The sequence below is a fragment of the Solanum stenotomum genome, chromosome 5, assembly GCF_019186545.1.
Source record: "Solanum stenotomum isolate F172 chromosome 5, ASM1918654v1, whole genome shotgun sequence".
NCBI lineage: Eukaryota > Viridiplantae > Streptophyta > Magnoliopsida > Solanales > Solanaceae > Solanum > Solanum stenotomum.
The window spans coordinates 48123565-48249636 of NC_064286.1; the positions used below are offsets into that span (position 1 = coordinate 48123565).

The following is a 126072-nucleotide window of genomic DNA, read 5'->3' on the forward strand; positions in this document are numbered from 1 at the left end:
CAACTGGAATTGAGTAGGCTAGAATTGAAAAAATTAGAATAAAATCGGCTGAAATTTAAATGATTTTGAGGAAATTTAAAGAAATGTTATTCAATTAAAATACTACAAAATATTATAATTAAAATTACTTAAATTTTTAAAACATTTGAATTATTTTGAGTTTTACTAATAATTTTAAAAATATTTTAATTGTATTTACAATAATTTTTTATAAAGAATGCATACTAAATATATAATTTTTAGAAAAAATCAATTAAAATTTTAAACTCGATATATTTTTAAAAATACGTATTTAATCGAATAGCATTTCCGAAATTGCTAAAGGTCGGTCAAAATTGGGTGTCAACAGGCATGTAGTTCAAGGACTTTGGGAATCGCCCAAGCCCACTCGGTGCTAAGTAAACTCCCAACGAAATCATATAGATCATATCAAGTGATGTTCATAATCTTTAAATTGGTAAGAGTTTAGTAATATCTAGTCAATCATAATTTTCATATCAAAATCATAAAAATAGCTCCTTTAAAAGTATCATAATTTCATAACATAATCAATTAATAAGAGACACTTAATCGAAAGTATCTAAAGCATGATAAATCCTTTCAAAACAAGAATTCTTCAATTAGAAGCAACCTAACTTCATAATTCATGTTGACACAAATAGCCTTTACTTAAAACTACCGACACACCTTTTACGGAAGCCTTCACAAACTATTAATCGCTTCACCATCCGTGAAAGTGAGCATGAAAGAGAGGGACATTTGTGATATTGATAATCCAATCTCTACGGGCATGTCTACTGTCTGTGAACCATTTCACCGTCCGTGAACGCGTCTGTAAATCCTGTCTTAGATTATTTTGATATTTTTGTTCAAGTCCATGGATGGGTTCACTATACGTGGATCCTTTCTCTATCTCTGAACCCATTCGTAGACCTTGCCTAAAATTATTTTTCACAAGGTTCAAGTCCACGTATGACTTCATTGTCCGTGGATTCTTTCACCAGTCGTGAACCCTTTCGTAGAAATTTATTTTTCACTTATTTCAACTGTCTTTTCTTATTCCAACTTCCAACATTATACTTACCTAAATAAAAAAAAATCAATGATCATTGATATATTGTTTATTATATATAATAAAATTTAAATATAATATTAAATATTATAAAATCAAGAAAATAAGTCATTGATGTTAAATTCAAGTGATGATCGACTATGAGTAAGAATAGTTTTTAAAGCATTTTGTGATTGTTTTTAAAGTGTGATATCCTATGATATGTTATAGTTAGATTGTTATATCAAACATAAAATGTTAGATGACCAAAATTTGATACTGAATGAGTTAAACTTAATGTGCATAGTTGCCACAATAGTAACTAAGAAATAATTTGGTAGCGGGATAAAAAATAATTTATTATGTATTAATTTTGGTATAATTTTTTTTTTTTGGTTTCCCACCCGGTGTTCGGAGCCCACATTAGAGCTCCGACTAAATTCGGGTCACGCACTGCAAGGTCCATTCGGGGGTGGTGCTCCCAACATAATTTTCTCCATACCCAGGGCTCGATCCCGAGACCTCTGGTTAAGGGTAAAACACTCCCACCAGTGCACCACAACCCATGTTGCTTTCGTATAACTCATTCAACGTTTGGTAGGTAGATATAAATTATTCATGTATAAGTTAGAAAGGGAATCTATGTATTATTTTATGTAGGATAAAATATGGAATAATTAAATACATGAATAATTAATCATTCCTTACTAACACCTACATAAAATACTACATAGATTTACTCATAACTAATCTCTACATTACTAATACCCGAATAACTTTAACCAACTACCAAATGACGCTAACTCTTCAAGAGGTGGAGACATTATTAGAGATCACAATGGTCACTTGATAATTGCCGATGCAACAATGTTACAATTGAAATTGACTCAATGATTGTCTCTAATATGATTAAGAGGAAGACTCATGACAAATGTAACATACTATTGAGAAGCTGTTGAATCTCATTAAAAATTGCATCTTCAATTTAAATGATATTCTTACATTTGAGATAACAATCAAACATATGTAAGATTAAAGCCTCTGTGAATAGTTGAAAATCGATGGAGTCCAAAATTTCATAATCATGTTGAAGGAAAACAAATATATTAATAGTATTAGATAATTACTTTTGAGTTCTAATTGCAAATATGCAAATATTCTCTTATGTTCATTTAATGTGGCACCCTTTCCTTTTTAGCATGTCCCAAAATGAATGTTATCTTAAAATAATTAAAAATAATTTAACTTTAAAAATTCTTTTTTTACTTAATGAAATGATTAAAATTCTTTTTTTACTTAATGAAACGATTTACAACCATACAAATATCTAAGAACTATTTTAGACCACAAGTTAAATTTTAGAAATAATTTAACTTTAAAAATATTTTTTTAAAAACACTGTGCCAAATAAACAATGTCACATAAATTGAGACGGAGAGAGTAACATTTAATGTTGATATTACAGATCTAACTACTGCACTAGTATCCTTACATAAGATGAATATTTTTTCTTATATCTTATATTAAATTGATTTTATCCAATTATCACAATATTTTGAAAGCTAAAGTTACATCTTCCTCCATGTAATTGGAGTTTTGCCTAACTCGTTCATCACAATTCACAACGACAAAACCTTGAAAGGGGGTTGGGGGGGTGTGGGGCATGAAATATTAGATATTTAAAAAATCTAATTAGATAAATTATAAATCAGTAAAATACTTGTTGAATCTCAATCATATATCCGATCTCATTAGAGAATCTTACGAAAAATATATATGGTAATAATGAAAGCTTGAAACTTATAATAAAATGAAACAACAATCAATAAAATTTGACGAACACATGAAATTCAAAATCGTCATCATAATTAAATCATTACTATCTTAGTGAAAATTTTAAATTGTAAACATCATATCATTTCGAAGTTTATAACTTTCAAATGAGGAAACCCTTAAATAACACACTACAATTAAATAAGACATCATCAATATAATAAATGTTATAAAATATTATATTGTGGATGTCCACTATATCAAAAAGTTACTCTCACTAATTATCTCAATTACTTCCCTTCATTATGAAGATAACATCCACCCTTTTATGATCATTATTCTTGTAACCTTTCACCTCCATAACCTCCTCCATTATATTCATGTTTATCACTAACCTTTTGTATGCCTCTATGTTACGTTACACTATAAATAGAGGCATAAGGGTTCATATTGTAGACACTTGAAGATTTGGTGAACACTTGAAAGAAAGAAAGTTATCTTATATCGTTCATCTTGTCTTATATTCTTCTGATCTTCCTCTTTATATTGTTATTTTGTTCTTATGTTTTACAACATAATATATAGTATTTAATAATGTATTATATAATGATCTAATTTTTTAAAACTAGTTGTGAGTGTAGAAATCTCACGTCTAGGATTAGAGAAATCAAGGATTGTATTGATGAAAATAATGTTGAGTTACAAGCTCCTTATATAGGGAGAGAATTGTAGAGTTCTAAGTTAACTATACTTAGAGTCCTACTACAATACCTATTACTACTATAATAATAATAATGCAAATATAAATAATCTAATCCTAGTCGTAATATAATCCTAATCGTTATAATCTAATCCTAGTCGTAATATAATCCTAATCGTTATAATCTAATCCTAGTCGTAATATAATCCTAATAGATATAAGTAGTCTAATCCTAATGCGACTCTAACTCTAGAGCAGTGCTGTAAACTCGTAGTCCATTTCGTTGGACCTATTCCTTTGACATGTTCCAATCATCAACTTCCTTCATCTTCAACACTTCACTATTGACACGTTAGTCAGCTTTGTTGGACATGTTCCTTTGACATGTCCCAATCCTCAACTTCCTTCTTCTTCAACACTTCCCCTCAAGCTAGTGAGTAGAGGAACAATTACTCCTAGCTTGCTTCGAATACCCAGCAAAAAAAAAAACTATGAATGCCCAACAAAACTTGTTTTGTCAATGCTTCGGTATGAATGTGATGTCTAGTTTACATCACTGCTCTATAGACAAGCCAATCAGCTTCGTTGGACCTGTTCCTTTGACATGTTCCAATCGTCAGTTTCCTTCTTCTTCAACAGTGAGGTATATTAAGTCATACTTGTGTGAGACATTATTGACGAAAGGACATATTTAGGCTCTGCTTTTCAAACTAGCTATCACCCTATTAGAGACCCAAGGTCATTTTCGTCTTTATCACACTTTTTCTCATTTATTTGTTTTGTGGTAAATCTATCTTCTATTTATATATAATAGGAAAGGAAAAAAAGTCACATGTCAGCGCCACAAATTTTCAGAAATTTAAATTAAAATAATTAAATATTATATAACTAATTCAATATTATAAATTCAAAATTTGAAATAAAAATAGACACATCATCAACTTGCACAAATAATGACAAATGTCAGCATTTTTAAAACAGAATTAATATTTTTTTTAAATTCAATTTATTAATTTTGTAAAAATACAGGTTTAATATTTCAAAAAAAAATCCAACCTACAAAATTTATTTAAAAAAATAAAAGGGCAGTTCCATATGTCCTCAATAACCGTCATAATAATAATCTTCTTCTTTTTAAAGTCTTTTATATAATTATTTTAATTTTGAATTGAGAAATTAATTCGTTTTAAAAGATAATAATAATAATAATAATATCAATATAATATATAATAATAATTATTATTATTATTTTAATTTATAAATCAAAATATAGCATAAATTAAATTAAAATAAATAACAAACTCACAAGTAACGATTACCACTAAAAACGCCAATCACATTTTTTGGACAATTAAAATTATATTTATGTAATTATATTAATTAATAAATTAAAAATTTTAAAACAAAATACAAACAAAACGTGCATCAACTGAAACTCCTATTTTAAAATATACTAGTTCAACTACATAAATCTCACTAGTTTAGATTCTAATTACTAATATTCTCGATACTTTCAAATATTACTTCTTCTACCATATTTCATGCTTAGGATACATGAGTGTGAATCCATGAGATACATATATCTGCCAAATTTTTAAAATGAGATACATATTTTATTTGTTTAAATTAATTGATTGTAACTGATTTCCTCAATTACAGGAATAATTGAGGATTTTCAAAATATATAGATAATTAATTCTGAAAATTTAATTAATTTCATTTATTATTCTTTGAAATAATAAATTTATTAATATTAATAATAAAAGACAAAACCATGTATCTTGGTTATGTAATTTGATTAATTTTATTTTATTACTCTTAAAATAATAAATTCATTAATTTGATGTATCTATTATCAATATATGATGTATCTAATAAACTAAACACTTAGATACATGAGTGTCATTCATACAAGTACGACGAGAGGGAGTTGTTCGGATGGTAAGCACCCCTCACTTCCAACCCAAAGGTTGCGAGTTCGAGTCACCTAGGGAGCAAAAGTGTGGGAGCTCCTAGGGAGGGTAAAAAAATAATAATTCATAGAAGTACATTCATATGTATCATAAAAGTATCTACTATTATCATGTATTTGTCATATGTATCTAGTATTAATTTCATGTATCTATTTATATTGTTTTATTAGGAAATATTATTTGATTGGTTTAAGAATCGCCACTTAATTTTTAAAGTAAAATTAAGAAAACTGATTTTTCAAAAGATAAAAAAAACAGAAAATCTAATGAAAATATTCAAAGGGGTTCAGGGTTCTTATTAGCATTTCAGGAAGGGTTTGAAAGCACCCGAAATGCCTGCTAATATGCGGTTATCCGACAATTAATTATTTGGCTAAAACATTTTAACTTAGTTTGAATTGCAAAATTGAACTATTTTTATAATTAGAACTATTTTAAAAGGGGAAATATTTAAATATTAACTAAGTGAGCTATCTTGCAAAATTATTCATTTAAGTCTTGTTAAGAGGTGATTGATTTAGTTAATTTTTTAAAGCGAATTGGACGTCTTTCGTGGATTTGAATTGTTTATCTTAAGATTAGCGGCAAAATTTAACAAGCACACAAACACGATAAAATAAAGAGGGAAAGAGACTCGAGATCAATTTTGGTTTTTTCTGTCCGCCTGGACCAATACTTGGGCCCATTTTTGTTTTGGGCTTTTGGCCCATTTGAGTCACCTGCACCTGTCCTAGACTAACATAAAAAAAAAGTTTCCTTTGGACTTTAGGCCCAATTTTTCCACCTGTCCTAAGAACTAAAAGTATAGCAAATAAGTGAGCTTAGGCCCAAAATAACAAAATACAATTAGTTTTTGATTTAAGAGTGGGCCTTTGGCCCAATCTTTTCAATTCTCCGATCTGCTTCAATATTTTTTCAACTCCGAGACCTGTACGTCGATTTTTATAGTTGGCTGACTTGGAAAGGGAATTTGAGCCTTTATGGATCAACTCGGAAATGCGAGGAAGATGAGTCCACCGTGGACTCGAAAGGGGTTCATACAACAAAAGAAAAACATAATTAGCATACGAAATAGAGAAACATTAAGATATGATTTTAAGCGACTTAGTTATTTCAGATCAAAAGGACTACTATCGATATCTACTCATTAGGTTCAAGGAGACAAATCTAAAAGAAAAGAAGCATACATTTGGCAGCAATAAAGCACATTTAACTTAAATTAAATAGGACAAGGGTCAAAGAGGCATATTACACTTAAAAGACCTTTTCTTGTATGCAGATTTAAAGACACAAAAGGAGAGTCATCATTACATTCACAATCAAGCCACTACTATCAAAATAATAATCTCCTATGATTTTAAAAGACAACAATTTGGGGCCCATCAAATTGCAGTAACAATAGGGAATCAACATCAAACTCAAAATGCAAAAAAACAAAATACCAAACGTCCCCACAATCACATATAGTAAGCCATCCTCTCTTGATACTTTAAGCAAACCACAAACTGAACATGATGATGCGACCAAATATTTTTAACATGAATGCAACTTAAAGATAGAAGGCGACAAGAAGTAAGCTAAACAAGTCACGGAAATAGATTGCCAAACTTGTGATTAGCATTGTAAGGAAGCCGTATTTTCCTAATTTTAATCAAAACTAGGACAACCACAATTCTAACTTAACAAGAAAAAAAAAAAAACAACCAACATAATTCTCAAGTTTCGAAATGACTCATGAAATGAACCTAGTTGATGCTAATATGAATAACTTAACAACAAAATCCAAACCATTTATTTAGATTGTAATAAACGAAAATTTACACACTTGAAATTAACCCAACAACTTTATGCTTTTAATAAAGTTATGCATCATATATTTCAAAAGAAAAAGGAATAAAATTGATAAGCAAGAGGGGGCTTAAAGTAGACAGCCCTCGAAGTGAACATGGGACTGTAACGTCAAGCTATATCGATCCATACATACTTAAAGCTTAATGAACATGTTGAATTCACAACAAACAGAGGCAAACCGAGGCTAGTGGAAATGTTTGAAACCAAATGAGAAAAAACCTCGGAAGCTAAAGAAAGACAAGCATAATATCGAATTATAAACTTGAAATCGACTTGACGAGGAAAATAAAAATATAATATAATAAACTTTAAAATTCACACACATGTACAAATCATATTCAAAATTAAGTAAGTCAAGACCAAAATTTCAGCCAAAATAAAGAAACTAATCTTCATAACTGTAGCAATCAACAGTCAACTGAACAAAGAGAAACTTAAAGAAAAGTGAAGTTATTTACTGTTTCCGAGGCAGCGAACAAGGACTAGACGAGATAATGAGCAGCGACTTTCACACAAACGCGCAACACGAACAAAGAAACAATAGACTCGAGCAAAATCTCAACTCCAACTGAGCTTTGAGGAAAGCACTAGCAGCGAAATAGGATAGGAAAACTTAGATTAGGATCAAATGTCTTCTCTACTTTCTTAATGTATTCGACTATTTTTTGCTTTAGCTGTCTAGATATTTTTTGCTCAAGGAAAAACCCAACTTTTTTGCTTAAGTTGTTCTCTTTGTTTCCTCCCAAAATTTTCTAACTCCAAAAAAATCCCCCCTTAACAATGAAGAAGAGGGCAGCCTTTAAAGGAAAAAAAAAGGATTCAAAATTGGGGGGAAACAGATCAAAATCGCCTCAGAAATGGACCCACTTCCAAATTCAAACTCAATTTTTTTTCACCGATTTGGGGGAGACACCTTTTCTTGCAATTTCAACCAATTCCGAAAGAGGAAAGGGGAGAAACGCGTGCTTGCTGCAGCTGTACTGGTCTGAGAGGGACATTGGAGGAAGGAGATAAGGAATAGTACTGCCTTCTGTCTGTCTCGTTCCTCATTGCTCGCGTGTATCCCCATGCTTTCACGCTGTGTATCAGAATTGACGTCGTTGGCTGTTGTGATTCAAATATTCCGTGTTGATTCTTTTGGAATCGCCTCTCATCGTGAGGATGCCGTGTACTGCTATTGCTCTGTCGGTCTGTGAGCATTTGGGACTGCTGCTGGGACTTTGGAAAAAGAAGGACATTTGGGTTTCTTGTTGATAAAAGAAATTGGGCCGGGTTAGGGTAATAGGTTTGGGCTAAATCTGGAAATTAGGAATCAGAATGGGTTGAAGAATAAGAGGGGAATTTGGGTTTCTGGTTGTGGGCTGGAAAACGAGTTGGGCTAAAAAGTGGCCCAATTTTTGGGTCGTAAAGGTTTAGAGGTTGGATTTGGTTAAATTGTAATAGGGACTAATTAACCATTTAGCCAAGCGGATTAAAAGGGAGCCAAATGGATTAATTTTAGAAGGTTCGGCTAGAATTCGAGTAGGACAAACTAACATAATTAATTTATGAGCTTTTTAATCTTAACGAGATAGAATAATTAACTTAATTATAAACTTATCGATTTTCACATAGACTAATTAATTCAAAAATAAAAAACTATAATATAAACTAAAACTAAATTAATAAAACATTTATTTTACCAAAGCAAGAATCTTTGATATGATTTTCAAACATTTATAAAACATATTAGTTATGTATATAAATATATGAAATATATTTATTATTCAAAATACTATAAAAATCGACTGAAATCATTTAAACTAACCTTGAAATTATTTAAACTTCATAAAGCTAATTATTCTAAAACGTTTGAAAATTAAGAAGCTCAAAAATTAATTATTATCGGGGAGGGTCAAAATTAGGTGTCAACATATATGATCTAATATCATTTCATGTATATTTTATATATATAATTTGATGTATCAAGTATCAATTCATACCTTATATCCAAAAACATGTATCTCAGATAAATACCAAAATAGTCAGATACATTGTAATAACTAACAAACATATATATGATAATATTAAAATACATGATAAAAGACAGATATATATGACAACACGCGGATACATNATCCCCATGCTTTCACGCTGTGTATCAGAATTGACGTCGTTGGCTGTTGTGATTCAAATATTCCGTGTTGATTCTTTTGGAATCGCCTCTCATCGTGAGGATGCCGTGTACTGCTATTGCTCTGTCGGTCTGTGAGCATTTGGGACTGCTGCTGGGACTTTGGAAAAAGAAGGACATTTGGGTTTCTTGTTGATAAAAGAAATTGGGCCGGGTTAGGGTAATAGGTTTGGGCTAAATCTGGAAATTAGGAATCAGAATGGGTTGAAGAATAAGAGGGGAATTTGGGTTTCTGGTTGTGGGCTGGAAAACGAGTTGGGCTAAAAAGTGGCCCAATTTTTGGGTCGTAAAGGTTTAGAGGTTGGATTTGGTTAAATTGTAATAGGGACTAATTAACCATTTAGCCAAGCGGATTAAAAGGGAGCCAAATGGATTAATTTTAGAAGGTTCGGCTAGAATTCGAGTAGGACAAACTAACATAATTAATTTATGAGCTTTTTAATCTTAACGAGATAGAATAATTAACTTAATTATAAAATAATAGATTTTCACATAGACTAATTAATTCAAAAATAAAAAACTATAATTCAAACTAAAACTAAATTAATAAAACATTTATTTTAGCAAAGCAAAAATCTTTGATATGATTTTCAAACATTTATAAAACATATTAGTTACGTATATAAATATATGAAATATATTTATTATTCAAAATACTATAAAAATCGACTGAAATCATTTAAACTAACCTTGAAATTATTTAAACTTCATAAAGCTAATTATTCTAAAACGTTTGAAAACTAAGAAGCTCAAAAATTAATTATTATCGGGGAGGGTCAAAATTGGGTGTCAACAACTGTCCCTCATTTTACTTGGATTGATGCAAGAAATTCGAGTAAAATGAAATTGACTAATCCAATTTTGACCGACCATCTCTTCATCTATTCGAAAAAGAGTTTTTGGTCCGAACTTTAGGAATCATGGTCGAGCCTCGGAAATGAGTTTCCCACATATCTCAGGCTATATGAGAATTCAGGCCACTTGTAGTTCGATACACTTGATTTCACACACGATTTTCAAAGAATTCAAAAGTCATCCTGATACCGAATTATGGAGGGACCGGAATGCTCGAGAATAAGATTTGAGAGTGAATGTTGGAATACATCCGAGTTTTCAACATTGATCCCGCCTACATATTCCTCAACCAAGGAAATCAGGCTGCTTGTAGTTCGACTCAATCGGTTGAAAATGAGATCTATTATGCAAGATAACCTTTGGTTCAGGAAGAGTGACAAAATAAACCGAGTATGAAAAGGAGGCTTGCAACCTCTTAGCCATGAATGTGGCGCACTTCACACCCATAATTAAGAACTTACATGGATATAATTTCCAAAGCTCTAGGTGCATATGTCACTCGGATTGGAAAGTTGTTTCCGGTGGAGACCAAAATTTCCGAATGCGAAACTAAAACCAGGAAACATAACGAAAAACCCCACATGCCTTCTGATAGGGTTGTGGTTTGGTTGTGGTGGAAGTCGCTCCTCTGCTTGCGTCCTAAGAGTTTGACACTCCTCTTCGGACTATGTCCCAGTTCGCTGCTAAGAAAAACTTCCACGTTGTGCTGCATTTTTTTTTGTCGTTCGCACGTGTGGTTTGTTTTGAGAATTCATCCTCTCGGATGCTCTCGACAAAGACTGAGATAAAACTCATAAGCATGAAAATGCAATTCAAATGGAGAGATAATGTCTTTTACCGTGTTGACACTTAATTGTTCTCCTTGAACATTTGACGTCAACTCTATCGGGTTTGACGTAAAGCAAATAAAGCTTGTGTCTCATAGTTGCCATATAATCTTCAATGTACTGTTCTTTTGATGACAAAGCAATATAATAGGCCGATGTAATATGTCGATAGTTCTCTTGATTTCGCTGTTGCAAAGAAAAATTGATGCATTCGATGTTGATCTTCTAGTGATGGGTAAATCTTTCTCTTGCGATGCATAGCTCCTTCTCTTGCTATGCATGAATCCTTCTCTTGCAATGTATGAATTCCTTTCCCGCGATGCATGAATCTTTTTTCCACGATGCATGAATCTTCTCTTGCAATGCATGGATTTCTTTTCTCGCGATGCATGAATCCTTTTTACCGCGATGCATGAATCTTCTCTTGCAATGAATGAATCTCTTTTCTCGCGATGCGTGAATCTTTTTCGCGCGATTCATGAATCTTTTTCCCGCGATGCATGAATCTTCTCTTGCAATGCATGAATCTCTTTTCTCGCGATGCGTGAATCTTTTTCGCGTGATGCATGAATCTTTTTCGCGTGATGCATGAATCTTTTTCCCGCGATGCATGAATCTTTTCCCCGCGATGCATAAATCTTCTCTTGCAATGCATGAGTCTTGTTTTACAATGCAGTATCTTCTCTTGCAATGCATGATTTCCTTCTCGTGCTATGCATGACTTCTTTCTCTTACTATGCATGATTTCTTTCTTTGATGACGCCTTGGTGCCGAACGAAGATTATGCTTCACCGGACAACATAGATGACCTTCTGGGTATCTTTTGGGTGGCGGTATCGTCCTAATCGACAAAACAAATGAAAATGACCCTCAAAATAATGGTATCATCTCGTTCAACAATGTGATATAAATGACTCTCAGGGTAATGCTATCATCTCAATCAACAATACGATGTGATCAAATCTTAGAGTAGTGACATCATTTCATTCGACAATGCAATATAAATAACCTTCAGGGTAAGAATATTATCATATATGATAATATAATGCAGATGAACGTCTTCCAGGTATCTTTAGTTGCTGGAAAATAATAATATTGCTTTCTTCAAGGTTTTCATTTGTTCCCACTCTGAACATAATCATATGTTCATTATGGACTTCACCTTTTTGGAGAATTTGAATGAAATGATGTTATTTATATTCCCAAATCTTTGATATGAGAAACATAAAATATTTCCTATATCCACCGAAAAAATTGTCAATTTTGGGGGAGCTCCTCGCCCTTTTGACTTCTCCATATTCATTGAATGGAGGAATATGTTAATTTTGAGGTAAAATTATAAACCTATATCCACAGAAAAATTGTTAGTTTAAAAGTGAACTGATCTGTGTCGATCTCTTCGATTGTCTGCTCCTTGTTTTACTATCTCCGATTGATTTCTCCGATCTCCCATTTCTTGATAGATAAGACAAAATATTTTTATACAAAAATAATTGAAACATGGAGGAAAAGTTTTAAGGAAAATAGATTTTTCAAAAGTAGTATTTGGAAAAAGTCACTGCCAAGTGTAATGTCAAGTCAAACTTAATGAACGCCTTTTGGAGTTGATGCCTCGAGGTCCATCTGATATATGTTGGGAAGTATTCAAAGTTGCTCTAAACTTCCGATGAACCTTGATGAAATTTTGAGGCCATCCTCAAAATTTCTGTCCCAGTTAACTGTCTTGGCTTATCTTTAACCATCAGTGAGCAAATCATAAAATTTTTGAGATTCTCTCAAAAAATTCTGTCCCAGTTGCAAAGCTCAAAGTAACTTCAGTCTTGAGTTTGTTAGAGAGATCTTCTTCTTGAGAATTTTTCAGTCTCTCCCAAAAATTCTGTCCCAGTTTCTATTGTAAAGGAAAAATAGAAATCTTTCGGAAGATATGACCGACCCCTTGTGGCCCTTACGTATCCCGGTGAGCCAGGAATCAAGTCGAACGTAGTTCCCCCTCAAGGATTAACAAAAATAGGAAATTTACAATGAAACTGACCGAAGCCGACATAGGCTGCCTACGTATCTCATTCTTGAGAATTTAGATCGAACGTAGTTCAAATACAAAAAGGAAAGTATTAAAAAGGGATAAAGGGATGACCGAGGCCGGCATAGGCCGCCTACGTATCTCATTCTTGAGAATTCAGGTCAGACGTAGTTCATTACAAAGGGATAAAACTTCAAACAAAACGATTACAAGCGAATAGAACGATTAGAAGGAAATGACAGAAAATACAAACTGAAATTTCACACATAGTATCTCTTGACAACATCTGAATTGATCAATTTCGGCCATTCGGTGCCATCCATCTCCGACAGGACTAAGAAACCTCCAGATAACACTTTACGAACCATGTAGGGTCCTTGCCAATTTGGTGCAAATTTCCCTTTATACTCATCTTGATGAGGGAAAATGCGTTTGAGAACTAACTGACCAATTTCAAATATTATGGCTCTTACTTTCTTGTGGAAAGCACGGATCATTCTCTGTCGATATAGTTGTCCATGACAAACAACAATCATTCTCTTCTCATCAATCAACGTTAACTGATCAATCCGTTTGCGGACCCATTCATCATCGTTCAATTCAGCCTTTTGAATGATTCTCAATGAAGGTATTTCAACTTCTGCGGGTATAACTGCTTCTGTTCTATATACCAGCAGATACATAGTAGCTCCAACTGATGTTTTGACAGTCGTTCGGTAACCCAACAAAGCATATGGTAATATCTCGTGCCAACCTCTGCGATTATCAATCATTTTTCTCAAAATCTTTTTTATGTTCTTGTTGGCAGCTTCTACGGTTCCATTCATTTGGGGACGATAGGCGGTTGAGTTCTGGTGAGTAATCTTGAATTGTTCACATATCTCTCTCATCAAGTGACTATTGAGATTCGCTCTATTATCACTAATGATGGATTCTGGCACTCCAAACCTACATATCAAATTGTTGCGAACAAAATCAGCTACAAATTTCTTGGTCACTGACTTATACGAAGTTGCTTCCACCCACTTGGTGAAGTAGTCAATAGCAACCAAAATGAATCTGTGTCCGTTAGAGGGGCTGACTCTATCGGACCAATGACATCCATGCCCAAGCTACAAATGGCCAAGGTGAACTCATAACATTGAGTTCGTCACTTGAATCAAACCACCATGCACTTGATACTTGTGACACTTCTGCACAAACTTGTAACAATCATGTTCCATAGTCATCCAAAAATAACCGACTCGAATGATCTTCCTTGCCAAAGTGAGTCCATTCATGTGAGTACCACAAACTCCGGCATGTATTTGTTTCAGAAGCTTTGCAACTTCACTAGCATTAACGCATCTGAGAAGACCTAAATCTGGAGTCCTCATATGAAGGATTTCCCCACTTGCAAAGAAATTGAGGGCCATACGGAATATCGACTTCTTCTGGTTGAAAGTTGCATTCTCAGGATAAATTTTGGTCTCCAGGTACTTCTTGATGTCAAAATACCAAGGTAAACCATATGGTTCCGCTTCAACATATAAACAATGGACAGGCTGCTCTTTTATCTCTATATCCACTGGATTAATATAACTTGTATCCGAATGCTTAATAATTGATGAGATGGTGGCAAGAGCATCGGCTAACTCATTTTGTATTCTGGGAGTGTGTCTGAACTCGATTTTGTAGAATCTTTTGCACAACTTCTATATATACTGCACGTATGGTGTGATCTTTGGGTTCTTCACGGCCGATTCTCCTTGAACCTGATGAATCAACAAATCTGAGTCTCCAAGAAACAGAAGCTCATGAACATTCATGTCGATGGGCATGTTCAAACCAAGGATACAAGCTTCGTATTCTGCCATGTTGTTTGTGCAATCAAATCAGAGTTTAGCTGCCATAAGATAGTGTTGATCGGATTCTGATACTAAGACCGCTCCGATACCATTCCCATGGTGATTCGCCGCTCCATCAAAGAATATTCTCCAACCAGGGTAGGCTTCAGAAATATTTTCACCCACAAATGAAACTTCCTTGTTAGGAAAATAAGTCTTGAGCAGTTCGTACTCCTCATCAACTAGATTCTTTGCAAGATGATCAGCCAAGGCTTGTGCTTTTATAGCCTTTTGAGTCACATACACAATGTCAAATTCACTAAAAAGTATTTTCCATTCAGCCAACTTTCCGGTCGACATCGCCTTTTGGAAAATATACTTCAACAGATCCATCCTAGAAATAAGGTATGTAGTATAAGAAGACAAATAATGTCTAAAATTCTGAGTAATCCAAGTCAAAGCACAACATGTCCTCTCCAACAGAGTGTAACGAGCCTCATATGGAGTGAATTTTTTGCTCAAGTAATAGATGGCTCGCTCCTTCTTCCCTGTTTCATCATGTTGACCAAGCACGCATCCTAATGCGTTATCTGAGACCGACAAATATAGTAATAACAGACTCTCTTCCCGCGGGGGGACCAACACCGGTGGATTGGACAAATAGTTTTTGATGGCATCAAAAGTAGTTTGACATTCTTCGGTTCACTTGGTCGAGACATCTTTTTTCAATAACTTAAAGATGGGCTCACACACCACGGTGGATTGAGCTATGAACTGGCTGATGTAGTTCAACCTTCCTAAAAAATTCATCACCTCTTTCTTGGTCTTCGAAGGAGGTAATTCTTGAATCGTTTTGATCTTGGAAGGGTTAAGCTCAATGCCCCTCCTGCTGACTATAAATCCTAACAACTTGCCAGTTGGCACCCCAAAAGCACATTTGGCAGGATTTAACTTCAAATTGTATCGGCGTAGACGATCAAAGAATTTCCTCAAATGAGTCAAGTGATCCGAACTCTCGCGGGACTTGATTATGACATCATCTACATACACCTCGATCTCATTGTGAATCATATCATGAAAGATGGTCGTCATAGCCCTCATGTAAGTAGCACCAGCATTCTTGAGACCAAAAGGCATCACTCGATAATGATATACACCTCATGGCATGATGAAAGCTATCTTTTTTGCATCTTCTTCATCCATCAGGATCTGGTGATAACCCGCATAACCATCCACAAACGACTGCATCTCATTCTTAGCACAGTTATCAATGAGGATGTGAATGTTTGGCAATGGAAAATTATCTTTCGGGCTAGCTTTGTTGAGATCTCTGTAGTTAACACAAATTTTGATTTTTCCGTCTTTCTTGGCAACCGGAACAACATTAGCTAATCAAGTTGGATACTTCGTCACTTTCACTACTTGGGACTCGATCTGCTTTGTAATCTCCTCTTTGATCTTCAAACTCAACTCAGGCTTGAACTTTCGAGTCTTTTGTTTTACTGGACGGAAATCTGGATTGATCGGCAACTTGTGGGACACCATATTCGTACTCAGCCCTGGCATATCTCTATAAGACCAGGCAAATACATCAATGTATTCTCTAAGAAAATGAACTAGGTCCCTTTTTTGAGTTTCAGTTAGATGGACACTGATTCTTACTTCTTTAACACATTCCTCATCTCCGAGATTCACAGTTTCGATTTCTTCCAAATTTGTCTAGTGTTGATTCTCGAATTGTCGAAACTCCTCAGCAACATGTTCGGGTACCTTATTTTTTTCTTCATATTCCTCGCGCTCATTATCACCTGCCTCATTTCGTTCACTCGGTTCATGACATGACATGACATTGGTAGGTTTTAAATTAATATTACTGAAATCATAAACAAACAAAGTTAGGAAAGTAAAATATAAACAAATAAGTAAACAAACAAATTTCGATAAGAGAGGCTTTTCATTTAAATTGAAAGACAAGCACAAACTTTGGCCATGGCCGAGGGCCATTTTACCTTTTTAAACATCACAAGGGAATTTAAAAACTTCAAACAAATAAAACTGCATAAAAGGGTGGGTCTCGGGCCTCTTTCGGACTACTACTGATTTTAAAATAAACAAAGACACGTGTCTTTTCTACCCAGATGAGCAGGAAATCAGGAGTGATGTGGAGGTCCAGTTCTGCAATTGCTCATTAGGTCCTGCATCACGGATGCCTCATGTCCTAGCCTCTTTCTCGATGACCGCATCAATCTCCTCAATAAGGCCCAGATTCCTTCCCCAAGACCACTATCGTTGACATTTTCTCCTACCTAAAATGACTGGTACAGATGAGGAATCGGCTTGGCCAATGCTTGATCAACATTTTTGTTCTTCATCTCTGCTTCGTCACCTGTTGGGAAATATCCCAAACCAAACTTTGCTCCTCTGGCGGGAACTTGAATAGGCTCGACAATTCCTTGGAAATGTTTCCCCAACCCAAAACCTGGTTCGAAACCATTCTTGAGCATGACAGTAACAATCATTTTGTACACGGCAGACATATGAGGTTGCAGAGCCAAGTCATCACCGGTGGCATTTACCAACTCCACCGTGTAAAAATTGCAACCTCGAGAGACCTCATGAATGATCGGCGCATACCCATCGGAGTGACTCCCCTCACCATAAATGACCAATCGTGGTCCTTCCAAACAAATTTCATCAATTGGTGAAGGGCAGAAGGCACAACCCCAGCCATGTGGATAAACGATTTTCCAATAAGCAAATTATAGCTGGTATTAATGTCCAACACCTGAATTTCCACATTGAATTCTGCAGGGCCCATCTGAATATACAAATTTACTGCCCTATCATGTCGCTCTGCACTTCATCTAAAGCTCTTACATTGACTTGGTTTTGTTGAACCTTTCCCAAGTCGAATTTTAGCAGCTTGAGAGTCAAAAGCGGGCAAATATTGAGACCGGACCCATCGTCGACCAAAACATGATTTATAACTTTGTCCCGATATTTAATGGTGATGTGCAGAGCTTTGTTGTGTATCCCTCCTTCAAAGGGCAACTCTTTGTCACAAAAAACTAATTCGATGTCCTCGAATGACCTGGTTTATCATGGTTGCTAAATTGTCACTGCTAGTACCCATAGGCACATAAGTTTCATCCAAAGCCCTCATCAAAGACTGCCTATGTAACTGCGAACTCATCAATAAGGGCCACATAAAGATCTGAGCCGGCGTCTTCTCTAGATGCTTCACAATTGAATAATCTTTCGGCTACATTTTTCTCCAGAATTCTTTGGCCTCGGCTTCACTGATCAGCCTTTTTGTTTGGTCCTTTTTCTGTACACCCTGGACCAACTCTTCTGGTGTGTAATATCTACCAGATCTGGTCATACCTTGGGTAACAACTGTTTCAATCACAAACTTTGGTCGAGTAAGAGTTTCTCGTGGCACCAAGGCAACAACCTTCTCGGGTGTCAGAATCACAAACTCTTTCTTCTCTCTAATGCTCAACGAGGCTATAGCCCTTTCCAGCTCATCAGAAGCAATCATAACTATTGCCTTTGTCACACACCAATCATCATCTGTCTTTATCATATTGATAGTGACGCCTCCATGATTTGGCAAAGGACTACTATTAACATTGGGCGCGACTGTCTGAAGGGAGACCACATTCAGGTCAATCAGGTCTTGGATCTTATGCTTCAGGTTGATACAGTCCTCGGTATCATGTCCAGCACTGTTGGAGTGATACGCACACCTCTGATCAGGTTTGTAAAACTTTAAGCTAGTGTCAACCAGCTTGGGCCCCACTGGATGAATATATCCTGCTGCAGTTAATTGCTCGAACAGCTTTGTTCGGCTTTCAATGAGCGGAGTGAAAATTCTAGCAGGCTTATTCTCAAATCCAGGACAGGGGGGGATCATAATTGCCTTGTTGTGGAGGAGGCATTTGACGATAATTTGGAGCATTTGGATGGGGGCTTGATATCTGGGATATGAGTTGATTTGATAATTTGGTTGTGGAGCTTGGTAGTTCGGGGGGTATTTTGGTAAAATGGAGCTTGAGTTTGGTACATTGGGGCATTTGGTAATTTGTCTGAACGTTGACACAGTTGGGGGCGACATTCCGGTAGTGATAAGGTGGAGTTTGGTAAACTGTAGGAGGAGTTTGGTAGAGAGTAGGGGGAGTTTGGTAAATAGGAGGGGGAGTATTTTGATAACCGGGAGGAGGGGTGTTTTGGTAGCTGGAGGAAGGGGTACTTTGGTAATCATCCGGTGCATAACGAGCCGGGTACGAACTCTGTGAAGGTCGAGAACGACCTTGTTATGATAAGGATTTCCTTGGGGTCCCCTCGTGAGAGATAGAAGACACATCTTCTCTTTTCTTTTTCAACAAACCCGAGGATCCGGGCGAGGCAGCAACACGGGCGACCTTTCCAGTTCTCAATCCATCTTCGATAGTGTCACCTACCTTGACTATCTCGGCAAATTTTGCTCCAACAAGCAACATGATTCTGTCATAATATTCGGGCTCTTGCACCCGCACAAATAGTTCGACAATTTCTTTTTCTAACATATGAGGTCTAATTCTAGCTGCCTCATTTCGCCATCTATATGCGAATTCTCTGTAACTTTTGGTCGACTTCTGCTTCATCTTCTCCAAGGAGTAGTGATTAGGAAGGATCTCCACATTATAGGCGAATCGTTCGATGAAGTCCTTAGCCAGAGCGTTCCAGCTAGACCACTGTCTTGTTTCATGAGACATAAACCATTCTAGAGCCTCTCCGCTCAGACTTCGGCAAAAAAATCAAATCAACAAAGCTTCGTCTCTCCCAACTCCCACAAGTTAGTCACAATAGGTCCTCAGGTGTGCTAAGGGGTTCCCCGTTGCTCTGAAGATGTCGAATTTTGGCATCTTTAACCCTTCTGGGAGGTCCAAATTCGGATGAATGCACAGGTCTTCGTAACTCAACCAGGCGACCTCAGGAATGCAGTTTAACTCCTTCATGGCTTTTTTAATTTCCTCATTCATATCAATCTTGGCGGTCTCTTTCTTTGACCTCCACTTGCTCTCCCTCTCCTCATAGTGGTCGAGCTCCGAACCATGGACATCATGCTCGTTGGGGACCAGGATTTGGAAAGTGGTTTTATGAGGTAGGGGTGGAGCAATGGATGGAATCTGGCCATTTAAAAGGGCATGATAGTTTCGGGGGAAAATCTGGGGGCTGGTATACTGGTTTTGGTGAAGGAGGGAAGTGCGTGGGTTATTAGCGGTTTGGCTGTGAGGGAGTAGGCCAATTTGGTGGTTTGCATTGGGGGGAGAGAGTGGTGCATGGAGGTTGGTATTTTGAGGAGGGGGTGGTATTTGATAAGAGGCTGAGGCGTAGTGGGGGTTTTGGGTGGTAAGGTCAATGATGGAGGGATTACGAGCAGTACTTGAAGGTGGGTTTTGAGCTTGTTCCACATTAGGAGGGGGAATTTGAGTTGGAGGTCTTCTGTCTAGTTGAGCGTTGACAGCAAAAATCGGAGGAGGCAAATATTGTTTTCTCTGCATCTCGACCCTTATCTCAGCAATTTGTTGCATCAACTGTAGGATCAGTTCATTTTGATCAGCAAGGACGGGGTGAGCCACCACGACATCAGTAAGGCCGATTTCTTCGTTATTATCACCCATTGCAGCTTTTCCTTTTTGTGAACTTTGACTGGGGAAGCAATTTGTAGGACCTCTAGATCTAGTGAAATAAGGATGATCGACCAGTGTATCAACACAAATCAGTTCTTAACTACCTTATGAGAAAAACAACTCAAAGGCAAATCTGTTAGTATTAGGTATGGATGAATAACACAATATATCACATAGAAGGCATTTTATCACATAAGAGTTGCTTCGTTTGAGAACATGTTAACCCACGAATAATGGGGACTGATTTTTTGAACAAGCAGGAATTTGTTCATTTTATTTTGAGGCTAGTGACTCATGAAGGTTGAATTGCGTCAAGCTAAGGTTTTCTTGCTGCATCTCTCAGCATCTGTTGATCTGAACTCAATGTTTCCTTGTAGAATGAAGGGGAAAAAGAAAATTTTAAAAGATAGGGGTCGGGCCTTGAAAGGCTGCTACGTATCTCCCAAGGAGAATTCAGGCCTTACATAGTTCGAATACAAAGGAAATTTCCATTTTCATTCATTCATTTCTTGAAGATTACAAGGAAGGTGAAAATATACAATAAAGCTCCTAAAAAATAGATGGTGCCCTTCATCAAAGCTTCTTCTTCTGACTGTCGTATTACCCACGGGGGACAAACTCAACTTGAATGTTTCCCAAGGGATTCCACGTCATAGCGAAACTCGAGGCACCTTCCAATGTTGTGATCTGTGGCATCATGATAAGGGCATGGTTTCCAGATTTCAATTCAAATAGGATCGATTGCTTCGTCATCCTTTTTTATAGAGGCCAAGACTCCTTTTTGAACCAACATACTGTAGATATTCAACAACATTTTCTTGAAAGGCGTGAAGTAGTGACAATAAAATAAAGTGTGGTTAGTGACCGGCATACTGGGCTCCGGTTGGTCACAGGTAAGGACGGTGTTCTCACCCCACATATACGAGATCTCCCTAATGTTGATCAGGTTGCGGATTGTTGCCTTAAGCTCCACACATTCCTCTATAGTGTGTCCTCTTTGGTTCGGGTGGTAGGCACATGTCTTTTGAGAGCTTTCATCCCCAAACCCAAAAGTGGTTTCTTCGAGAGGCTTCAGCATACCTGACGCCTTAAGGTGCTCGTAAATGAGAGCACACGGCACAACTCTTTGCCCCACGCTATGTGTCCGCTCAAAGAACCAAATCAAGATTACCTAACCCAAAAATTACAAGGTTATAATAAATTAATTGCACAACCAAAAACTAATGCAAATTTAGTCAAAACACGTTACAATTACGGATTATTAAATACAGTATATACCTACGATGGAGAAGAAATAAGTGGAACGCCAGAATTACATAAGGCATTTATCACATACAAAAGACTAACCAAGGGAAACTTATTTTGATAAAATTCTATACAACACCAGCAGAGATACTATATGAAGAAATAAAACCTCCGATCCAAGTTGTAAAGATAGGTTTGACAAAAGATATGATAATACCAAAAGATATCGAACATCAATCAGAGATACAAAAAATTGAGATACCCAGTTTTTATGCAAATAAGAGAATAATCGGTATATCAACTATCATCCAAGAGTTAGCTAACAATTAGTGGAAAGATAAAGTAAAAAGATGAAGAAAAATGTACCAAGGAAGTCGTAGATAAAGAGATAAGGAAGAAGACATATAGTCATGAAAAGTGTTAAAGTAAATAGTGGAAAGATAAAGTAAAGTCAAAGTTTTTGACTTATTGTGTAAATTATTGTAAAGTGTAGTATATAGACAAGTGTAAAGTGGTTAGTGTAAGAAGTAGACAAGTGTAAAGTGGGCAAGTGCAGTAGGTGGAGTGTATTATTAAGAAGAAAAGTGTAAAAGTAGTGGGGGAAGAGAATTAAGTGTGTAGTGTAGTACGTGCACTAATTCCTTTCTATATAAAGGAATGTATATGTAATAAAAGGGAGAGACTGAAAAAAAACGAACCTTTCATAATAAACACTCTCTCAAATATTTAATACTTAAGCTATTCATATTTAATAGATAATGGAACAAACTTCAGATATCATGGATAAACAAGTGGCAAAGGTATATTGTTCAAAAAATATGTAGAACTAATTTCATATATTCTTGAATATCATATATATGATTGAATAAATTTATGTTAGTTATTATGTATTAGAATTATTTGAATCATGATTTCTAGTTTATTAGCACACTGGAAACAGGGAGAAAACTTCTATACTATGACATCCTAATGTTGAAACCAGTAGGCGAGGAAAGCCGTTTAGGGGATTAAACAAAGTTGAGGCGCTGATAAGAAGGAAGTATCCGCTAAAGTACGATGCTAGTAGTGACATGAGAACATGATAAACAAATAATCTAGTCCATAATGATCTAATATGAATTTAATCAATTATGAATATGATAGGAAGGAATAATTGAAAATAAAAAACCTGCATAAACAACGAACATGACTACATACATACATGATGAAATAATAAAAAACTATGAAACTTTAATCTTATATATACTTAAAGGTATAAAAATAATTGAATTAAAAAGAATAATATGAGAAAAATATTTAATGATAACGGACCAGAAGATATATTAAACCAACAATGGTATGAAATAGACTTACATGATTTAGACTACGAAAGAATAGAATGGTATGATTTAGAAATAAATTCAGACTTAAATGAACTACGAATATTTACAATATTGGACAGAATCTATGAAAGATATATAATTATTAGAACAATTAATGGAAGAAAATTTACATATGTACCTAAGAACCCAAGATATGTTATACCTAGAATATATCATAAATAATATTAAAGAGATATCAAGATGAAAACACTTAGCCAATGAATATTACAATGAAAGCTTTAGTAAATATTAATATTGTAAAAACATAAAAGCATGAACTCCTCACCTACCAAAAGTATTCCTCACCTACCAAAAATAATTCCTCCTAAGTATATGAATTTCACACTATCACCTACCACACTGTGAATTCCGGAACTTTTAGCAAACATAGATAATATAAAGAATTTAGAAGTAACTATAGGAGACATAGACATGGATGAAAAACCTAGTACATCAGGAGTAAAAAAGCCAAAAAAATTAAATTCAAAATATTATAATGAAAACTATGGACAATATGATAGAGAAAAAACTATATGGGATAAAAGATTAAATAAAAAATGGACGCCTAAACCAATAACTGAACAACATAATATTTTAGATTTAGACTGTGTATCAGATATAAATAAAACAATCCAATTATGGATGGGATATATATCAAAACAATTAATAGATAACAAAAATAGTAATGACAGAAACACCAGGATATATAGAAAGAACACTTATAGGAACAGTAAAATTATGGCTACAAAATTTATCAGATGAAAGTTTACAAACTCTAAGAAGTAATAAAAAATTTGATGGTGCAATAGTTACTACAACTATGGAAATATTATATAAATACGAAATAGCTATAAGAAACAAATTTAGTAGTATGACAACAGAAGTAGAAGAACAAAATAAAGAAAAAATCATAAACCGGAATCTAATGACAAAATTAGCAATATGTAACATGTGTTATATAGATGAATATATATGTGCATTTAGAGAATACTATTATAAAGAACATATAGCATAGACGAAAGTAAAGAAATAAGAAAATTATATTTTACAAAATTACCGAAACCTTTTAATTCAAAAGTAATAAAAAGCTGGAATGAAGCAGGATTAACAGATACCTTAGGAGCTAGAATAAAATTCTTACAACGATGGTTTATAGAACTATGTGAAAGACATAAAGAAGAAATTAAAATGAAAAAAATACTAGTAAAAAACTTAGCATGTGGCAAAAATAAAACGACACCCCAATTTGGTTGTACGGACAAATACTATAAAAAGAGATATAACAAAAAATATAGATCAAAATATAAATACAAAAAACCAAGAAGAAGATACTATGTAAAAACTACAAAACCAAACGACCATATAGATAAAAAAGAAAACTAACGGAATGTACTTGTTATAATTGTTGAAAATTAGGACATATAGCTAGAGATTGTAAATTACCTAAAAACCTAAAGAAAAAATAAATATCATAAATAATAATAGACAATGAAAAATATACACAAATAGAATACGTAGATTATGAATTAGAAAGTGAAGATAACATATATGAATTATTAGAAAATGAAACAGATGAAATGGAAAATAATTTAGCAATAGAATCAGATAATGAACGCTATATAAATGACTAAGACAGATATACAAATAATAACTAAAGAAAAATATCAAGATGAAGAATCGGCAGAACAAAAAATAATATTTGATAATAATATATTTGAACAAATAAAAGGAAAAGAATTAGACCTAAGCGTATAAAAAATATTCGAAATATCAACAATAAGAAACTGGTTTAAATGACAAAAAGAAGAATATTATGTAGTAAGCCAAAAAGAACATATCATAGATTGCAAATACACTAAAGGAAAGGCTAAAATACCAATAATAAACAAACAAATAATAAATAAAGAAATACAAGATATTAAAGCTAAAAATCCAATTAAATATGTACATTTAGGAGGAACAGAAATACTAATAAAAACATGTTTTAGAGAAGGAATAGATACACCCATGGAAATATACTTAGCAAATGATAGGATCATACAACCTATAGAAAAAAGTATAATAAGTGCAGTAAAAGGTAACCTCATATACCAAAAATTTAAATTCATAATAAGTGCTAACTACTCAGTAGCAATAAATGATAGAAATATAGATAAATCACTAGTATTATATTGAAAAGTGTCAGGAATAGAACTAGCCCCGGGAAGTAAAATATTTACAGCTAGATGTAAAAACTTATATGTTTTAACAACAAAACATAAAATAACAGCAAAAAATAAAATAAATAAAATAAAAATAGAAAATCCTTTTGAAAGGATAGTTACAGTCATAGATAATAATGATTATAGTTATAATGAAATTAATATAGAAAGACTAAGTACATCAAAAAGAATAAATAATGAGATACCTCAAATATCAGAAAAAATGAGTACCTCAAGAAGAATAGATAAAACCCCACAAAAATCAATGGAAGAAGAAATAAAACCACATCATTACTACATAACGGGAATAATGAAACAACGAAAATATTTAATATTAATAAATACAGGACTAGAAGAAAACTATATTACAAGAGAATTAGTGACGGAAGATGAAATAATAACTACTGAACAATTATGCCCCGAACTACCAAAAGCATTAATATATATTGAAGAAACTACAGAAAAAGAAATAATCATTGAAGGAGTACCATTAGTAATAAAATTTAAAATATATCAAGGAGATGAAAATATCACTTTAGGAATAAAATGACTAGAACAAGTAAAACCATATAATCTAGAAGACAAACAGTTAATAATAAATTATGAAAATAAAAGAGTAATAATAAAAAGGACTTTAGTATAATAAAAATATGAAAATATATATACTTGCAAAGATAATAATAGAAGGATATTACAACAGATATTATACACCAATGATAGATACGGGAGCAGAAACTAATATCTGTAAATACAATTGTTTACCAGAAGATAAATGGAAAAAATTAAAAACACCGATAGTAGTAACATGATTTAATAATGAAGGAAGCATGATCACATATAAGGCAAAAAATATAAAAATACAAATATGTGATAAGATATTAACTATAGAGGAAATATATAACTTTGAATTGACTACAAAAGATATGCTATTAGGAATGTCATTTTTTGAAAAACTATACCCATATATAATAACAAAAACACACTGGTGGTTCACAACACCGTGTAAACAAAAAATAGGAGCAAAAAGAGTAAATAACAAAAAACGAAAAACAACAGAATGGATAAAAGAAAGTGAAAAATTATACAAAAAATAGAAAATATAAAAGAAGAAGACCCTAAGATAGAATTAATTATATTCTCTATAGATAAAGTAAAATTAATGCAAGATAAGTTAGAATTTTTATATAGTGAAGATCCTTTACAAGGATGGGAAAAACATAAAACAAAAATAAAAATTGAGCTAATTGATAATAATAGTATAATAACCCAAAAACCATTAAAATATAATTTTAATGATTTAACATAATTTAAGATACATATAAGTGAATTATTAGAAAAAGGGTACATACAAGAAAGCAATAGCAAGCATACAAGCCCATCATTTACAGTAAATAAACATAGTGAACAAAAAAGAGGAAAAAGTAGAATGGTTATTGATTATAGAAATTTAAATGCAAAAACTAAAACATATAATTACCCAATACCAAATAAAATATTAAAAATAAGACAAACACAAGGATATAATTACTTTAGTAAATTTGACTGCAAATCAGGATTTTACTACTTAAAATTAGAAGAAGAATCTAAAAAACTTACAGCATTTATAGTACCACAAGGATTTTATGAATGGAATGTATTACCATTTGGATATAAAAATGCCCAAGGTAGATATCAACATTTTATGGATAACTACTTTAAACACTTAGAAAATTGTGTAGTATATATTGATGATATATTACTATATTCTAAAACCCAAGATGAACACATAAGATTATTAGAAAAATTTGTACGTATTATAGAATATTCAGGCATAAGCCTAAGTAAAAAGAAAGCAGACATAATGAAAAGCCAAATAGAATTCCTAGGAATACAAATAGATAAAAATGTAATAAAAATGCAAACGCATATAGTACAAAAAATAATTAACTCAAATGAACAGCTAGATACGAAAAAGAAATTACAATAATTTCTAGGACTAGTAAACCAAGTAAAAGAATACATACCAAAATTAGCAGAGAATTTAAAACCATTACAACAAAAATTAAAGAAAGATGTAGAATACCAGTTTGATAAGTAAGACCAAACACAAATACAAAAAATAAAATTATTATGTAAGAACCTACCTAAACTGTAATTTCGGGATGAAAATAAAAAATTTACTTATATAGTAGAATCAGACGCCAGTGAAAAAAGTTATGGAGGAATCTTAAAATACAGGTATAATGAAGAAAAAAATAGAACATCATTGCAGATATTATTCAGGAACATTTACTAATACAGAGATAAAATGGGAAATAAATAGGGAAGAATTATATTCAGTATATAAATGTTTATTGTCATTTGAACCATATATTGTATTTAACAAATTTATTATAAGGACAGATAACACACAAGTAAAATGGTGGCTAACAAGAAAAATACAAGATTCAGTAACGACAAAAGAAATAAGGAGATTGGTATTAAATATATTAAATTTTTACATTTACTATTGAGGTAATAAAAACTGATAAGAATGTTATTGCAGATTACTTATCAAGACAAATCTACTCAGACTGAGAAAGAAAATACAATTGAAGATATACTCAAAGTCATTACTACACTTTGTGCCAAAGTGGATAGTATGGACAATGAGATACAAAAACTAAAGTCTAAAGCTAGTACAAGTCAGCAGCATGACTATAAAAATGCGAAGCTACGTCGATCGGAAGATGAAAAAATTCCAGAGATAGAAGGAGACGTTGGGAAACTCCCTAAAACCCATAACATTTGTTTAATTACAACTGCAGGTACAAACAGGCAAGTTAGTGAAAGACAGTACAAGAATATAAATTTGAACAAGTTATTTGAAAAACCATTTACCCCAAAAATATCAAAAAGCCTTTTGATCACAGAACCACAAACCTCTACATATGCAGATAGCCTACATCATGACAAGAAAACATATAACCATATCACACGTACCTATATAGAAACTATATATAAAATCCAAACTTACCTTAACCTTAACCCAAGGTTCACAATAACCAAAGAACCAAACCAAGATTACCTAACCTAAAAATTACAACGTTATAATAAATTAATTGCACAGCCAAAAACTAAAACAAATTTAGTCAAAACATGTTACAATTACGGATTATTAAATACAGTATATACCTACGATGGAGAAGAAATAAGTGGAATGCCAGAATTACATAAGGCATTTATCACATACAAAAGAGTAACCAAGGGAAACTTATTTAATATAAAATTCTATACAGCACCAACAGAGATACTATATGAAGAAATAAAACCTCCGATCCAAGTTGTAAAGATAGGTTTGACAAAAGATATGATAATACCAGAAGATATCGACATCAATCAGAGATACAAAAAATCGAGATACCAGTTTTTATGCAAATAAGAGAATAATCGGTATATCAACTATCATCCAAGAGTTAGCTAACAATTATTTAAATGGAAATGCTATATGGAGTTATTATTGTAGAGATCAGTTAATGATTTATTCCAATTCAAGAGAGCTAAGAAAAGCAGATATGGATGAAGTCTAGAGATGAATTTTATCATTACTTAAACCAGAAGAACGGCCTACAACATGAGCACTAAAGACATGATTTATTTCAACAGAGTTATTAACCAAATATTGTAAATTAATTTGACACAAATATTCAGATCACATATGTTCAAAATGCAATGGAGAAGATAATGTAATCCTCGATGTCCAGCTGGAATGATTAAATGAAATAGAGACGAAAGAAGATAAGAAGAAGAAGACAAAAATAAAAAGATGAAGTAAAATGTACCAAGGAAGGTGTAGATAAAGAGATAAGGAAGAAGACATATAGTCATGAAAAGTCTTAAAGTAAATAGTGGAAAGATAAAGTAAAGTCAAAGTTTTTTGACTTATTGTGTAAATTATTATAAAGTGTAGTAATTGTATAAATTATTGTAAAGTGTAGTAAGTAGACAAGTGTAAAGTGGTAAGTGTAAGAAGTAGACAAGTGTAAAGTGGGCAAGTGCAGTAGGTGGAGTGTATTATTAAGAAGACAAGTGTAAAAGTAGTGGGGGAGGAGAATTAAGTGTGTAGTGTAGTACGTGCACTAATTCCTTTCTATATAAAGGAATGTATATGTAATAAAATGAGGAGACTGAAAAAAACGAACCTTTCTTAATAAACACTCTCTCAAATATTTAATACTTAAGCTATTCATATTTAATAGATAATGGAACAAACTTCAGATATCATGGATAAGCAAGAGGCAAAGGTATATTGTTAAAAAAATATGCAGAACTAATTTAATATATTCCTGAATATCATATATATGATTGAATAAATTTCTGTTAGTTATTACGTATTAGAATTATTTGAATCATGATTTCTAGTTTATTAGCACACTGGAAACAGGGAGTAAACTTCTATACTATGACATCCTAATATTGAAACCAGTAGGCGAGGAAAGCTGTTTAGGGGATTAAACAAAGTTGAGGCGCTGATAAGAAGGAAGTATCCGCTAAAGTACGATGCTAGTAGTGACATGAGAACATGATAAACAAATAATCTAGTTCATAATGATCTAATATGAATTTAATCAATTATGAATATGATAAGAAGGAGTAATTGAAAATAAAAAACCTGCATAAACAACGAACATGACTACATACATACATGATGAAATAATAAAACACTATGAAACTTTAATCCTATATATACTCAAAGGTATAAAAATAATTGAATTAAGAAGAATAATATGGGAAAAAATATTTAATGNGATCTAATTTTTTAAAACTAGTTGTGAGTGTAGAAATCTCACGTCTAGGATTAGAGAAATCAAGGATTGTATTGATGAAAATAATGTTGAGTTACAAGCTCCTTATATAGGGAGAGAATTGTAGAGTTCTAAGTTAACTATACTTAGAGTCCTACTACAATACCTATTACTACTATAATAATAATAATGCAAATATAAATAATCTAATCCTAGTCGTAATATAATCCTAATCGTTATAATCTAATCCTAGTCGTAATATAATCCTAATCGTTATAATCTAATCCTAGTCGTAATATAATCCTAATAGATATAAGTAGTCTAATCCTAATGCGACTCTAACTCTAGAGCAGTGCTGTAAACTCGTAGTCCATTTCGTTGGACCTATTCCTTTGACATGTTCCAATCATCAACTTCCTTCATCTTCAACACTTCACTATTGACACGTTAGTCAGCTTTGTTGGACATGTTCCTTTGACATGTCCCAATCCTCAACTTCCTTCTTCTTCAACACTTCCCCTCAAGCTAGTGAGTAGAGGAACAATTACTCCTAGCTTGCTTCGAATACCCAGCAAAAAAAAAAACTATGAATGCCCAACAAAACTTGTTTTGTCAATGCTTCGGTATGAATGTGATGTCTAGTTTACATCACTGCTCTATAGACAAGCCAATCAGCTTCGTTGGACCTGTTCCTTTGACATGTTCCAATCGTCAGTTTCCTTCTTCTTCAACAGTGAGGTATATTAAGTCATACTTGTGTGAGACATTATTGACGAAAGGACATATTTAGGCTCTGCTTTTCAAACTAGCTATCACCCTATTAGAGACCCAAGGTCATTTTCGTCTTTATCACACTTTTTCTCATTTATTTGTTTTGTGGTAAATCTATCTTCTATTTATATATAATAGGAAAGGAAAAAAAGTCACATGTCAGCGCCACAAATTTTCAGAAATTTAAATTAAAATAATTAAATATTATATAACTAATTCAATATTATAAATTCAAAATTTGAAATAAAAATAGACACATCATCAACTTGCACAAATAATGACAAATGTCAGCATTTTTAAAACAGAATTAATATTTTTTTTAAATTCAATTTATTAATTTTGTAAAAATACAGGTTTAATATTTCAAAAAAAAATCCAACCTACAAAATTTATTTAAAAAAATAAAAGGGCAGTTCCATATGTCCTCAATAACCGTCATAATAATAATCTTCTTCTTTTTAAAGTCTTTTATATAATTATTTTAATTTTGAATTGAGAAATTAATTCGTTTTAAAAGATAATAATAATAATAATAATATCAATATAATATATAATAATAATTATTATTATTATTTTAATTTATAAATCAAAATATAGCATAAATTAAATTAAAATAAATAACAAACTCACAAGTAACGATTACCACTAAAAACGCCAATCACATTTTTTGGACAATTAAAATTATATTTATGTAATTATATTAATTAATAAATTAAAAATTTTAAAACAAAATACAAACAAAACGTGCATCAACTGAAACTCCTATTTTAAAATATACTATTTAAACTACATAAATTCCACTAGTTTAGGTTCTAATTACTAAGATTCCCGATACTTTCAAATATTACTTCTTTTACCATATTTCATGCTTAGGATACACGAGTCTGAATCCGTGAGATACATATATCTGCCGAATTTTTTAAATGAGATACATATTTTATTTGTTTAAATTAATTGATTGTAACTGATTTCCTCAATTACAAGAGTAATTGAGGATTTTCAAAATATATAGATAATTAATTCTGAAAATTTAATTAATTTAATTTATTATTCTTTGAAATAATAAATTCATTAATATTAATAATAAAAGACAAAAACATGTATCTTGGTCATGTAATTTGATTAATTTCATTTTATTATTCTTAAACTAATAAATTCATTAATTTGATGTATATATCAATATATGATGTATCCAATAAACTAAGCATTTGGATACATGAGTATCATTCATACAAGTACATTCATATGTATCATAAAAGTATCTAGTATTATCATGTATTTGTCATATGTATCTAGTATTAATTTCACGTATCTATTTATATGATCTAATATCATTTCATGTATCTTTTATATATATAATTTGATGTATCAAGTATCAATTTATACCTTATATCCAAAAACATGTATCTCAGATAAATACCAAAATAGTCAGATATATTGTAATAACTAACAAACATATATATGATAATATTAAGATACACGATAAAAGACAGATACATATGACAACATGCGGATACATGACATAACAAATTGTGTCAAATACATGCATAAATCTCCAATATATTTATTAGATACATACACACTTAAAAAGATACACTAATAGCGCCTAGATCCGACGGGAGAAGTGACACAAAGTTTCTTGGTTGCGTATGTAACTGACACCATCGTCAATGTTGAATTCGATTAAATCTATTGAAATCTCTGTTTACAACGATACCCATTGTTTGCGCGTGAAAGGTGTCTCCCCTTACGAGAAAAAAATGATGGGTATGTGCGGAATTGGTTTGAGAGTGAGAAAATCAAAGGCTAAGAGTTTGACGTGTGTGTTGACAAGGTGTAGAATATCTCTTTTAATGGAGTGTTTCTTGTCATTGACTACTGATCAAGGGAGGAGAAAGAGGAAGAGTTAGAGTTTTACCCTAACACATTGTCACGTTCTGAGCCTACACCCTGGACGTGGCCGGTAATCGAGAACCATTGTTGGTTTCCAAGCGAACCCTTGGCCTGGCTCATTACTCAGCGGAAGACTTACTCAAGTAAAATGAAAACTCCAAATGCATAATTAAACTTTAAAAACTGTCTTTAATCTTAACTCCAATAATTGTCTGAAAATAATTTAACAAATATTAGTTAAATGCCTCATGACCTCAAAACATTACAACAACAAAGGAAATAATGATAGACTCGTCGACCCTTAAACTATTTACGAAGCCTCTACTATTACAGAAGGATTATTGGGACAAGACCCCGACATCCTAACAACTGAAAGTAAAAGTGGAACCCTCCAGAAGCAAAGAGGCTCACCAAAGCTAACTGGAACTGCAAGTGGTATCAACGGAGTGTCTGTTGATGACCCTGAATACCTGTATCTACATCATGAAAGATTCATGCCAAATGACGCCAATACATTGAATGTATGAGCATATAAGGGGAACTCTAAATATAAACATAAGCTTGAGCTGATAGAAAAGAAACATACTTACATCTTCTCAAACTCACTCAACTCAACTCAAACTTCACTCAATGATAAGATACTCAACTCAAAGGTAAGATACTCGGCTCGAAGATACTCAACTCAAAGATAAGATACTCAACTCAAAATACTCAAGGATAAATATACAATATATGAAAAACTTTTAAAACAGTAGATAATAACTCAATTGTATGTAAGAGTACAATAATAACTTAGTTGTATGTAAAAATACAATAATAACTCAAATGTATGTAAACATACAAAAATAACTCTTATTTGGGAGATTCTCTAACTTATAACCATCACTATGAGCTACGTTATGATACAACGTTTCATCGACGTTGCCAGAACTTCCCTACACCTGGCTGGAGTATAAGATATGCTCAACTAAGTTGACCCACTAAGCTATGCTTAAAAGCAATAATGAATCATCTAAAAAGTATGGCCCTTTACCCATGTTAGTATACATGGTTTATGAGAATTTTGAGTTGTTTGAACTCATCCCCATATTGGTGCTCAATACTACTTCCAATAATATATAACTCATGCTCAAATGTTTAAAAATATAACTCTTCCTCAATGTGAGATAACTAATCAAAAGATCCTCTTAAAAAAGGTGATGCTCAAGATTCCTCATAAACTCATTTAAAAACTAATGTTTCTCTCGTTTTAAATGTAAAAGTGTTACATTCTTGGGAATACTTAGTTCCCTTAAACTCGTTGTGAAATATGAAACTCAACTCTCTTCATCCTCATACTCATTTACTCAAGTCTTAAAACAAGTTGTAAATAATTGTAAAAGACTTCTCAAAATAAGGTTCATGCCAAATTATAGACGTGAACGACTCAACTCAAGGATCTCAATGACCATATAGAACTCAATACTCAGAACTCAAGAACTCAAAAACTCAAGAACTCGGAACTCGAAACTCAACGATACTACTCTTCTTAAAAGAACACTCAATTTATAGAGTTCATGCAGAATTATGGACATGAACGACTCAGCTCAGGAATCTCAACGACAACATAGAACTCATGTGTATAACTCTTCTCATTCTCATAATTACTTTCTCAAGACTTAGTTCAAAACTATAGTTAATTTTCAAAGAATTCTCAATTTAACTCAAAGACTTTGTTGAACTTTCCTCTTAACTTTACCTTGATTTGAAAAATGAATTTAAGAGTTATGATTATGATATATAGGATCTCACAAGGATTAATGAAGACTTTAAGAGTTGATATTAAGAAGAGAATGAAAACTCAGCCCAAAGAATATATACAGAACAAGAACGGAAAAGGAAAATGACCTATTTATTGGGGTTTGATTCGGCGCGCTGTTGGCGCGTTGCACCAGACCTCCATTTACTGGAGGTCTGATTGGGCACACTGCTGGCGCGCCATACTAGACCTCCATTTACTAGGGTCTGATTGGGCGCACTGCTGGCGCGCCGCCCAGCCCCAACCCATAAACTTTCAAATTTTTCATCTCATATTCAATCTGAACTCATCTAGAATCGAATGATTTCCTCCCAACTCATTTAGATTCATAAATCCATCACTAATTCAATAAAATCCACTCAAAATCAACTAAGAACATCTCTCATTCGCGAAACCCTCACCTGAAGAACTCAAGATAACTCCATTGATAAAAAAAATGAACAAAACATCAAGAACTTGCTCAAAAAATCTCAACATTACTCAATCTCATGACGAATTCATGAACAAAGAAACATGATTGGCATGTGGGTGAATGAACCCAACACTATGAGAGCTTACATACCTCAAAAAACTAAGTTATTGGCGAAATCTTGGATTAATGCTTGAAGCCTTGATTACACTTTGTTGTTGATTATTTTATTTTTTGGTTTGATATTATTATTTTTTGGGCACTGTTCGGAACTTTTCCGGACAACTTTTGCTTGTTAATTTGTTGATTTGTTATTATGTTGGACTTTTCCTTATTAATTTTAAAGATGAAGATGAACAGAAATAAAGATGACCAAAAATGGGTTATATTATTAGGTGGGTCGGATCGGGTTAAAATTGGGTAATTTAAGTAAAATTATTTAATTTGAGTCAATTTGGGGATTTCCGTCAATTGAGGGGTATAAATGGTGAAATTAGTAACAACGAGGGCATGCATAACTTTGTTTTAACAGTAGGGATATAGGCAACTAATAAACCACAGTTGAGGGGTATTTTTGACCCTTTTTCCCATCTTATAAGCAAATAAGGAAATAGTAATAAAATGTAATCTGAAATAGAATGACGAGCAAAAAATATAACGTCAACGGCATTTTGGTTCCAATATAGGAACCTTCGCATCAAAGGAGTTGGGTTGTTGATCCCATCAAACATAATCACGACCACCTATCCTACTTCTATGGGCTGGTTGGTCCATCTCAATGTTGTAAAGGACACTCCTTCGGATTTTCAGAATAAAATACACATCAATGATAAGGAAGATAATTTAAATTGCACAACATTCTTTTTCTTGATTGGTAATAAAGTTATCAATATTTTTTACAACCTATTTTTTTGACAGTTTCACAATTTCTGATGGAACAAGAATTTTTTGAATCATCTAGACAAATTTAATGATAGTGAAACACCATTTACTTTGGAAGCCCAAAGTGGATAATGAGCAAGAAGTTACCGAAAAAACAACAATGTAATCTTGATCAAGTTCAAGATGAGGGAAACTCTTACGAATTTGACTAATGCGTACTTATATGGGTACAATCCTAAAGTTGATTTCTTTTATTTTTTGGTGACTTTTATTTTTGTGGTGATCTTTGTTAGGAGGGAAACTATAGATAGTAAGACATCATAAGATCATTTTATTATTTTCAAAGTTAAAAAATAAGGCTAAATACTTATGCAGTCTCTTAAAGTTGCCTGAATTTTTCATTTAAACACTTAATATTAATTCTTATTCTATTGACATCGAGAGCTAACACATAACAAAGAGTGAGGGCTCACTTATGTTGGGCGCGTGAATATGTTAAAACTCATCCAATCCATTTGGTAGATTTGAAAATCAAAAATAAATCAGAGTCTGTCTTCTAATTTTTTATTTGTGAGGTACAAAGTTATTTCTTTTTTTAAATGAAAAACTTTATTTTTTCTATGGTCTTAAACTAAAGATATATATATATATATATACCAAAATATTTTTTAATCTTGTGGTCTTAAACATGTCATGTAGAAGTTAAATTTCATGATTGACAAAAAAAGAAGAAACATTCTTTAATGTTTTGAAATGAACTGAAAGAAAAACACAATATAATATAATTTTTTATTAAAAAAACTTATAAAAATGGGGCTTTCAAATTTGAGGGCCTAAAACGGATGCCTTAATTTTAAAGGCATTGAACCGAATCTGATCACTTCTTTTATATGGATTAAAAAAAATGTACTTCGATCTAATTTACATGTTTGCTTACATTTTCTTTTTGGCGGGCAGGTAATATAATCCTATGTGATTTTGGTTTATTTCACTTATCTGGAGAAGCCATGTAATATATAATGGGGACATCACTTTACAATTATTCTTCTCTAATGTTTTTTCATAAAATTTTGAATGGTGATGAAACATTGTATCAATTTTGAAGGTACTCAAGCTAAGGGTCCTTAAGAACAATCTCAAGTAAGGTTTATAGACACTACCCTTATTTGTGAACTTCACTAGGAATATTGTTGTTGATGTTATTTTTTATTTGATTTAAATTATTAATAATAAGTAGGGATAATGCATAAGTACCTCAGTCTATGTCCAAAATTTCAGAGACATACCTAAATTATACTAAGGTCTTATTATCCTCCAACTCATTTTTAAATAATTTTTTATCCTTTTTTGACCTATGTGACTGAGTCTTTGACTTTACCTATGTGAGGCGCATGGGTGCTATTTTTAGACAATACCGACCACTTTTTTTAAACCAATTACTGACCACTAAATATTGGCCACGATTTAAAATAGCGTTGAAAAAAGAAACCTCATTAATTCAGATTTCTTCTTCTTTATCAGACGTGTTGTTCATCTTTTAAAAAACAAACCTCCATTATTATACAAGTATCAGAGTTAAATTGCTCATTGCTTCGGAAAAGTAAAGTTATTTTTGTATATATTCTTTATATTTATACCTTTTCATGTTGATTATTAGTTCTGATTTTAAATTTCTTTCACAATTTTTATATATAAATGTTAGGGTTAGGAATGATAAAATTAGAGTTGGATAAGTTGTGTATGGATGATAATGATTCAATGATCAATGCTGAAGTGCGATGCAAGCATGGAAACTTATTTCAAATGCACATGTCTTGGTCAAATCACAATTCGAGAATATTTTGGTCTTGTCCTCACTATGAGGCCACGAACTGTAAATTTTTTGATGGTGAGACATGGAGAGAGTCAACAAAAGATATCGGTTTATTCTTCTGAAATTGGTGAATAGGATAAAGGATATAGAAGAAAATTATGAGCGTGTGAAGATGCAATTGGAACAGCTTGATAATTCCATCATTAAAATGAAAATGTAATTCTATCATTTTAGTATGTTTGCAATAATTCATGAGTTCTGAACTACATAATACACAATATTTAAAGGACTTGGAACATCCACATTCATCATAATGAGTGTGTGCATATCATCAGGGCATTGTATATGCCAAAACATATGTAATTTGGTTAAAATCTGATCTTAATCAAGGTAAGACTTGAATTAAGGTATGGCCTTACCCATGTTAGTGAAGTGTAAAAAAACTTATAAAGGAGTCACTCTTTCATTAGAGTTGCCTGTTATTTGAGCACTTGCTTAAAGTGTTGTAATGATTTAGTTTTCATTGAGCTCATTGTCCTGCAGTAGCATGTTGGTATGTGAAGTCTTAAATGAGCTTTTTCGAAGTGATGTAACACTATATGATACATTTGTTGAAGAAGAAGGATGCTGACGATTGGAACATGTCAAAGGAACAGGTCCAACGTAGCTGACTGACGTGTCTACATCAAGTGTTGATGAAGAAGGAAGCTGACGATTGGAACATGTCAAAGGAACAGGTCCAACGAAGCTGACTACGAGTTTACAACATTGTTGTAGAATTAGAGTCGCATTAGCATTACAACACTAATGCGACTCTAATTCTACAGCAGTGTTGTAAACTCGTAGTCAGCTTCGTTGGACCTGTTCCTTTGACATGTTCCAATCGTCAGCTTCCTTCTTCATCAACACTTGTTGTAGACACGTCAGTCAGCTGTGTTGGACCTGTTCCAATCGTCAACTTCCTTCTTCTTCAACAACATTAAGTTCTCCCTCTGATTTTTGCATTAGCTTCTTTCCCTTTTGAATGAATCATTTCTTTTACTTTGATGTATGGTTAATAAACAAATTAAATCAAACTAAAATCAATAATTTGATTTTGATCAGTAATCAATCAAAATCAATTTGTTGACACCCCTAATTGACAAAGGCCAATACTGGATCTTCAAAAGATGGACATTATTAGAGATTACAATGGTCACTTGATCTAATGTTGATGTTGCAGAATTCTCTAACTACTCCACTAGCATTTTTGCATATTTTAGCGTATGTAGGTATATTAAGTTGATTTTATATAATTTTGACAATGTTCTGGAGGCTAAGATTTATATCCTCCTCCGTATAATTATGATATTTGATAAATATAAAGGTTGAAGTCATGCCTAAGTCCTCCATTGTAAGGACAAAACCTTGAGAAAATAAAATAAATTGAAAATAAAATTAGATGAATTAAAAATAATAAAATACTTGATGAATCTCAATTATATAAGTGTACTTTATTTGTCTATATTCTGATGTTTGATTGGTATATAACATTTGATTGGTACATGAAATTTTAAATTGTAAACATCATATTATTCTGATGTTTGTGACATGCAAATGAGGAAACCCCTAAATATTACACTACGATTAAACAAGACTATTATTTTTAACATAACCAATAATGTATAATTATTTAATAATGTCTTATATAACAATCTAAGAGAAATTTTAGTTGAGGCATGTCAAATCATACCCTTTTTTTTAAAGACAATCTTATAACAAATGAAGTCTTTAATTTGTGCAGAAAAACAGAGCTAAAAATCAAGTCAAAGATTTATTTGTTTAATATATGAAGTTCATGTTTAAATTAGGTTAGCGAGGTTATTGAATTTTGTTTTATATCAAAAAAACAATTTTGTTGGAATTCTATCCTCCTGAATTCTATGAAGAAACACGTACTCACTGCTTGTTCCTCTTTATTTAAAGCTTAACAATAAACAATTTCATATAACACCTTGCTCAACACTCTGTATTATTTATAACACCTTGCTCAACACTCTGTATCATTTATAACACCTTCAAATAACACAATGATTACAAAGCTTTGTAACCTAAGGAATTATAAACTCTAATTCCTAACTACCCAAGACAAAAACCCCAGGTTTAAGTCTTCTATCGTTCTTCAAGTTATTCAAACTTGTCAAACAAAACCTACTCACAAACATTTGGTTGTATTCAAAAACTCTTGACCACAATCGAACAATATTTCTCTCAACTCGTAGCACTCCCCAAAATAAAAATCAAAACTCTCACAAAACTCTTGATCGTGTTTTGATATTACTCTCAATGTAAGTGCCCAACTCTCTTCAAAGAAACTATTTCCCTATTTATAGATCACGCCTCCTCAAAGTCCTTGTTCAACTCGAACTTGTCTTCGTTACTAAAATGCCTTGTTTAAAACGAACTTGACTAGGACTCCTCCTTGCACTCGGCTTTGAAAGGAAAACTATGGCATAGTTGTCCTTAATTGAATGAGAAATAATTAAGGAAAACTTTATTAATCATGAACTCCTTCTTCTACTTGTATTAGATAATACACTTGTATGCACTTTGACACAACCTGTTCTATGCACTTTGACATTCTTCAAAACTTAGAGGCTTTAACAAATTCCCCCTTTTTTACTATGACAAATTCTATCTGCTTGCATTGAACAGGTAAACACATATGCACGCATCTTCCCCCTTTTGACATTAGACAAAAACTGGAAAGAAAGATCTACACCATAGCAAGCAATAATACCATAACAAACTATAACCAAAAACAACCAACTTAGGCATTAGTTACAACACAGAATTAAGCACACAAGAAACATTATCCATTAAAAAGTTAGAAATGCACACTATAGTCTTTAAACAAAAACCAAAACACAACACACTGCACAATTAGATTGGTGTGGAATCAGAGGGAGGCACAAGGGAGGATGAGGATGAGGAACCCTTAGATAACAGCTCAAAGATACTCTTCAGATGTCCTGAATTGATATTCCGTTTATTGTGCAAAGCAACCTGAGTTTGAGCTAGTGCTTCCTTTACTTTACAGTTCTCAACAATCAACTTCTCAAGTTCCAACTCATGAGCAATACGAAGCAGATTTAATTCTGCAGAGTGAGCCACTCATAAAGCATCCAGTTCCTTATCTTTGGCGGTCAGAGAAGCTTTTAAACGTTGCACCAGTGCATTTGCTCCTCTCTTTATAGCAGGTATAGTTTCATGATCCACAACCCCTAATACATCCTTAATGGTCTGAATCTGCCACTCTTTAACAGGAACACCAAAATGTTCAAACACTATACCAAGCCAGAACCTATATGCCAGTCCACGTTCCTTTTTATCAAACACACATAGACCATGTATATGACTGAGAATCAGGGCAGGTAAGTTAATTTGGATCTTAGATAGCAACAACTCCATTAGAGTGAGATCCAAATAATTTTCCTCCGTCTCTTTTTGCTTTCAAGGTAGTACTATTTTATGTACAACATTAAACAACAACTGATGCAAGGGTAGCATAGTTCCTTTATCAACTCTAGTAGACTCATTCAGTGTAGGATCATTAAAGAATCGATGACATATTTTAAGAGCAGAGGTGTTTCCCTCTAAAGGTGGCCAATCACGCTTAACATAGTGACCCAATCCACTATTTGGTACCCCGAGTATAGAGGATAAAATCTCAGCATTGAGGGTGAACGAAACACCACAAATAGTACTTGAAATTGACAAGTCAAACCCTGTTGCATTAAGGTAGAACCCCTGGTTTCCTCTCTACCCATTCTACGTCTATGGGTTCCTTGACTAAGGAGTTCAGTCCATCTTTGGGCTTGCAAAAGAGCCAGTAATTCACTCATCTGGTCACCCCCAAATCCAGTAATTACCTTACCCCTAATCACACTTCTTCTCATAAAGGATAGTGCCCTAGCAGAGTCAGTTTCATTAGTTTCTTTGGGATCAGATTCTTCTAGTTTAGATGTATTTCTTTTTCGTTTTTTACTCTTCTTGGGTTCAATAATGTCATCATCATCAATCTCTATAGGATTAGAAGGGAGAACAAACTTATTTTGCACCGGACGAGTTTTCTTAGTCGACTTAGCAAGAAGCATTGCATCCCGAGTACGCTGTACAAATCGAGTCACTCAAACCGGAGCCCTCACTGATGGGTTAGAAATAGGACTTTCATGAGCATCTGGAAGAATCATAGCAATGGGTCGACAAGAGATTATACTCAGTCGTGAACGAAGTCTTTTAGAAACCAGTTGGACCAACGAAATCTCATCGTCATCATCACAAGAAGAATGAACTTGTCCTTTGAGGATATTGGTTCCCCCTCACTACGTGCTATCGTTTCATTTCCTAAATTAGACCCCAAACTCTGGTTTCTCCTAGCCCCCTGAATTGATGCTTCTTCCATGAGAGAATATGCAGGATGGGTTACTCCGTAAGAGTCAATATACAAGAGAGCAGGTAAGACAAACGAGCTTTCTTGATAATCAATAGGGATGATAGCAAGATTGGGATTTGACGGGAATTCCATGATCGGAAAAAAATATTTGTGTAACGGTAGAGATGATTAATGAAGATGGAGTGTTTTGATAGATGAAGAAGAATGAAAAGTAGAGTAGAGAAAGGTATTAGGAAAGTGGAAGGGTTTTTGGAGAAGTGAGATAGATGGATTTGATACGTTGATAAGTGAGATTTGATTTTTGGCGGTTGTAAATCATAATTTCTGACAACAACTTTAATAAGGGAACGGGTAGAGTGCACAAGGCAAGGCATTTTAGTATTACTTAATGAGTATAGTGTACATACCTTCCATTGTGGAATAGTGTTCCTTGAAATCCTAATCCCTTGAGTCCCTAATTTCCTGAGAATAGTAGAATTTTAGTCACAGTTTATTATGAGTAGTAATACTAAAAAAACATGTAATTTGGGACCACAGTTAACTCAATGAGCAGAGATGCTTAGGCAAGTTTTATCATCCCTAATTCCAACTTGTTCCTTTCAAATTGTTCCCTTGCTAATGCCTTAGTAAAAATGTCAGCAATTTGATGTTCAGTGGCGCAAAAATTCATGGAGATTAGCCCTTTCTCAACATCGTCCCTTAGAAAGTGGTGATGGATATCTATATGCTTTGTTCTCTTGTGTTGGGTAGGATTTTTTGCAATATTGATTGCATTTGTGTTATCACAGAAAATAGGAGCACACTCAATACTTAGCCCAAAATCACTGAGTTGTTGTTTGATTCATAGTAAATGAGCACATCATAAGGCTGCTGCTACATATTCAACTTCTGCCATTGATAATGCAACTGAGTTTTGTTTCTTTGATCCCCAAGAAATTAAGCATAAGCCTAGAAAGTGAGTCATACTTGTGGTACATTTTATGTCTGCTAGGTAACCAACATAATCCACATCGGCATACAGCTTACTACTTGAATCACGAAAGGCGCTTACCTACTAATTAGAAATTGCTCCCCTTTGGATACCATAGTCCTAAATCAGTGGTTCCCTTTAAGTATCTGAGAATTCTTTTAACAGCTTGGAGATGAGATTCTTTGGGATTGGTTTGAAATCGAGCACATAATCCCACTCTGAACACAATATCATGCCTGCTGGCGGTAAGATACAAAAGTGACCCAATCATACCTCTATACAATTTTTGTTCCACAATAGAACATGTTCCTTCAAAGTCTAGTTTTGTGGTTGTAGCTATTGGGGTATCAATTTGTTTAGCATCTTCCATTTTGAATCTTTTTAGTAGTTCCTTGACATACTTTTGCTGATTAATAAAGGTACATATATGTGTTTGCTTTATTTGAAGCCCTAGAAAGTAGTTTAATTCGCCAATCATGCTCATCTCAAACTCATTGCTCATAGGTTGGCAAATTTGTTTGTGAGAGTCTTGTTTGTTGCTCCAAAAATGATGACGTCAGCATATACATGTACAACCAGTAAGTCCTTTCCTTTGTTTCTGAGAAAAAGTGTGTTGTCAATTTTACCTCTTGAATAGCCATGGCTTAGGAGAAACTTTGACAATTTATCCTACCATGCCCTTGGAGCTTGTTTTAACCTATAAAGAGCCTTATCAAGTTTATAGACATAGTCAGGATAGTCATTGTTCTCAAAGAGTGGGGGTTGTTTGACAAATACTTCTTCATTTAGTAACCCATTAAGAAATGCACTTTTTACATCCATCTAATACAGGGTGAACTCCATGTGAGATGCAAATGCTATGAATAATCTGATTGACTTTAACCTTGCCACATGTGCGGATGTTTCATCATAATCTATCCCTTCTTCTTGATTGTATCCTTGGACTACTAGCCTAGCTTTGTTTCTTGTTATAGTACCATGTTCATCTAACTTGTTTTGAAACACCCACTTTGTACCAATTATAGTTCTATTTAATGGTTTAGGCACCAGATGCCAAACTTTACTCCTTTCAAACTGATTTAGTTCCTCTTCTATGGCTATAATCCAGTCTGCATCTTGAAGAACTTTACTGATCTTCTTTGGTTCAATCATGGATAAGAATGCATTAAAAACACAATAGTTTTTTATCCCTGATATGGTGGTTATTCCGGAAGTGAGATCAGTAAGTATATTGTCCAATGGATGTGATATTTGGTATTTGTAATCTTTTAGAACCAAATTTGGTTATTTTGTATCTTGACCATCATTCAGATCTATTTGTTTTTTTATCAGGCACCTTTTCTGAGGCATCATCTTTCTCACGTGTTTCAACACTGTCTTCATTGACTGTATTTGAGTGACATGTTTCTTGTATTTGTTCCTGTACAGAGTCAGTGTATTCTTTTGATGGTACTTCGTTTTCCTGCAAGTCTTGGTTAGACATAGTATTGCTTTCATCAAATATAGCATGCACACTCTCTTCTACACACATTGTTCTTTTGTTGAGTACCCTATAGGCTTTACTATGTGTGGAGTATCCTAAAAAGATTCCTTTGTCACTTCTAGCATCAAATTTACCTAGCATATTTTTTCCATTATTGTGAATAAAGTACTTACACCCAAACACTCTTAGATGAGCGATGTTGGGTTTTCTACCTTTTACCAATTCATAGGGAGTATTATCTAACACATGTCTAGACATGCATCTATTTATGGTATATCAAGCAGTATTTATGGCTTCTACCCATAATTGGTTGGTGATTTTGTTTTCAATCATTATGGTTATATCTATTTCTTGCAAGGTTTTGTTTTTCCTTTCAACTACACCATTTTGTTAAGGGGTTCTAGGGGCAGAGAAATTATGGTCAACTCCATGGACATCACAATATTGGGCAAACTTTGAGTTTTCAAATTCTTTTCCATGATCAAATCTGATTGCCATTAACTGTTTATCAAATTTCTTTTGAAGCTTTCTTATTAAATAGCAGAATGCATCAAATGCATCATCTTTTGATGCCAGGAATAATGTCCAAGTAAACCTAGTATAGTCATCAACTAACACGAACATATATCTTTTCCCTCCCCTGCTTTTAACTCTCATTGGTCCACATAAATCCATGTGTATATTAGTTCTAAGGACTTGGTTGAGCTTATCACTTGTTTTGATTTAAATAATAATTTTATTTTTTTTCCTAGAGTGCAAGCTTCACTCATCTTTTCTTCTTTGAACTTTGTTTTAGGTAGTCCTATTACTAAGTCCTTAGTGATGAGTTTATTTAGTTGTACTTGGCTAGCATGACCTAGTCGTTTATGCCAAAGTAGAAGATCTTTATCCAACACACTTAGACATGCTAGATTCTCATCAGATGTGATTGAAGTGTCTACAGTGTAGACATGTTTGTCCTTTTTTCCAGTTAAGACTACCTTTTTTGTGATTAGATTGATTATTTCAACACCGGTGGATAGGAAAATTACCTTGATTCCCTTGTCGCATAGTTGGAATATTACTAAGCAAATTGTGTTTCAGTCCTTCCACGTAGTACACCCTTTCGATTGAGTGTTCATCAGATCTTTCAATCTTACCAATGCCTTTGATTTGTCCCTTTTTTCCACCACCAAATGCTACCATTCCACCTTTTCCTTCTTCAAGTGAGAGAAACATTGCTTTGTCTCCAGTCATGTGCCTTGAGCAAGAACTATCCATGTACCAATGTTGCCTGCTTCCTCTCACTTCTTCCTGAAAAAGAATTAAAGGTTAGTTTTAGGAACCCAAATCAACTTGGGTCCTTTGTTTTGATCAAAAGGATGAATAAGATCTCTATTTATCCAGTTTGGAAGTCATGTTTTGTTTAGAAGGTGTTTGTTCCTTAGGTGTGTGCTAGTTCTGGTTTTTTGACAATTAGGTTTGGAGTGACCAGTTTTACCACAAAGACTACAAAATAGAGGAATTTCATTTTGAGATTTCTCATAACCTATTCCAGCCTTGATGTTTCGAGTATTGTTACCCAGATGTGTGACTATCATGGATGATCTTGTCCATTTATTTGCTCTATCCAGATCAGTTTTTATCTTGGACAATTCAAGATTCATTCTCCTAGATTTTTCTTTTTCCAAGCTTAAGTCATTTTTTAGTTTATTGACTTCATGTTCATGCTTGGGTTGATCACACACCTTTTCTTTACCAAGAATTTTTAGTTTTATATTTTCAGATTTTAGTGCTACATTGCAGGTTTCAAGTTGCTGAATTTTCTGCAACAATTGCTTGGTTTTCCCCTGTAGTTCACTGTTGAGTTTTTCGAGATCAATATACTCAAACTTTAAACTAGTCATGGAGGCAAGCAATTGATTTTTGGTTTTAACTAGTTCTTGAATTGTATCTATAGATATGAGCGTTAAAAAATATATTTTTTTCTTAGAGAATTTTACTAGCTTATCGTTAAGATCAAAGAGATTTACCTCCATTCCTTCAGAGTCTGATTCAGGTTCAGGTTCTGATTCTTCTATGGCAATTAAGGCAATGTCATCAACATCTTTTTCATACATGTCAGAACCTGTTCCCCAAGCTGCATACATCGCTTGTTCCTTCTCTTTGTTTTTTCTTTTGCTTAAAAGTTCCATCTTCTCTTTTTTAGCCCTTTCCTTTCTCCATTCTACTTCCCACATAGGACAGTCCTTAATCTGACGATCAGTTTTACTACACTTAAAGCATCCTCCACTTTGTGGTTTCTCTGTAGTCTTTTCCTTGGTGGGTGGTGACTTTTTGCCAGAATTCAATCTCCTTTTGAATAGTTTCTTGAAGTTTCTGCTGATCAGTGCTAAAACCTCATCATATATATCTGATTCATCACTTTCAGTTGCTTTGAGTCCAAGATTTTTCTCTTTGTTTCCTTCACCTCTTTTATCAACATTCATCTCATATGTTTTGAAATTTCCTACCAGTTCATCCAGAGTCATATTTGTTAAATCCTTAGCTTCTCTGATTGTAGTAACTTTTATTTCCCATGATCTAGGCAAGGTCCTAAGCACTTTGTCTACCTGTTCCTCAGTGGTGTAATTTTTCCCAAGGAGATTATCTCGTCTACCACAATAGTGAATCTGGTGATCATATCTTGAAGTGATTCTTCAGATTTCATCTTAAAGGCTTCATATTCAGTGCATAGCTTGGCAATTCTAAATTTTCGAACTTGAGTTGTACCTTCATGAGCGTTCTGTAAGGTGTCCCATATTTGTTTCGCAGAGGTACAACTTGAGATGCGATTAAACTCATCATGTCCTAGTCCACATACAAGAATGCATTTGGCCTTTGCATTCTTTCTCAGCATCTTGTAGTCAGCTTCTCCGTATTTTTCTTTAGGTATTGGTACAGTGTTTCCTTCACTATCTGTAACAATAGGAGTTAGCGGTCCATCATGATTCTAACCCATAGTTCGTAGTCTTCGGCTTGAATGAAGTTTTTCATCCTTGTCTTCCACCATGAGTAGCATTGTCCATTGAATAATGGTGGTCTGTTGATGTGTTGTCCCTGACCATGTCTAAGAGGAGGTGCAGAATTCATGATAATCTTATCTTAAGTTATTAGACTTTTGTTAAGATGATCTGCTCTGATACCACTTGTTGAAATTCTATCCTCCTGAATTCTATGAAGGAACACGTACTCACTACTTGTTCCTCTTTATTTAAAGCTTAACAATAAACAATTTCGCATAACACCTTGCTCAACACTCTGTATTATTTATAACACCTTCAAATAACACAATGATTACAAAGCTTTGTAACCTAAGGAATTATAAACTTTAATTCCTAACTACCCAAGACAAAAACCACAGGTTTAAGTCTTCTATCGTTCTTCAAGTTATTCAAACTTGTCAAATGAAACCTACTCACAAACACTTGATTGTATTCAAAAACTCTTGACTACAATCGAACAATATCTCTCAACTCGCCGCACTCCCCAAAATAAAAATCAAAACTCTCACAAAACTCTTGATCATGTTTTGATATTACTCTCAATGTAAGTGCGCAACTCTTTTCAAAGAAACTATTGCCCTATTTATAGATCACGCCTCCTCAAAGTCCTTGTTCAACTCGAACTTGTCTTCGTTACTAAAAAGCCTTGTTTAAAACGAACTTGACTAGGACTCCTCCTTGCACTCGGCTTTGAAAGGAAAATTGTCGCATAGTTGTCCTTAATTGAATGAGAAATAGTTTTCCTTAATTGAATAAGAAAACTTTATTAATCATGAACTCCTTCTTCTACTCGTATTAGATAATACACTTGTATGCACTTTGACTCAACCTGTTCTATGCACTTTGACATTCTTCAAAACTTAGATGCTTTAACAAATTCAAATTTAGGATTATGTATCGATCGGTTTCATTTGATTTGAAGTTTATCAATTCGACTTATCAGTTATCGATTTGTAACATGCTAAATCATTATAAAATCATTAAGATATTGACTTATTGTTATCAGTTATTGATCGTTATCGGTTCGGTTATTGATTTAGCCATTAAGATTTAACAAACAAATCATTGAACAAGGTGACAAACCAAATGAACCATGCACATGAGTTGACATATTATATCTTGTTCAAAGCAACACATTATAGAATAACCAAGAGTTTGAGACAACCAAAAATAAAAGTTTGAAACTGTTAACAAAATCATTAACTCATTATCCATAAACTAATAACTAGTAATGGTTCTCACCTTGTAACTAATGACAGAAGAAATCAGGAACCAAATCAAGAAATGATTGCTTGAACCAAAAGATAGTAATTCTGAGAGATCACGACAATATATATGAGAGGAATCCTTTGAAGAAAATTTTAATAACTTAATTAATTGACTGAATTTTTTTCTACCTAAGTAAGGATTCAACGTTTAACCTTCTAATTTCCTTCCCGTTTCTCTTACCCCAATCTTNTAACTAGTAATGGTTCTCACCTTGTAACTAATGACAGAAGAAATCAGGAACCAAATCAAGAAATGATTGCTTGAACCAAAAGATAGTAATTCTGAGAGATCACGATAATATATATGAGAGGAATCCTTTGAAGAAAATTTTAAAAACTTAATTAATTGACTATTTGAATTTTTTTCTACCTAAGTAAGGATTCAACTTTTAACCTTCTAATTTCCTTCCCGTTTCTCTTACCCCAATCTTTTAAAGAAGGAATCCTTTGAAATTAAAAAAAAAAATCTCCACTTATTAAGTAAGTTTTACTACAAAATTAGCAATTTCACGTGTCATGTTGTGACATGGAATTTTATGTCTTTATTGATGATGTGGCAAATTATGCTTATGTGGCAACTAAGCTGTTAGGAATCTAATGATACACCTAATCACAAATAAGAGTTTAACTAATATACATGGTTAATATAAAAAGGGAAAATTGTATAAAATAGTAAACTATTAATTCAAAATAAATGCTACAATCACAATTTCATTTAATTCTAATCTGTAGCAAACAGTTTGCCACTCGCCTCTCTCCCCAGAAATCTCGCTCGCCGCCTCTCTCACTTTATACAAACACAAATGTATACAAATGTATAAATTGTGTTTGTGTTTGTATAAAGCGAGAGAAAAGTGTATATACATATCTCTTCGTCCTATAACTTATAATTATACAATACAAATCTTTCCCTGCCCAGTTCTCTTTTGCTTTTCTCTCTTTCTCGCTTTATACAAACACAAATTATACAAAATATACAATGTATAATTTGTGTTGTATAAAGCGAGAGAGAGAAAGAGAGAGATTTGATATACAAATGTTTTAATTCGATTCAATTGTATACAAATTCAAATCTTATGCAGATATACAAACACAATCATTGATACATATACATAGTGGTTACATATATACAATTATCTAACTGATATACATATACAATCGTTGCGCTTTTTATACAAACGAGTTGCATGGCTGCGATTTATACAACTGAGATGTTTCATAGCAAACATAAGCGCTAATATAATTTTTATGTTTGCTAAACTTAAAATTTACTCAATAATTAATGTATCATCGATCATATCGCTCGCTTTACATGTTGGAGCAAACAATGTATTTTATCCCACAATTTTAAAAAGCTTACTTATACATATTTTTTGGACGAACTAATAATACTATATAAAGAAAAATTATGTATAAAACTTAAACTCCAGAAACAAACATGTTAAGAAAGTTAAAATCCAATTCTCGACAAGAAATCTCTATCAATTAAGGCATTTTTACTCTTGAACAAAGTTGGAATTAATCTTTAAGTAGAGAATCCAAATACAAATCTTAATCAACTAACCTGACTCAATTAAATAAATTGTACAAGGTGAGTTGAGGCTCCAATATCAAGAATCTAAATATATTATCCCAATGACCCCACTTAGTTTTAATTGTAAATATGTGACTAAATAATGCAAGTTCAAGTTCAATGCTCCTATAATAGAGAACAAACTCTTTGGGATTCTCAACTTATTAGGTATCAACAAACAATCGTAAATTTTGAAATGTAGTGAGTGTAAGTGCTTGTAGAGAATAACTAGATACATATATTAGCATATCACATTTTTTATATTGTGTAAACTGCTTATTATTCTTCTTTGTACCCTAAAGTGGTAACACATGTTGTCTTAATATATATATTAAGCCAAATACCATGTGATATTTTGCTAATATCTAACCATATGTTTTACCAAATTCACTTACTAGACTCTTCTTTATTCATAATTTGATGAATGTACTAGTGTCCCTATATATATAACACTTTACTTTCCAAAAGCTACGTACCATTGCAAACACTAGTCAATACAATTTTATTATCCCTGCTCTTCAATTTTTCAAGTAAGTTTGTGTTTGAGTCAAAGGAACGGGTGACCTGAATCCTCTTCCTCCTTGTCAAAGCTATCTAGCTCCTCTGTTGTTTTGCTATAACCTAGCTAGTCTTTCACTCTTATATCTCAGCTTGTTTTTATTTCTTTCTTTCTTTTTTTAGAATATCGCCCTGTTGTTCGCTTACTTTTTCTCGAAAAATGGGAAGAGGTTTAGTTGGTATATCGCATGCCAAAAACAAACTTCGACGATCGATTTCACATAAAAATGAAAGTGTATCACCAACAACCACGACTAATTATGTTCCAAAGGGACATTTTGTAGTATATGTTGGTGAAACATGTAGGAGATTTGTTGTTCCAATAGCACATTTGAACCATCCTTTGTTTCAAGATTTGTTACATTGGGCTAAAGAAGAGTTTGGGTACAGCCATCCAATGGGTGGTCTAACAATTCCATGCAGTGAAGATTACTTCATTAGTCTCACATCCCTACTTAATAAGTCATCATAGACCAAACAGAACCGAACTAAGGTATACTTCATGGTTCATTGGAACGATACAGAGAAGATTAGCATAATTTCTTACTTCAACATGCTGATTTATTTTTCTCTTGTATTTATTTGCTAAAAGAGAGATGACTAAGTCAGCTCTCTTCCTTGTAATTTATACATACACAATACATTCTTCAAAATAAAATGTTTCTTTTTGTCTCATTATGCTTCTAAGTCATGTTAGTATGTTTATTTTATGTCCAATATTTTCTATAAATATTTTAGTCTTGTCAGAATTGTTAAAAGTATAACTAGAAATATTTTAAAGTAATTACTTTCCCTCTAATTAGGATCTACATGTGATTAATGATAAAATACTTAATTTCTTTATAGTTCAAATTCATATTTTAAAATGTGATTATCAACTATACTTGACCGTAACCAGTTAATTGAATTTTACTGTCATTCTAATTAGCTTAGAATGTACATAAATTATAAATATTTATTTTTCTTTAGTTTAGAATCTTAATGAAAATAGAATATTTCTTTTATTTCAATCCATTTAGTTCTCTACAAATAGTGATGTAGTTTTTTTTTTAAAAAAAATAAATTAGGGCGAGTTGACTTAACCGATAAAATGATAGATTTTTATTTGAATTTATAACCATGCCGAATTATTAGGTGAGTTGTTACTTTTATAAAAATAAAACTTTTTAAAATAAAATAAAATTAAAAAAGTGAACCATCCCAAATAAATTTATGTGTAAAATATATTTTATGTATTAAGTTTAAAAATAATGAAACATTAAATTTATATTTTATGTATTAGTTTAAAAATAATGAAACATTAAATTTTTCACCTTGGGTTTGGGGTAATAGGATAGAAATGGCTGGCTAACAAGCCAATAGGTAATAAACACCCAAATCCTGCCTCTAAAATGTATTATGTTACTCCTATTGAAATTAAATAAGGTATAATTATCTTGATTAGTAAGTTACAAAGTATTTCAATAATTTTGAGTAGCAAACTACAAGGTATTCAAAAACTTTCTATCATATCATTTAAATTTCTTTTATCGGATATTTAATTAGCTTAGTAGATTCAATTTTGAGTCTTGAGTCTCATCTCTCATTAGTGTAATCGAAGTTTTTGTCTTTGCTTAATATTGTTTATTTTTATCATTGTAACATATTGAGATGTATTTTTAATCTTATCGTCTTTAATTTTCTCTTAACTTATCATATTTTAAAGAATAAAAATATCAAGTGATTTTTTTGCATAAATCTTACAAAAGCATATATGATATTGTGTTCTTCTACTTGTGAGTTGTGACTAACTTCATAATGTTTTAAAAAAGATATAAAATATTAATCAGACTGTAACAATATAAAAGAAATCAAGATAATAGGATAATTTCAAAACAAAATAATCTAATTGTGGTCCTAAATAAATTAAAAATTGATATGATATAAATTTTATAAAATGACCTGTCGTTTTCGTTTCATCCCTTGTTTCTCTGATTTTCTTTTTTCATAATAAAAAATTATAGGTTAATATAAAAGTGTTGAGAAATTCTAGTACTAGTGCTATTGCTAGAAAAATTGATGTTATGTAACATTAGTGATTAGACTGTGACAAGCTTAATTAAAATAGTGACACTTAATTAATGATCAGAGACAAAATTTTCGAAAAGATCCACTTGCACATTCTCACATTCAGATATGAGAATCCATTTTTTTAATCTTCAGACAAGAAACTAACAGAGATCGGTTATATGGTTAATTATTGGTTATATAATAAAGAAAAATGTGCTAATTCATGTTGACAACAATGCTGGAACTACAATAAGTCTTTACTAGTTGAGTTATTATTTTTGAATTACCAACTTTAAAATATTTTCCTTGCTTCTAGCAATTAAAAGGAAAAACTAATTAATTACACAAATATTTCTATTATATTTATCAGTGTTTTCAAAAATGTTTTTTGGAGCGAGTCCCGGGCGAGTTTCAAGGCGAGGTGTACCAAAAACGCTCTGGGGCGCAAATGAAAGACGTAGATCCATAAGGTGTAAGCTCAAAATGTAAAAACGTAAGTCCTGGACATAAAAATGTATGCCCTAGACGTTTTTTCTTTCTTTTTTTGGTTTTTGAATCTCTTTTACTTTAAATCGTATTTTTTATTGTTGGTGTAATGATATTTCTCAAATAGTAATTGTAATACTTTTTTTCTTCATTATTGGTTATTAATACCTTGCTCAAATGAAAATCATAATAATTTTTTCTATATATTATAGGTTATTTATCAAATTTATTTGTAAAATAATTGAAAGTTTTACTTTTGCTTATTTTCTTAGTAATAAAATTAAAAAAATTGAATATACATGAGACTACTCCCCGTAGATCCATAAGACTTACGCCCCGTGTCTCGGGGCTTAAGTCTCGCCTGGTACTACATAAAAAGTCTCGCCTTACGCCCCCGCCTTTTAAAACAGTACTGATATTTACTAATTGGAAATAATTATATTTTTAATTTATTAATTAATAGTTTCATACTAGATTTCAAATCACATACACCTAGATACATGTGTTTTGCTATCAGATACACTAAAATAGGAAGATAGGCGAGTGAGAACAAGAGGGAGGCGAGTGGAATTTGTCTATGTATTTCATATACATGTGAATCATATTAGATACATGTATCTGAATACTGGATATATACGCGAATGAGATAGGAGAGTGATGAGCGCAATGGTAGGGAGGAGAATGAGATTTGTCTATGTATCCCCAGATACATGTAAATCCACTTAGATACCGTGTATCTAAAACAAATTATACCTAATTTTGACCCGTGTATTTCGAGATTTGTATGTAGACGCACCAAAATCTTATAAGATTTGTACAATTACAAACTAGTGTGTATCTAATATATTAATTAGCTCCTAAACTAGTAGGATGTCTGTAAGTTCTTCGTACTAAAATAAAACAGATTTAAGAAATGGCATTGAGCTTGTTATGAGTAAAACTTTTCCTTTATTACTATTACGTTCTGTCCTTACATTATAAAGGTAAGAGTTAAGTTATAGAACTAGATACATAGTAAAATGTAATATAATTGTTTACCCAAAAAAAAAATTTATATAGTTAAATTCGGATTTCCAGGACTAGTTATATTGGAAACATTCAAGAAGTGTAATGAAACGAGGTCATAATTTGTGAACTAATAAAGACAGGAAATTCAATAATTAGAAAATAAAATTTTACATCGACAACTTCATTTTCATAATAAAGTTTGGGGTGAGATGAACGCGATAATCGTGAGATAATTAACATGAGATAGAAGATGGAATTAGCGTCAAACTAGATCTTGCATTTAAGTGGTATATTATATAAATATTCCATCGTTATCTCAAGAAATCAATTACAAATACCCTCAAAAGTTAATAATTCATATTTTTAATGATGCGACAAGTCATGTGAGACTAATTCCTCCACTTAAGCGTTGCCAACTAGCATTCACTACAAGAAACTGGACCTTTAGTGTCACTCCCCGAGCCTACACCTTCGGCGGGACTAGCACTCGAAGACCATTGTTGGCCCCAAGCGAACCCTTGGCATGACTTACTTAACTCAGCTGAAGACAATATTCATATCTGTAACGATAAATGAACTTAACCGAACTGAAATAAAATAAATGAGAATGTTTTAAAGATTAAACATTAAATTTGGCCAAAAGTGGCAACCCAAGTTTTAACAATAAGATCTGATAATGAAAAGACTCAAAGGACTAACATCTGACTATCTATGAAACCTCTAAAACAACTGAGATGGATGTTGGAACAATCCCCACAACATCCTAACGAACTAACTAGAAAGCAAAAAAAGAGTCCTCTAGAATGCAAAGAGGCTCACCGACTGACTCTGAACTGCTCATTGGATCAACGATGCGCTGGAATACCGATCCTAGTTACCTGTGTCTATATCATAATAAGATGCAGGTCAACTGGCATCAATACATTGAATGTACGAGCATGCAGGTTGGAATACTAAAACAACATAGGCCGGAAAGAGAATCTGAAAGAAACACTTACCTTGACTCTGCTCAACTCATGAATACTTAACTGAACTCATTTCAATATAAAGTAGTTTAAACAAGTGTAATATAAAAGAAAAGTTGTTTAAAAACATGATGTCAACTCTATGTATGTACAAGGATACAACATAACTCTGAAATGTATGTAGAATACAATAAACTGATGTATATAAAAATACAATAACTTCTGTGGGAGTTTCTCTAACCGACAACCATCACATAAGAGCTATAGTGATAATACAACGATCTACCTCACGCTGCCAGCGCATCCTATACCCGACCAAGGGTATAGAACATGAACTACCTAATGGATCCACTAGTCTATTGCGAAAAGGATTCATCTAAAAAGTATGACCCTTTTCTACCCATGATGGCTATATGGTTCTATGGTGACGTGAGCTATCTAAACTCATGCTCGTCCCCAATTCGGTGCTCAATACTACTCCCAAAATATACGGCTCTTATGTTTTAAAAACATATTTCTTCTGTGATTTAAGATTAGTGCTCAAAAACTTAGCTTAAAGGCTATCTTGGAAATCAAAATCTCCCCTCTTACTCCATTTAGAAAGCGATTACTTTTTCTAAAGACTAGCCCGAAGGCTCTTTGGAAATCTCAGTTTCCGTCTTATTTAAATGTGAAAACATTTTAAATCTCTTTAGGAATACTTAGTCCCCATATACTTTTGAAGAAATGAACTTCAAACTTTACTCTTTACTCAACTTGAACTATAAGTCTTAAAACAAAGTTAAAACATTTGGAAAAGACTTTTGGAAAACTCTAAGAACTTTTCTTGTCTTGACTCTTACTTCTCTTGTCTTTGATCTCAACTTTCCTTGAATTGGATTATGGATTCAAGGTTCATGATCTCATGTTTATGGATGATTTCATGATATCTAGATGTACCTTAGAGTATTGGAATTAACTAGAAAACGTAGGTACATCACCAAGGAACACGTACAAAAAGGTGGGGAACGAATGGGGAGAACTGACGTCCCTGGCGCTCTGAGAGGCGCGGGGTGCCAACCCTCAAAGTTCAGAGAACTTTCTGTGGCGCTCTGGCTGGCGCGACACGCCAGAGGCCAAAGTTCAGAGGAACTTTTGTGGCGCTCTGGCAGGCGCGGCGCCCCAATCCTTTGCCCAGAAAACTCCAACTTTTCTCCTTCGTTTTTCATCTCTAAACCCTCTAAACTTCCATAGTTCTTTCCCCAACCACTTAGGATAATTAATACCCTCAATAACCAATAGATTTAACTCGAAAAATAACCCGGAAACACGAATCAAATCAACACTAGGCATTCAACAATCAACCAACAAGAATTCAACAATGTTCTTCAAGAACTTCACTTTCTTATCATTCAAACAACACCAAATCTGTTGAATTGAAACAAGTTTGGCGTGTGGGTGAACTAACCCAACACTATGTGATCTCACATACCTTGTAGGGATCACCCCCAATGAATTCCATTCGCAAGGCTTGAACGTTCTTGGCAAAATCTTGGTTTTTCTCCTTTTCTTTCTTCCTTTCTCTTTTCTCCAAGCCCTAAGCGTGAATTTAATTTTCTAATCTGAACAAAAATAAATTTTTACCCCAATAAATCCCTAAAAATGAATTAGGAAATAAATTAGAGAAAAGACTGCTTTGCCCTTCCCTAATGGGACTTTCCTCAATCCAACATCTCAACTTCCGAAAAGCATATCTCACTCATATGTTGTCGAAATCACGCAAACTTGGCGGCGTTGGAAAGATATCTCCAAGGTTCCAACCATATCAAGAGCTGCTCCTAACTCATCCTGAGCTAGGAGTTATGGGAGTTATGGCCTTTTGAAAATGGCCAAAACTCACTTTCTTAACTTAGACAAAAATTTCCATACTTTCCTTATTCTTTCCAAAAATCAATATTTTCATATTTTTAAACTCTTTATAGTCGTTTCTAGGTGCGAGATGTTACAATATCTCCCCATTGGGAACATTCGTCCTCGAATGAGCTTTATTTCACTAAGCTAAGGGTGGTGACATCTAGTTCAAACACCCAACAAGTAAATGCAGCAATCAACATGCTCATTCATAATTCAAAGAGTACTAAGTAGAGAATTAGTACCTTGATCTGCATTCCCTCCGGATTCAAAGAGATGTGGATATCTCTTCTTCATATCTTCTTCAGCCTCCCAAGTAGCTTCATCAACAAATTGGTTCCTCCAAAGGACTTTGACTGAAGCTACTTCTTTTGTCCTCAACTTGCGAATTTGGCGATCTAAAATATGAACCGGAATCTCCTCATAAGATAAGTTATCCTTGATCTCAATATTTTCAGTTGGTATGATCAATGAAGGATCGCCCATGCACTTCTTCAACATGGAGATGTGAAACACCGGATGAACCGCTGCTAGCTCTTGTGGTAGCTCCAACTCATAAGCTACATTTCCCATCCTTTTGGATATTCTATAAGGTCCGATATACCGGGGATTAAGTTTCCCTTTTTTACCAAACCTCATAACACTCTTCATCGGTGAAACCTTTAGATAGACTCAAACTCTAACGCCCTTCTCCTAACATCAGTGTAGGATTTCTGACGACTCTGTGCCGTTTTCAACCTCTCTTGAATCACTTTAACCTTCTCCATAGCTTGATGGACTAAATCTGGTCCTATCAACCCTGCTTCACCAACTTCAAATCATCTGATAGGAGATCTGCATCTTCTCCCATAAAGAGCTTCATAAGTAGTCATTTGGATGCTAGAGTGGTAATTGTTATTGTAAGCAAACTCAATAAGAGGTAGGTGATCATTCCAATTCCCTTTGAAATCAATCACACAAGCCCTCAACATATCTTCTAAAGTCTGAATAGTGCGCTCTGATTGCCCATCTGTCTGAGGATAAAAGGCAGTACTTAAATTCACCTTCGAACCCAAACCTTTCTAAAAAGATTTCCAGAACTGTGCAGTAAATTGTGCACCTCTTCTAATATAATGGAGACTGGGACCCCATGAAGTCTTACCACCTCCTGAATATATAACCTGACATAATCCTCTGCTGAATGGGTAGTCTTTACTGGTAAAAAGTAGGCTGATTTTGTCATTCTGTTGACAATCACCCAAATAGAATCATGTTGTCTGCGAGACCTTGGCAAACCTGTGATGAAATCCATATTGATCATCTCCCACTTCCATTCTGAAAGTTCTATATTATGAGCCAAACCACCGGGCCTTTGGTGCTCTACTTTCACATGTTGGCAATTTGGACACTTAGCAACAAACTCTGCGATGCCCTTCTTCATGCCATTCCACCAATACACTTCTCTCAAATCGCAATACATCTTTGTGGAACCCGGATGAATGGAATATCTAAAGCTATGAGCTTCCTCCATGATCCTCTCTAGGAGTCCATCCACCATAGGTACGCACAATCTACCTTGATATCTCAATACGCCATCTCCCCCTTGTTCAAAAGCTAATACTCTTTGCTTATGAACATTTGCCTTTAAGTCTAGAAAAATGGGATCTTGGTCTTGCTTTTCTTTCACGTTTGACACTAGTGATGATTCAGCCCAATTCGTCACCACTATTCCTCCTTCTGTGGAATCCATAAGTCAGACTCCTAAGCGTGCAAGTCTATGCACATCATTCGCTAAATCTCTCTTTTCTTCCTCGACATGGGCAGTACTACCCATAGACAACCTGCTCAAGGCATCAACAATAACATTAGCCTTACCTGGGTGATAAAGAATACGCATGTCATAATCCTTGAGTAACTCTGGCCACCTCATTTGTCAGAGATTTAGCTCTCTCTAAGTGAACACATATTGAAGGCTCTTGTGATCAGTGAATATATCAACATGAACACCATACAAATAATGACGCCATATCTTCAAAGCGAATAATACAACAGCCAACTCTAAGTCATGGGTTGGGTAGTTCTTCTCATGAACTTTCAGCTGTCCGGAGGTATAAGCTATAACTTTGTCATTCCGCATTAAGACACAACCCAAACCAAATCTAGATGCGTCACAATACACCAAAACCTTAAGTACCTTCTGGTAAGGTCAAAATTGGGGCGGTAGTCAACCTCTTTTTCAATTCCTGGAAGCTTTTCTCACAAGCTTCAGACCATTGAAATTTAACAATCTTATGAGTTAACTTCGTCAAAGGAGACGAAATAGACGAGAACCCCTCTACAAACCTTCTATAATAGCCAACTAAACCCAAAAAACTCCTAATATCAGTTGGAGATGTGGGTCTAAGCCAATTCTACATTGCCTCAATTTTCTGAGTATCAACTTTAATCCCCTCTCCAAACAGAATATGGCCTAAGAATGCCACAGATTCAAGCCAAAATTCACACTTAGAGAATTTAGCATACAACTCCTTATCTTTCAAAGTCTAAAGAACTATTCTGAGATGACCAACATGATCTTTTTCATTCCTTGAATAGATTAGTATGTCATCAATGAAGACGATAACAAACATATCTAAATAAGGTTTGAAGATTTTATTCATAAGATCCATGAACGCTGTCGGTGCATTGGTCAAAACAAAAGACATGACCAAAAACTCATAATGACCATATCAGGTTTTGAAAGCTGTCTTTGGAATATCACACTCCCTTACTCTCAACTAATGGTAACCTGATCTGAGGTATATTTTCGAAAAACAAGATGCACCTTGAAGCTGATAAAAAAGATCATCAATTCTCGAAAGAGGATACTTATTCTTAATGGTAACCTTGTTCAACTGACGGTAATCTATACACATCCTAAGGGAACCATCTTTCTTTCTCACAAATAAGACCGGAGCACCCCAAGGTGAGACACTTGGTCGAATAAAGCCCTTATCTAAAAGATCCTTTAACTGCTCTTTCAACTCTCTCAACTCTGCTGGTTCCATTCTGTATGGCGGAATACAGATAGGACGAGTATCTGGAAGAAGATCTATACTGAAGTCTATCTCTCTCTCAGGGGGGACTCCGGGAAGATCATCTGGAAAGACTTCTGGAAACTCTTTTACTACAGGAACTGACTGAATATGAGGTACTTTAACACTTGAGTCATTAACTCGGACTAAGTGATAGACACACCCCTTAGAAACTAATTTCCTTGCCTTAAAGTACGAAATGAAACGACCCTTAGGCACTGCTGAACTATTTTTCCACTCTAAGACTGACTCATTTGGAAACTAAAACTTGATAACTCGAGTTCTACAATCAACTGAGGCATAACATGCATGAAGTCAGTCCATACCAAGAACGACATCAAAGTCTACCATGTCTAATTCGATTAAATCAGCCATGGTACTCTTGTGATTGACGGAAACAGGACAATCATGATATACTCTCTCTGCTAGAACAGACTCACCAACAAGCGTAGAGACACTGAATGGTTCACTAATTTGTTCAGGAATAACATCAAAGTTCATAGCAACATAAGGAGTTACAAAAGATAAACTCGCTCCTAGATCTAGCAAGGCATAAATAGTAAAGTCAAAGACTTGAATCATACCAGTGAAAACATCTAGTGAATCCTCTTGCTCTTGGCGACTGTTGATAGCATATAAGCGGTTTGTTCCTCCGCCAGTACCGAAAGTAGCCCCTCTAGGTGCAGCTCTGTCTGGTGGAGCAACTGAAGAAGACTGGGATTTATGGCCCCCATTATCATTTCCCTGCTTGTTCTTTGGGCACTCTCGCATGAAATGCCCACTCTGACCACACTTGAAACAACCAATGGAGCCCTCACGACAAACACCTGAATGGTTTCTACCACACTTGGCGCATGCAGGAGGCTTACTACCCCCTTGTGCCACGCTACTTTGAGAATAAGCAGGTTTAGATCTGAAATTCTGATTATTGTACTCACCTTTGTTCTTAGGTGCATGTGCACTAACAGATGATGAAGCATGGCCCTTCTGTTTCTGTTGGAAAGATGACCGGTTGGTATATTTTTCTGTTGCCCGAACTCATTATATGTCTTATCCCTCTTATTCTTGAACTCATCTCTATCCCTCAGCTTCTCTTCCTCTACCTGCTGCATATAGACCATCAACCTCGAGATGTCCATGTCCCCAATAAGCATTGCTGCCCAACCCTCCTTGCTTGACAGGCGACCCAAACCATCAACAAACAAACTCATCCTACTCCTCATGTCTGCAACCATTTCAGGAGCATAGCGAGACAGTTGGGTGAATTTCAACCCATACTCATGAATGCTTAGAGAATCCTGCTTAAGTGTGAGGAACTCACGTACCTTAGCCTCTTTCAGTTCTCGGGGAAAGAAATCCCCCAATAAAGCCTCTTAAAAACATGTCCAACCCGCAGGTGGAGCATCCTCAGCTCTACCCCCTTTCCACTGATCAAACCAAGTCCTAGCAACATTTTCAACATTTTTCATCTGATATGCAGCTAGCTCAACTCTCACAGTATCAGTAACATGTATCACATCGAACACCTTTTCTAGTTCCTCAATAAAGTTCTCTGGATCCTCTGCAGTGTTCGAACCAGTAAAATGTAGGGGATTCATCCTCAAGAACTCAAGAATCCTTGAAGTGTCAGCCTCTTCTTGTCGAGCTCCTCTCTGCTGCCCATCTTGGTTTGTCACAACTTGACTGAGCATCATAATAGCCTCTGTTAACTCAACATTAGTAACTTTTCCTTACAGTTGCACTTCAGGTGCATTGGGTAACCCTTGCTCCTCAACATTACGCCTATCAGGACGTCCTCTAACAGCTCTTCGTGGAGGCATGATTATCTGAAACACGCGCAAGCACGAATTAGAGGGTAATTTTTAGAGATCAAACTCTAACGTATGAAATGAGTGTGAAAGAAGTGAGAAATTTTCCTAAATATTGCAGCCTTATAATTATAGATACGGCGCGCTTCACACCGATAAATAGGACTCTACAGACATGGCTTCATAGACTCCCTAAGACTCTTGAACTCTGTGCTCTGATACCAAGTTTGTCACTCCCCGAGCCTACACCCTGGGCGGGACTGGCACTCGAAGACCATTGTTAGCCCTAAGAGAACCCTTGGCATGGCTTACTTAACTCAGCGAAAGACAATATTCATAGCTGTAACGATAAATGAACTTAACTGAAGTGAAATAAAATAACTGAGAATGTTTTAAAGATTAAACATTAAATTTGGCCAAAATTGGCAACCCAAGTCTTAACAATAAGATCTGATAATGAAAAGACTCAAAGGACTAACATCTGACTATCTATGAAGCCTCTAAAACAACTGAGATGGATGTTGGGACAATCCCCACAACATCCTAACGAACTAACTAGAAAGCAATAAAAAGAATCCTCTGGAATGCAAAGAGGCTCACCGACTGACTCTGAACTGCTCATTGGATCAATGATGAGCTGGAATACCGATCTTAGTTACCTGTGTATGCATCATAATAAGATGCAGGCCAACTGGCATCAGTACATTGAATGTACGAGTATGCGAGTTGGAATGCTAAAACAACATAGGCTGGAAAGAGAATCTGAAAGAAACACTTACCTTGGCTCTGCTCAACTCATGAATACTTAATTGAACTCATTTCAATATAAAGTAGTTTAAACAAGTGCAATATAAAGAAAAGTTGTTTAAAAACATGATGTCAACTCTATGTATGTACAAGGATACAACATAACTCTGAAATGTATGTAAAATACAATAAACTGATGTATATAAAAATACAATAACTTCTGTGGGAGTTTCTCTAGCTGACAACCATCACATAAGAGCTATAGTAATGATACATCGATCTACCTCACGCTGCCAGCGCATCCTATACCCAGCCAAAGGTATAGAACCTGAACTGCCTAATGGATCCACTAGCCTATTGCGAAAATGATTCATCTAAAAAGTATGACCCTTTTCTACTCATGATGGCTACATGGTTCTATGGTGACGTGAGCTATCTAAACTCATGCTCATCCCCAATTCGGTGCTCAATACTACTCCCAAATTATATTGGTTCTTATGTTCTAAAAACATATTTCTTCTGTGATTTGAGATTAGTGCCCAAAAACTTAGCTGAAAGTCTATCTTGGAAATCAAAATTTCCCCTCTTGCTCCATTTAGAAAGCGATTACTTTTTCTGAAAACTAGCCCGAAAGCTCTTTGGAAATCTCAGTTTTCGTCTTATTTAAATGTGAAAACATTTTAAATCTCTTTGGGAATACTTAGTTCCCATATACTTTTGAAGAAATGAACTTCAAACTTTCCTCTTTACTCAACTTGAACTTTAAGTCTTAAAACAAAGATAAAACATTTGGAAAAGACTTTTCGAAAACTTAAGAACATATCTTGACTTGACTCTTACTTCTCTTGTCTTTGATCTTAACTTTCCTTGAATTGGATTATGGATTCAAGGTTCATGATCTCATGTTTATGGATGATTTCATGATATCTAGATGTACCTTAGAGTGTTGGAATTAACTAAAAAACGTAGGTACATCACTAAGGAACACATACAAAAAGGTGGGAAACGAATGGGGAGAACTGACGTCCCTGGCGCTCTGAGAGGCGCGGGGCGCCAACCCTCAAAGTTCAGAGAACTTTCTGTGGTGCTCTGGCTAGCGTGACGCGCCAGAGGCCAAAGTTCAGAGGAACTTTTGTGTCGCTCTAGCAGGCGCGGCGCCCTAATCCCTTGCCCAGAAAACTCCAATTTTTCTCCTTCATTTTTCATCTCTAAACCCTCTAAACTTCCATAGCTCTTTCCCCAACCACTTAGGATCATTAATACCCTCAATACCCAATAGATTTAACTCAAAAAACAACTCGGAAACACGAATCAAATCAACATTAGGCATTCAACAATCAACCAACAAGAATTCAACAATGTTTTTCAAGAACTTCACTTTCTTATCATTCAAACAAGGCATAATACATATATTGGACCCTAAACTTGGCTTCAAATTTTAACTTTGACCTCCAACTTTCATAGTGCACAAATAGGCACTTTAACTTGTATAAAGTAGAACAAGTAAACACACGAGTCCTACATGGCACAATACACGTAGGACAAAAAATGACATGTAGGATGCCATGTAGGACATGTGTGTCTATTTGTTCTATTTTATACAAGTTAAAGTGCCTATTTGTGCACTATGAAAGTTGGAGGTCAAAGTTAAAATTTGAAGCCAAGTTTAGGGTCCAATATATGTATTATGCCTTCAAACAACTCCAAATTGTTGAATTGAAACAAGTTTGGCGTGTGGGTGAACTAACCCAACACTATTTGATCTCACATACCTTGTAGGGATCACCCCCGATGAATTCCACTCGCAAGGCTTGAATGTTCTTGACGAAATCTTGGCTTTTCTCCCTTTCTTTCTTCTTTTCTCTTTTCTACAAGCCCTAAGCGTGAATTTAATTTTCTAATCTAAACAAAAATAAGTTTTTACCCCAATAAATCCCTAAAAACGAATTAGGAAATAAATTAGAGAAAAGACTACTTTGCCCTTCCCTAAATCCGAATTGGGACTTTCCTCAATCCAACAACCCAACTTCCGAAAGGCATATCTCACTCATATGATGTCGAAATCGCACAAACTTGGCGGCGTTGGAAAGATATCTCCAAGGGCTTTCCAACCATATTAAGATCTGCTCCTAACTCATCCTGAGCTAGGAGTTATGGGAGTTATGGCCTTTTGAAAATGGCCAAAACTCACTTTCTTAACTTAGACAAAAATTTCCAGATTTTCCTTATTCTTTCCAAAAATCAATATTTTCATATTTTTAAACTCTTTATAGTTGTTTCTAGGTGCGAGATGTTATATTTAGCGGCAGTAACAATCGCCACAAAGTTCCAAAATATCGCCACTAAAGACTTTCACTTATTTTTAGCACTAGATTACAAGAATGATTTTGCTCTTTTTTCTTCTTCATAATAAGGATATTGTTTTTTAAAAAATCACAAATGACGTCGATCAAGCAGGAGTATGAACATATGTTTATTTTTATGTCATATGTGAATGCATAAAGTGTACAACAATAGATTGTGTACGTAATAGGAGATTCGATTTGAGAAGTAATTTTGATGTTTTTTCGTAATAATATTGGATGTTTTTAATATTGATAAGACATGTATATTAATTTTAGAAAATTAGCTCATAATTGAAAATTAATTAACATATATTTTTTGTTGAAAAAATAGGTTTTAGTGGCGATGTTTAGTTGCCACTAAAAATCAGTGGCTTTTAAGGCCTTCAATTGCTGCTAAAAATCAGTGAAAACCTTTAGTAACGCAATTCATATTTGTGGCCACTTTAGTCGCCTCTAAAGGTTCATTTTCTTGTGATGAATCCTAATTGGCAATGCTTAAGTGGATAGACTAGTCCTACGTGGCTTGTCACGTCACTAAATATTTAGGTTGTTAACTCTTGAAGATATTTGTAATCTCTTGAGAACAACTATGACATTTTTTATCGGCAAAATGCAACTAAAGATATAAATAGTTTATTACGTAATATATATTAGTATATATGTATAGATAGTTTTTACTCAGCGGTTAAAAGTTAAACTTATTTTGTGAAGTCTAACAGAAGCCTATTTAAAGTAGAATAAAGATGTCAGAGGATATTTTACACCATTTCCAGAGGTTATGGATTGTGGGTTTACATATTTACGGATCACTCAACTTATCACATGCTACTGTTACGAAATTGATGCACTTTCATACTCCTTCCGTTCCAAATTATTTATCATAATTTTAAAAAATAATTATCTTAAATTATTTATCGTTTTATAAATCCAAGACAATTTTCTTTCACCTTTCATAATAATTATTCATGAATACTACAAAATATAAACAACTCGATTATCGAAAGATGATTCAATGAATAAAAATTAGGATAAAATAGTCAAAACCTCCTAATTAATTTTTCTTAGAAGACATAAAACAGAAATATGACACACACCATTAAAAACCTAATAATTTAACTAAAGGATAGTTCTATGCTCCTTCAGTTTTATAAAGAATGACCTATTTAATTTCCTTTTTAGTTTATTTCAATAAGAATGACCCTTTACCTTTCCTGCAATTCTTTTAATTTCAACTTTTCACGTAGCATATTTAAATTCACAAGATTAAAAGATATTTTAGTACATTTGACATAATTTAAGTTAGAATCACAAAATTGAAAAATCTTCTTTATTTTCTTACATTTCGTGTCAAGTCAGAACATTTTTAATTGTGCAATATTAGCACAACCATGTGAAGTAGCTCAGAACATGACCCATTGCCCATAACAACAGCTTACATTGGGGTGTCATTGTGGCAATACATATGCAAACAACTATATAAATAGAAACTCTCTACTTCAAAATCATAACAAAAAATAAAAAAAATCTTTATAGATATTCAACCAAATTAATATCAATATATCAAAACACCAACACTTACATAACAAGAGAAGTAATTAAGTCATGGGGTTTCGTTTGTTACCGATGATTTCTGGTGCTAAACATATCTACAAACTGCAATCCGCTCTTACAAGAAATCATTCCGATGTTCCTAAAGGACATTTTGCAGTTTACATCGGAGAAATAGAGAAGAAACGATTCGTGGTCCCAATAACGTACTTGAATCATCCTTCTTTCCAGAAATTATTAAGGCAAGCAGAAGAAGAATTCGGGTTTCATCATTCAATGGGAGGTTTAACAATACCATGCAATGTAGATGCATTTGTTGATGTCACTTCTCAATTGAACACTTAATGAAATCATGAAGCAATAATACTTCAGAATAGACCATAGAATATTTCACTTTTTTTTTTTTTTTGCTCTTGTAATGCAAGAGTTGTAAACTTATGTACATTGGCTTCAACAAATGTAATCTCTACCAAGTTTTGTTGACTTTCTCCGTTTAAATTTGTTTGTCTTGCTTTTCTTTTTAGTTTGTTTTTAAAAAAAAACTTTTTTTCTTTTTGGTAATTGTTTAATTCTAACTTTTCGGGTGTCATGTCAAAAATCACAAAATTAAAGGGTATTTTGATAGATTTTACATATATTTAATTTAAGATCACAAGACTTAAAAAAACTGGAATTCAAACTCTTACCAACAAGGTGAAAGTTTAGATAGTCAACCAGCTGAAGTATTGAGATTTTTTCTAAATTATCAGCATTTAATGACCAGTTAGTTAGAAAATTTTATTTACTTCTTTCCTTTGACTGTTGAGAGCATCTGAATTTCATAGTTATATGTCAGATTCTAATTGAGATTGTGCATAAAATAAAAATTATTGAGTTTAAAGAAGGCACATTCTCTTGTTTAATTTTGTTTTTGCATAATTTCTGTTATCAGTCAATTAGAATCTCTGTGCTGGCTTTCTCATAACATTTTTTATGCCAACTGGAAGTCATGTTAAAATGTTTATTAGAAGGGCATAGTACATAAATATATCTTTTCATTTGGATTCAGCTGGTATTTATGTTCTCTAATTTTGGATGTGCATAAATAAACACTTAAATTTGTATAAAATTAAACAAATAGACACACGCGTCCTACGTGGCATAATACATATAGTACACTATGTAGGAGACAAAATTATCATATAGGATGCCACGTAAGACGAATGTGTCTATTTGTTTAATTTTATGCAAGTTTAAAAGTCTACTTGTGCACACCCAATTTTGGAGGGCATAAATGTCGGTAAAAGCCAATTTGAAAGGGACGTTTATGTATAATGCCTTATTAAAACTGTGAAAGATCCCTTTATTACCGATGGACTTCAATATGGATACCGAATATTGGGTGGGTGAGAAAAAAAAACTGTGAAAGATCTAGAATAATGGTGTCATGAGTAGATACAGAAAAATAAGGGATATAAAAGTACCTAATTAAACTAGCTCAATCATACACATCAAATTAGTTGGAAAAATAATATAGATCATATCTTATAAAGGGATCACAAATCTGATACTGTATCTCAGGACCATCCAAAGCAAATCTGTTTATTACTACTTTTATAATACTAATAAAATCATGATTACTAAATTACTAGATTAGATAGATGAGATAATATGCACATGTAGACAGTTAACAAAGAATGAAAAACTAGTGATCAATGATTGAACAATATTGGATGAATATAGTACTAATATAATGTAAGATGACAACAAGCTCACATGTAATATAGTTGTAGATCCAGGACATGTGTTCTTGAGAAGAAAGATGGAAAATTACATACCTGAATTGGTAGGGCTGTTACGGATCAAAGTCACGATAAACAACTAATATATTACACAGGAGCTAGCTCATGAAGGGAGGATTGTCCAAGTGTAACGGCTCAGTCCGCTAGTGATATTATTTGCTATAGGCTTAGGCCTGCACAATTTTAAAATGTGTCACTAGTTGGTAAGATCTGCTTACTTATATACTCAACATTTCTCATGTGTTAACCGCCCCTCTCTGATATCATTTGTAACGACTCAACCCTCTAGGGATATTGTCCTCTTTAGGCCTAGGTCAGCACGATTTTAAAACGCATCACTAGTTGGTAAGGCCTACTTACTTATATACCCAATATCTCTTATGTATTTTGCCGATGTGGAACTTCTTATCTTAAGTTGGGTGTCACACCAAGTCTATAGAATTAGATCATCAGTACATTCTCCAACAAATGTGGAACTCTAAACACTTTTTTGCACGTCCAGATCACCCAACTACAGTGTGGATTTTTTTTTAAACAGAGATGAATCTTACTCCGATTCCATATTAAAAAAATGATATTTGAATCTAATTCAACACCAAAAACTATATCATTAGAAAAAAAGATTACTCAAATTCATATAAGCAGACCATCAGTCAAATATGTTATGAAATTCAGCAATTATAGTGTGATAATTCTACAAGCCTGAGCCAGATCAGATGCTTCTGATTTGATTATAAGTTGCAGAGAGTTTAAGGATTAGTCAACAATTCATTATTTGGTTGAGCTTTTATGATTGAAAGATGCAGAGAATGAGAGCAATTATATCTCCTTATAATAAAAAGGTCACATCATAAATGAGCAATGAACTGTTAGCACAAGCTGAGTAAAAAGATAAAGTAGCAAAAATCAATAAACTATTAAACAGAACAAATATATATATAATAAATAAAAGAAATAATTACTGAATCTATGTGACGTTAGGAAGTACGCAGTTTGAGCACAAAACTATGTGCTATTCTTGAAATGTATTGTTCCAGAATTTTTCTTCCATCTATAAGTTGGGAATTGAAAAGAGTGTTGGTGGATTTGGTCCAGCATTTTTGGATACTACTGACAGAAATTTAGGGTGTTTGGTACCAATAAAAATGTTTTTCACAGAAAATGTTTTCTTGAAAAATAAGGTGGTCTCTTATTTATTTTCTAGTATTTCGTAAGAAAGTAAGAAAATTATTATCCGAAGAATATTCATATGTCATCCGGCAAAATATTATGGAGGTGGATAGGGATGGGGAGTGGGAGTTCAGGGATGGGGGGAGTGAGTTCAAGGGGTGAGATTTGGGTGAGTGGGAAGGAGACAATAAACTTGGAATGTCACTCACTATAGAAATACGTCCTCGAATCACGAAGAAATCTTAGGAGACAAGTATCAAGTGAAGAACAAAATTGTACTCACATTGTTTTATCAATAAAATTATGTTTTTTTTATATTTTATTTATGATTACAATTTATTTTTTATCACTCAATTTGTTGCAAATAATCACTTATGTTACTTGTTTTCCCAACTTGCATTAGAAAAGTCATTTTCCTCATTTTATGACACTTCCCACCAATTAATCACTATATCATCATACCAAAAATGATCTTTAACGGTAATTAATTTGCACTCTTTTTGAGTGTCCCTAAAATGTCCTAAAGTTTATAGCGATATTGAATTACTCAGCTAGGAACGCAGACACCACTTCTTTTGCAGTCATCTTGGAGGCTGTCTTGATGCAAATAGTTATTATTACTAAAAGTGGAGTCACATGCACCTGTATGCATACTTCAATAGAAGTCTATTGTTAAAGGAAATAAAATTTAATAAAAGCAGAACATGTCCAAATTACTTCATAAAAGGTCTATGAATTAACAGACACCTATTTATAGTGAATCACCATTTTCAGATGTTCTGCATAGTAACTTTAATATTCACATCCTTATCGATGACATAGTAGTACGTATTGTTATGAAATCGTTGTACGATCAGCTATTCCCAACGCATCAGCAACAAAAATAATGTAGGCCATAATGCAATAACTTCACAACACACCTAGCAACTTGATCACTTCACTCTGATGAATACTATACTACTATTGAACATATTGCATTTTTTAATTTATTGAATTTTATGACCAAAGCCATGTGAGTTAGCCCTTCCCCATAACAACAATGTATGTTAGCAGCTATATAAATATAACTTATTCCTTGTGAAAACTTCAGGGGAAGTGTTAGTTCAATCTAAATTACTCTAATATTTACATATCAAGAAATTATGGGATTTCGTTTGTTACCTATGATTGCCGGTGCCAAGCAAATCCACAAAATGCAGTCTGTTCTTACAAGAAATCATTCAGATGTTCCAAAAGGACATTTTGCAGTTTATGTAGGTGACACAGAGAAGAAACGATATGTGGTGCTAATAAGTAATAACATACCTGAATCATCCTTCTTTCCAGAAGTTGTTACGGAAATCAGAAGAAGAGTTTGGATTTCATCATCCGATGGGTGGTTTAACAATACCTTGCAATGAGGATGATTTTTTCTACGTCACTTCTTGATTGAGTTTATGAAATGTAGAACCATGAGAGAGTACTGTTGTAGACATCAGACAATTTTGAGCTTAGAATTTTCATCTTGCTAGGCAAGAGTAGTAAACTTATGTACAAAGTTAGCAAAGAATACAAATGAAATGTTTACAATTGTTTGTTGTTTGCTTAAAATGGATACCCATATTCTTTATCTGTGAAAATATAATGTATTCTTTTATAATACGACCACAGTTACCAGATAACTTGTGTACACTTCAACTAATTCACGAAACAGTTTGTTGTCTCCACAAGCACAGCGTAAATAGTTCTACATGATGTCTTAAGATATGCAATCTAGGCTTTAGTTTGCAATCAGTTTAATAGTTTTTTTATATGAATATCTATATATCTCGCGGTTATTATATATGAAATCATTTCACATGGCAAGTAAAAGTTATGTTAGGATGATTATTTAATCTATTGAAAATCTTGATTGATTTGTTAAGAGGAATACCAATAGTATTAGAGCTGTATTAAGGCATCAAAATCTGATGCTGTATCTTAATACAAGCCAGAGCAAATCTGTTTATTAGTACTTTTTTAATACTAAGCAAATCTTTATCACTAAATACAAGATAACATGCATGAATTTAATATCTTTCAATTTACATGTGGACAGTTAACAAAAAGGCCACAGGTATGACAAACGTCCTATCGATGATTGTTATTCGAGCATTTGCCAACCTGCAATATAATGACATGATAAATAACAGTTCACATGTACTTTGAGACCTATGGGACATGTGCTCTGAGATGAAACGGACAATACCTCAAATTGGTAGGGCAGATATGTCAGGATGAACAACTAATCACTCATTCTGACAGCAGAAAATGAACCGTTCTTGATTGAAGACCAAAATACGAGATAATTCACAGCGCCTGAACAAGAAGAATGCAGGTGAGTGGTCTAATAAAATGAGCCAAGGGGCACTGCTAGCTTCATCACCAATGTATTCTAAAGCATTAGTATCAAAACCTTTTGAAAACTATCAAAAACCCCATATTGTTTTGCTTGTAGGGAACTTCCATCGATAACCAGCAAGGACGGCTGCAAATACAATAATTGCATTCAAGTACTACACCAAACAACAAAGGCCCCAAATATATCTCATTAGTAAATCTATTTCCAGACTGAAGACTGAAATGATAACCAGTGAGACAACATTGCTCTCTGTCATTTTTAGTTCTTCAATCGGTACAATCATGTATGTTGTTGAAGCTTGTTAGCTAGTAATAGATTATAGAGTCCTCTCCTTACTTGACATTGTAGATACTATTTTCTTGTAAAAGTGTAACTATTGATCCAATTCATCATCTCGTTAACCTGCAGTTTCTATTAAGAACAAAAGATTCTGTCATATGACATGATATAGGCTTTTGTTCTGTTCTAACCCAGCAACTTTACCATACTTACTTGACACTACTCATTTAGTTGCATAATTTCCTTGCATGGACAATCATTAAGTGGAATCATTTGCTATAAAATTGCCATTGAGCGATCCTAGTTTTGGAATCATCAAGATTAATATTATAGCATTCAAAATTCAGTAACTTGCATATGAACAAGTGGATCCTTTTTAAGATTGTTAGAATAATGCATTATTTTCAGAAATTAGGGATGGCTTCTAGTGCTACTTTTTTCTTTCCGTGCGGAGCTTTCTAAGATAAGCCATGAGAGCCTGGACATCTAAGGTAGGCGCAATATACAATTGAAATATTCAAGGCATTAAAAGCTGATTTGACAAAATACAAGATTAAATGCATGAAGATTAACATCAGATGTGGACAGTTAACAACTTGTTATCAATGATTGAATATTGAATGCCCTAGCAACCTGCATGCGCCAGAACAGTATCCGGATAATTAAAATTGACCTCATAATCACATGTAGTTGTGTACCTATAGGACAAGTGCTCTTGAGAAGATATGTAGAAATTAAAGGACAAACCAAATTGGTAGGGAAGATATGTCAGGATGAATAACTAATAAGTCACTGTGATTATAGGTTAACAATCAATCTTAATAAAACCATTGAGGGAAAAAAGGAGAGATTTCATAATGCTCGGAAATAGGAAACTACAGGTGATCGTGGAATTGTAAGAAACTCCAAGCCAGTACATAAGAAAAGACTGAGAAGTAATAGAGGCCTATTTATTGTAAAGTATGGAGATCAGAGATGGTGACTTTGATAGTCGCATTCCTTCATCACATAGTATTGTTATGAATGTTTTCATTGTACTACCAGCTATTCCCGAGACATCAATAATATTATTAGAGCAAGCCATGCAATAACTTTATAGGAATTGATGATGTTCTTTAGCCAATTGACTACTTCAGGCTGATGAATTCACAAAGAACAAAGATACTGCATTTTATTGAGCTATATGATCAAAGCCATGTGAGGCTCCGATCCCTCTCACACCTCACTAGACGCATAGCCCATAACAACAGCAGTAGTTAAAGTAGAAAATTAAGGCATCAAGATCTGATGTTTAATGTTAAGACATGCCAAAGAAATATCTGTTTATTACATTTTTAATATAAAGCAAATCTTTGTCACTAAATACAAGATAAATGATGAACAACATGTATTTGAAGTCACATGACAACAGTTAACTTGTTATCAATGGTTTTGAATATTGAATGCATATTGCAACCTGCACCAGAATAGTATCCGGATAAGTTAAAATGACCTCATAGCCACATCTTGTTGTACCGATAGGACATATGCATATTGGTGGGGTAGATATGTTAGGATGAACAACTAATAAGTCATTGTGACAACAAGTAAACAATCACTCTTGATTTTAATAATTGAGGACCAAGAAGAGATATTTTTGCAGTACTCAAAATAGAAAATGCTGGTGAGAGGAAATGTAAATTAAGCAGAGGGGGGTTATGGACACGGTAATGAGCAGTAAACTATGTGCTATGCCATCATGTATTGTTAAATCAAAAGAAACTTCCTCTATTTTACACCAGCAAGTTGTGGGGAGCAAACATAGCTCTCTTACAGTGAATTTTGGTCCTACACTGTCGATGTCATGCTACTATATATATAACTCAGAGAACTCATTTGCAAAATCAAGTTTCTTTCTTCACACTACACATCACTCTTACCAGCTAAAAGTTGAAGAGAAGTTCATCGGCCATGAGGAATCATCTCAAGACAATCTTTCATCATGCTAAACACAATATTCTTCTCCGTCAAGGATCAACTGCAACCACTTCATCAACATCAACAAAATTAACAGACATTCCCAAGGGTCACATGGCAGTTTATGTTGGAGAGAACCATAATAATAAGCATAGATTTGTGGTTCCCATCTCTTGCTTGAAGCATCCTTCGTTTCAAGACTTGTTAAGGCATGCAGAGGAGGAATACCGATTTGATTATCCAATGGGAGCCCTTACTATCCCATGTAGTGAGACTGCATTTCTCTGTGTCACTTCTCACTTGAATGTCATAACCAATTAGTGAAGGCGGCGCAGAAGTATAGTTCTTCAATCTGTACCATCTTGTATATTTGTAGGTTAGAAGCTTACTACTGTAGTTCATAGATTACTACAATCCTAACCTACAAGTGTAACTCTATGTGAAATTCAGTATAACAATGCAATAGTAATCACGAACAACATATTAAATCAAATCATTCATTTATGATCTTATTAACCACTTGCAGAGGAATTGGAGTTTGATTATGCTAATCTACAACTATCAGAACTGTGTTTCTCTGTTATGAAAGTATCTTAATTTTCCTTTGATAGCAAGCGATTATTTGGTTATAGTGATTAATATTACTGTGGACTATATCTGTAGGTTCTAAAATAAGCCATGAGCAATGATAAAATTATGATCAATGATTAGATGCACATATCAATATGCACCAAATAACACTCAGACTATCTAACATATAATTTCATCTCTAGGACATAGGCTCTTGAAGAAAGGTAGAAAAAGACACAAGCAAAATGGTAGGGAAGATATTGAGCTCAAAATAACAACTATTATTGTGACAACAAGAAATAATTAATCATTGAGGGGCAAAAACATAGATATGTCACAATCTTTGAACTAAAAAACAGCTGATGAATGGACTTGTCAAGAAAATAATTTGAGGGGCATTAATTGACAAAAACAGTGATCTTTCCTATATCCATTTGCAACTAATTGACAGATTTTTTAAACTTTTTTTTACCATGGTGTTCGGACAGCTTGTGCAGCTACTAGCTAACTGATGGAATATTACCAAGTGAAAGCAAATAGTAACAAATTAATGAACTGAGTGTGAAAAATTAAAGTTGATTTTTTGGAGGTACAAAAAATATCTTTAGATATTTAGTAGAACTTTCTAGAATTTTGAAGAGCAAATATCTTTGATATTTATATTTAAGAAAAATCTAGATGTTCTAGATAATTAGATATTTATATTAAAATATAGAAATATCTAGATTCTTGTTACATAGTTAGAGGATAAGAATATCTAGATATTTCTTGTAGATGTATCTAGAATAATTTCTAGAAGCATCCCTATACAAGTATAAATAGGGGTGACATTACACATTTGTAATCAATCTTAGAACAACCTAAATCAAAGAGTCTTCTTCCATATTCAAGTTCTCCTATCCAAATTCTTCCTTTTCCTTTCTAGCTTCCTCTTCTTTAGTTGAATCTTCCGATCTTGGGCTAGCAGAAAGTTTTCCGATTATACTTTCTTCTGCTATTCTCTACACTGAGTTCTATTTATTCACCAAATCATTTTCCTTTTCTAATCTTTCAGAAAGTTGTTTACCTGAGTAGATTTCCATAAGTCTCATTTACAATACTTCATGAATTGGATTAGTTCCTATAAGAAACTAGTTCAATCTCATACAGCAGATTAAAGGCAGATGCTGTATCTTATAACAAGCGAGAGAAAATCTGTTTATTAGTACTTATTTTTAACACAAATCATATATTTATCTCTAAATACAAGATTACATGCATGAAGTAAATATCTTTCAAGTTGCATGTGGACAGTTAACTAAAAGGCCACAGGAATGACAAACTTCCTATCGATGATTGGATATTCGGGCATATGCTAACCTGCGATAATATAATAGTAACTGAATAATCTATATATAATGAAATGATAAATCACATTTCACATGTACTTGAGACCTATAGGACGTATTCTGAAAAGAAATGTACAAAAGGACAATACCTCAAATTGGTAGGGCAGATATGTCAGGACAAGCAATAAATTACTTCATCCGTTTTATTTTGTTTGTTTGATTTTGACTTGGCATGGAGTTTAAGAAAGTAAAGTAAGCTTTTGAATCTTGTGGTCGTAAGCATGATATGTGGAAAGGACTGCTGCAAATACAATAAATTTTGGCACCACACAAATTAGAGAAGCAGATGGTAAAAAATAATTGCATTCAAGCACTACACCAAACAACAAAGACCCAAAATATGCCTCATTATAGTAAAGTTGTTTTCAGTCTGAAGACTGAAAAGGTAAGAGTAACAAAAACAATAAATTATCAAATAGAAAAACAATAATTGAGATGGAAACTATGTGCCATGCTGTAAATGTATTGTCTAATCAGAAGAAAATTCTTCTATCTTTACAGCATCAAGTTGGGGTGCAAACAGAGCTATCTGGCATGATAATATTAAGCAATCGAGTCCACTGTCATGTTTCGTTAAAGTGAATTTTAGTCCAACGGGGGGCCTTACTATTCCCTGCTAGTGAGACAACATTTCTCTGTGTCACTTCTGATCACTTGAATGTCATTTCATTACCAATTAATAAACATGTACAATTCTAGCTCTTCAATCTTTACCAACATGTATATTGTTGAAACTTATTAGCTAGTGTAGCTATTGATCCAATTCCGCATCTCGTGAAGCTCAATTCCCTATTGTTAAGAAGAACAGATTCTGTCATATGACATGATATATATAAAGCTGGATTTTCTACTGTTTCTTATCCAACAATTTTACCATACTTGTTCGACACTACTCACTTAGTTGCATAATTTCCTTGCATGGACAATTGTTATAACACCAAGGCAGTGTGGAGATTCTGTTTCTTCATTTCAGGAGCATATAAACCATACTAGTCACTAGGAAGAGCACAAATACGACATACAATAGCCTCTCACAAACACTAATTATTAGCCACTTGCAAGTAGTCTTGAAGTGTGTGATCATCTTATTTAAAAACTTAAGTTGTTAGATGAGGTGCCTGTGATCGAATCTCATTGTCACCCAAATTAAAAAAGAATTTTCACGTACTTGACCCATAATTAGGCCCGCACGTAAGGGTGTGTGTTGGAAATATCATTAACTAATAAAAGTGTGTTATCTCTAACATCTTAAGGTTTTTGATGAGATGGTTACACACTTCAACGATGGACTGGTGATCTCCTTATATGGACTTGGGCAATCCTCCTCTCATGAGCTAGCTTTTGGGGTTGATTCAAGCACAAGTTCCATATTTTCACAAGAGGAACTGGAGTTTGATTATGTTAACCTAAAACCTGAACTGTGTTTCTCTATTTTAAGAATATGTTAATTTTCTTTTTATTGGAAGTTCTTATTTAGTTTCAGTACTGATTGTTAGAATAATGCAATATTTTCATGACTTAGGGATGGCGTCTAGTACTACTCTTTCTTCCCTGGAGAGCTATCTAAGATAAGCCATTCGAGACTGGACCATCTAAGATTAGAGCTGTCAATATGGGCTGGCCACCCCATTCGGGCCAATCCATATAGGCTGTGACATTTGATGGGCCAATCCATATAGGCTGTGACATTTGACGGGCCAATCCATATAAGCTGTGACACTTGCAAGAAGTGTTGAACTGTGTGATCATCTCATTTAAAAGCTTAAGTTGTTAGATGAGATGGTCACCGCCACCCAAACAAAAAAAGAATTTCTACGTACTTGACCCATTATCAGGCCCGCACATAAGGGGGGTGTTGGGAATATCATTAACTAATAAAAGTGTGTTCTCTCTAACAACTTAAGTTTTTAGATGAGATGGTCACACACTTCAACAATAGACTGGTGGTCTCCTTATGTAAACTTGAACAATCTTTCCCCATGAGCTAGCTTTTGGGGTTGAGTTAGACCCATGTTCCATATCTTTACAAGAGGAACTGGAGTTTGATTATGTTAACCTAAAATCTGAACTGTGTTTCTCTATTTCAAGAATATGCTAATTTTCTTTTGATTGGAAGTTCTTATTTAGTTTCACTGATTGTTAGAATAATGCAATATTTTCAGGAATTAGGGATGGTGTCTAGCACTACTCTTTTCTTTCCCTGCAGAGCAATCTAAGACAAGCCATTTGAGACTGAACCATCTAAGATAGGCACATTCAGAAACGTGCAAATAGCTGACATATAAGTGAAATCTTTGAGGCATTGAAAGATGATATTTGTATCTTTAAGTCAAAGCATATTTGTTTATACATAGTTAGTACAAAGCAAGTCTTTATGACTAATTAAATACAAGATTAAATTCATGACTATTAACATCAGATGTGGACAGTTAACAACTTGTTATCAATGATTGAATGCCCTAGCAATCTGCATGCACCTGAACAGTATCCTGATAATTAAAACCTCATAACCACATATGTAGTTTACTCTACAACATGTAGTGATATGTTATCACTTGTTTGCACCTCCCATGTATTCCGAGTGAATTGGTTGAGGTTATTTCTATATTTTGTACTCTCCTTTGTGGACATAGGTCGATTGACCGAACCACGTTAAATCTTTGTGTCCTTTTGGTATATTTCTCGTTTGTCTTCTTATTCGTGGTCTTTCGAGGTTTGCTTTGCTAGCTTTCACATGACACCTAATTATTTCGATCCTAACATTTAGGAGTATTAACAAGTTGCATAACCTCTTTGCCTCATTAGCAAGTATGCGAGTATGGAAGTGTTACTCTCCTTCATTAGAAATTTGCATATTTCTGCTGTTTATAAAAGGGAGATTGGTCAATAATGTTCACTGTTATTGATTTGCCTTTTGTAGTGTTTTTTCTGGATTATAACTGCATTGGGTTCACAGCTTGAATGCATTATATGTTGTAGTCTTTGGCAGGTTGGTGTTGTTGGGAAAGAAGATCAATGAGCATGACTAATTGTCATTGCACAAAATATTTTAGGATTATGTTGTTACGGCTGGCGTTGAAGTTGATGGAATCCCAAATTGTTTAAATGCAACAGTTTGGAATCATTTTTTCTCTTGCATTTTGGGTCCTGTTTATCTTTACTAGTAGACAAAAGGAAATTGCACACACACAAGGCCTGATTATTGGGCTCTTACCAACAATAGGTGATGCTGGACTCCTCGTGAATATGTTCCAATCAGTTGTGGTTGTATTATTTTAAGTATGATGTTTGCTAGGCATACATTATAGAAATAAAGTTAGATGGCTAGGTAGTTGAGGTTGTGAGTGGTAAGTTTCCTATGAAATCACAATTGAGACTTCCTAAATACAGATGATCATCATACTCCAACACAGATGTCACAAATGACATGACCTTTCCAGTTGGATCATCAAAGCCTTTGGTTATCTTTCCATCAGCTGCAACATTCACTACCATAGCTTTGTGGTATGCTCCTATCACCCACTTCATCAATTTGGGGAAACTTGCCACCAAATGTTTTGAAGCGATCGACTTGTGTATGAAATTTAGCCCTGGAGCTGTTACCTGTACCAGAGAAACAGATGCATTTTCTTTAAACCTTGCCTCTTAATTAACTTCACATTCATAACGGTGGGTTATAGCTTACCTGTATTAGAGCAATCCAGAACGAACCATCTGGCGCAAGCTTGATGTTATCTGGTGCACCAACGAGATTATCAATGAACATGTCTGTTTGTCCTTTCATTTCTCCTTTCAACCAATATTTGAGGCACCTAAATCTGATTATTAAGGAAAGAAAGTATGTTGAATACAACTCGGATTGGAATTGCCAAAAGAATGTGTTAATGAAGAAACTGTGCTAGTGAATGGATTGCAAATTTGAAAACACTTACTTCCACGATTCACAAACTACTAAGTAATCTTGATCTGCAGAGAGAGCCACCCCATTTGCAAAGCCCAAGTTATCAAGAATTACAGATGTCTGGTTCAGCGAAGGGCTATATTTGAGAAGCTGACCATGGGGCTTGGCCTCAAGCACGTCAAGGAACCATTCGTGGAGTCCAAATTTAGTGCTTGCCACACTGAAGTATACACTCCCATCTGATGCTTCCACCACATCATCTGCTAATCTGTACACACTCTTTAACTTTAATGATTTTAAATACACCTTTATGCCACAAGACAAGTGACATGGACATAAGAATCCAGAGATTTTTTTTGTAATTTTTCTGCTAACAGCATCATATAAACCATCCCAACTATGCATTTGGTTCATTGGTAAGGAAACAACACAGCGCGCATGTGTGGGTTAGGGACACTTCACAAGTTCAACTTCTGCTAGACAAAGACCTAGTATTCAAATTGGTTGGGAGGAGGGTATTAGAAAATTACCTTTGCCTAAATATCCACCCATTTCATACTGTAACAGCAGTTGGAACCTTAGGTTATATTTATTGAAGAGATATACACGACACAGAGCATATTATATGTTCATTTTATAACGAAATTGCACAAAAATCATGTAGTGATATTGAGAATTGATTCCTCCTTGCTCGTTAGGCATCGTTCATTTCGTTTTGACAATGCAACTTTAGAGTCAGAAAGCTGGGCAAGATTGGCCTCTTACAAGTTTCCTCAATGTGGTAGGGAATAAGTATAAATGTTCTTTTACTTGAAACATTTGTCTAGTTTCTTCTGGTGGTTGGAATTTATATAAGTTATGTCGTTGTTGTTCTCATCACCGATTATTTAAGTAGTTAGGTCCGAATTTTACAACATAACTCACAATAAACTTTGTTATTGAATCAATCTCCCCAAACTTCTTTATTGGCTCTATGTTATAGAATGGTACTTGATTTTAAAAGAATGGTATGAATTGGAAAAAAAAGTCCATGGTCCTTGTAAAATAAGCTGAAGTCATACCCTATAAAAGAAGTTTCTAGTATCTTCGGTCCATAATTCAAGGAGATGGAGAACTTGATGATAATGTCATAAATAGTATTGGAGCGGGATGGATAAAATGAAGCTTGGCACGATAAGAATGTATTGCCTAGGGTTAAAGGTAAATTCTTTAAAGTGGTGGTCAGACTGGCTTTGTTGTATGTGGCACAGTGTTGGTAAGAATGCCCACATTTAAAAGATGAATTTAGTGGAGATGAAGATTCACGCTTAAATGAACAAGGAGCGGTATCATTAAAAACAAAGTTGTATAGGGGAAGGTGCCTTGGCAAACAAGATGAGGAAATCAAGACTAAGATAGTTCGGTATGTAAAGAGGAGGTGTGTGGATATGAGAAGTTTGACCGTAACAGGAGTGGTAGATGTAAAGATTGGTCGAAAAAGAACTAGGGAGGGTTGATTATACAAAATATGACACAATTTCAACTTACTGAGGACATAAGACTAAATAAGACGAGATGTAGAGGTGGAAGATTAGATTAGAAGGTTAGTAGATAGCTAAGTATTGTCACATTTTGTTTCTTTTTCTTTCATGTGTAATACTATTTGTTGATTCATTTTATTTGTATCTTGTTGTTTATCTATCATATTTTGTTGGTACCATTCTTCAATTTTACTTCTTCTTTTTTTCCTATTGTATGGAGGATCTATCGGAAACAACCAGGCAAGATCAAATTGATATGTAGTGGTTTGTGATAAACAATCCCCCACCCAATTCCTCATTCTCTCTCCAATAAATTTTAAAGAAAAAAGTTTGGTCTATAAACTCATTGCTTTTGTGGTGTAGAAGAAGATGAAATCTTAGTTACCTTATTTTTTGACCATTGACATGTGAAGCAAGAACAGTTACACCATCTTCTGTAACCTTAAGTAGTCCCTGCACATCATACACATTAATTGTTGGTATTACATAAAACTTGTTAATTAATCATGTGTAGACAAGTGTATGATTTACCTCTTGAGCATNAAAATCATATAACTAATTTGATTTACACTCCAAAATTCATAGGTGTCACATAATTTAGACATTAATTCTTTATTACTTAATATATGTAATTATATCAATGACACATAAATTGAAATAAAAAAATTACATATTTTATTTGAAAATCACGTAATAGTACTATAAGGTATAATAATTAACAACTTAACATATTTTAAAATTTTAGTTGACTCTCCAAATTCCATATGTGTCATGTAATTGAGACAGAGAGAAACATAGATTGGTTTAAAATAAATAAAAATATTATAAATTATAATAATTAACAACTTCAAATTTATAAAAAAAATCCTTTAAAAAAATTTAGTTGGCTCTCCAAATTCAATCGGTATTACAATAATTAAAACATAAAAATTAACATAGATTGGACTCGTGTTGACATTTATGTTTCCTTTTTTTTTAACTTTTTACTTTTATACTTTATATAAATAAATTTTTTATGTAAAAAGTATTATCAATCATAATAATTAATAGCTTAAAATATTTGAAAACATATAAAAAGTTTTTGTTAACTTTCAAAATTTCATCTATACCACATAAATTGGGAGAAATATAAATATATAGATATTTTAAGTTGCTAATTATTGTGAGTTATAATACATTTTATGTAATTTTCATATATATTACTCGTTTTGTCCTGATTTGTGTGATACAAATGAAATTTCAAAAGTCAATGAATTTTTTATAAGTTTTTTTTTTTATATTAACTTGTTAATTATTGTGATTTATAATATATTTACGTAAAACATACTCTAAATAAAAATAATTAGCAACTTAAAATATATAAAAACATACTAAAAAATTGATCAAGTTCAAATTTCATATGCATGTATCACATAAATTGAAATTGAAACAGAAACAGTAACATATATTGGGCCCCGTGCTGGCACGGGGTCCCATATCTAGTATTATTATAAGTGGAAAGCTCTAATATGCAAAGTTGAATTACCATATTACCCCTATGCTAATTAAAAAAAGTTATAAAACATTTAATTAATAAAACATCAAATAGTAATCATATCATATTATTATACTATTATATATATATTTTATTTTTTTATTTATTATTATTATTATTATTATTATTATTATTATTATTATTATTATTATTATTATTATTTATAAATGGGAAGCCACAAAATTGAAATTTAAAACACCATTTTGTCTATCAAATATTGAACGTTCATTTTGCACTTCAAGCTTTCATTATTTCTAAAACATTTGTGTGCAATATATATATACATTCTACAAAGAATTTAAAAAATCTTAAAACAAATTTNGAATTTGTAGATAATATAAATGAAATGATGATTACTCGATTCCCAGGAGAAACCAGAACATATATCAGTTTCGATTCGGCAGAAGATGATACCAATAATTACTATCAAGAAGAATACCTAAATACATTAACTCCAAATGGTCTGCCGCCACATAGGTACATCAATATACTCAATCTGTCGTTAACATTTTAATTATTATATTACTTTGAATTCATGTACCAGATCAACAACAAAGGTGTGGTAAAATACATAACATCATATGTATCTTTAAATTCAACATATTAGGTTGGTGTTAAAAGAGAATGCGCCTATCATGATGCTGCGCAATTTAGACCCATCAAATGGTTTATGCAATGGGACACGATTGATTTGTAGAGGCTTTGATAACAATGTCGTGCATGCAGAAATAACTACAGGAGAATTTGCAACAAAACAGGTGTTTATACCAAGAATCCAATTATCGCCGCCTGAGAATGAAGGATATCCTTTTAAATTTATTCGGAAGCAATTTCCAATACGTCTATGTTTTGCCATGACAATAAATAAGGCTCAAGGTCAAACGATACCTAATGTGGGATTATATCTTCCCCAACATGTTTTCTCCCATGGGCAACTATATGTAGCTTTATCAAGAGGAATCTCAATGGCAACTACAAAGGTATTGGTTATGACTGAACAACCAGATAAGGGGACAGGGACATATGCAAGAAATATCGTATACAAGGAAGTATTAGGTTAGCGACGCTTTTAATCTTTAGTAGCGTAATCAAGTTGGAACAAAAATAACTTATTACATGTAGCTAATGAAAATGTCTTTGGTCATATTTATAGGTTCTGTTGAAAAAGAAACGAGCTAACCATCAAAATGCAACTTCTGAAGCAAATACAACTATTGTGAAAAATTTGATATTGATAGTTAGGATACAAATGACTTCAAACTCCTGGAAGGTATCCTCTATTTTAGAACAATGTCATAAACACAACCAATTGTAGCTTCGAGCAGTATTACATATCCGCTTATTCATTTGAACTTCCACACCATTAAATGCATCTAATAAAGTCAAGACAATTTTCATAAATGGAGTATTATTTCAAAACAAATATCTGGTAGCTAACGAACATCCATACAAACAAATCTCTTAAGACCTATGCCATATATTGAACAAATAGAGTGTGTATGCTTTAATGCTGCCCAATTGTAGGCATGAACTAATATTTAGTAACTAAGAAACATCCATACCAAGAAATACCTTAAAGACATATTCCATATATGGAACAAAACGAGTATTCATGCTTTAATGCTTCACAGTTGAACACATCACGAGACTAGCCAACCACGTGCAACGCACATGCAGTGAATCTAGTATATATATATACATTCTACAAAGAATTTAAAAAATCTTAAAACAAATTTCAAAGAATTAAGAAAACGTAGTAAATAAGAAGAAAAAAAAAGTGATAGTCATTTAGATGGCAGTAAATATGAAACCGGTTCATATGGGCCCTTAATAATGCTTCAAATAAGACCTTTGGCTTTCTTAAAAAAAATTAATCCTTCATAAACTATTATTGCATTAACTAAACTTACGTTAGTTAACCTCTATGTCTATAATCTGGAAAATTCAAAAGGTCAATAAGTAATTAAAATTCAAAAAAGAAATACCAACCAAAAAAAAGTATAAAAAGGGAGAAAGGGTTTACATCTGAATATTTTTTAGCAATTTTTCTGTAATATAATCATTTTGGTTTTCTTCTTTGCTATGCAGAAAAAAAAATAGTAAGGGAAGCATGCGCAACTGTTAGAAGTTAGAATAAGAATTGTGCGTGATAAGTTTCCTTGTTAGAGCGAAACACATTCACACCATATTGATTGATTTGAAGGTATACAATGTTTATGTGGAACTATCGATGAAATTATAATTCTTTTACTATATTAGCAAATAGTATCTTTATTTTTACAAATTCAGATGCTCTCCTTGTACTTTTAGTTTCTTTATTTTTTGTAAGTCAAAACTACCCGTCATTATCAAATCAAAAAATATTATATATATAATTAGCAAACATAGTGTTTCTACTTTAGTTATGCAAAGAGAATATTGATGTCTCTTTCATTCTCTTCTTAATTAGAAGGTATGTTATTTTTCGAAGAAGTGTCTAAAGATTTAGTAGAAAGATTTGCAAGGCTATGATGGAAATATCAAGATCATGAGATATATATATATATATTGATCTATTCGAAATAACACAATTGTGTCTTATCATTTTATTATTTTTTTAGAAAAATACACTTGTCTTTAGGCAAATGGTCAAGAAAATGCAATAGAGAACAATGATCTATTTGGAAGAGTTAAGAAATAAAATTATGGTAATTTTAAAAAGTTGTAGCCATTAACATAGAGAACAATGATCAGATTACACTTCACTTGGAGGTGTTTCCAATTTCTTGCAGCTAAAAGTTAAAGAGAAGTTCATCAATCATGAGGAATTAGCTCAAGACAATCTTTCATCATGCTCAAATGTTGGAGAGAACCATAATAATAAGCATAGATATTTGTGGTTCCCGTCTCTTGCTTGAAGCATCCTTCGTTTCAAGACTTGTTAAGGCATGCAGAGGAGGAATACCGATATGACTATCCCATGTAGTGAAACTGCATTTCTCTGTGTCACTTTTCACTTGAATGCCATTACCAATTAATAAAGGTGCGCGGTGTAGAAGTATAGTTCTTCAATCTATACAATCATGTATATTTGTAGGTTAGAAGCTTACTAATGTAGTTCCTATATTACTACAATCCTAACCTACAAGTGTAACTCTATCTGAAATTCACTATAACACAATGCAATAGCAATCACGAACAATATATTCAATCAAATCATTCATTTACGATCTTATTAACCACTTGCAGAGGAATTGGAGTTTGATTATATATGCTAATCTACAACTATCAGAACTCTGTTTCTCTAGTATCATATTTTTCCTCTGATTGCAAGCGAGATTATTTGTTATATAAAATTAACATTAATGAGCAGCAATTGCTACTGCAAATACAATGAAATTTGAGCAGCACCTGCTGAATTATGAACAATTGCATTACAACCAAACAACAAGGGCCTGTATCTGTCTTATCTTACATACTGATTACATATATCTTCGTCTTGAGACTGAAAAGATACAGTCACTAAAGAAACAAATTATGTGTAACTGATTCCATTGATGCGATACTGCAAACAGATCAAGTAATTTCTCCAAGACTCAAACATCAACTACAGAATTCATCAGCATCAACAAAGTTTGCAAATGTGTCCTACCTTTAGCTAAGTCTATATTGATTCCGAGAAATTGTAGGCTTTGAGGTAACATGTTCTTCTTTAACACCTTCATTCATCATAATATCACAACTACAGACACATGCATTTGTAGGTCGACGCAAGACATGACTAAACCATCTCAAATGACCATCCCTAATTTATATATCCTCAATGTGTGTTATCTGTACCTTCTAGTGAATTAGGTCACTTTTTTATCCTATATTAAAAAAAGAAAAAGAATTATTACCGCACATCCATCTTAGTATCTGCATATCCGCAACACTCATCATGCATATATATTGAACTTTAACAGTCCAACATTCACTAGCATATAACTTTGCCGGATTTATAACATTTTGTAGAACTTACCTGTCACTTTGCTAGGCATCCTTCCATCACTTAACACCCCGGAAGCACTTCTTCTTTGAAGTATATGAGTAACATCTTCATCTATAATTTCATTCTCTTATAATTATAACGAGCCTAGTGTCTAAATAATTTGTATTTCAACACCACAATCCCTTTTAGTCTCACCTCAACTTCGCTTTTCTCATGCTGACTAAATTTCAAATTTTCAATGTAGATATTCGATCTTACTTCTACTAATCCAAAAATCCTTACTTTCTAAAGTAATGTTCCACAACTCAAGCATTTGATTGACACTTAACTTATAATTTCCATCAATCAATACAATATCGTCAGCAAATAGCACTTATCATGATATCTCATCTTGTATTTTGATGATCAACTTATCCATAAGTAAGTAGGGGATTCAATGTTGATCCCTGGTGTAGACAAATTGTTTTGAAAAACACCTTTGTATTTAATTTTCAACGATTGTTTTGTTAAAACAAAAACACTCAAGAAAATGATTTGAAGAATAAAAGTAGAGTGAACTTATGAAATTTCAACTATATATTAATTTTCAAAAATACTGAATTTATACAAGGAAAAAACCTAACCATTTCCTATCTAGTAGCCACTTATAGAGTGGATGTTAAAACTGAATAAGAACATGTGCCACTAACAGCCATAAAAGTGACCACTAACAGCCATAAAAGTGACCACTAACAGTCATAAAAGTGACCACTAACTTCAGAAAGTTAAGCAACTAAAGTTGCCTACGTCTAGCTAGAAAATAGGAAGCAGTAAACTGAAATAAGTAAAAAACAGTAAAAATAATAAGCTGGAAAAAATGTCAATTGTCTAACACTCCTCCTTGGCATTTTGTGACAAACACCAATTCTCTGCCTCAGATCTTCAAACCTTTCCTTTGACAATGACTTAGTGAAAATGTTAGCTCGCTGGTTCTCAGATGAACAATGAACAAGCAACACTTCATTAGATTGTTGGACTTCCCTAATAAAATGAAACCTGGTCTTGATATGCTTAGTTCGAACATGAAACACTAGATTTTTTTTAGATTGAAACTGTTGAACTTTTGTCACACATGATCTTGGTAGCTTCTGTTTGTCCATGGCCTAAGTCCTTCAATATCTTCCTTAGCCAGATAGTTTGATTCACAGCAGATGCAACAACTATGTACTCTAACTTATGTTGTTGATTGAGCTGTAGTTTCTTGTTTCCTAGAGCTCCAACTAAAACAACTTGTCCCCAAACAGAAAAGATATCCAGTGCTTCTGGAATCATCAACTCCGCCACCCTAATCACTATTAGAGTACCTAACCAGGTTCATAGTTACTTCGGCAGATGTTGGAAAAAAAGTTCCAAACTTGTTGGTTCCTTTAATAGACCTTAACACTCTTTTAGCCGTTGTGAAGTGTATGTCTCTAGGTCAATGCATGAACCTAGAGAGCAAACTTACAGCAAATAGAAGGTCTACTTGCGGTTAGATATAGAAGACTTTCAATTAAGCTTCTATACATACTATCATCCACTTTTTCGGAATCTGCATCCTTGCCAAGCTTCACACTAGTAGACATTGGAGTACTCACAAGTTTGCAATCTTACATTTTGAACTTGTTTAGAATATCTNAAGAAATCCACTGCGTTAGAAAGACATGTTCTTGAAGATGAATCACCAATCATAGTGGAAGAACCACAACATGTGAGGCCGCGAAGGAAGAGGTCTAAGAAATCCAATGCGCTACATGTCCTTGAAGATGAAGCACCAAACATAGTGGCGGAAGTACAATCCGTAAGGCTGCGAACAAAGAGGGGCAAGAAATACAATATGCAACAAATACATGTTGTTGGAGAAGAAGCACCAAACATAGTGGAAGAAGTACGATCCGTTATGCCAACAACAAGCAGGAGCAAGAAAATCAACAATGAACATCTCCAAATTAAAACTAAGTTCACAAAAGTCGAGTCATAATAGATGACTTCGTTGATAGTGTTACCGAGCATAATGTCTGTATGTTAGTAATGTCTGTATTTTAATGGCTTCATCGGCTGCTTTAACTAATATATATATGTTTATTATTACCTAATTAAGTGTGAACTATGCAAATAATAGCACCTTAATAATTCAAATCTAAATCGCTTAGGCTGTTGTTTATAATATCCTATCTACCCCCCCCCTCTCTCCACCCAGAAAATAACGTATATTCATCACATTTAAAACGATTAAACCATTGAATAAAAATACTCAATTAACCAACCGTAAAGTAGTATTACTTAGAAACATTGAATATAAAGCCTAAAATATCCATTATAACTAACACATCTACCATTGCACGAGAAATTCGTTAAAGTAAAGACAATGTCCTAGACCGAGAAATATTGATACAAACACGAATAACTCTTACGCGAGTAATGTTTCCTCTTACGACTTTAACGACTAACGCAACAAACCAAATACTAAGAAACTTCAAATTTACATTTAAAAAAACAAAACATGAAAATACACTAACCCCAGGGAAGACCCATCACCGAAAACATTTTTTAAATAATAACATCCTCACTACACTTTCAAATTTACAAACAACAAGAAACCTCCTAAAAGTCAATAAGCAAATCAATACACTTTAAACATACTACTACGGTAAATAATAAGCAACATGTAAAATAGGGATTTAATTATTCCACTAATTCGACAGTACAGTTGTAAGATATCGAACGTCGATGTCAATGGCACCTCTGGAGCATCACGCCCATCCAGAAGAGTTACAACCTCCAGAAAAGTTACAACCACACCCAAAAGAGGCCAATTGAAGCAATTCCACCCGTTCGCCGAGGATACCTTTAAAACAAACGCCCAATGCCAATGCACATCAAACTAAAATGAACAGAAAAAACTTTGAGAAATTGCTAAGATCTTGCCGCGCCATTACAATACTACTATCTGTACGACTTTACTGAATGGAGACATCTGCATAAATTTCTGAATTGTTTGGGAGAATTGCTAATCCAAACTACAAATTGTGAGTAACAAATCATTCATTTTTACCATTGTTCAATGTTCTTACTACTCTGCCTTTGTGAACATCTCTCAATAATCTCTGATTTGGTACACTCATGCTGAGATTTGTTCGGCTAACCTGCAGGCGTTTTATAATTTAGAATTCCCTCCCAAACTCCGCTACTTTGAAAGAAATATGGCCGAATTATACAAAAGAAGTATATGACAGTCATACATGGTGGTAACAAAAATAGGAAACCCGACAACCCATCTCCCTAACCCCCATGACATAGTAAAACCATACTTGAATAATAACCACTATGCTCGCGAGGAAGTTGTTGACTATTACTACTATTTGCTTCAACCTGGTAAACTAAGGAAAGGGTTACAAAAGACTCTGCCCACAAGCTTACGGGATGCACACCCATTAAATAAGATGAAGATGAAAATTCAATAAGTATATGCTACAAAGAGGACCTTAGTTGAAGATGTCCAACAAAATAAACCACCAATGCTTTGATTGTCGGTTGATCAGGACTCACTAGCATATAGATGCTGATGTATAGACTTGCCCTAGACTAAAAATGTACATCAATACTCCTAAAAAAAATAACCCAGTCACACTTGCACACACACGTAAATCAAATTTTAGTAAAAAGATTGTGATGGCGGACCATAATGAAGATGTCCTTAAAATTATTACATATAGTGTACAATAACTTGAATATGTGGTGTTTACATTGACCGTATGACTTTCATGATTACTACCTGATTGACTATTTCAGAGAAAAATTGAAACAACTAATGCATTTACATACTCACAATTTTCAAACAGGTCACTCATTACTCAAAGAGAGGATTATCAAACATGGACTGCCAATCTAATCAACGGGTCAAAACAATAGGTCAGAAATACGTGCCCTAAATTTAATCATTATTTTTAAAAGCAAGACCAAATCAAAGTGAGAAAACACTAACATGCTAACATCACAAATTCAATAGGACACAAACGTAAAATACTGACAGATGTAGAAAGGGCATTGCGAAAGGTGCAAAAATATACTGCCTCTACAAAGCCATCAGAAGTTGGATATATAGAACCAAAGCTGAATAAGCGGAAAAAAAGTTGGCTACTTGAAGCTTTATCAGAGGAGAAGTATAATGAAGGTAAATTAACTAAAATATATTACCCTACAACTTACACACCTTTAAGTGAAGTCACCAAAGAAATATTTTATGCTAAAAAACTCAATTTTGAATTGTCAATGTAGGCGAAACAAATGTGAACTTATCAACAACATCAACTCATAAGCTGCAAAAACAATTGGATTGCATCTATTGTCATGCCATGAGGCTTGAATATGAGCCACCAANAATTATTTTCTCCCAATCAAATGAAAACATTTTGTTGCTCATCTTATCATAAAATAATTCTACTCCAAAAGGGTCAGAAACAACACATTCACGATTCTTAAAATATAGAGAATAATTATTTTCAAGCATTTTTTCAACACTCAACAAATTTTGACTTATATCAAGTGTGTACAGAACATCAGGGTTGGTTTTGATACTTGATATTGTTGAGATAGACATTGTACCTATGCCTTTGACTTTTACTCCCTCACCGTTTCCCACTTTTACTTTAGATTTGTAAGTATCATCAAGGTATTTGAATATTTCAGCATCATTGCATAAGTGATGTGTGCAACAACTATCAAGAAGCCATGAATCAGAGGATTCATTGATTGAAAAGTATGAGACTGCAAAGAGTTGCTCCTTATGTGTATCTGCCGCTTCTACTACTTGTGCTTGCAAAGCTCCAGAGGCATTTGCTCTTGATTTGTAGACCTTGGATATGTGCCTCGTCTTCTTACAGTTGCTCGCATATAACATCGACTCTCCACCAACAATACTTCTCCAGATGTGTAGATCTTTTACAATGTTTGCACGGAGGGAACTTTTGCTTCACATCTCCATTATTGTTTCCTCTTTCATGCTTGCCCTTATTCTTTTGGCTGAATTGTTGTTTTCCTTTACCAAAATTTTGCTTTTGTACAGAGAAAGCTCTTTCAATGATCTTGTCTCGTCTCATAGTCCTTCTTTGCTCTTGTACTTGAAGAGCACTCATTAGTTCACCTAATGAAAGTTCGCCCAAATCCTTAGATTCTTCAAGAGAGGAAATATTAGATTCAAACCTCTCATGAAGAGTCATAAGAACTTTCTCCACTATTTGTTTGTCTATAAATTCTTCACCAAGAAGTCTAATATTATTAACAATTAAGGAGATTCTATCAGCATACTTACTGATTGTTTCATCTTCCTGCATGTTTAGAGACTCAAACTCTCTTTTCAAGTTCATCACTTGCATATGACGCGTTCCTTGATATTCTTCTTTCAACCTATCCCAAGCCTCTTTTTTTGTTTTACAAGCCATGATTCCATAAAACACAGAATCTACCGTAGAATTCTGCATAAGCGACTTGGCTTTAGATTTCTTAGCCTTCTCCTCGATGTTGGATTTGATCTGAGCCAAGGTAGGATTTGCTAGTAGAGCAGCAACTGGTTTATCTTCTATCACAGTTCCCCAAAGTTCATATACTTCCAGAAAAGCTTGCATCTTCACAAACGAGATTTGTTAATTTTCACTAGTGAAAGTGAATGATGGATTTAAAGGTAGATTGTTGGATGTCATTTGCATTGTAGGTTAAAACTTTTTTGTCCTGTAAGATCAACTAGAGGCTCTGATACCACTGTTAAAATAGAAGCACTCAAGAAACTGATTTAAAGAATAAAAACATAGTGAACTTATGAAATTTCAGCTATATATTAATTTTCAGAAATACTGAATTTATACAAGGAAAAAACCTAACAATTTCTTATCTGGTAGCCACTTACAGAGTGGATGTTAAAACTGAATAAGAACATGTGTCACTAACCGCCATAAAAGGGGCCACTAACTTTAGAAAGTTAAGTAACTAAAGTTGACTAAGTCTAGCTAGAAAGTAGGAAGTACTAAACTGAAGTTAGTAAAAATAATAAATTGAAAAAAATGCCAATTGTCTAACAATTTTCACATTAGTGACAACTCCTTCATACATGTCATTTTGACACTTATGTATTCAATACAAATTTGTAATTCTGCTCCATAAGATCTTTGATTATTTGTACCTTAGCTAAGTCAATGAACACCATAGGTAGATCTTTTCTTTTCGTGATAATTAAATTTTCATCAATCTTGTTCATTGTATTAGATCTACAGGACATATAAATCCAAACTGATTATTTATCATTCTTGTCATAATCCTAAATCTACACGATCTACCAATCTTTCTCACAGAGTTTCATGTATGACGTATGAGTTTAATAATATTACAATTGTTCGCATAACTTTGAATATGTAAATTTTTTTCAATTAACAATATAATCAATCTATTTTTTAAAAATTGAGAAATTGATCTTATATATAAGGTCTTATTAATTCTACTTTTGAGAAACTTCTATTTAGCTATGATTGAAAAGATTTACTTGTCATTATTCATTAATAAATAAATTACATGATTTGTTGTAATATTCCCCTTGTTTGTGACATCATCAAGATTCATATTATAACTTGCATATGGACAGGTAAAGCCTTTTTAACATTGTTAGGATGATGTAATTCCAGGAATTAAGGACAAATCATATTTCCAGAAGTAGGTGGTTTTTGATAGGGACGATTTGATGAAATTTATGACCTGAAGCCAAATTATAATAAGAGTCTTCTAAACTTATTTCATAAGAATTCATATACTAAGATTAGTAAGATACACAAAAGAACACGACTTAAATATTATTTATGCATTAAACAAACGAGATAAAGAGAAATTACTAAGTCATAAGAGTTAGGTGGATGATTTATTTAATTTGTAGAAAATCTTGATTGGGAACTAAGATATCAAACTCTTATGTTTTATTCTAAGATCACAAGCTAAATTAAATCAAATCTATTTATAGTAAAATATTGCAAATCTTTATGATCACTATATACTATATACATTATTATTAAATGCATGAGTAACATGTCTTTGAAGTTACATACATATGGACAGTTAACAAGTTGTTATTAATGATGAATCCATATAATTCAAAGTGCAATAAATTAGTACCTAGATATGTAGTTGCACCTACTGAACATGAATGTGATCTTCGCAAAAGTACATGCACAAATGGGTAAGGAAGATATGTCAGGATAAGAAGATCAACTAAACTACTTCTTTAAATAGACAAGTACTGGAGGTGGGTGGCTGTAATTATATAAATTAGACATAGTTCATAAACATGACTCTTAACTTGGCGTCAGTTGGCAACTATGATCCTTAACTTTAGATGTGCACAAGTAGGCACTTAAACTTGTATAAAATTGAACAAATTCCTACTGGCACCCTACATGGAAAATTTGTGTCATGCATGGCATCCTACGTGTATCATGTCATGTAGGACACGTGTATCTACTTGTTCAATTTTATACAAATTTAAGTGCCTACTTGTGCACATCCAAAGTTAAGGGTCATGGTTGCCAACTGACGCCAAGTTAAGGGTCATATTTGTGTATTATGCCTATAAATTATAATGTATTGTTAAATCAAGAAAAATCTTTCATCTTACAGTTGGGTAACGTCGACATCCTGCCTATTGCAAGTCCCACAGGAGGTTAAGTGGCTTAGGTCGGAGTCATGCATGGTGGAATTAGTTAAGAAAGAAAGTTACGCTTTTACTATCAGCAATACCTTTTGGCATGGTGATAACCGTTTGATCCTAACATTACCGCCACAATTTAGGGAGAGCCACAATTTACAAGGGTTCACATACTCCATATTTGCATTGTACAACCCCCTGATCTGTAGCATCATGCAAAGTAAACCTTTCATTACTAATCCTAACAATAAGTATGTCCAACTAATATCATACACTCTCTTTGCTAGTAGTCCCTTTGTATTCCCTCTGTCCCAATATAAATAATTCACTTTTTTTTAGCTGATGTTAAAATAGAGGTGTATTCAGGATTTTGAGAAGATGTATGTATTTATGTAAAAAAAAAAAGAATCTAAGATATAAATTTAACTGTTTTGATCTTTTAATTCTTATCGTTGAACCTGCTAAACTTTTAAAGATATAATAGTATGTACTATATATTTAAGTAATTTTGTGCATGTAATCAAATATCCAATTAGGATAGTACTTCTACAAATGGATTTACCAATCTTTTTAGTCCATTTCAATTAAAAAATGCGTCTTTTGTTTTTTGGAAGTTATTTAGTTACGTGACATGTTTATCCACAAAATTAAATGATATTTCGATATATTCCACATATATTTTATTTAAAATTACAAAATTCAAAAAATTTCTTTACTTTCACAAAATTAAATTACTTAAAATTTCCCATCCCTTTTTTCTTTGATGTGGATACTTCCACCTCACCTCACGACCCATGTTGGACATCTGATGTGTGAGCAACTTAATTTGGAAGCCCAATATCGATACACAATTATTGAGATGGGACTTGCTTTGGTACCTTGTAAAAAAATGAATATTGTGCTAGCTTTGCTCAACCGTAAAAGCTAGTCCATGAGCGGAGATGGAACCATCCATCCCTTGTTCATTAGATGTGACACTTTTCAACAGGGCATTGACTTTAATTTCTAAAAACCTTATGCCCCACTGGACATAAGTTTCAGAGAAAAAATTATTTCAAAACGTGTGAATTGAAGAAATGAAATACAACAATTAGACTAGCATAAATATAAAAAGTAGCAACAATTTGTTTATTACAACAAAACATACACATGGATCCTCATGAATACATGCCTCTTTTACTTGTTTAAGCTCCATGAGAACCCTAATAATACTACACATCTTGGTTAGTGATCAATCATGGCACATCAATTCTTCACAACCTTAGAGCATTGGTTATGAACAAAGTCCTTAACCTCAAGAATAAGTTGTGTAGCTTCAGGAACCTCAGGGAAAATGTAGAAAGCATGCACCATAGTTGGATACTCTGAGAGGTGAACATCTTTGCCAGACACCTTAAGCCACTCATAGTACCTCCTTTGCCAATCTTTAAGAGGATCAAAACCACCCACGACTACCATCGTTGCTGGAAAATTGTCCAGCTTTGATATGTCAACAGCCCTTGGACCGCAAACATTAATAACCTCATGATCGCGATCCATCCCTTCACCTGGTGGCAGGAACGCGTTCCACATCCAATCTGTTCTTCTCACTGATATCAATGCGTCAACTTCTACTAGTTTTAATTCTGATTCCGTTCGTTCCTCCCCTCCAAAAAAGGGTTGTATAGCCACCAGTCCAATTACCTAGACCACATAATACAGAATCATGAGGGGAAATTGTCCCTTCAGTTTAATATGCATAGATTTTGGGTATATACATTTTTAAAAGTACCACTATTTCATACTAGCTAGCTAGTGAGTAGTGACATTCAAAATAAATACTCAATTTGTTTGTCTTACTTTTACTGGCAAATTCCATGTAATTTGTGGGCGTGGCGAAAAGTCTCTAATTAGAATCACAAGTTAATACCTCATGGTCACTCAACTATGCACTCTTCTCTAAAAAAGTCACTCAACTTTTAATTTTCATTCAAAAGTCGCTCAACTATCCACTATTTCCTCAGAAAGTCACTTAACTTTGAATTTTAACTCAAAAGTCATTCAACTATCCACTATTTTCTCAGAAAGTCACTCAATCTACTTAATTGTTTTTTAATTAAAATTTGCTGATATTAATTGTTTCTATAACAAATCAAAATTTAAAAAAAATAAAAAATACCATTTAAACCATTTAGTGATCCACCCACCTAACCCGACCCATTAAAAAATATAATATGACCCATTTTATTTTGCCTTTAATCCTAAATTTAAACAATTAATATCAGCAAATTTTATTTAAAAAATAATTAAATAGATTGAGTGACTTTCTAAGGAAAGAGTGGATAGTTGAATGACTTTTGAGTTAAAATTCAAAATTGAGTGACTTTCTGAGGAAAGAGTGGATAGTTGAATAACTTTTGAGTTAAAATTCAAAATTGAGTGACTTTCTGAGGAAAGAGTGGATAGTTGAGTAACTTTTGAGTGAAAATTGAAAATTGAATTACTTTATGAGAGAAAAATGCATAGTTGAATGATCATTTGAAGTATTAACTGTTAGAATCACGCACGCTACCAAAAGTGAAAAGATGGTAAGGTTTGATTGTCAAAGGAAGAAAATTATGTAGTAGACTCTAGAACAATTATTGATTGAGATTGGACAATTATTTTTTGGAGGCACATGTCTATTTATTTTTTCAAAAATAGATACTGAACCACTTTTGTTCAATTCCTCTCTTTCTGAGGAATATATAATTGGTTAATATAATGATCATCTGCTAGTATGTTTCTTTGTACTAATTTAATTTCTAATATTATATTTGGTTATATAAATGTAATTATTAAATTAAATATTTTTTAATTTTAAAATAAAATTTAATTTTACAACCACCCCATCGAACTCTGTAGGCCGGATTTGAATTTTGGATTTTTCCTGAACTGGACCAGTCTGGCACCTCCTTATACCTAATTTCATTTAGCATGACGAATTTATAAATAAGCTCTTTAAATACTTCTGACAAAATATGCTCCTATTACCTTTAATAATATTAATGGTGCCTGCTAAAAAGTCTTAACTTCAACAGTAGAATTTTATTAATGTCAAACAAACTACTCCTTTGAGAAAAACGTGTAGAATTTCAACTTCTAAGTTCTAAACGCAAATAAAAGTTTTTTACATTAATGTATTGAACGAAGTTAAATCACTACAAGGTCAGTAGTTATTAAGCCAAAGAAATTGAACTAAAAAACGCACTAATAACTAAACTCAAGATAACTTAGAATGCTTAAAATAAAAATAGAGATAATTATGATATTTTGTTTCAAGTATTAGGAAGCGCTTAATACTTTACTTTTATCCAAACCAGAAAAAAGGAGAAATAATATGTTGGAAAAGACCAGAAAAAAGGAGAAATAAGGCGGAGAAAATAACTGTTTGGTGAGGGTATGGTAGAAAAGATATTAATGAAAATAAAGAAATATGATAGATAAAGAAGATGACTGTGTGGGTATGGATTGTGGAGGAAAAAACAATAAAAATAGAGGAATATGATGGAGAAAATGATTGTGTGGAGATGCTTTTAATTTGTCAAAATCTTATTTTTAATTACTTGGATAAAAAAAATCACATGTCATTTGGTCATTGGTTACTCTCTTTTTTTTTAATGTATTTTTTTGGGACTTTAAATGAGTTGACATGATCTAATTTCATATTTAATCTATAATTAACACCTACTTAGAATTTAGGAGATTGTAATAAAATGACAAAATGTTAGTATATTGTGTCTAAAATAATTAAAATATCTAAATAAAAATTGATACCAACGTTTCGGTTTTTATTGAAAATGACACAATCAAAAAAATTTAAAACGATAGAAAAGTTAGGCAATACATAAATTAGTGACGTGACAAATGTATATAGGCATGGAATATGAGTAGAAAAATGGAGAGAAAGAGGGACCATACCTTCAGTGCATCAAAGGTCGACGTCATTTCAGATGCTCGCTTAGCCACGTGATGAGCGAGGTTCCCGCCGGCACTATCTCCGGCAAGGAAGCAGCGAGATAAATCGACATTTTCCGGCAATAGCTCACGGTTCTTCTCATTGTCAAGGAACTTCAGCACATCAAATCCATCATCATACTGCGCAGGATACTTGTGTTCCGGAGCTAGCCGATAATTAACAGAGACAACAACAGCCGGGGTTTTCCTCGCGAAACGTCGGCATACGGCGTCGTACGCCGTCGTATCCGGGCTGAGATACACAAATCCGCCACCGTGAAAGAAGACGATGATCGGAAGTGAACTCAAATTCCGAGATTCATCGGTAGTTGGAATGAAGAGGCGAAACCAGAGATCGCGAGAAGAATCTACGGTGACGTCGTATGACTTAACGCCGTTAACTGGATTTGGATTGGCGGAAGTTTTAAGGCCGAAGATCCCGAGTAGCCGGCGGTTAACGGTGCCGTTTTGACGGCGAGAATAGTCGGTAATTGTAGAGACGAAGGATAGTGCAATTCGTGTCCTCCAAGGAATTCCTGGAGATGATTTCTTCTCTTGTTGCGCCATAGATGATGAAAGAAAAAAACGGAGAGAAATCGTGATGTGTGGAAGCAGAAAAATTAGTTGTGAAGAAGCACAATAAGTAAGATTTAAGAGCCTGTTTGGCCAAGCAGTTGGGGAGTCCAAAAAGCAAAAAAAAAAAAAACAAAAGGTATTTACTTTTTTAAGAAATGAGGTGATTGACAAATTAGTGAAATTACTTTTTAATAAAAATAGAAGCCCTTTTTTCAGGTTGGAACGAAGAAAAAAAATCAATTTAGAAATTTTTAATTTTATTTTGAAAAATAGGTGAGTCACTTTTTTTAAAAAAAATAAAAAAAATTGTGGGTTAAGCTCAACCCGCCCCACACGGCTCCATTGCCATCCCTATCCCCCAACTTAGGTTACATGCCCACGTTGAAAATAGGTGAGTCACTTATTTATTTATTTTTTAGTGTTTGATAAGTAAGAAAATATTATTTTAAAGACATTTACATCATAGGGGGATTCAGGATTTAGAGTCTATGGGCAGAGGAGTATCTAGGATTTTGAGATGATGGGTGCACTATTACGAAAAGATGGATTAAGAAATAAATTTGATCAGTTTAACATTTAGATTCTTATCACTGAAAATCATTCAAATTTTAAAATCATAGCTCCAAAATTATTTTTTATCTATCCAAACCACTTAGAGAGATGTTACCCAATTTTAAAAAGAATATAAAACAAGATAAATGAAAGATTCAAATTTCTAGCCTTAGAGGTGCACCCAATCATCATCGCACAACATTATATGATACTTCAAGTGTGGATTCACACATCCATGTTTACATATATTTTTTAAAATAACACTACTATATATGAATTTAGGAGGAGAGCATGGGTTCACGTGAACCCGGTGACTCCCTCCTGGATACGCCTCTATCTATGGGTGCCAAGTAGACTCATCCACTAAATCAACTTTATTTTGATTTGAATTATTCGTCTTTTTCGATCTATGTGACAACTCAATCAATAAAATAGGATTAAACAACAATTATAAAAAAAATATATAAAAAAAAGAGCTTGTAGGTGGCGTGCTGTAATTTTACTAACCTTAGCAAAATCACTATTTTGAAATGTTCTAAGCATAAAACAATTTGAGAAATACTTAGAAAGAGTCGCCACGTAATTTTTTAAAGAAATTAAGAAAACTTATAATTTTAAAAGATTTAAACAGAAAAAATCATTTGAAAATACCAAAGAGGGTTCGGGGTTCAATTTACACTTCGAGAAGGGTTTAAGCATTCGAACTGTCCGCTAACATGCAGTTGACCTGCGACTTGACTAAAATATATTTTGACTATTTTTAGAAAAGAATGGTTTAACATGAAAAAATAATTTACAATATTTGATTAGCTTTGAGAAAATAATTAAGTAAATGCCACATTTTATTTTATTTTAGAGGAAGGGATCCAAAATGGAACTTTTGACTCAAAAATACAAGTGATTAGAATTTTAATAAAACTAGATTAATTAGAATTTATTTAATTTGTTTTAAACCAATTTAATAAATTAAAACATGAAAATCATTTCCTATTAATTGACTAAACCTTTTGCGAAAATGATAAGTATTATTATTTTTTATTAATTGAAAAGGTTTGACTAACATTTTTAAAGTTAATAAAAAATACTTTAACTTAAAACAATTTTAACATGAGTAAAATATGATTAAGCAAAAAAGCATTAAAGAACATCTCTTTTAAGTACAAAAGTTTAACTTAATTGAAGATATAAAATTTGACCAATATTTGATTAATAAAATAAATGAAAACAACAAGTGGAATGTGTTAAAATAAACCAACACAATGAAAATGACTCGTCTTTTTGGAGAATCTAATTAAGTTATTTAAAGTTATAGTTAAATAAGATTAGTCAACACGTAATCAAACAATTAGAAGAGTAAACGAGATAATGAAATTGGGCCCCTTCTTGGGCCAATTTCGCTATATTTTTAAGCTTCAATCTCATTTCCATTTTGCGTATACACTGAATGTATATCAGTGTATATGAGCTTATATATTAGCTCTTTTCATGTATTTCTTTCTTTCGGGCACCTGTATTTCGCCTCAGCCTTGTATTTTTACATTCTTGACCTGTAATTCGTTGTTCTTTCCATGTATATTTGTGTATACATCATGTATACTGCCCTCTTTTGGATTTTTTGGGATCCAAAAATTCAGTTTTCAGCCCTTTTACTGCTTTCCACCTGTTCGTCAATTTCTTTCACTCGGAAATGAGGTTGACTCGATCGAGAAAATGTAACTGGGCCTCTAAGGCCCAATCAATGAAATGCAAGGAAGATGGGTTTCCAAATACTCGGAAGGGCCGGTTCATACATAGAAAGGAACAAACGAAATAGAAATTAGTAATGGAGGACGCATTAATTCTATGCAACACAACCAAGATACATAAAATAGAACTAAGACGATTTGAAAGAGGTACAAACCTATTCAACGTAAATCTAGACTACCAATCTAAAGCCAAATTGACTAAACTTTTCACGTGTGTAAATGAACTATGGAAGCCCACTTTTAATAGAATTTGAACATTTAAAGACATGAAAATGTTTTTTTTTTTAAAATCAAAATCCATTAGCAAACAAGATAGTTAATCCAAACCGGCAGTAGTACTTTCCCAAAGTAATGTAAATATTGCTAATCCTCATTAAGAGCAAAATTGCATGCCAAACTTATTTACAAAATAGTGAAGAAGAGGCAGATTCAAGTAGTCACCAGATAACACACACTTCTATAGATCATAACCCCAAAAAACGAATTCGATCGAAGCCTATTACGTCAAGTTAATCTAAATCAAGATTTCATGCCATCTAGCAACAATCAACAGAAAAATATTCATAATTCTTAGAAAATAAACTCAACCGAACTAGACCCGAACAATATCCAATAATAGAAGACAAGGTCTAATATTCAAAGGAGAAGGCTAAACCACGCCCCAAGACCATCATAAGGATTCCTAAAACACCCTCAAGACATACTTGGAAAATAAAATAAAATGAGCGGCATCCTAAAGATTAATAAATGGATAACAAGAATTTTAAAGCAAGCATGACAACCAATGAATTCAGGAAGAACACAGAGAGCAGTATGAACTGAAACGAGCGTTAAACCATCTAAAAAAAACGAAGAACGAACAGTATCAAGGGACTATTGAACCAATTTTATCACTAATTCGCAGTCAACCAAGAGTCATAGACATCCCCAAATACTGACATGTAAACAACTTCACATAGTCGAGAATCAAGCAACAACACGTTAAGAGCAAAATATTTGAAGCAAAAATGAGTGTTACCTTCCAAAGTGCAGCGAACGGAGACGAAAACGAGCGAGGTAACAACGATTCCTCCACCAATCAGCGACTTAAAACCTTGGAAATTCTCAACCAACGAATGGAGAGGGTAGAGCTCAGATTGAAAAAAAAATGGTTCTCTTCTCTGTTTCGAGAGTACCTCTTATAGATTTATATTTCTCTATACCTTGCTATATTATTTTTTTCTATCTCTTTTTTTCCCCCCTTTTCCTAACAGGGATTGAAAGAGGGAATATATAGAAGAAGAAAGAGTCGTTTTGGGGGGGGGGGGGAATCCATTGAGAATTCAAACAATAATTTCAATCCCTTCATATTTTCGAAACCACAGTAAAGGTGATGGGAAATTTCTGAAACAGGAAAAAGGGGATGGGATGATTGCTGCAATGTATGGACGATTTCGTGAAATTCACGCCGAATTTGCCGTTTCACGTGAAGAAGAAGAAAAAAATGGACGAAGGGGTCATCTGGAATTGTATGTGTACTGTTGTATGCTTTGGAACTTGGAAGGGAAATGGGATGGGTCGGTTTGGTGTTGAAAATTGGGCTGGGCGCAGGTCATTTGGTGGACTGCTGGAAAAGGGGTATTGAATTGGAATTATTGTTGAGTTGTTGTTTGGAATGGGTTGGAATTATTTGTTGTATAGGGAATTAGAATTGGGCCTTTAGGAAGTGGCCCAAAATTATTCTTAAAAGATGGGATAAATTGTTATTAAATAATGGATTTCAATTATTGCCGAATATAATTTAATTGGTGAATTCGGCTAAAATTTAAACAAGACGAGTTAATACAAATTAATTAATGAGCTTCTTAATCTTAACGAAATAAAAAATAATTAACTTAATTATAAACTAATTAATTCAATTACAAAACTAATTAACTCAAAATTATAACTATAACTTAAAGTAAATTAATGAAATATTTAACTAAAATGTAAAAACTTTTGTGATGATTTTCAAATATTTATAAAATAACGTGATTGCAAAAATATACATATTTATTTAAAAAATGATAAAATTACTTTAAACATAGCTTGAAAGTATTTTGAATTTCATAAACTCATTAATTCAAAATTATAACCGTTCCTAATATTTAAAATATAAAATCTTTTTTGAGACGATTTTTGAATAATCATAAAATATACTAATTATATACATAATTATGTAAAACATATATATCATCTAAGATTTATGAAAAGTGAGAAACTATTTAAAAATCTTGCAAACTATATTATTATTATTATTATTTATTTATTTCCATTATTATTTTATTTTTTTAGAAATTTTATAAAACTAATAATTTTAAATCATTTGAAATTGGCGAAGCTCGAAATGATTAATTTATATTGTGGAGGGTTAAAATTGGGTGTCATCAGTGGGCTATTTATGAAAAAAAATTATGGTAGTTGAGGCTTGAATTTCAAGAATAAAAAGATATCATATAAATTGAGAGAGTATGTATATATGTAGGAGTTTATGGATGATTTTTGATTTTGGGTTACATGAAAATAGTAGCAAGACTTATATAATTATTTGTCAAGATTATTGATGATCTTTCCGTTATATTTTCTTGTTGGAGAATATTTGATGCATTTAAGTGTTTATGAAATTATGAAATTATTGAGAAGAAAAAAAAAATTATACCCTTTTCTCTTTTTTTGTATTAGTTAATAACTTTTTTTACGCGTTCTTTAAATAATTATAAATAAAAACGATAGTTTACTAATTTACTCTTTAAGATCATTTTTTGCAATTTTTTACAAATTTTGGTTACACTTTCAAGAAAAATTAATTGTTAGTATAATGAAAATAAAAAAAAATATTGTTTAATTTTGTTAATTGACAAATATTTAGTAATATAACTGATTAATATAGGATAGAAAAAAATATCAAATGTTAGAAGCGGGATGAATTAGGCTAAATTTCATACTTATATTACTAATTAAAGATAAGGAAAGTAGCAAAATAATTTGAAATAATGGCAAAAAGAAAAAAAGAAAAAAAAGGTTGAAACGTTGATTATGAGAGGAACCTTAAACATTCCAGCAGTTTTAAAAAAAAAGAAAAAATTAAAATATGTTAAGCAGATTCAATCCCACGACCTAAGGCTCAAGTATTCATCCTTTTACTTCTGGCACCACAGAGTACTTTTGTACTGTGGGTGACATGTATATTATTTATCTGTATGTTGTATATATATATATCTATATATCTATATATATATATATATAAAGTTTTCATCGAAGCTTGTGGGTGGTGTGGCACCCCCATCATCCTAAATAGATCTGCCCTTCATTTACATGTTATCTAGCTAAATGTTATCCAAGCGGATAGGGATAGGGAGTGGGGGAGTAGGGGTTTTGGGGCGGAAAGTATGTGATGGTCAAGGGGTGTGGGTTGTGTGTTGGTGGGAAGGGAGAGAAACGATAAATTTGAAATGTTACTTATACAACGTTTTTTTCAAGTATCATAAGTTGATTAAATAGTTAACTATATAATAAATAAATAAAAACACATTTAAAATAAGGGAATTTTAGACAATTTTCATAGTGTTAAGAGCTAATTACATCATTTTCCTATTCTTTTCAAATTACAAAAAATCCTTAAATTTGGTGAATTCGGATACATCCCAAAACGTCCCAGTACATCGCGTCTTGGTTTCTGATACATCGTTCAATGCCCCAATACATCGCGTCTCGGTTTCGGATACACCACTCAACGTCTCAATACATCGTGTACATCCTGATACATCGCGCAAAGTGATGTATCCAACCCCAATACATCGCGTAAAGTGTTGTATCTGATCGATACATCGCGTAAAGTGATGTATCCGAGAATAAAAAAGAGTAGGAATTCTTGTAATTTTTCCAATTGGTGAAATTTTTTAGAAAATAAAGTAAAATAGGTTGTGTATTTAAGTAATTTTTTCATATAAAACAACCAGATCTTTTATAAAAGAGAGAGAAACTTGTTGAAACATTTTACATCGAGTGGTACTTGGTACTCAAATCCAATTACACATTTATTATTGGCCCATAAACAGGAAACCCAAAACTAAATGCATCTGGGCCTTCATACATTCGACCCAAACAAAGCCTTAACAACTACAACAAAATCATGCTTGTATCCTTATTCTGCATGGAAATGTTTTGGTGGAATAATCTTTGTGTACACATAAAAGGCTACACAACTAATAGTAGGCCCAATCCAAAAGATCCAATGTCCATCCCAAAGGTGACCTCCTCTAACAATCGCGGGCCCCAAACACCTTGCCAGGTTCATCCCTACCCCGGCGTAGCCCCTTTTCGTGGTGACCGTGGTTGAGATAAACACTAGACCAACAATGGACAATGCAAGACAGTGACAAGGCCAAGAGCCTTGGCTTGTCGATGATCATAAGCCATCCAAATTGAAGAAAAGAGTATAACAAATGTACAAACGATCTCAAGCCACAAGGCATGGGCCGTCTCTAGGCCCAAAGTAACAGGCCCATTTGGGCCCGGTGCAATTACTGTGATAGTGCAACCACCAAGTGAGAAAGTGTCTTCAATTGTTGAATTAACCACTGCTTTGAGAGCTAGTGCACCTAAAACAGCACCAAGACATTGAGCCACAATGTAAATTATGGCTCTTGACATAGATATAATTCCGACTAGCGCGGCTGAGAAGGAGATAACCGGGTTGAGATGGCCTCCGGACACTGGAACAACCGTCAGGAGTAGAATTGTGAGCACAATTGCTATGAGAATTGACATGATCAAATTTGACATTTTCGTGTCACTTTCCGAAGTAGAGATACCGCTGAGCCTAGGAGTTCTCCCATCGCTCGCCATACCTATATTAAAAAAAGTTTAACTTTTAGGCACTGACAAATATGGTCAATTAATTAGTGATTCAAATCAAAATATATTACTAACATCCAAAGAAAAGAAGTCAGGAACGCCTGGTCTTTGAGAGAGTGAGAGAAAATTTTGCTTCTTTCCGTCATCATCAGCAGTAGTCCTAATTATAGGGAGTGAGATAATAAATATTGGTTGAGTGACCATCTGAGAAATCAAACTTGACAAAATTAAAGGAAAGATGATAATAAATGAAACAAGAAATTAATTTCACACATACTTTTTTGGTGTGGAAGAGTAAGGTTGAACTTTATTAGTACCACCAGAAAGCTGGCTTTCTTCATCACCGTAAAAAACATTATTGTTGGAACCCATTTTTTAGGAGAAAAATAAGATATTTACGAGTATTTATCTTAAGCTTTTAATGCATTTTCCCTGAAATATTGTGCATGGATATGGGGTTATAAATATTACTTTCCAACTACCACTGCCTAACCTATCGTTTTGTTGTTACTAAAATACAAGAAAAGAAAGAAAGTTACGTCTACGTATATATATCAAGCAAAGGAGACAAATTTTATGGGAAGAGTCAATTCATTTTGTTAAATATGCACTATTGACACTCAAACTGTCAATACTCTTAAAAAGTGAAAATAAGAAGTTCGTAAAAGAGGTCATTCCTTTCCTTGGTAACTTCAAGCTTATATATAGGCAGATACTTAACAAACTAGTTCCACTAAAATAGGGTAATAGGATCCTTGTAGAGTATTAGTGTGTAGTTAAGAATTAGCTAATAGAACGAGGGGTCATTTGGCCATTTTCTCAAAAATATGTGAAATTTACATCATTGTTATAAAGCTTAAGAACAAAAGAACAATATAAAGATGAAGACAAGAAAAATATAAGATAAGAGGAACAATATAAGATAATTTCTTTCTTTCAAGTGTTTACCAAATCTTCAAGTGTATACAATATGAACCCTTATACCTCTATTTATAGTGTAACATAGAGGCATACAAAAGATTGGTCATAAACATGACATTAATCATGAATATAATGGAGGAGGTTATGGAGATGTAGTGTTACAAGAATAATGTTTATTAAGGTGGAGGTTATGGAGGTTATGGTTATCTTCATAATAGAGAAAAATTATCCAGATAATGGGTAAGAGTAATTTCTTGATGTAGTGGACATCCACACTATTATATTTTATAACACTCCCCCTTGGATATCCATAGATAATATGTCTCGTTAAAACCTTACTAGGAAAAAACCCTGTGGGAAAAAAATCCTAGTGAAGGAAAAAGAGTACACAAATTTTTTAATACACTTTGAATGTTGCCTCGTTAAAAACCTTATCAGGAAAACCCAGTTAGGATAAAATCATGGTTAAGAGAAAGAGTACAACGCGTATTTTTCTCCTGATAAAAACTTTACTTGATATCTCAGAGACGATGCATTCCAATATAATATTACAACTTCTCAAATATTGATGCTGACAATCCTTAGTGAATAAGTTTACAAGATTATCACTTGAATGAGTCTTTGAACGTCTATCTCACCATTTTGTTGAAGATCATGTATGAAAAAGACTTTTGGTGAAATATACTTTGTCTGATCTCCTTTGATTGTATCCTCCCTTCAATTGAGCTATATATCATTTTCATATATGATGGCTGGAATATCTTTTTAAAAAGAAAATCACATATTTTCTGAATATGATAGATCATGATACCAACCAAATACACTCTCGACTTACTTCATAGATTAATATTATTTCTCCATGATTTGAAGAAGTGGTTACTAATGTGATTCTTTGAATTTCCAAGATACTGTTGTGTCTCCATATGTAAATAAATAGTCCATTTGTGATTGAGCTTTATGCAAATCAAATAAATATTCTGCATCTACATAATCAAATTATTTCTGACTCGGGGATTGATCATTTCCATTTTATTGAAGCTTGTCTTTTCTTCTGAAAGAAAATCACATATCTTCTATGTGTTAAGTCACTTGCTTTGTTAGTTTCTTGTCATAACTTGAATAATAATATGACAATCATTTCACATGACTTTCGTTATGTATATCAAATAATCTTCTAACATTTTCATAACCAGGAATCTATAAGTTCACCAATTGCACTAATACATGACATTTTAAATCATTTCCATGAGATAAAAAAGATTCTTTCTATGTGTTAAGCAGTCTCAAAACCATTGGGTACTCAATGGAATTGCTTAAAGACCTTTCAAATCCTTTAAGGATTTTCATATCATGCAATGGAAGAATTTGTTATTAGCAGATATATTTGTACTTATTTGATAAAAAATATATTCTTCCTCATTCAATAGATGTAAAATTTGTGAAGCTTTATTTTTTTCACAATCTTCATATTATTAAAACAAATAATAATATTACGATTAAACAACAGAGTAAATATAAAATTAATCAAAAATATTTAATTTAAATGATCGCGCGAAGTGCGGCCAAGTTCTCTAATTTAAAACAAAAAAGTAAAATTTAAATGGGTCTACTATAGAATTCCTAGAAATCCAACTTGAAAAATTATGTTAAAAATGGAAAATAAAAAGTGAAATAAATTTAATTGAGAGCTATCCTTCGTCTGTCCCATTTTATGTGACCTCTTTTTATTTCTCGAGAATCAAATAGTTTAAATTTGACCATAAATTTGCGAATGATATCTTCAATTTTTTAAAAAAAATTGGAGAAATTAGATAAATAGTAATCTTAGTTTCTAAGAAATGTTATATCATCATTTACATATCCAACTTTTTTATATATAAAAGAGTTAAAAAAGAAAAAATAAGTGATTTAAGAAAATTATATAAATAACATTAATGATGAGATAAAGAGTAAGAAAAAACGTCAAATAAATTAGTAGTATTGATGATGATAAAAGTTAAATAAATCATTTTTTCTATTATTTAAATTTTTAACATAAAATTTCCAATCTTTTAAAATTAAAAATAAATGTTAAAAATTAAAAAAAAAAATCGAGGCAATAATTATTTTAAAGAAAAATATAATCAAAATTGTCAAAAAAACACGTGTACAGAAAGCAGTACACATTCCAATGTGTAGAAAAAGTAAAAGTAGATGAAGTTACTTTAATTTATCTTTTTGGTGGGCCTCAATGTACAATTTCTAAAGTTTTTAGTCCAACTCTTTAGTGCAATGTTGGTCCTCCAAACTCTCATTTCTAAATAGGAGTAAAGAGTCAAGTACACATTTCTTAGTTTATTGTACAAATTGTATTGCTTTGTTAGTCCTATTAACTCCCACTTTTATATAGGTTGTACAAATTGTATTGCTTTGTTAGTCCTATTAACTCCCACTTCTATATAAGAGTAATATAGGAGTAATACAAGCGGCTTGACAAGCACCTCTCGGGTGTGTTGCCAGCTTACCGACCAAGGGTTATTTTGGTATTTCACAAATTTTTATCCTTTTAACTTTTTTGTACTTCAACTTTACATGGATGTAGCGTTTCTTTTTTGGACAAAAAAGTCATATTATTTTCAATTATTTACAGTCTATCTTTTGAATGCTTGTAGACAATTTTACTGAATATGTGGGCCCAATTGCATTGTACTCCATACACGTGTGATTGCTTCCTATTTGAGACTATCTCTTTTGACTTGTGGGGCCAAATTTACACTTACTGTAGTTATATTGCTAATTATAATAGCTAATTAAATATTGCATTAATAACCTGTTCCTGGAAATTAATTTTTTTTTTTGGAAACATTCGGTTAATTAGGATACAGCGATAATTAATAATTTAAAAAGTTAAAAGGCATGTAAAAATTTAGTTGACTATCAAAATTCTATACGTGCTACATAAATGGAATAAAGAGAGTAGCATAGTAGTATTATAACTTACATAAATGGAATAGAGAGAGTAACATAGTAGTATTATTTAAAACTTACGTAAAATAAGTAATATAAATTACAATAGTTAATGACTTAAAATATCTAAGTATCCTATTAAAATTCAACTGACTTTCCAAATTCTATTTATGTCATATAAATTGAAAAAAAAAATATTGTCTCCGTTGACTTTTAATTGTCATAGTTTAATTTTTTAGAGTCAAACGATAATAACTTTGACAAATATTTTACGATGTATTTTTTATCATATTGATATGCCAAAAAATAGAATTTATAGTACTTTTCATATAGTTCTTGAGTATCTATTTTTTTTAAATATTGAATTAATGTAATCTAATTTAACTTTAAAAATTAATCAAATTGATTTTTGAAAAATATAACATGACAAAAAAAATCAACAGAAAAAGTAACATATATTAAGTCTGTGCTAACACGGATCCTGTATCTAGTATATATAAAAAAAAAATTTTAAAAAAAAGGAAGCAAGACACAAGCAAAAGCAGAAACAAAAAGTATAGCACAGGGGGAAAATGGGGATGACTCCAAAGCCTTAAAAATTATAGGTCAATTGAAGAAGAGTAGGTGTTTGATGAATGGATAGAGAGAAAGACATGTACACAATGCAACCTTTGAAAAGTTGAAGTGATAATAATTTCCCTGCCTGGCTGATCACTTTCAAACGGGAAACCAGAATGACAAAAATACCCCTATTTGGCAATAGTTGAAAAGTGTTCGACAGTTTTCCCTTCTGTATAATATATCTATAAGTACATATACTCTATGAAAAAAATAAAATAGTACAATTTAACTTGCTTTTGGTACAACTTTCTTATTCTATGTTAGTCCTCTCTAACTGTCCCTTCTAAATAAGGGTAATGATACAACCCAAGGAGAAGCTGAAACAGAGCAATAATCAAACATACATGATACGACTCAAATTTGAACTTGGAAAAGAGATTGTTACCTGAACTGTATTTGCTCTTTCAGCGTGTTTGGAAATTTCAACAATGGCAAAGCGTAAAATTTATTAATTTCCTGTAAGTAAATAGACAAAATAAAGAAAGAATCAAAGAAATTAAGAACGTTTGATAGTATTTTCTCTACAATTTCAAGAGCTTCAGAAAGAATAACATAGAATGAAATGGAGAAAGTGGGAATGAGTTAACTATTGGAAAAAAACTGCACTAAGCAGTAACAAGTGGCTTATGAAAGAAGTACCAATTTATGCCTTGAAATTACGAAAATTCCCTTACTTGTCTATTTGTTGAAATTGCACGGTACAACTTTTGCAGCCAACGGTACAACTTTTGCAGCCATGTTGGTCCTTCACAACTCTTGCAGCCAAGGGTACAACTTTTGCAGCCATGTTGGTCCTTCACAACTCTCCCTTCTATATAAGGGTAATATATATATATATATATATATATATTACTTTTTATTTTTTTAGATCTTGAAAATTTCAAGTGAGAAGAGCGGGTGAGACTTATGTTTTTTTGATGAATTTTTTGGTTCCTTTCCCATGTTTTACTATGAAATCACCAACAATTAATCTCATTAATCATTTTCAATGTATTGGAAACATAATTGAAGAATATATTTAATATTTAAGTTAAAAGGTAAAATGTCCAAAAATAAACTAGTTTATAGAGTAAACATGTTTGTTTTTTTCATTCTGGCCAAATTTTAATGGCCAAAAGGATTTTTCCATAATATATTACTCATATATACTTCCTCCATTCAATTTAGGTGATGGCGGCTGAATAGTGGATATAAGATTTAGGAATAAAAAAAAAGATTTTTTTAACAAGTCAAAAGCTGTAGATATTTATATAATTATATATTATCCTATTAAAAATAAAATAAAAATTTAAAATTAAACTATTAGTACTAAATATAAAAAAATATTATTTATTTTGAGACAGATTAGATTAAAAGAAAAATCACCCCACATATATATTTAAAGAACAATATTACGGGTTTTAAATCTACTTTTAAAATATTCTTGCCTATAACAGTTTAATTACGGGTTATAACAGATCACATTTTATTTAAAAATCAATTAAATTTTATTTTATTAAATAAATAGTCTTTTATAATTTTATTTTTATTATTAAATGATATAAATAAATAATCTACCATCATTATCTCTTACACATTTATAGGGATTTTACCTTGATTCTTGTTCCTTTTTTACTGTTACACATCAACCCACACCCCTAATGTCACCATGCTTCTTCTAGTCAGCAACCCACCGCCCCCACGTTCAAAAGGTGAAAATTACTGATTCCTCTTTCACCTCCTCAATCATCTTCCATACAAATCGTTTCTACATCTCACCATCACCTCTTAAATAAGAAAATCTTCATTTTACAATCAAAAAGAAAGGGAAAATTCACAAAACTAAGAATCAAATTTTTAAGATTTTCGATAAAACATGTCGAATAAATCAGAGCATACTCCTAAAAAGAGCCCCGAATTAGTAGAAGCGAGTTCTACTTTTGAAATAGAGGCTCCGACGTTTAACATATTGACTCAAACGCCGCCGCCTAACAAGAATGCAACTCCGGCGAAAAAGGGTAGTACTTCTCAAAAGAAGAAACAAATAATAGGAAAAGGAGAAGAAAAGTGAAGCAAAGAAAAGTGGAAGTCCTCCTAATCAAAAGGGATTAAAGAGGAAGGGGAAAATGGTGGAACCTCCTTCTGATTCGTACTCATATTTTGTAAGCGAGAAAAAAAATCAATAAATGTTGATATGTTTTTTAAATTTTTGTCAAATTTTGTAAGCGAGAAAACGCCATTCTTTACATGTTTTTTTAATTTTTGGATGATATATATTTGTTTTGCTACAGTTTTTTGCAACAATACAATATGCTTTGTTTTATATTGTCAAATTTATTTCTTTTGGTAATTTGTTCCAGTTGGATACCAACTTCTTACAATTTTATTTTTAATTTGTCAAAAGTTTTCAAGTTAGATACCAAGTTTATACAATTTGGATATCAACATTAGCCAGATATTTATTAGACTTTAGTTTTGAAAAACACCTCATAAACATAGTACACCACAATTGTATACGTTGTTACACTTAAGCTTTCCAAATGGATATCAAATGAATTACACATAACTAGTTTTACGTTTTGTTTCTTATAATTTTCCAGCGGGATACCAGTTATATACAAAATGCATACCAATTTGATAGATCATTAACTAGTTTTAGTTTGGATAACTTGGTTTGAAATTTTAAATACATCTTGTTGTTTTTATTTTTGAAATGGAATTATAGTTCGAAACCAAATGGACACCAATTAAAATTACACAAAATATTTTATGTTGGCTTACATTGTATTTAATTGATCTCCAAATTGAAAATATGAATGACATTAAATTGGTATCCAATTTATATAAATTTGGGAAGAATGAAGCTGACAATGTAAAATAGCGACCATTTTATATTGTATTCACCTCAATTACATATTGTTTAAGATTTTTTTTCAAGTCGGACACCAGGTGGACACCAAAAGAATACCAATTGGAAATTACACTAACTAGTATCTATGTCACTTCAATTGCATACTAAATGGATACCAATTGCATACCGGCATTACTTAATCAATTGTTCACTATATATTTGAAAAATAATGAACAATTGATTAAGTGATGCTGATATTTTGGCTTACATTGTATCTACTTGTAACGATCGAGTTTCGTCGTTATAGAAGAACCAACAGGGAAAATTTTGTTGGATTTTTCCCAACCTAGTCCAGATTTGGACGAAATCGGAGTCCTTAAGGTGTAGGGAAATCTGGTAACAATCGGGTGATTCAATTATGATTTTGATTACATGAGTAGTTACATAACTCGTTAAAGAATCTGTACGACTTTACGAAATTGAATTCGGGTGAGTAGAACTCCCAGAATCGATCTTGGCGTAAAAGGTACTTTCTTAGCATCGTTGGTTAGAGCTGTGTTGTGAAATGGGAATTTTGGAATTCTTGAATTAGCTCTCTACCTCGCGTAACCCGCATTGGCTCCGCTTTTTGCCCCTTTGGCGGGGACACTACAGCGGGGTGACAATCGTTATGGCGTGCTCGATGCGAATTAACTTCGTTAATAAACCCCTAAATGACCTCATTATGTATTTTTCGACTTTTAGATCTAAGGAACGAACCCCCGGTGACTCCTACTCGTTTCTCGCCATTCTTGAGGCTAAATGTAAGTTTTTTACTCCCCAAATCCATTTTTGCGATCTGTAGAACGTAATATAATGGGTGAATATTGATGGGGGAGGGTTTTGTTATAGATTTTATGGTGGAAACAACCCTAATTTGGATAATTGGGATCATGGGTTTGATCTAGGATTCATAGAATTGTAAGTAATTTAGGTAATTAATGATTGTTTATTGATTCCCATATTATATTGATTATTTGTAAACCAAGAACAAGCAGAACGAATTGGGAAAGGGAAAGATCAAGTTTCTTAGGGTTTCAAGCTTGTTTCGAGGTAGGTGATGGTTGTAATTCTATGATTGTGTGATGTATGCTTGTTCTTGATTCATTATAATACTTGTATATGTATGAATGTTGCAATGTTGATCACACTTGTTGTAAATGAGATAAATGAATGATGATTGCCATGAAATCATGACTTAATTGTATGATCTTGAAGATATACTTGTGTTTGTGATTGTGGTGTGTTGAATGGATCGGTTGTCACGTTCTAGCATTAAAATGGGATGGGTTGCCACGTTCTGGCATAACATTGGGATCGGGTACCATATTTCGGTATGCTAACTGTTTGGGTTTGGGTTCCATGAGAGGACCAATGATGTGATATAAAATGTGAAACTGATTGTTGTTCGTAAATATTGATAATGTTGTATATGTTGATACATATGCTTGTGATTATATTGTTGTTTTGACTTGTTTATGTTATACTAGTAGGATAGCCACACGATCCTACCAGTACACTGTGATTGTGTACTGACACTGCACTTGCTCTTATTTTTTTTAAGTACTGGGCATTTTCAAGCGGCTACTGACAGACCTCGCTTAGGAGATCAGTGATCGTCACTTCNNTTCAAGCGGCTACTGATAGACCTCGCTTAGGAGATCAGTGATCGTCACTTCGAATTCAAAGGTGAGCCAATTCTTCTGGGCTGTCACTGGATTCTTTTTCGTCTATGTCCACCATTTCCGGACTTAGACATTTGTTTTAGTTAGTTCATTCGTATGAGGTTGTATCCCTTCTTGTTTAGACTTGGTTCATTATTAGATGTTTTGGTACATTGACTTTCAGGTTCTAGGTTATTTTTTTTACATTGTTTAGTTCGTTATTAGACTTTTGTTGGAGTTTATGAGAACTTCCTATTTCTTTCCTTAGTATTTAACTTGTTTCCAAACTTAAATGTCTTAGTTTTTGGTTTAGTTTATTGGTTTGGGTTGGAGTAGTGGTTCTCCCACCGAAGAGTTAGTATGGGTGCCAATCACGACGGTCTGGGTCGTGACAAAGTTGGTATCAAAGCTTAAGTTCGTTGATCTCGATATACCAAAACGAGTCTAGTAAAGTCTCGCGGAATGGTACGGGGACGTCTTTACTTTTCTTCGAGAGGCTATAGGACTTTAGAAAATCTCTTTATTTTCTCTTGTCTCCTTTCCTGCTATGACTTGATTCTAATTGGTATCTGACGATTTAAATATGTATCTAACCTCCTTCACTCTTTTATTCACAGATGGTTAATACTAGATTAAACGGTGTTAGGCCCGTAGTTCCCGTCAATACTTCGGTCGAGAAATCTGCAGCGAGAGGTCACGGTCGAGGCAGGGGTAGAGGAAAAACTAGGGGTAGAGGTCGTGGAATGGTAGCACCTGTTGGAAATTGAGCTCCTGTTGAGAATGCGCATCATGAAGAGATTGAAGAGGAGAATGTTCATGTTGAAGATATTGAAGATGTGGAACAAGAGGAAGAGGTGCAGGCTGGGACTACATGAGTTCCTCCTTTGGATCCAGTGTTAGCTCAACAGATCATGTCATTCTTAAAGGAATTGGTTGGTCCTGGAGTGTTTCCTTCTGCTCAAGCAACTCAAGCTCCAACTAATCCTCATGTTGCTAGCACTGCGCCCAAAGTGGGTTGGACTGGAGGTAATGATGCTTTCTTCCGTCCTTTGTTGGGTTCTGTTATGATTGGTAATAAGCATGAAATGTTGACTAAATTTTTGAAGCTAAAGCCTCGTGTTTCTTGGTTCTGAGAATGAGGATGTTTATGAGTTCATCTTAGATTGCCATGAGAGGCTTCATAAATTGGGAATTATCCATCAGCATGGGGTTGAGTTTGTGTCCTTTCAACTTCAAGCTGAGACTAAGCAGTGGTGGAGAGCTTACATGGAATGCAGATCTTCAACTTTACCTCCACTCACTTGGATCCAGTTTCATTCTCTGTTTCTAGAGAAGTATGTGCCTAGGACTTTGAGGGATCGCAAGAAGGATGAGTACATGGCTTTAGAGCAAGGTGGTATGACTGTGGCTACTTATGAGGCCAAGTTTCATGCTTTGTCTAGATATGTTACTCAATTGGTAACTACTGAGGAAGAGAGAATCCGATTACTTATTAGGGGATTAAATTCTGAGTTGCAAGTATTATCTGTTCATATGACTTCTGCAGGGAGGAGCTTTAATGAGGTAACAGACTATGTTAAAAAAGTAGAGGGGGTGAGGCCAGACGGTCAAGCTAAGGCATGGGCCAAAAGGGCCAACAACCCGGGTAACTTTCAGGGTTCTTATTCCAAGGGGTTCAGAAGGCCAACGCTTGTAGCCAAGCCAATTCAGTCCGTTATGCCCGCCTCTACAGGTAGTTACTCGAAAACTCCATCTCATAATTTTCAGGATAGCCAGGGAGTCGCACCTTCGATGGGCGGCAGATCATCTTTTGGTCGTACTTGTTATAATTGTGGAGAACCTAGGCATATGAGGAGAGATTATCCCTACCCACGTGTGTTAGATTCTGCGCAGCAACAGTCTAGAACAGTGGTACTCGCGGGGAATGGTAATAATGGTAGAGGACGACCACAAGGTGGGCGAGGAGGTAATCAGCGAAGTCGTAGAGGTAGAGGAAATGGTAATGCAGGCAGAGATAATGTGCAACCAGGCACGGAAGTGGTTCGTCAAGATGATAGGGCTCAGTGTTATGCCTTTCCGGGCAAGAATGAGGCATAGGTGTCTGACGCGGTAATCATAGGTACTATTTTTGTCTGTGACCGAATGACTAATGTGTTATTTAATCTGGGTTCTACTTATTCATATGTATCCGTGAGATTTACCTCAGATTTTGATATGATTTGTGATATTCTTGATGTCCCTATTCGTGTTTCCACCCCAATTGGAGAGTTAGTCATAGTTACCCATGTCTATCGTGTTTGTCCTATTTTATTTATGGGATTTCAGAATTGGATTGATTTAGTGATTTTGGATATGATTGACTTTGACATAATCTTAGGCATGACTTGGTTGTCTCCCTATTATGTTGTGCTTAATTATAATTCTAAGTCTGCAACTCTAGAAATTTCGAAAAGAGAAAAATTAGAGTGAGAAAGGGTGTACAAACCTAAGCAAGCTAAGATTATATCCTCCATTCGGGCTAGTAAACTGGTAGAGCAGGGTTGTTTGGCTTATTTGGCTCATATTAGGGATGTTGAGATTGAGACTCCATCCATTGAGTCTATTCATGTGGTGTTTGAATTTAGTGTAGTGTTTCCTAATAATTTGATTGGTATGCCTCCAGATAGAGATATAGATTTTTGCATTGATTTAGAGCCTGGTACGCGTCCCATTTCTATCCCTCCATATCGCATAGCTCGACAGAATTAAGAGAGCTTAAGGCTCAAATCCAAAAACTTCTTAATAAGGGATTTATTCGTCCTAGTGCTTCCCCTTGGGGTGCTCCAGTTTTGTTTGTTAAGAAGAATGATGGTAGTATGAGAATGTGTATAGATTACCGGCAATTGAATAGGGTCACTATTCGAAACAAGTATCCCTTGCCTCGAATAGATGATCTTTCTGACCAATTGCAAGGTGCATCAGTTTTCTCTAAAATTGATCTAAGGTCTAGCTACCATCAATTGAAAATTAGGCCTGAGGATGTGCCCAAGACGACATTTAGAACCCGTTATGGGTACTATGAGTTTTGGTCATGTCTTTTTGTTTGACCAATGCGTATACAACTTTTATGAGTTTAATGAATGGGGTGTTCAAGCCATTTCTTGATTCTTTCATCATAGTCTTTATTGATGATATATTTTGGTCTATTTGAAAGTAAGGAAGAACATGCCAACGATCTTTGTAGTGTTTTGGGTGTTCTTGGAAAGCAAAAGCTATATGCTAAATTTTCTAAATGTGAATTTTGGTTGAAATCGGTTGCATTTTTTGGGCATATAGTTTCGAAAGAAGGGGTAATGGTAGTAGATCCTCAAAAGATTGAGGCGGTTAATAATTGGGTTCGACCAAGTTCTGTGACAAAAGTTAGGAGTTTTGTGGGGCTCGCTAGCTATCATTGTCGATTTGTGAAGAACTTTGCTTCTATTGCCACCCACTTGACTAATTTGACCAAAAATGAGATACCATTTGAATGGACCGAAAAGTGTGATGAGAGCTTTCACAAGATCAAGACTATCTTGACCACCGCGCTCATTATAGCATTACCGATTAAAGGTAAGGATTTTATTGTTTATTGTGATGCTTCACATTCTGGTTTGAATGGTGTGTTAATGTAGGATAAGAATGTTATAGTCTATGTGTCGCGCTAATTGAAGGTGCGTGAGAAAAATTATCCAATGCATGATTTGGAGTTGGCAGTGGTACTATTTGCTCTTAAGATCTGGCGACATTACCTCTATGGTATTAAATGTGAGGTATTTACTGATCATTGTAGTTTGCAGCATGCGTTCACTCAAAATGATCTGAATTTGAGACAACAAAGGTGGATGGAGTTACTTAAAGATTATTATGTGACCATTCAATACCATCTGGTCAAGGCTAATATGGTGGTAGACGCTTTGAGTCGAAAAGCGGTGAGTATGGGTAGTTTAGCTTGCTTAAGTGTAGCCAAGCAACCTTTGGCTAAAGAAATTCAGACCTTAGAGTTTAAGTTCATGCAGTTGGGCATCTCATAAAAAGGTGGGGTGCTACATAGTATTGAGGTAAGGGCCATTCTCATTGAAGAGATCAAGGCCAAACAATTTGAAAATGGGAATTTGGAGGAACTTAGAAAGAAGATTGTGATTGGTAAGGCACAAGAGATCACTCTTGATGCAGATGATGTGCTCAATTTCAAAGGGACAATATGTGTTCCTAGAGTAGATGACTTGATTGAGAAATTATTGGTAGAGTCTCATGGTGCGCCATATTCTATTCATTCGGGGGTGACCAAGATGTATAGAGATCTGAAGCGAATTTATTGGTGGTCGGGCATGAACAAAGACATAGGGGAGTTTGTGGCGAAGTGTCAAAATTGTCAACAAGTGAAGTATGAACATCAAAGGCCGCATGTTTACTTCAAATAATGCCAATTCCAGAATGGAAGTGGGAAAGAATAGCCATGGATTTTGTTGTTGGTCTTCCCAAGACTTTGGGGAAATTTGATTCTATTTGGGTAGTGGTTGATAGATTGACTAAGTCAGCCCATTTTATTCCGGTAAAAATAGATTATAATGCTGAATAATTGGCTAAAGTTTATGTGAAAGAGATAGTGAGGTTGCATGAGGTGCTCTTTTCTATCATTCAGACCGTGGTACTCCATTCACATCCAAGTTTTGGAGAAAATTGCATGATGAATTGGGCAGACAACTCACTTTTAGTACAACCTTCCATCTACAGACAGACGGACAGTCAGAGAGGATTATTAAAGTGTTGGAAGACATGTTAAGGGCATGTGTGATTAACTTTGGAGGACATTGGGATAAGTTCTTACCTTTGTGTGAATTATCCTATAATAATAGTTATCACTCCAGGATTGATATGGCACCACTCGAGGCCCTCTATAAGAGGGGATGTAGATCACCCACAAGATGGTTTGAGGTTGGCGATGTGAAACTTTTGGGGGCTGATTTAGTGAAGGATGATCATCATAAGGGAGGAGAATTCAAGCTAAGCTCCTAGGAACCTAGAGTAGACAAAAAAAGTATGCGGATCCTAAGGTAAGAGACATGGCATTACAATTCGGTGAAAATGTTCTTCTTAAGGTATCACTCATGAAAAGGGTGATGACATTTGGTAAGAAGAGTAAGCTAAGTCCTAGATACATTGGTCCATTTGAATTTCTTAAATGTGTAGGACCGGTAGCATATAAATTGGCTTTACCTCCTAATTTATCAAGTGTTAATCCAGTATTTCATGTCCATGTTGAAGAGGTATCATGGTAACGGGGATTATATCATTAAGTGGGACTCAATTGTGTTAGACAAAGACCTCAATTATGAAAAGGAACCAATTGCAATTCTTGATCATGATGTGCGCAACTTGAAGACCAAAGAGATTAAGTCAGTGAAAGTCCAATAGAAGCATCGCCCAGTTGAGGAGGCTACTTGGGAAACCGAGAAGGACATGCGAGACAAGTATTCCAAATTGTTCGTCAATCCAGGTAGTACTTCATCCTTTCCTTAGCCTATTTTCCTAAGTTTGTTACTCGGGGACGAGTGATGGGTAAGTTGGTATCTATTGTAACAACCGAGTTTCGTCGTTATAGAAAAATCAACGGGGAAAGTTTTGGGTCAGAAAACTTTTTCGTAGTATTTGAATTTTTCCCAACCTAGTCCAGATTTAGACGAAATAGGAGTCCATAAGGTGTAGGGAAATCTGGTAACAATCGGGTGATTCAATTATAACTTGTTTACATGAGTAGTTAGATAACTCATTAAAGAATCCGTACGACTTTACGGAATTAAATTCGGGTGAGTAGAACTCCCGAAATCCATCTTGGCGTAAAGGGTATTTTTTTAGTGACGTTGGTTAGAGGTGTGTTGTGAAATGAGAATTTTGAAATTCTTGAATTACATCTATGTCTCGCGTAATACGCATTGGCGTCGCTTTTTTCCGCTATAGCAAGGTGACGGCCGTTGTGGCAGGCTCGACGCGAATTAAAGGTAAGATTTTCACTCCCCGAATCTGTTTTTTGATTCGTAGAACATAATAGAATGGGTGAATATTGATGGGGGAGGGTTTTGTTATAGATTTTATGGTGGAAACAACCATAATCTGGATAATTGGGATCATGGGTTTGATCTAAGGTTCATAAAATTGTTAGTAATTCGGGTAATTAGTGATTGCTTATTGATTCTCGTTTTATATTGATTATTTATAGATCAAGAACAAGTGTAACGAATCTGGAGAAGGAAGGATCAAGTTTATTAGGGTTTCAAGCTTGTTTTGAGGTAGGTGATGGTCGTGATTCTATGATTGTGTGATGTATGTTTGTTCTTGCTTTATTATAATACATGTGTGTATATGAATGTTGCATTATTAATCACACTTGTTGTAAGGAGATAAATGAATGATGGTTACTATGAAATCATGACTTAAATGTATGATCTTGATGATATACTTGTGGTTGTGATTGTGGTGTGTTGAATGGATCGGTTGCCACGTTCCGGCATAACTAACTTGGATCGGTTGTCATGTTCTGGCATAACTATGGGATCGGTTGCCACTAAGGCTGGCAATTGGACCGGTTTTTGTCCGATCCGGTTCCCGTACCGGTAAGTCCGGTACCGGTTGAACCGGTAAGGAATCGGTCTTATAAGTACCGAAACCGGTACCGAAAAGAAACCCAGATTTTTATCCGGTTCGGTTCAACGGTCAATTTAATTTATTTATTATTTAAATAAAAAAAAAGTTGAACGTTATAGANATAACTAACTTGGATCGGTTGTCATGTTCTGGCATAACTATGGGATCGGTTGCCACTAAGGCTGGCAATTGGACCGGTTTTTGTCCGGTCCGGTTCCCGTACCGGTAAGTCCGGTACCGGTTGAACCAGTAAGGAATCGGTCTTATAAGTACCGGAATCAGTACCGAAAAGAAACCCAGATTTTTATCCGGTTGATCCGGTTCGGTAAGAACCGGTTCCGGTCCGGTTCAACGGTCAATTTAATTTATTTATTATTTAAATTAAAAAAAAAAGTTGAACGTTATAGAGCCGTTGGGCCCTTTTAGCCGTTGGGCTGGGGCCCAAAACGGCTCCAAACAGCTCCCCACCCCTCTCTACCCCTTAACATTATAAAGATACCCATATTTTTTCATTTAAATCACAAATTCACAAACTATATCATTAATATCTTATAAAATCTCTTAATTTTCAATCTCTCATAAATTCATAATTATTATTTTGTGATATTGACTTGGAGTTCGAATTTCGGAGATTTATTTGAAGTAAATCGGAAGCTTCAATTGGCATCTCTCAATTCCGACTTTGGTTATACGTCTACTTTTACGTAGACGTTCGGTACATTCGTTCCAACTTTAATTTTTTATTTATTTATTAATTAGGTTATTTGATTTTTTTTGTTATATTATCTTTGCTTGTTTTTCATAATATTAATTATTTTAAACTTGAACATGAATTTGGAAAAATATAGTGGTAAAAGACCAATGGCGGAAAGAAAAAATAATAGGGGAGGAGAAAGTAGTTCTAATTCTAAAAATTTGCCACCTCCTAGATTTATAATTAATACTAATGATTATACTCATGTTGATGAAACTTTTTTTACACGAGACTCACAACCTATTGAATTTAATTCCGAAAATAAAGTAGATCATGAAACTTTAAATAGATGTTTTACTAATTTTGAGGAAGAATTAGATGAGGAAGTAGAAATAAATGAGGAAGATGATGAGACCCCTACCCCTACTAGTCCGGCTACAGAATTACCGGAACAAGATGAAGTCCCCTCTTTACCTACTTTTTCAAAGACCGCTGTACGTGTTAAAAGATCTTTAGTATGGAAATTTTTGGTACAAAATGAGGAAAAAACTATTGTTACTTGCACGAAATGTAAATTGATCATAAAACATGTAACTACGGGTACACAAGGGAGAACGTGACGACTAAGAATACATTTAAGAAAGTGTAATAAAGAATTTGCTCGCCTAGATGATATAGAAAGGGCTAATAGAAATGGAATACCCATACCTGAAAATTCTATGGGAGTTGGAGGTTCTAATATGGTTTAAAGTGTATTTAGTATGATTGGTCCGGCTAGCCGAAGCACACACCGCACATATAGTAAAGAAAAAGATCGTAGAGAATTAGCTAAAATGGTTGCTGTTTGTGGTTTGCCTTTTTCATTTCCTTCACATCCTGGTTTTATTCAGTATATTCGGGAATTGTATAACCCAGATTATGAAGGTATTCCAAGAAGTACAATTAAAAGTGATCTTTTTAAATATCAAAAAGAATATTGTCATTTTCTTCGTTGTTTATTTGTTTATTATGATGGTAGATTATCTATTACTTCTGATATGGGACGTAGTCCTAATGGTAATGATTATTTTACAATTACTGTCCATTGGATTGACCATGAATGGAACATGCAAAAACGAATATTAGGATATAAATATGTTGAAGAAACTAAAACCGGTGCTTATATAGCAACAAAAATAGGCTCTATTTTACAATTTTATGGAATATGTGATAAAATAATGAGTGTCACTTTAGATAATGCTTCTAATAATTTAAAAGCAATTGATTATTTAAAATGTAGACTTTGTCCAATTGATAATGATTCTTTTCATATTAAGTGTGCCGCACATGTGTATAATTTGATAGTAAAAGATGGTATTTCTCAATTTGGAATTTCTTGTGAAAAAATTAGACTTGCTTGTAATTGGATTTTTAAAGCTAAAATAAAAGCTAGAATTACAGAATTTAAAAATCGTTGTAAAGAATGTGGACTTGAATATAGAAAAGTTCCAAAAGAAGTATGCACTAGATGGAATTCTTTATTTGAAATGCTTCAAGTTGCTTATATTTATCAAGAGCCGGTACAATTAGTTTTTAATGCTCATAATGCGGACCCGAATTTGAGAATTGGCTATGAAGATTGGGAAAATACAAAAGAACTTATTGAATTTTTAAGTGTTTTTTATAAAGCAACAAATGCTGCTTCTGGTCAATATTATCCAACTATTTCTTCTGTTTTAGTAAATATTTGTGCTATTTCATCTGAATTTGCAAAATATAAAGGAAAAGATCGATTTGAAAATTCCCTTGCTTTTATGATTGAAAAATTCAAAAAATATTTTTTCCCTATTCCTCAAATCTATTTGACTGCTACTACTTTCAACCCAAATTACAAATTAAAAGGTGTTGAAAGAATGGTTGAAAAGATTTATGCAAATTTAGAAATTAAAGATGATGAAACTCCTAGTGTTGAAGATTGTAAAAGTAGCATATATATAAAAGCTAGAGAGTTATATAATACATATAAATCTATGGAAAAAAATATTCCAATAGTTGAACCTCCATCTTGTAAACCTAGAAGCGATGATACGGATGATTGGATGGATGATTATCTTGAGCTTGAATCATCTACTAATAATGATTTTGATTTATATTTCAATCAGGCACGGGAAAAGATTAGGCATGAAGAAGGACAACTTCAAGCTCCAATATTAGTATGGTGGAAGAATCGTGAAAATCAATTTCCGACCCTTGCTAGGATTGTTCGAGATGTGCTAGCGATTCAAGCATCATCGGTCGCTTCGGAGCAAGCCTTTAGTGCGGCGAGATTTATGATTGGAGATCATCGATATTCATTAGCAAAGGATAGTTTGGAAATATCGGTGTTGTTTCGAGATTGGGTCAATGCCGAAAGAAGAAATACCGGACTACCACAATTAAATAGCCAAATAGAAGACGAAATAGATGAAATATTTGGTGATAATAGTGATGATGGTATGGAAGCAATGGAAGAAGAACGACAAATACAAGTTCCAAAAAATGTTTCTTTTGAAATGATACAAAAGTTACGAAAAGATTTTAAAAAGAGTTTCAATTGTTAGTACAATAATTAATATTCAATACCTAGATTATGTACTCTTTGTCTCTTTCTAATATTTGTATTGTACAATTTATTTATTTAAATGAATATACGGCTATTCGCCTTGATTTTCTTTTAAAATAGTCTCTTATATTTAATCCAAGTCATTTTAGAAATTTAATTTTCAACTATTTTAATAT

General features: G+C 33.5%; 4 protein-coding genes and 2 pseudogenes across 4 annotated transcripts; 3 read left to right on the forward strand and 3 right to left on the reverse strand.

Moving 5' to 3' along the window:
• The first annotated feature begins 51330 nt into the window (after nucleotides 1-51330).
• Nucleotides 51331-51642, forward strand: LOC125864374 (auxin-induced protein 15A-like). Its single transcript, XM_049544348.1, has one exon. The coding sequence runs from the start codon at nucleotides 51331-51333 to the stop codon at nucleotides 51640-51642; it is 312 nt and encodes a 103-aa protein (XP_049400305.1).
• Nucleotides 51643-67123: 15481 nt separating this feature from the next.
• LOC125864076 (auxin-responsive protein SAUR22-like) lies at nucleotides 67124-67414 on the forward strand. Its single transcript, XM_049544019.1, has one exon. It carries the CDS (start codon nucleotides 67124-67126, stop codon nucleotides 67412-67414), a length of 291 nt encoding a protein of 96 aa, XP_049399976.1.
• Nucleotides 67415-71139: 3725 nt separating this feature from the next.
• On the forward strand, nucleotides 71140-71475 carry LOC125864375 (auxin-responsive protein SAUR22-like; annotated as a pseudogene).
• An 8312-nt stretch (nucleotides 71476-79787) lies between these two features.
• Nucleotides 79788-89122, reverse strand: LOC125864077 (protein STRICTOSIDINE SYNTHASE-LIKE 4-like). The gene is made up of 6 exons (XM_049544020.1): nucleotides 89005-89122; nucleotides 88611-88861; nucleotides 82400-82506; nucleotides 80526-80762; nucleotides 80279-80411; nucleotides 79788-80196 (listed from the first exon to the last, which is right to left on the reverse strand). Exons 1-6 carry the CDS (start codon nucleotides 89120-89122, stop codon nucleotides 79918-79920), a joined length of 1125 nt encoding a protein of 374 aa, XP_049399977.1. The 3' UTR covers nucleotides 79788-79917.
• Nucleotides 89123-96302: 7180 nt separating this feature from the next.
• Nucleotides 96303-99863, reverse strand: LOC125864350 (probable carboxylesterase 18). The gene is made up of 2 exons (XM_049544311.1): nucleotides 99157-99863; nucleotides 96303-96900 (listed from the first exon to the last, which is right to left on the reverse strand). Exons 1-2 carry the CDS (start codon nucleotides 99757-99759, stop codon nucleotides 96463-96465), a joined length of 1041 nt encoding a protein of 346 aa, XP_049400268.1. The 5' UTR covers nucleotides 99760-99863; the 3' UTR covers nucleotides 96303-96462.
• Nucleotides 99864-106170: 6307 nt separating this feature from the next.
• On the reverse strand, nucleotides 106171-107312 carry LOC125864355 (probable aquaporin TIP-type alpha; annotated as a pseudogene).
• Nucleotides 107313-126072: the final 18760 nt, after the last annotated feature.

What these genes read in the sequence shown, in the direction of transcription:
- LOC125864077 (XM_049544020.1), bottom strand. Translation starts at nt 89,122, where the DNA reads ATGTCTACTAGTGTGAAGCTTGGCAAGGATGCAGATTCCGAAAAAGTG. An exon ending in AAGTAGACCTTCTATTTGCT is followed by an intron (nt 88,862 to 89,004) that starts GTAAGTTTGCTC and finishes GAACCTGGTTAG; the next exon opens with GTACTCTAATAGTGATTAGG. An exon ending in TGTGTGACAAAAGTTCAACA is followed by an intron (nt 82,507 to 88,610) that starts GTTTCAATCTAA and finishes TTAATTAACAAG; the next exon opens with TTTTATGTAATACCAACAAT.
- LOC125864076 (XM_049544019.1), top strand. Translation starts at nt 67,124, where the DNA reads ATGGGGTTTCGTTTGTTACCGATGATTTCTGGTGCTAAACATATCTAC.
- LOC125864374 (XM_049544348.1), top strand. Translation starts at nt 51,331, where the DNA reads ATGGGAAGAGGTTTAGTTGGTATATCGCATGCCAAAAACAAACTTCGA.
- LOC125864350 (XM_049544311.1), bottom strand. Translation starts at nt 99,759, where the DNA reads ATGGCGCAACAAGAGAAGAAATCATCTCCAGGAATTCCTTGGAGGACA. An exon ending in CGACCTTTGATGCACTGAAG is followed by an intron (nt 96,901 to 99,156) that starts GTATGGTCCCTC and finishes TATGTGGTCTAG; the next exon opens with GTAATTGGACTGGTGGCTAT.